Raw genomic sequence first — 144,179 nt, 5'->3', positions numbered from 1 at the left:
CAGGTCTTTCTCTCCCCTCTCTCTCTGTCTTCCCCTCCTCTCTCCATTTCTCTCTGTCCTATCCAACAACAAGGCAAAGTCAACAATGGCAATAATAACCGCAACAAGGCTGCAACAACTAGGGCAACAAAAAGGGGGAAAAATGGCCTCCAGGAGCGGTGGATTTATGGTGCAGGCACCGAGCACAGCAATAACCCTGGAGGGGGGGAAAAAAGTTTAAATAAAGAATACTTTTCTCTGTTCCTTGTGATTGCAAATGATTGCTGATCAAGGTGCAAGTCCCATTGACTTGACCAGATAGGGTGCTCCTCCCAAAGTGGGTAGGAGTAAGAGGAGCCAGAGCTAGAGAGTCCCAGTCAAAGCCCCCCCCCCCCCATTTCAAAGGGCTGGGGTAGAAAATGGAAGACAGAGTTAAAAGTCAGTGTCAGGGACCTAGAGCTGACTGTCACAGAAAAGAAGGTTAAATTCAGTTTGAGAAAGTGTCCTAGGAGGCAGTCAACTTCAGTTTTTCACAATTTTGCTTGTTGAATTCTACAACCTGTGATGAACAGTTGGCTTGAAGGGATACAGTGAGGGTGAGCTGGAGGTCGAGCAGCAGGCAGATTGCTTGACTTTTCAGCCTGTGGTCCTGAGCTTGATTGTTGGGACTACATATGCTCGAATTACTCAGTCTCTCTCTCCCTCTCTATTATTAGCAAATAAATAAGTACATTTTATTTAAAAGTTGCAACATGAAGGAGTACAACAGAAAGGTGGGGGCCGGGGACTCAAATTTAGGTCCTGGCACATTGAAACATGTGCGCTCAACCAGGTGCGCCACTACCCAGCCCCTAGAAAGTGGCCACCATATCTCCAGCCATTGATTTTTATTGAATTGTTTTTGGAGTGGGACTTTAGAGTCAGAAGATTAGATTTTGGTTTTTAATACTTTATCTATTTACTTATTTATTGGGTGGATACAGAAATTGAGAGGAGAGGGGAGATAGAGAGGGAGAGAGACAGAAAGACCCCTGTAGCCCACCTTCACCACTTGTGAAGCTTCTTTCTTCCTGCAGGCAGGGACCAGGAGTTTGAACACGGGTCCTTGTGCTTGAGAATGTGTGCATTCAACCAGGTGCACCCCCATCTGGACCAAGAAGATTTGATTTTGTTATCAGCTTTCAGCAGTTTTATCCATGGTGGTGATATTTAGCCCTGCCATCAACCATGTCAAGCATGCCAGGGAGTAGGAAGGTGCAGTTACAGGCAAAGATGTGCCCAAAATGTCCCCGCAGACTTACTACCTTTAAGGGAAGGAATAGTTGCAGGAGGAGGAGCTGTAGTAAGAGCCTGTTGGGGAAGAAAAGGCTCTCATCAGCATGCCAGCACCCCCGACATCTTTTTCCTCCTCTTCATCTTCCTCTTCCCCTTCTTTCTCCTCTTCTCCCTCCTCCTCCTCCTTCCTTCCTTTCTTTTATTCTCCTCCTCCTCCTCCTCTTCCTTCTTCTCCTTTTTAAGATAGGGACATGGAGGCAGAATAAGAGTGAAAGAAACTGAAACTTTCTTCAATGTGCTGGAAACTGAGTTTGAGCCTGGGCTGTGCACATGGCAAAGTAGTACACTATCCAAATGAGCGATGCCATAGTCCCCCCAGCTATTTTGACTTTTCTTAGATGTAGATGCCGGGACCCCACTTCTTTGACAGTCCCATTTCCTGGGTTGTGAGTCCTTTACAGATTAGATTTTTAAAATTTATTATTGGATAGAGACAGAGAGAAATTAAGAAGGGAGGGGGAGATAGAGAGGGAGACAGACAAAGAGACACCTGCAGCTCTGCTTCACCACTTGTGAAGCTTTCCCCCTGCAGGTGGGACCAGGGGATTGACCCTGGGTCATTGTGCACAGTAGTGTGTGCACTTAACCAGGAGCCTGAATGGCCAGGATGAATCATAAAACCTACCACTAGCTAATTTTGTGACTTCAGACACAACAACTTTGTTTTTATTAGTGATTTAATAATAATAATCAACAAGATTGTGGAACAAGAGGGGTACAAGTCCATACAATTCCCACCACCAGAATTCTATATCCCATCCCCCCCCCCCATTGGAAGCTTCCCTATTCTTTTTTTTTTTTAATGATATGGCCTTTTATTTTATTTTTAATTTTTATTTATAAAAAGGAAACACTGACAAAAAACATAGGATAAGAGAAGTACAACTCCACACAATTTCCACCACCAGCGCTCCGTATCCCATCCCCTCCCCTGATAGCTTTTCTTTTCTTTATCCCTCTGGAAGTATGGACCCAGGGTCATTATGGGGTGCAGAAGGTGGAAGGTCTGGCTTCTGTAATTGCTTCCCCACTGAACATGGGCATTGGCAGGTCGATCCATACTCCCAGCCTGTCTCTTTCTCTAGTGGGGTGGGGCTCTGGGGAAGCAGGGCTCCAGGACACATTGGTGGGGTGATCTGCCCAGGGAAGTCAGGTTGGCATCACGGTAGCATCTGGAACCTGGTGGTTGAAAAAAGAGTCAACATGTAAAGCCAAACAAATTGTTGACTAATCATGAACCTAAAGGCTGGAATAGTGCAGATGATGAGTTGGGGGGGGGGGTTGTCTCTGTTTTGTAGATAGTTAGTAGGCCTATTCTTTATCCCTGTGAGAGTGTGGGCCAAAGATCTTTATGGGGTACAGAGGTGGGAGGTCTGGCTTCTGTAATTGCTTCTCTGCTGGACCTGGGCATTGACAGGTCAATCTATACTACCAGACTGTCTCTATGTTTCCCTAGTGGGGCAGGGCTCCGGGGAGGTGGAGTTCTGGGACACATTGATGGGATTGTCTGTCTAGGGAAGTCTGGTTGGCATCAAGGTAAATCAGTTTTTATATATACAAAACTTTTAGGACAAGGCCTGGTACATAGTAAGCATTTTAGCAACTCTTAATATTATCTGTTCTCCTTATCAGATGGTGTAGGCATAGTTGGAGAGGGCATATGATACCTCATAAGCATTTTTCTCACACCATAAATAAAACAAACCTTTAACTACTGCACTTAAAAGTTGTCCTTCAGAAAAGTTTCCTTCAGGAGATTGCTAATTCCTGTATATATTACTCACTGGAGAAAAATCGCTTTCCTTCACACAGGGGAGGGAACTGTCCTTGTTTAGATAATGGTGGACTAAACTATCCAGAAGAGCAAAGGTGTCTTAGGCAATGGTTCAATTACCAGTAACAGGATCTTCACACATTAGTCCAAGCCAGAGACGACCCAAACTGCCCCTGCGGCTACAGACAGACTATGACCCACATAGTAAATGACTGCCACCTCTCCAGATTCAAAGGAGGTCTTGAAACTTTACATCAGGCTCAACCTGACACTGTTGACTGGCTACGGAAGAAGGGCAAACGCTAGAAGAAGAAGTCCAAGCAAGAAAGACATTTTGAGGGAGCCAAAGGGTGTGGGGGCTCGAAGGGGTAGGCAAAACTTGGATGAACTCATGGGTAGGAAGTAGTCAGGTCTCATGAGGAACTAGAATCAGGAACTAGAAACTTCAAAATAGATCCAGACTCCCATTCTTCCTCATCACTCCCTCTACCAACACCCTAGTCTTGGTCATCATCGTCTTCTTATCTGGACTATTGCAACATGCTTTCTGCTTCATCCTTTATTTCTCCCTCCCCGCTATCCGGTCTTTATACCACAGTCAGGGCAATCTTTAAGTTAAGTATTTATCTATTTTTTGTCCCTAGGATCTAGGCTCATTTTTTCAGAGAGAAAGCGGAAAAGACACTACAACAATGAAGCTTTCTTCAGTGCTGTGGATGCTGGGTTTGAAGCTGGGTGGCACACACAGCAAGGCAGGCACAATATTCAGATAAGTTATTTTGATAGCCCTGATCTTTTATTATTTTAAAGGATATTTATTTATTTATTTTTATGAGAAAGAGGGACAGAGAAAGAGTCCAGAGCACTGCTCTGGTATATACAGAGCAGGGGATTAAACTCAGACTCACCAGTCTTGTTCTCCTCCCACTGAGCCACCTTCCCAGCAGCCAGTGTAAGCTTTTAAAAAGGTAGTATTTTTTTTTTAGTATTTATTTATTCCCCTTTTCTGCCTTTGTTTTTTTATAGTTGTAGTTATTATTGATGTCGTTGTTGGATAGGACAGAGAGAAATGGAGAGAGGAGGGGAAGACAGAGAGGGAGAGCTCTCAGAAAGAGACACCTGCATACCTGCTTCACTGCTAGTGAAGCGACTCCCCTATAGGTGGGGAGCCAGGGCCTCAAACCGGGATCTTTATTCCAGGCCCTGCACTTTGCGCCACATGCGCTCAACCCACTGCGCTACTGCCCGATTCCCTAAAAAGGTAGTATTTTAAGGGGGTGGGGTGGTAGCGCAGCTGGTTAAGCGCACATGGCAGAAAGCACAAGGACCTGCGTAAGGATCCTGGTTCAAGCCACCAGCTCCCCACCTGCAGGGGGTCACGTCACAGGCGGTGAAGTAGGTCTGCAAGTGTCTTTCTCTCTCCATCTCTGTCTTCCCCTCCTCTCTCACTTTCTCTCTATCTTATCCAACAACAATGATATCAATGACAACGATAAAACAAGGACAACAAAGGGGGGAAAAATGGCTTCCAGGAGCAGTGGATTTGTAGTGCAGGCACTGAGCTCCAGAAATAACCCTGGAGGCAAAAAAAAAATAGTGTTTTAAAAATATAATAGGTGGCACAGTATTTTAAAAATATTACAGGTGGCACAGTTGGTTGAGTGCACATGTTACCATGCACAAGGGCCTAGATTCAAACCCCTGGTTCCCACCTATGGGGAGGAAGTTTCATGAGCAGTATAGCAGTGCTGCAGGTGTCTAGCTTTGTCTCTCTCTCTCTCTCTATATATATATATATATATATATTTCTCCCTTCCCTCTCAGTTTCCCTCTGTCTCTATCTAATAAAAGATAAATAAAAATATTTTAAATTTTACATTGTATTGTTTTTCTAAACAAATCCTTTCAGTGGTTTCATGCTAAGGTATAGAAGGACATGGCACTTTGGAGTAGGGCACCAAAGTAAAAACCCTGGGTTGAGGGTAAGGGTGGATGTTTGGCTTGGGGGGGGGGATGGGACGTAGTCTTTTGGTGGTAGGAATGCTGTACACTCCTATTAATTTGTAGTCATATAAATCACTATTTAATTAATATGAGAGGGGAAAATTGATTGAATGTCTCAAACTTTTTAAAGCACAGACTGCGTCTTTTTAATACATAGCCGACCAGACTTCCCTGGACAGATGACCCCACCAATGTGTCCTGGGTCTCTGCTTTCCCAGAGCCCTTCCCCACTAGGGAAAGAGAGAGACAGGCTGGGAGTATGGATTGACCTGTCAACACCCATGTTCAGTGGGGAAGCAATTACAGAAGCCAGACCTTCCACCTTCTGCAACCCACAATGACCTTGGGTCCATACTCCCAGAAAGTTAAAGAATAGAAAGGCTATGGGGGGGATGGGATGGGATGCAGAGTTCTGGTGGTGGGAACTGTGTGGAGTTGTACCCCTCTTATCCTACTCCTATCCTATGGTTTGGTCAATGTTTTCTTTTTATAAATAAAAAATTAAAAAAGAAGGACATGGCACATAGCAGACTCTCAATAAATGTGCTGACTGAATGGAAATACACCAGGATTTTCAGTAGATCACTCCCCCCTTTTTTTTCCTTTGAAGTTACAGGATTTCTTGTCTTTTTCAGTTTTGCAATTCTGTTCTACAGTCCTCTCTGACTAGCCTAGAGCTTTGCTTCAGCACCACTACTAAAACATCCCAGAGTTCTAATTCCAGAATTCCAGAACAGAAAAATTGATTAGTTCATCTTTGTGTGTGTATGTGCACGTGCGATTTAATAATTATTGATAAGATTGTGGGGTAAGAGGGATACAAGTCCATACATTTCCCACCACCAGAGTTCCATATCCCATCCTCTTCACTGGAAGTTTCCCTATTCTTTGTCTCTATGGGAGTATGGATCCAAGATCTTTATGGGGTGCAGAAGGTGGGAGGTCTGGCTTCTGCAATTACTTCATTGCCAGACATGGATATTGGCAGGCTGATCCATACCCCCAGCCTATTTCTATCTTTTCCTAGTGGGGCAGGGCTCTGGGGAGGTGTGGTTCCAGGACACATTGGTGAGGTCACCTGCCCAGGGAAGTCAGATTGGCATCATGGTAGCATCTGACTAGCCATCTTGAGTGAGGAGTCCACTGTGGTCCATTTTGTTGCGGTTGGGTGTTATGGAAGCTTGCTCCTGTGGGAAAGGCATTTTTAGAGAAGAGAAACACAGGGTAAACCATTAACTCCTGCTCAAAAAAAATGTTTACTACTTTATGGGCAGGGCTCAGATGTGGGGAGCTCTTAGTTCTCAGGGAGTCTAGTTCTCTAGGTTTGGGTGAGTAGTGTCAGCTTGTCAAGAAAATTACAAACAGAATTCAGGATATAAAATAAATATAGCTTTCAGAGCTTTATAACTATCAACTCAATCTTCTGAGCAATGCTACAAAGTAGATACTATTATTCCCATTTCACAGATGAGGATGTGGAGACACAAAAGAGTAAGAATTCCAGCCAAGCATTCCAAGCTCAGAACAAATTTGTCTTTCCTTAACCACCTAAAAAAAAATACTATTTCTCTCTTACTATGAAAGACATGAGGAGGAGGGGGTTGGGCGGTAGCCCAGCGGGTTAAGCGCACGTGGCGCAAAGTGCAGGGACCGGCTTGAGGATCGCGGTTCGAGCCCCTGGCTCCCCACCTGTAGGGGAGTCGCTTCACGGGCAGTGAAGCAGGTCTGCAGGTGTCTGTCTTTCTCTCCCCCTCTCTGTCTTCCCTTCCTCTCGCCATTTCTTTCTGTTCTATCCAACAACAATGATGATAACCACAATAACAATACAATACAACAAGGGCAACTAAAGGGGGGAGTGGCCTCCAGGAGCAGTGGATTTGTGGTGTAGGCACTGAGCCCCAGCAATAACCCTGGAGGCAAAAAAAAAAAAAAGAAAGAAAGACATGAGGTTCAGGGGCTAAGTGTTGAGTGCACATAGTGTGAAGTGCAAGGAATTCTGGTTGAAGCCTCTAGCTCTGTACCTACAGGGGCGTTGCTTCTCAAGTGGCCAAGCAGGTCTGCATCTGTCTGTCTTTCTCTCGCCCTCTCTGTCTTCCCCTCCTCTTGCAATTTCTCTCTGTCCTATCCTGTAACAACATCAGCATCAACAACAATGACAACAGCAGTAACAATAATGGAGAAAAAGATGGCTGCCAAGAGTAGTGGATTCATAGTGCAAACACTGAGCCCAGCGGTAACCGTGGAGGCAAAAAAAAAGAAAGAAAGAAAGGAAGGAAGAAAAGAAAAAAGAAAAGAAAGGGAAAGAGAAGAAAAGAGAAAGAGAAAAGAAAAAAAAGGGAAATAAATAAGGTTCAAAATTAAGAGGCCAGGTAATGGTGCAACAGGGAAAGCGCACAAGCTACCACGCTTAAGGACCAGGTTAAAGCCTCACCTGCAGGGGGTAGGTTTCAAAAGGAGTGGAGAAAGCTACAAGTGTCTCTCTTTCCCTCCCCTTGCTTCTCTATGTCTCCATCATAATTTAAAATAATAATAATAATAAAGTTAAAAATACCCAGCATCCCAGGAAGTGGTATAGTGGATTAAGCATTGGACTGTCAAACATGAGGCCTCAAGTTTGATCCCGGACATCAAACATGCTGCATTGATGCTCTGGTTCTCTCTCTCTCTCTCTCTCTCTCTCTCTCTTTCTCTCTGTCTCTCTCTCTCTCTCCTCATAAACATGAACATAAATCTTTAAAAAATGCCTGACTATGACAGAGGACCTATTGGGAGTTGTATTGTTATATAGGAAACTGGGGAATGTCATACATGTACAAACCATTGTATTTACTGTTGAATGTGAAACATTAATTCCCCAATAAAGAAATAAAAAAAAAAGCCTGACTAAAATGTAGCAAAGTTTTGATTGTACCAGCTCTATAGTTTAAAATGAACTTCCCTATCACCTACCCCATTATAATTGAAAAAAGGCAATAACTTTTATTGAGATAATTCACATACATTAAAATTTACCTCATTTCAAGAGTATAATTCAATAGTTTCTAGTACAGTCACAGATAGGTTCAAACATCACCACAATTTGCCCACTACATTAGTATAGATCAGTAACTCCATCCACAAAGGGGAAGTGATGAAACAATTGCCACACAGACAGTAGCTGGTAGAACACTGAACACTGTTCACGCCACTGTGAGAATGCTCCTGGAAACCCCCATGTGAGTAACTGTGTGTGTCAGAGAATTATGGCCTGAGGTGGTGCAATAGTGTGGGACATATCTGTGGGAGTAGGAACTGGCAGGACAAGGAAATCTGTATCCCCCAAAACACAGTGGCTGTCCAAAGCTGAAAATCTGACTTTCATGACTTCCACTGCCTTTCCAGACAGCCTTTTTTCTTGCCTCTCTCCTGTATTCCTTTGATAAACAGCTATAGAACTTTTTATTTAATGTTATTTATCTATTTGTTTACTGGATAGAGACAGAGAAAAACTAAGATGAAAAGTGATAGGAAATTTACAAATTTTAGCTCCTGGATATGCTTATCTTATGTGCTTATGATCTGATTGTGACGCATTTGTAAGTAGGTCTCAGTACAGGACAGAAAGACTGAAAATATAATGAAAGGGTTAAGAATGGGGATCCGGAGGTAGCACAGCAGGTTAAGCACACATGGTACAAACCGCAAGGACTAGCATAAGGATCCCGGTTTGAGCCCTGGCTCCCCACCTACAGGGGAGTCGCTTCATGAGCGGTGAAGCAGCTCTGCAGGTGTCTGTCTTGTTCTCCCCCTCTTACTTACCCTCCTTACTTCATTTCTCTCTGTCCTATCCAACAACGACATCAACAACAACAATAAGTACAACAATAAAAAACAAGGGCAACAAAAGAGAAAATACATAATAAAAAATTTAAAAGAGGGTTAAAAATGCATAGAAAGGGAGTCAGGCGGTAACGCAGTGGGTTAAGCACAGGTGGCACAAAGGGCATGGACTGGCATAAGGATCCCGGTTTGAGCCCCCGGCTCCCCACCTGTAGGGGAGTCGCTTCACGAGCGGTGAAGCAGGTATGCAGGTGTCTATCTTTCTCTCCCCCTCTCTGTCTTCCCCTCCTCTCTCCATTTATCTCTGTCCTATCCAACAATGATGGCATCAATAATAACTACAACAATAAAAGCAAGGACAACAAAGAGAATAAATAAATATTGAAGAATTTTTTTAAAAAAATGCATAGAAAGACTGAGATAGTGCAGGTGGTTAGGAAAGTGATGCAGGCTGGCCTTCACTGAGTGAGCAAGTGATAACAAGTAGAGATGGTGAGGAACAGGCTGAACTTTTTCTGAGAAGGCAGTTTCTGTCCTCCTAAAAGGCACTTCCCCCCAGCCCCTGTGTATGTTGTGCTGAGGCTAAACTTTCCCAGACACAGCTATGCAGGAAAGATAACAGCAACTAAGGCACTTAGACCCTGAGCAATGGGTACAAGTCCCACCCCTTAACCTTGCAGCCTCTGCCTCTGTAATGACACTTTTTGCTCTCAAGCCTGCACCCCTATATAAGCTTATATTGTTCCTTTATTTAGTGCCAGTTATCAGAAAGATCTGAGTTCCTGGCCCACACATAAATAAAAGACTCCTTTCTTCCTCCATCCACCTCGGCTTCAGTCATCTTGAGTATTAATAGAATTTCTTAACAAAAGAGGAGATAGAGAGAGAGAGATAAAGAGAGACACCTATAGAATTGTTTCACCACTCATGAAGCTTCCCCTTCTACCCACACAGGTAAGGGAATTATAGTCCTTTTAGCTTCAGCTTTGTTATCTTCTTCTCCAGAAAATCTCCCCAGATTTGTATTTCCAGATTGAGATAAATGCTCTGTAATGGGGCTGCTGGACCTCTTTCCTTAGCACAGAAGCATACTTTCTCTCTGTCTTTGTCTAGTCCCTCCAACCCCAACTACCCTAAAAACTAATTTTATGGATCTTTAAACTAAAGAGGCATGAATTTAAATCTACTGTCTACAACGTCCTACTTCTGTGACCTAGGGAAAGTATTTAGAAAGCCTTTCAAAATTCCGGTTCCTTTCACTCTTTCCTTGTGGTTAATGAAGTCTCACTTTGCATTGTAATCCTGGTGTCCTTATGTCCTACAATCTTTGGAATGTGGCAGACTGTGCACGTGCACGTGCACGTGTGTGTGTGTGTGTGTTTCTGTCTGTCTGGAGTTTTGTGCATGCATAATCCCAATGCTCTTGGAGATAGAGAGATATGCCATAACACTGCTCCACCATCCATGGAGCTTGTCCTAGAGCTATTGTGTTCCCAGGATATTGTGGTGTCAGAGTATGAACCTGGGGCCTCCAATATATTAAGGAGGGTGCTCTACTGAGTGAACTATCTCCTAGTCCCACGTTTTTTGTTTTGTGCACTTCTGGCATGTGCAATTGCACTGCTCCCAGGCTATTATTTTAATTTTTTAATGATTATTATAGAGACAGAGAGACACTATTGTACTGCACTTCGCCTATGGGTGTCATGGTGCTCCTACGTGGTACCAGACTTAAACCCAGAACTGCGTACTTGGTAAGGCATGCACCTGACTGGGTGAGATATTTCCTGGCCCAGACCATTTTGTGTTGTTGCTGCATAGTCTGTCTTCCTATGGGAAGTCCTTATTCCTCAAATTCTGTTCAGTTTTTGTGGTTTGGGTTGTCCTGATCCCAAGTCACATAGGTGACTCTGAATGCTTAATTTAAGGGTAGACCTCTGAGTTCATCAGAATTGTTTCATGGAATTTGTTACACGGACACAAGAAGAAAGAACCAGATTCCTGCCCAACTTGGGAAAGAGAGACAGGCTGGGAGTATGGATCAAACTGCCAATGCCCTAGAAGTTGACAAACAAGATCAGAAAAGAAAACACAAGTAGAACCTGAACTGGAATTGGCGTATTGCACCAAAGTAAAAGACTCTGGAGTGGGGGTGGGTGGGTGGGAAGAATACAGAACCAAGAAGGATGACAGAGGGGTTGTATTGTTATATGGAAAGCTGGGAAATGTTGTGCATGTACAAACTATTGTATTTACTGTCTAGTGTAAACCATTAATTCCCCAATAAAGAAATTTTTTAAAAAAGAAATTCATACAGAAGCCAGACCTTCCAACTTCTGCAACCCACAATGACTCTGGGTCCATGCTCCCAGAGGGATAGAGAATGGGAAAGCTATCAGGGGAGGGGATGAGATACGGAGATTGGGTGGTGGGAATTGTGTGGAGTTGTACCCCTCCTATCCTATGGTTTTGTTAATTTACCCTTTCTTAAATAAAAAATAAATTAAAAAAATAAAAAAGAAATACATTCAAAATATCACATTTTAAAGAAAGTCTTGTAAGGAGGTTTTCTCAGTCACAATCTTCTGACTCATGCTTGGATGGTATTTTTATTTCCCCAGACATAGCATAACTAGTATTCATTCATCTGCTACTAGGGCCTCTTTTTACCTCAAAATCACACCATCATATGCCTCAACGAATAATACTTTGGTACGAATTATTGTAAATGTCAGGGTTCTGTAGTATAAAATTAACCTCTTCCAGTACCAAGTGTTTATGCCTGTCATCCTAGGATTACTGTAGCCTTATAAAGACTAAAGGGGGGAAAACTATGGTTTGTAAAGGACTGTAAAAAAAAATGCCAATGCCATGTTCAGCAGAGAAGCAATTATAGAAGCCAGACCTTCCACCTTCTGCACCCCACCATGATCCTGGGTCCATACTCCCAGAGGGATAAAGAAGAGGAAAGCTGTCAGGGGAGGGGATGGGATACGGAGCTCTGGGGGTGGGCATTGTGTGGAAATGTACCCCTCATATCCTATAGTCTTGTCAATATTTCCATTTTATAAATAAAAATTTAAAAAAGAATACCTCTTGCCCTCCTCTTTAACTCACCCTCATCATTATGAGAAACATGGCATTAAAGATTTGGCATCTCAGCAACCTAGGAGATAGCACAGTGGATAAAACCTTGGATTCTCGTGCATGAAGTCTAGAGTTCGATGCCTGGCTTTGCATTTGCCAGAGAGATGCTGTGATTCTTCTTCACCTTCGCCCTCTCCCTTCCCTCTTCTCTCCCTCCTGTCTTTCTCATTAACAGGTTAATTTACTAAAAAAAAAAACTACTTGACATTCCAGCAACCATCTTGCTGCCTGTCTGACAGTGAGGGCAAGCAGAATTAAATAAACTTGAAAGATGGCAAGAAAGAGAGTTTGGAAATCTTAATGGATTCAGACATGTCTGGACTCTGGTCCAAGTTCCTCTGGTCTCCTATTTTCCTTAAGCCAACATAGCTTCAGACATGGTGTTTCAGACATTTGTAACCAAAAGAATTCTGACCAGTACATGGGTTCACCATAAAATTTGAATGTAATGGTTAGGCGGCCTGAATACAACCTATTTAATTACAGAGAGCAGAGCACCAACTGACAAACTGGCAAAGAACTTGAACTCTGGGTAATGCTAATAAGCTGCTGAACAAAACCACCCAGGGCCTATCTAGTTTGATTCTTGTTGTGAGAAATAATAAAATGTCTCTGTTAGTTAAATTATTTTGAGTTGGATTTTGGAATATATATATATATCCCATGCCAGTCATTAAAAAACAAAAACAAAGAAGCAAACAAAAACATCAGTTATTTAGTGAGAGACTAGAGCACTGGCCTCATACATGGAAGAAAAGTGCTCTACATATTGAACTGTTTTAACCCCCAAGTCAATCTCAAATTCACCTCCAGTCTGCCCCAAGGTGAGGATGAAGGGGAACACACATTTCTCTTGTTCCTTTAAGATTCCTTCTGGACAGACATACTCCTGATTTTCCTTATTCCACCAAGTATCCCTAACAGTTCTGTTGAGGTTTTGGAAAAACGGGGGTGGGGAAGGGATGGCAGAGTATATGAACCAACTTAAAAATATCTAAGACATCACCATTATAAAATTTTATGGATCACTATAGTCCAGAGGAATTTATTTCTGACTCACTCCCACCTTGGGGAGCAGCTTGCTACTATCTTCTCTAGCTTCTCTCCAACTTCTTGCTAGTTGCCAGAAATCTACTCCAGAATTTCTCTAAATACTCTCTTCTCTGCGCTAAATCCCAGGCTGACCTTCAGGTTGAAGCTGATTGACTGGATGCTCATTAAAGTGCCCTTCATGGAAGTCGGGCTGTAGCACAGTGGGTTAAGCACAGGTGGCACAAAGCGCAAGGACCGGCATAAGGATCCCGGTTCAAGCCCCCGGCTCCCCACCGACAGGGAAGTCACTTCACAAGCAGTGAAGCAGGTCTGTAGGTGTCTATGTTTCTCTCCTCCTCTCCGTCTTCTCCTCCTCTCTCCATTTCTGTCCTATCCAACAATAACATCATCAATAACAAGAACAGTAATAACAATAATAAAATAACAAGGGCAACAAAAGGGAATAAGTAAATAAATATTAAAGTGCCCTTCAAGGGGCTGGGAGGTGGCTCACTCTGTTGAGTGCATGTGTTATAAAGCTCAAGAACCCAGGTTCAAACCCCTGGTTCCCACTTGCAGGTGGAAATTTTTGCATGGTGAAGCAGTGCTCCAGTATCTCTCCCCATTTCCATTTTCCCTCTCATTTTTTTTCTCTCTCTCTAGCCAAGAAATAAGATAAAATAAAGTGCCCTTAAGCAAAGAAATAAGTACTAGTGAAAAGTACCAATTTTTTTCTTTTCTTTTTTTAGAATTTATTTATTCATGAGAAAGATAGAAGGAGAGAGAGAAAGAACAAGACATCCATCACTCTTGTACGTGTGCTGCTGGGGATTGAACTGGAGACCTCATGGTTGAGAATCCAGTGCTTTATCCACTACACCACCTCTTGGACCACAAATTTTTTCTTTTCTTCTCTCTCTTTATTTCTTTAACCATTTTGTTGCCCTTTAACCATTTTGTTGCCCTTCTTTAACCATTTTGTTGCCCTTCTTTAACCATTTTGTTGCCTCTTTATTTCTTTAACCATTTTGTTGCCTTGGACTGGACAGAGAGAAATTGAGAGAGGAGGAGAAGACAGATAGGGGGAGAGAAATATAGACACCTGCAGACCTACTTCACTGCTTGTGAAGTGACTTCCCTGTAGGTGAGGAGCCAAGGACTCGAACTGGGATCCTTATGCCAGTCCTTGCATTTTGTACCATGTACGCTTAACCTGCTGTGCTGCCACCAGCCACCACCACCACCCCCCCGCCAAGAGAGAGGAGAGAGAAAGGAAGAAAGCTCTCTTCCTGTCTCATATAAGGAAGTGGGAGAGGAAGAAAGCTTTCTTCCTGTCTTAAGTAAGCTACCAGGGATTATGAGATCACCCCAACTAACTCCCTTCAAGAGGGATGGGGAGCTAGAGAGGGAGAGTGAAAGAGACACCTGCAGCACTGCTTCACAACTCATGTAGCTTCCCCCATGCAGGTGGGGACCAGGGACTTAAAACCCAGGTCCTTGAACATGGAGGCCAAGTGTGCCTCCACCAGGTGCCTAGAACTTTTTTTTTTTTAACTTTTTAGAACTCATTTTTTAAATAACAGTTTTGTTTGAGATATAATTCACATACCATAAAAATGTCATTTTGAGTGTAGAGCTGTGGCTTTCAGTATACTCATTCACAGGTCTGTGTAGCAGTTGCTGCTATCTGGTTTCAGAATATTTTCACCACCCAAAAAGGAAGCTGTATAGCCATTAGCAGTCACTTCCTATTTCCCCCTTCATCAGCCCCTGGCAACCACTAATCTTAACAACTGATCTTAAAGGGAAACATTTGGTTCTTCCTACTAATTTTGCTTTTAGTTTTTTTTCTGTAGATGTCCTTTATCAGACTGAGAAAGGATAACCCATTTGTAGATTTTTTTTTTCATTTATCATGAAAGGATGTTGGATTTTGTTTTAGTTTTCATGAGATAATCATGTGGTTTTTGTCCTTTATTCACTAATATGGTATATTACATAGATCTTAACGTGATGTTCTTAACACACTCCATGTTATATGTTAAAGCATCATATTAGTTTTAAGCTCAGGTGGGCCTCATTTTAAGAAAATATGCTAGCTGACAAGCCTGCACAAATATAGGCTTATTTGCTTATCTTAACGGTTATCTTTTTTTTCTTATTATTCTTCTCAAAACTTTCTGTAAGTGAAAATTTATTGTGAGCATTTAAAACATTCTACAAAAATAGAATGTTGAAGTGTTTAGTGCCAATCTCTCTGAGTCTAAGAAAGATTGTAACAGGCATGATGACACATTCACTTTCCAGTGGGGAAAAAAAAGAGAAAACTAAAAATAATAGAACATTAAAATAAATAATGTTGTGGTCCAGGAGGTGGTGCAGTGGTGAAGCTTTGGACTCTCAAGCATGAAGTCCCGAGTTCGATTCCCGGCTGCACATGTGCCAGAGTGATGTCTGGTTATTTCTCTCTCCTCCTATCTTTATCATAAATAAATAAAATCTTAAAAAAAAAAAAAGAACATTGCCAGGTTCAATCCCCACACCATTACGCCAGAGCTGATTAGTGCTCTGGGTAAAGAAAAAAAAAAAAAAGAATGTTAATTCCAAATGAGATCCTACAGGTTCTGCTAGTCTCATGTTGAGTGGCTGGCATCCAGTCATCATTAGGAGAGAATTTTATTTTAAAAAGTCTATCTCATACGGAGTTCTGGTGGTGGGAATTGTGTGGAGTTTAGCCTATGTTTTTTGTCAGTGTTTCCTTTTTATAAATAAAAATTATTTTAAAAAGTGTATGTTAAACTGCAAGGATGCCCGCTAAATACCACAACTAAAAATACCAAAGGATAAGTCAAGTTGTCAAAATGCTCACTTAACCCACTTATAATCCCATTTTCTTTTAATATATATATATATATGGAACAGAGACAAAGAGAGAGATTGAGAGGAGAGAGAGAGAAAACTGTTTCAATATTTGTGACACTTTTCCCCCCTGCAGGTAAGGACTGGGGACTTGAACCTGGGGCTTTGTGCACTGTAATGTGTGCATTTGACCGAGTGTACCACCACCCAGACCTATAATTCCATTTCAAAACTTTCTTTACTTTTTTTCTCTCTTTGTCCTGCCTTTCCTTCCATTCTTTTTGTTTCTTTCTTCTTTCTCTCTTTCTTCCTTTCTTAGCTGACATCTTGTAATTTCACTACACTAGGCAATTTTTTTTCATGTGGTGCTGGGGTTTGAACTTGGACTTCATGTATGGTAAGGCATGTGCCCTACCCAGTGAGATATCTTTCTGGCTCTTTTTCTTCTTTTCAAGCAAAAGAAAGCAGGCAGGCACATGTTGGCAAATGCTAACTGTGAGGACATCTATTTTTTGTATGTCCAGAATTGCTTATTTTGGGGAACTTCTTTCCCACCCCCACTCCACATGATACTCTCAGGACTACCACAGGACACTACCTCTCACCACAAGAGTGACTCAGCTGTGGGTCAACTAGATTTTATCTGGACTTTAAAATCCTGAGTGGAGATGTGTGGAAATGGATGGTGGCTGGAGCTGAGTCATTTGCTGTGTTTCTCATACATGGCCCCTGGACCAGCAGCATCTGAGAAACCATTAGAAATACCAAGTCCTGGGCACCATTCCACACCAACCTACTGGAGATAGTGTGAATCCCTGAATTTTACTGGAGCTTGTCTTTCCTGGGACATGGCTATTGAGATTTTATATTCTTTGATCTCTAGAGTCCAGCAAATAAATTCCATCTTTAAAAATTTTGCTTGATTTGAGTGAGTCAGAGTTGCATTCTGCTACCTGCAACCTAAGGGCACTGATTTCACCTAATTATAGTCTTAACTGCACAAATCCTTGAACAATGGGGTTCATGCTCTACATAGACTATGCCAGGTCAGTTTTCCCTGCCTGTGTATATAACTTCAGCTCTAATCATTTCAGCTCCACTCTAGACCACAGCAGCAGGGTTCTGACCAAGCTCTATCAATGTCCTGCCTAGTATGTATTCACTTGCTTCCCTGAGTAATTCAAGCTTTTCTATCTATCTATCTTTCTTTCTTTTTTAATATTTATTTATTTATTCCCTTTTGTTGCCCTTGTTGTTTTATTGTTGTAGTTATTGATGTCGTCACTGTTGGACAGGACAGAGAGAAATGGAGAGAGGAGGGGAAGACAGAGAGGGGCAGAGAAAGACACCTGCAGACCTGCTTCACTGCTCTTGAGGCGACTACCCTGCAGGTGGGGAGCCGGGGGCTGGAACCGGCATCCTTACACCGATCCTCGCGCTTTGCGCCACCTGCGCTTAACCCACTGAGAGTACTACTGCCCAGCTTCCCGCCTTTGTATCTTTGAAGCCATTTTTATAAAAATATTTCTGGGGCCGGGTGGTGGCACACTTGGTTGAGCGTACATGTTACTGTGTGCAAGGACACAGGTTCCAGCTCCCAGTGCCTACCTGCAGGGGGAAAGCTTTGCTAGTGATGAAGCAGTCTTGCCGGTGTCTCTCTGTCTCTCTCCCTCTCTATCTCCCCCTTCCCTCTGGCTGTCTCTATCCAATAAAAAATAAAGATAAATTTTAAAAAAATTCACATTCCTGCTTTTATTTAATTCCATTCTTTTCTCATCTTGGTTCCTGGACCTTTTTTAAAACATTATTTTTGCCTTCCAGACACTCATGCCTGCAAAATGCCACTGCCACCAGTGAAGTTACTTATTTACTTAATTATTTTTTAAAATCTTATTTATTTATTAGATAGAGATAGAAATTGAGATGGAAAGGGAAGATAGAGAAGGAGAGAGACAGAGAGACACTTGGAGCTCTGCTTCACCACTCGTGAAGCCTCCTCCCTACAGGTGGAGACTGGGGGCTTGAACCCAGGTCCTTGTGCACTATAACATGAGCACTTAACCAGGTGCGCCACCACCCAGTCCCTATTTATTTAATTATTTTAAATAAATAATAATAATAATAAAATAAGCTATTAAAATATTATTATTTTATATAATAATATTAATATTATTAATAATAATATTAATATTAATATTATTAATAATATTATTAATAATAATATTAATATTATTATTAAAATAATAATAAATAAGCTATTTATTAATGAAAGTGATAGGAGGAGAAAGGAGAGTGAACCGGAGCATCTCTCTGGCACATGTGCTGCTAGGGATTGAACTAGGGACTTCATGATAGAGAGTCTAACACTTTATCAAGTATGCCACCTCCCAAATCATGTGAACTTAAAAAAAAATCTTTTTAGAAACAGAAATGAGGAGATAGTACAAGAGAGAGAATGGGAAGAGAGAATAGAGAACAGACAGAGAAAGCTAGGGAGAGCGAAAGAACAATACTGTTCTACCTTATATAGCGCTCCATGTGATACAGGGCTTGAACACAGGTTCTTGCATGGGGAAATGTGTGCTCTACCGGGTGAGTTATCTCCCAGCCCCTTAAAAGATTTTTTTAGTGACCTAGGTGGTGGCATGGCATATCAAACATAGAATTCCCAAGCATGGGAATTCAATCAACCTTGTTTGATCCCTGGCACCAAATGCTCCAGAGTAATTTTCTAGTTTTCTCTCTCTCTCTTGTTCCTTTTCTCCTTAGTAAATATATGAATCTTAACAAATTTTTTAAAACCAGAGTACTGCTCAGCTCTGGGATATGGTGATGTGGTAAATTGAACCTGAAACTTTGGAAACTTGGGCGTGAAAGTCTTTTTGCATAACCATTATGCTTTCTCACCCTCTCCAAAAGAAAAGCATTTTTATTATTAATGTCTCCTCTTTATTATTATGGGCTTGTATTGTATACATTTACCTCTCAAGACTGCTTTTGCTGTGTCCCATAAGAAAAACATTTTTGAAGAGAAATATTAATTTGTAGGAGAGACCTGAGTACCACTTCTGCATGTGTAATATTAAGAGATCAAACCTACAAATCTCACAGATGTTATGTCCTGTGCTCCACCTGTTGAGATATTTCCTTACAGCTGCTAATGTAATCTATTATTGAGGGGGAGGACTAAGACTAGAACACTTTTCTGTCAGATATGGTACTGGAGATCTAAGTCCATTATATGCAGTTCTATAGAATTCAGGACCCCATTCAGGACCCAAAACCCTCTTAACTACTAATAACAACTATTGGCATAACACAACTTGTTTCCCCTATAGTTAATATAACTATCTCTATAGTATAAAGTAACCTACTTTAATAAAGGAATTACAGGCCTGGGAGATGGTGCAGTGGATAAAGCAACAGACAACCCCTCTCTCTTCCTTACTCTCATTAGTAAACGACTAAAGTAAGTAAATCTCCCCCCAACCCCCCACCCCCTAGCAATAGATGAGGAAGGTGATTGTGACAGAAATAGCACCATATCCCGTCAAATGGAGAAACAGTTAGTTACCTACCCAATGTTTCAACTCCCTGTTTCTTTGCTGACAGGCCTCCAGGTTTGGAAAGTGGTAGTGTAACTAGGGCATAAATCATGATTTTCTAAGCTGACCATGAAACCTCTGTTTCTAGTGTCTGCAGTCATTATGGCTACTGGGAGTGCTCATATGACTCAGTCAATAAGAAAGGGAAGTCTAGTGTTTTCCTAGTAAAGATTCAGTCATGAGTGGCATTTCCCGTACCTGCTGTTCCTACTTTGAGTGTAGGTGTGGTGCCTGAAGCTTGGGCAGCCATCTTATGACCATGGTTAGCATGCATGAGAAGAAGGCCAAAAGAATTGTGATGATACAGAACTAGACAGAACCAAGGGTAGAAGTTGCTTACTTCTAGACATTTTGTTGCATGTGAAAACAACAACATACCAAAAAACACATGCTTGTTTAAGCAACTTAAAATTGGTCTATCTGAAATGCGTGAGCATTCAATTTGAATTCAATCTTTTCAACTTTTCTATGTGTTTATTTACAGTGTAGAAATATAAATTCATGAGGGGGTAGCTAGCATAATGGTTATGCAAAGAGACTCTCATTCTTGAGGCTCTAAAGTCCCAGGTTCAATCCCCCACACCACCACAAGCCATAGCTTAGCAGTGCTAAAGATACATATATATATATTTACACATATTTACATATATATTTACTGTAACCTGACTCTCAGCATACAATAAATAATGTACAACAGTAAAATAACACACAGTGCTATAGGTATCTCTATGTTACTTACTACTGTGCAACATTTTTTTCATTTTATTTTATTTTATTTTATTTTATTTTATTTTATGGTGCTGAAGTTTCTTGAGCAAGTGATTCCACCACTTGCAGGGAACTAATCTTTTTCCTTTAACTTCAGATAGAGACACAGAGAGAGAGAGAGAGAGAGATGGGGGAAGAAAGAGAGAAAGAGAAAAGGAAATACCACAGAATTACTTCACCATTCACAAAGTTGCCTGTATATAGGGTGGTGCCTGGGGCCTTGAACCATCAAGGTAAATTTGCCTCTACCAGGCAAACCATCTCTCAGCCCCAACTTATCATTTGAATGACTGCACAGTCTCTACCACATGAATGCAGCACAATACATTTAATCAGTCCTTTGACTCTGAACATCCAGGTAGTTGACATGTTAGTTGGTTTTATTTTTGGAGGGGAGGGTGGCTGTTATAAGAAAGTCTACTGGACACTCTTGCCACTGACTTGTAAACTTCTGTACACATTCTTGTAATTGCGTTCTTGAATATATCCTTAATTTTCTAGAAATGACTGGGTGAAAAGATAATAAATAGCACTCTCTTAACTAAAATCTAACACTTTCCTTTGGTTTCATTTCTGCTTCCCCATGTAACCATTTATTTTGTATGTATTTATAATAATATATTATCCTATCATTTATTCACTTAACAAGCCCAAGAGGTCTTTTCCCACACTCTAAGAGGTAAATTGTGGCCCCTGCTTTCTAGGAGCTCCTAATGGAACGACAAAGACAAGTAAGCCAATAGGCAGTTAGTGGCAAGATGGAGAAGAAGCAATGACAACTGTGTTAGACAGCTTCTGATAGTTTCCAATGATCTTGGCCTCCTGGCATTTATGCTCTTGTGTAATGCTCTGCCTGTGAACATGGGCTGGAGCTAGTAGGTTGCTTCTAGTGAGTGGGAGATGGCAGAAGTGATCGATGTCACTGCATAATTAGGCTAGAAACGACTATGACTGTTACCTCGATAGCACTCTTCTACCCTCTCATTTGCTGGCTCTGATGTAGTCAGCTGCCTTGCTTACTCATGGGGAGGCCTGCCAGACAAGGAACCAAGGGGAGCCTCCAGCCAGTAGCTCTTGAGGAACTGAGGCCCATGAAGATTTGAATCATGCCAACAGCTAAGAGAGCTCTGAAGCAAATCTTTCCCAATCAGCATGACTCAAGGTTTCAGCTAAGTTATGCCTGGATGCCTGATTGTAGAGATAATGACTGCATGTTGTTTTCAGTGACTACATTTTAGAAGTGTTTGTTATTCAGCAAGAGGAAACTAGCATAAGGTGGGGTAGTAAGGATAAGCACAGTGGGGGACCAGGAGGCGGTGCACCCAGTAGAGCAGCATGTTACAATGTTTAAGAACCTGAGTTCAAGACCCCAGGTCCCAACCATTGACATTTATTTATTTATTTATTTATTTATTTATTTATTTATTTATTTATTTTTTGATAGAACGTAGAAAAATTGAGAGGTGGTGGGGGGAAGAAAAAGGGATAGAAAGAGAGAGAGAGAGCTGCCACATTACCTCGGTACTCGTGAAACTTCTCCCCTGCAGGTGGGGACTGGAGGCTTGAACCTCTCTCTGTCCTTGCACATGGTAACATGGTGTACCACTGACCAGCCCCTTCTTCTTCTTCTAGCATTTGCCCTTCTTCCGTAGCCAGTTAACAGCGTCAGGTTGAGCCTGATGTAAAGTTTTGAGACCTCCTTTGAATCTGGAGAGGTGGCAGTCGTTGACTATGTGGGTCATAGTCTGTCTGTAGCCGCAGGGGCAGTTCGGGTCGTCTCTGGCTCCCCAGTGATGGAACATAGTGGCGCACCGGCCATGGCCTGTTCGATAGCGATTGAGGAGGGCCCAATCATAACGTGCTAGGTCAAAGCCAGGTTGACGCTTGCAGGGGTCTGTGATGAGGTGTTTGTTCTTTACCTCAGCTGACTGCCAACTCTGTTTTCAAGAGTCTGGAACAGAGAAGTTCAGTGTAGGCGTAGGGGACCAGATTGGATGACAAGACATCAAGCGTTGGACAGGGTGGGCGAAAATATCCGCGTATATTGGCAGGTCCGGTCGAGCGTAGATGTGGGAAATGAACTTAGATGATGCCGCATCCCGACGAATATCTGGCGGGGCGATGTTGCTAAGAACTGGCAGCCATGGAACCGGGGTGGAACGGATGGTTCCAGAAATTATCCTCATGGAGGAATATAATTTGGAATCGACCAAGTGGACATGGGGGCTACGGAACCATACTGGGGCACAGTATTCTGCAGTGGAATAGCATAATGCCAGAGATGATGATCGGAGTGTGGAAGCGCTCGCGCCCCATGAGGAGCTGGCCAGTCTTGCAATGATGTGATTCCTCGCGCCCACCTTTGCTGCAGTTTTTATGAGATGTTCGTGAAATGACAGAGTGCGATTGAGAGTAACGCCAAGATAGACTGGCTGGGCTTCATGCCGGATTCTCGTATCGTCAAGCTGCACATTAAGCTCACGCGAGGCCGAGGCATGGTGTAGATGGAAAACAGATGATACCGTTTTTGCAGTGCTAGGGATTAGTCGCCATTTTTTACAAGTAATCAGATATCAGAGACATGAGGAGATATTTCAAAATAGAGTTTTCAGAATATTCAAGCTGTTACCAGCTCTGTTGTCACACCCTCAACTAGACGCAAACTTACTGGAAAATCAACAGAACTGATGTTCTAGGCTCCTCCACTTGTACAGACCCCTTCCAAAGTCCAGAAAAGGTCCCTGCAGTTCCGTGTTGATCGTTTTTCAGGGGGTCTACAACTGCAGGTTCCTGACTTAAGGACTCTGCACAGATGCTTCCAGTGCCCTGTTACTCTCCCCTCCCGAAGCTATGGCATAAACTTTCCAGTACATCTTGTGTTTCTATTTTACTTGGCTCTGCCTCTTTGAAATCTGTTTCTCGGCAGCCCAGCCTTCCCCCTCCTTCCCTCACTTCCTCAACCTCAGCAATCTGGGTTCTGTAGTCTTTCCTCACAGATCTCACTCTCAAACTCTTTAATCATCTTACTGCTGTTTTGGAAACCTCTTGGTGTTCTCTGTTAGATGGTGGTATTCAGAATGGGTTTGTTTGTCTACACAATTATTCTGGCTCTTGACCAAATGGCATCTGTCTCCAGGGGCAGCCTCTCTGCCCAGTATAGCCACAATCCTTACTCCCCCAACTTCAGAATGACTAAGGCTCAGAGAAATAAAGGAAAAGTGACTAAGGAGAAGGGAAAAAGAACGATAGGAGGGAGGTCTTGCTATTCCGTTGGCTGGGGGTAGGGAGGAAACTTCTCTTTTGGAATGCTGGTGATGGTATTTCAAGATTAATAGTGTGCCAGAGAACAGCAAAGTGACCTCAGTCCAAGTATATTCTATGCCCAGGATGGGTTTTTCAGTCCTTAGCTCATGAAATCCTCAAACTATCTCTGCAGATTAAGAGAACAACTCCCCACTTGGTAACTGAGGAAACTGGGGTTGAGAGATGTGAGTGTGTGTACATATGTCCTGACTCATGGGCTCTGGTCTATAGCTAGGTTTTGAGGCTTTGTTAGGAAGTGCACTACCCGAAATGGAATTAAGGATTCCCATGAGGCAGGAAAGAGCTCACCAGGATAATGAAGGCAGAGGGTTGACATTCCATGCCTGACATCTCTGGACACAGTCTGAAGGGAAACATGCTGAGGTGGTACTAGCTGCATTTATTAGACTGAGATCAGCAGGTGCAGTATCAGTTGGTATGGGTCAAGAGAAACCTGCTGGGACTCGGTGCCTGCACTATGAATGCACCACACCTGGAGGCCATTTTTCCCATTTTGTTGCCCTTGTTGTTATTGTTGCCATTCCTGTTTCTGTTGTTGGATAGGACAGAGAGAAATGGAGAGAGAAGGGAAGACAGAGAGGTGGAGAGAAAGACAGACATCTGCAGACCTACTTTACTGCCCAGGAAGCCCCCCCCACACACAGGTGGGGAACCGGGGGCTTGAACTGGGATCCTTACTCCAGTCCTTGCACTTGGCTCCACCTACACTTAACCACCCAGCCCCCAGTTCTATGCATTTTATATATACCTAATATTCATATGATCTTTGCAGTAAGGGATATATATCCATTTTACAAGTGAGAAAATAGAGATGCTGAGAGTTAGGTGACCTGCTCAATGTCACACAACTATCTATGTGAGAGCCAAGACTCAAACAGGCTTGAACTTTCTCTAAATACCTATTTTGTTTTATTATTATTATTATTATTATTTTAACCAGAGCACTGTTTCATGTTTATGATGGTGCTGGATATTGAACCTGGGACCTTGGAATCTCAGGTATAAAAGTCTTTTTGCATAACTATGATGCTATCTGCCCAGTCCTGAAGTCCTACATTTTTTTAAATGTTTTATTTAATTTATTTATTCCCTTTTGTTGCCCTTGTTGTTTTATTGTTGTAGTTATTATTGTTGTTGTCATCGTTGTTGGATAGGACAGAGAGAAATGGAGAGAGGAGGGGAAGACAGAGAGGAGGAGAGAAAGATAGACACCTGCAGACCTGCTTCACCGCCTGTGAAGCGACTACCCTGCAGGTGGGGAGCCGGGGTTCGAACGGGGATCCTTATGCCGGTCCTTGGTCCTTGTGCTTTGCGCCACCTGCGCTTAACACGCTGCACTACAGCCCGACTCCCCGAAGTCCTACACTTTTATCTCTATACATCTTATTAAAAGAAACAGGAGGGGGTCGGGCGGTGGCACAGTGGGTTAAGCGCACGTGGCGCAAAGCGCAGGGACCGGCGTAAGGATCCCGGTTCGAGCCCCCGGCTCCCCACCTGCAGGGGAGTTGCCACACGGGCGGTGAAGCAGGTCTGCAGGTGTCTGTCTTTCTCTCCCCTTCTCTCTCTGTCTTCCCCTCCTCTCTCCATTTCTCTCTGTCCTATCCAACAACAAAGCAACGTCAACAATGGCAATAATAACAGCAACAAGGCTGCAACAACTAGGGCAACAAAAAGGGGGAAAAATGGCCTCCAGGAGCGGTGGATTCATGGTGCAGGCACCGAGCCCAGCAATAACGCTGGAGGAAAAAAAAAAACAAAACAGGAGAGATACATGCACCACAGAAGTTAGAATTTTATTCATCTTACCCACAAGAAATATTCATAGCTAACAGTTTTGTGTAATTTTAAATCTAATTACAGAGTACAAGTACAGATAGGTGCATTCTTGGGTAAGTCGGGGAAGGTGCAGCCATAATTAGAACCAACTATTTATCATTATCTGGTTGGCAGGAAACTTCCAATTCACTTCAGTCTGACTAAGCTCAAGCCTTGGAATTGGATAGGGATAAGGGGTGGGGCTGGTTCTGCTTAGTTGTGGGCAGATGGCAGGTGATCTTACATTTGGGGTGGTCTTATACGGGGGCACTATCTGAGCAGGGAGGAACCAATAGTGGGAACCGAAGGCCGAAGAGTTTCAGACTAATACTAAATGGAATAAAGGCTGGGGTGGAAAGCAGTGATTCCAAATAAGCACAGTCAAGAAGGCTGGCCCGGGAGTCTGCGGAGGTAGCGCGCCGTTGAGTTAAGCGCACATGGCGCAAAGCGCAAGGACTGTTTTAAGGATCCCAGTTCCAGCCCCCTGGTCCCCACCTGCAGGGGAGTCCATTCACAGGTGGTGAAGCAGATCTGCAGGTGTCTTTCTCTTCCCCTGTCTGCCTTCCCCTCCTCCCTCCATTTCTCTCTGTCATAACAACGTCGACATCAATAACAACAACAATAATAACTACTACAGCAATACAAAGACAACAAGGGCAACAAAAGGGAAAATAAATAAATAAAATAAAAAAGAAAGTATTAAAAAAAAAAAGGCTGGCCCAGCACCAGAAAGGGGGAGAGGCTACTCTGTGGGTATAGTGCTGCCCATGAGGACTCAGCTACGTGGAATTCCAAGGCTGTGTCAAGACATCTGCTACCAGATATTTGTGTAAGAGAATACTTTCTAAAGTGTACTAGTCAAAATAGAAAGGCATCTTAGGAGAAGAGTGTTAGACAAAGCAGGAATATGACTATGAGTGGGAAGCAGCCATTCAGAAATGGTCAAAATGCAAGTGACAGGATATTGCAGATAATATAAATGTAGGTGTATAAAATGACCTAAGTATTTCTCAAATGTTTTGATCTCAACATCTCTCTTTTTAAAAATTATTTATTTATTTATTTATTTTACTAGGACAGAGAGAAATTGAGATAGGGAGGGGAGATAAAGAGAAAGAGGGAGTCGGGCATAGGGCAGCGGGTTAAGCGCAGGTGGTGCGAAGCACAAGGACCGCCTTAAGGATCCGGGTTTGAACCCGACACCCACCTCCAGGGGAGTCGCTTCACAGATGGTGAAGCAGGTCTGCTGGTGTCTATCTTTCTCCTCCCTCTCTGTCTTCCCCGCCTCTCTCCATTTCTCTCTGTCCTACCTAATGATGATATCAACAACAATAATAACTACAACAACAATTAAAAAAAAAAGGCAATGAAAGGAAAAATAAAAAAAGAGAGAGAGAGAGAGAGAGAGAAAGAAAGACATCTGTAGCACTACTTCAGTGCTTATCAAGTTAGGGTTTTGGGGGTTTGAACCTGGGTCCTCTCTCATGGTAAGTTGTGTGCTTAACCAGGCACATCATCTCCCAGCCTGAATCTCGGGATTTCTTAACAAGGTTAAAAATTATTGAAGACTCCCCTAGAGCTTCTGTTGATGTCAGTTACAATTATTATTTGTTTATTTAGAAATTAAAAATGAGAAAAAAAAAGTTCTATTTATTTTTTGTCATTAACAAGACTTCACCACTCTGGGCCGACCTTTTTCAGATAGAAAGAGGGAAAGAGAAAGAGACGCCATAGCACCCAAGCTTCCCTGGTACTGTGGTCCTCCTCTGTGGTAGACTGGGGGTTGAAGCCTAGGCTGAGGGCTTGGCATTCTCCCACATGAGCTACATTACCGCCCTCAGGGGAAGAAATTTAAACATAAGAATACACCAGCGCAGAAACCAAGGAGTCGGAATCTGGTTTGGAAAAGTAAAAACTGGTACATTTTTAGCAGTCCTTAAAATTAATGGGGTTGGTTGGATTTATGAGGAGCCCCTGTGAGACTAATAATGAGCAACCTCAAAAAAGTAATTATGTGAATACTTTATTTAGTGATATTTGACTTCTTGAGTGGCTTCAGCCATATTAAACATGATTTAGATAGCAAACTTTAGAAGGATAGAGCATGTGGCACATTTCAGTTTGTATCTTCAATCAGATTAAGACTCTAAAGAAAAAAATCAAAGAACAGCTAAATGTTTTACTAAAAACATACATTTTCTTTTCTTGAAAGGAGATTTCATTAAGCCTTGAGTGCTGCCTCTCATTCAGACATTTTCAGGGTGTCTGGTACCTGTGTACTGGAACACATTTTACTATGGTAACTGTACAGGTTGCTTTTTTTGAAATTTTGAAAAAATTTTCCAATTGAAATACTTAAGAATCACATTTAATAAAATGTTTCCTTTTAGAGCTTGCCTATCAAAACTCTTCTAGAAAAAATTGGGTCTTTTCCACAACATTTGTACTATTTTGTTTTTTAATATACTGAAAACATGGAAAGGAGGGAGTGTGTCCTGTTTTACATCAACAATGTTATATATACTATAGACAGTTAACAGCACTCTTAAAAATTCAGTGGTTGTCTTGTGTTACTATAAGTTATGTAAGTCTATAACATATCCTAAAATACACCTTTTGTGCATATCAACCTTAATATTGTATATTCTGCTTCTCTGTGACACATGAGCAATATGCCATTTATTTTTCCTGTTCTCTGAAAAAAAAAAAGAGCAACCAGGAAGACATTCAAACCCCCCCCCCAACAACAGCAAAATATATGTATGTATATGCATATAGATACCTGTACATGGTCATTTTCACACAGAAAATGAAATGAACTTTGGGGATCCAATCGGATGCAGAGAATGTTGATACAAGGGCCAGGCGATGGTAACAATGGTTGAACTCATGTATTAGAATGCTTAAGGATCCTTGTTCAAGCCCCCAGTCCCCACCTGCGTAAGGAAAGCTTCATAAGAGGTGAAGCATACCTAATTAAATAGTCTCTACTTAGACCTAGATACCCTCCTTATCTACCTCCTATTGCACCTCCCCCAATCACTCCAAAGCTAACCTTGTCAGACAAAGTAAGGACTACAAAAGCTGAGTAAGGGCAAGAGACTGACATACTTTAATGATGACTCTTTAGTCACTACCAGGCCACCCAATCACCTGGTGCCCTAGTCAGGGAGTCCTGGGATCCCCACACAGTCATGATGGGCCTAGACCTTTAACAGATCCCTCTCACCACTGTCACTGGTCATCTCTATCAGGAACAACATAATGGACCCCTTTGTGGACCCCTATAGGACCTTGCCCTCAATGTGGATCAACGACAGTAGGAAATGTTCCATTTTCTCATGGGAGGTTGGATAACATATTCTACCTATCACCCAAGGATGATGAGTCCTGAAATTAGTGTAGCCTGGAATGTTCCTAGCCGTGGCCACAGAATGCCAGCTCAGACCTACAGAGATGCCGAGGCTACACAGGCTCCTGTGCTAACTATGGGCCCCAGATCAAATTGATGGGGTTTACAGTTAACAATATTCATATAATTTCCCCAGATTTGGGAGCTACTCTCTTCCCTGATCCAGCTTTCTAGTCCTTTTTCCAACTATGACACCATCTCCCCAGACAATAACTTAGGTCACCTGAATGTTAGATGTCAAGCTCAGGCAAAAACTAGTAAAGTCATGGGCCCCTTGGAATATACCTAAAATAGACCTGAGTTTTCTGAAAACGGAGACCCTAAATCTTCATCTGTAATATTCCAGCCTTTAGGTTCATGATTAGTCAACAATTTGTTCTGCTTTCTATCTTAACTCTTTTTCAGCCACCAGGTTCCAGATGCTAGCATGATGCCAACCTGACTTTCTTGGGCAGACGAACCCACCAATGTGTCCTGGACCCCACTGCCCCAGATCCCTACCCACTAGGGAAAGAGAGAGACAGGCTGGAAGTATGGATCGACTTATTAACACCCATGTTCAGCAGAGAAGCAATTATAGAAGCCAGACCTCCCACGTTCTGTACCCCATAATGACCCTGGGTCCATACTCCCAGAGGGATAAAGAATAGGAAAGCTATCAAGGAGGAGGATTCAATACAGAGTTCTGGTGGTGGGAATTGTGTGGAATTGTACTCCTCTTATCTTATGGTCTTGTAAATACTTCCATTTTATTTTATTTTATTTTTTAATTTTTTTAAATTTATTTATTCCCTTTTGTTGCCCTTGTTGTTTTATTGTTGTAGTTATTGTTGTTGTTGTTGTCGTTGTTGGATAGGACAGAGAGAAATGGAGAGAGGAGGGGAAGACAGAGAGGAGGAGAGAAAGATAGACACCTGCAGACCTGCTTCACCGCCTGTGAAGCGACTCCCCTGAAGGTGGGGAGCTGGGGTTCGAACGGGGATCCTTATGCCGGTTCTTGTGCTTTGCGCTACCTGCGCTTAACCTGCTGCGCTACAGCCCGACTCCCTATTTTTTAATTTTTTAATATTTATTTATTTTCCCTTTTGTTGCCCTTGTTGTTTTATTGTTGCATTTATTATTGTTGTTGATGTCATCGTTGTTGGATAGGACAGACAGAAATGGAGAGAGGAAGGGAAGACAGAAAGGAGCAAAGATAGACACACCTGCAGACTTGCTTCACCGATTGTGAAGCGACCCCCCTGCACTCAAACCGGGATCATTACACTGGTCCTTGCGCTTCATGCCATGTGCGCTTAACCTGCTGCGCCACCACCTGGCCCCCTCATTACTTCCATTTTATAAATAATAAAAAAGAAAAAGAAAAAAAAGAGGTGAAGCAGTACTACAGGTCCCTCTCTCTCTCTCTCTCTCTCTCTCTCTCTCTATCCTTCTCCCTCTTCTTCTCCCTCTCTCCTTCCCTGTCTTTCTCCCCTTCCTATCCAATTCTGTCTTTATCCAATAAATAAATAATAGAAAAAGAGAATGTGAATACAGAATAATGTACACGAAAGGAAAAAAAAACAGTGCCTTTGATGCTCACTGAAATGAAATCAGAGGAATATCTCCATTTGTCTTTGTAATTACTTTCAATGTTTCTAGTTGTATAGCTTTGGATTAGCACATCTCCTTTTATGAATACAGCTATACACATATGATTTCATGTTGTCTTATTTAAAAACCACAGTGTATTTAAATACCTATTAATACTTTAAAAACACGTTTTGTTCAAAAGTACAAAAGAATATGCCAACACATGTTCCATTAATTACTACAATAATGGAGACATTATATAGTCTTTAGAAAACATATTTTGGAAAGAATGAGAGAAAAAAGAAAATAATTAATGCTACCACTAAATTTTATTATTTATTTATTTATTTTGGATAGAGACCGAGAAATTTACAGAGAAGAGGGAGATAAAAAGGGAAAGAAAAAGAGAGATACCTGCAGTATTGTTTCACAGCTTGTGAAACTCTCCCCTACTCCAGGGAAGTTCCAGAGATATATGAGTAATGCTGTAGTGTTTCTCATCTTTATTTGTACTTCTATTTTTTTCCTCCCCTCAGAAAGTAAAAAATAAAAAAAAATAGGGGGCCAGGCAGCAGTGCAGCAGGTTAAGCGCATGTGGTGTAAAGTGCAAGGACTGGCATAAGGATCTTGGTTCCAGCCCCTGGCTCCCCACCTTCAGGGAGGTCATTTCACAGGTGGTGAAGCAGGTTTGTAAGTGTTTCTCTCTCCCCCTCTCTGTCTTCCCCTCCTCTCTCCATTTCTCTCTGTCCTGTCCAATAATGACAACAGCAATAACAACAATAATAATAACAACAACAATGAAAAACAACAAGGGCAACAAAAGGGAAAAAATAGCCTCCAGGAGCAATGGATTTGTAGTGTAGGCACTGAGCCCCAGCAATAACCCTGGAGGCAAAAAATTTTTTTAAAAATGCACTGGGAGACAGCTCAACCATATTTCCCATGCTCAAGGCTTTGGGCTTATTCCCTGACACTACATTAAAAATTAATTAATTAAATAAATTAATAAATGAGGTTTAGCACACCTGGTAGAGTGCACACATTAATCCTGTGTGATAACCCAGGTTCAAGGACTCCTTCACTTGCAGGAGGGAGTTTCACAAACAGTGGAGTAGTGCTATAAGTATCTTTCCTTCGGTTCTCTCTCTCTCTCTCTCTCTCTCTCTATATATATATATATATATATATATACATATACATATATATATATATATATTACTCACTATCCAAAAAAGAAGAAGAAGAAGAAGAAGAAGAAGAAGAAGGAGAAGGAGAAGGAGAAGGAGAAGGAGAAGAAGGAGAAGAAGAGGGGAAAGAAGGAATAGATGAAAAAAGAAAAATAACTCTAAAAAATGATCACCAGGGAATTGGTTGTAGAGTTGTGCAGGCACTGAGCCCCAGCAATAACCCTGGTGACAAATTGGGCCGGTAAGAGTTCACTTGACCAAATTTCTGACTCAAAATCTGTGAGCCTATTATTTTATAGTACAATGTTTTGTTTTTAACATGTTCATTGCTGGAGCTCTGTACTTGCATAGTTCCTCCACTCCTGGGATACTTATTCGTCATTCTTTTTTTTCTTTTTTCTTTTCTTTGTTAGAGGGTGAGAGACTGAGAGGGAGGGAGGCAGAGAGAGGACAGAGGATAGATACTAAATCACCTATCCAAACAAATTTTGGACATTTTTATTGTGGAAGTTAACACATACGAAGCTTATCATCTCAAGAATTTTAAGTGTACAGTTTAGTAGTGTTAAGCTTATGTACATTGTTGTGAACTAGAGCATTAGAATTTTTTATCTTGTAGAATTAAAACTCTATACTCATTAAAAAATTTCCCTCTGCACCCTCCTATTCCTTAGTTATCAACATTCTACATTATAGAAATTTATTTATAAGATTGACAACATCAGATATTGCATATGTGTATTGTTACATATGACACTTGTTCACTTAGCATAATGCTGTCATGTTCATCCATGTTGCAGCCTATAACATGATTTCCTGTCATTTTAAGACTGCATTATCCTTCACCATGTGTTTTTGCCACTTATTATTTCTCTTTTTCTCCAGACTATTCTAATAGTCTACTATGCTAAACTTTGGATTAAATATTTCAAGTACACAGAAAAGAATAAAATAATCCCTAACATATGTCTAAGTGCCTCTAATTTGACGGTCATATTGACCAAAACCATTTTCTTTCTATATTTCTTTGGCTCTGCCACCAGGAACAGCACAGTAAGGTAGGAAAAAAAGTTCAACATATATTTCTATTTCTGCTGATTATGACAGCAGCGAAAAATGAACACTACTAGAGAACATAAACTAGGAAGGAAATGTATTCATACTTGGTGACCTATTCTTCCCATAATTCTGAGAGGACCATGACTAAGTAGTTAAAATCATAAAGTCTGAAGTCAAACAGAACTTCTGGATTCAAGGGTTGGGTTTACTTTTTTCTCTTTATGTCTATTTGAGCTAGTTGCTTGACCTATATCTGCCTCAGTTTCCTCATTTGTGTGGTGGAGACAATCATAATATTTCCCAATGTTGTTGGGAAGAATAAAAGACAAATATGAGCATAATTATTATGCAAAAAGATTTTCATGTGTGAGGCATCAAAGGTCCCAATTTTAATCACTAGCACCACCATAAATCAGAGCTGAGTAATGAGTGCTCTGGTAAGCAAATAACTAGATAGTAATTGACAAATATGAACTCTGATGGAATTACTATGTACACATACATGGTAAAACTGAAGAAATATTAGTAATTGTTTTGTCTATCAAACACCTATTAAATGTCAATCACTCTTTCATGATGAGATTTCAACAGTGAGTAAAGGAAATGGACCCCCATGGAGTTTACTTTCTGATAACAGGTAATAAACAGTATAGTCATTTAAGAGCAGATAGCAAATATGAAATTAAAAAAAGATAAGGTATGGGAAGGAGAATGTTACTTTAATAAGGAGCCAGGAGGCCACAGAAGACCTGTAAGACATCTTCAGAGGTAAAAATTAATTGACAGGAGGAACCATTTATTGGGAGAGTTGGAGGAGAGTGTTGAAGAAAGGGAACAATTTGTGTTTCGAGACTGTGGCAAGAAAGTTTGATGTTCAGGGAGCCAAAGCATAAGGACCCACACAAGGATCCAAGTTTAAGCCCCCAGCTACCCACTTGCAAGGCGTTGGGGGGGGTTGCTTCACAAGTGGTGAAGCAGGTCTGCAGGTGTCTATCTTTCTCTCTTCCTCTCTATCTTCCACTCCCCTCTCAATTTCTGTCTGTCCTATAAAAAATAAAATAAAATAAAATGGCCATAGGAGTAGTGGATTTGTAGAGCAGGCACAGAGCCCCAGCAATAACCCTGGAGGTAAAAAAAAAAAAAAAAAAAAAAGAGAGAGAGAGAGAAAGAGAGAGAGAGAGAAAGAAAGTTTGATGTGTAAAAGTAATAGTAGAAAAAACAGCAGTTGTGGAGCTTAGTATGTGAGAGGAAAGGTAAAGGGGCATGATGTGAGAGTTAGAAAGACCACAAATGGCTTTGAAGACCATAATAAAGTACTTAGAGCTTTTTTTTTTTTTTTTCTGATTAAGTCAGCAATCTGCATCTGCTCTGGGAAACAATGTGCATGTTTTCCTATTAGAGTTTACATTCCTTGAGCTGTCACATTTGTTACTCGAGCTCCCTCTGGTGGACTTTGTGGCCCAGTTTGCACAGTTTCAATCAAAAGCGAAGTATTCATTTATTCAATATTTACTGGGCCAGATTCTATGCAAATGTGCCAGACTCCAATCTGGTACTGAGATACATCCACGAGCAAAACATACAAATAGTCATGCCTTCATAGAATTTGCATTCTGGTATGGGTAGAGGGGGTGTGGGGAAAAAAAACCAAATTCAGCAGTGAATTGTTGAATGGGATAAATGTTAGAGAAAATGAAGTAGGGAATTGGACTAAGAAGTACAGAGAAACCAACAATGGTAGATTCAGAATGTTCCATCCTCCGAAGGGAGGGAGGCTGAACAGCATACTCTATGTTCCACCTGAGGAAGATGGGTCCTGAAATCGGGGCAGCTTGAAACATTCCTCCTCATGACCACAGAATGTAAGCTCAGATCTACAGGGAGGCAGAGGTAACATAGGCTCCTAAGCTGAATATGAGCCCCAGATCAAATCGATGGGGTTTACAGTCAACAATATTTACACACCTTTCCCATATTTGGGAGCTACTCTCTTCCCTGATCCAGCTTTCTAGCCTTTTTTCCAGCCATGACATCATCTCCCCAGACAATAACTTGGATCCACTTGCATATCAGATGCCAGGCTCAGAAAAAAAAAAACTAGTATAGTTATGGACCCTCTGGAATATAACTAAAATAGGCCTACTAGCTATCTACTAAATGGAGACCCACAAATCTTCATCTGCACTATTCCAGCCTCTAGGTTCATGACTAGTCAACAATCTGTTTGGATTTAAATGTTAACTCTTCTTTCAGCCACCAGGTTCCAGATGCTACCATTATGCCAAACTGACTTCCCTGGGCAGATGACCCCACCAATGTGTCTTGGAGCCCTGCATCCCCAGAGCCCCACCCCACTAGGGGAAGAGAGAGACAGGCTGGGAGTATGGATCGACCTGTCAATGCCCATGTTCAGCGGGGAAGCAGTTACAGAAGCCAGACCTTCCACCTTCCTTACCCCACCATGATCCTGGGTCCATACTCCCAGAAAGATAAAGAATAGGGAAGCTGTCGGGGAGGAGATAGGATACAGAGTTCTGGTGGTGGGAATTGTGTGGAGTTGTACCCCTCTTATTCTATGGTTTTTGTCAGTGTTTCCTTTTTATAAATAAAAGTAAAAAAAGAAGTACAGGGAAGACAGTACCCTTAAATCTGAGCGATAGAAGGCAGGAGATGGCTCAGTGGGCAGAGCACACTTTACCAAGTGCGGGATCCCAGGTTTAAGACTCTGAATACCATGTCAGAGCACCTGCATGGGGGAAGCTCCTGAAATGGAGCTGCAGTATGGTGTCTTTCTTCTCTCTTAACCTTTGTCTCTAACTTCTGTCTAAAAGAAGAAAGGGAGAAAGAAAAGTCAAGAATAGAAATGAAAAGAAAAATTCTTCTGGGAGCAATGGTATCATGCAGGCTCAGATAACCCAGTAAAGCCAGAGAAGTGAAAAAAAAAAAAGTGAGAGACACCATATGTATAGGAGGTGACAGAGTAAATGATACACTTGCCTGAGGGAAGTGTATATTCCAGTCAGAGGGCTCAGTAAACACAAAGGCCCTGGGCCTGTGTGCATGCTGGAAGAATAGTAAAGAGGCCACTGAACTTTGATGGGTTGAGTAGTATGTTAGTTGTGTGAGAGAATGTCAATTCTTGAGGGTTCTGTAGGCCAGTGGAAAGATTTTGGCTTTCTCCTTGTAATAGGAATCCACTAGAAAAGGTACATGATCTGATTAAGGTCTTTATTTAAAACATATGTCTTGGGGGCCGGGCAGTAGCGCAGCAGGTTAAGTGCACGTGGTGCAAAGCGTAAGGAACGGCTTAAGGACCCCAGTTCAAGCCCCCGGCTCCCCACCTACAGGGGAGTCACTTCACAGGCGGTGAAGCAAGTCTGCAGATGTCTATCGTTTTCTCCCCCTCTCTGTCTTCCCCTCCTCTCTCCATTTCTCTCTGTCCTATCCAACAACAACAATGTTACTAACAACAACAGTGATAGACAACAAGGGCAACAAAGGGGAAGAAATGGCCTCCAGGAGCAGTGGATTCGTAGTGCAGGCACCGAGCCTCATCAATAAGCCTGGAGGCAAAAAAAAAAAAAAAACCATATATCTTATTAAATGTCACCTACCTCTTGATGATATTTGCCTGACTCAGTCATAACTATGATGACTGGAAAATCCATGAGGCTAAGAGAGTTATTTTCATTGTCCCTAAAATGTGAGCTCTGGAGCCAGACTGAGTCAGTTGGACATGTGATGCTTTTTATCTGTCTCTGCCTCCCCAAGTTCTGATTACTATCTCCAGAAGGCTCTGCCTGTGGAGAAGGTGAAAGTATGTTTAGAAGGGCATGTTCCAAGGAAGAGTGAGAGGGATTTGGAGTCCAGCCCAATGATTTTTAAATACACTGGCTTTACCTCTGAATCCATACTGTTCTGGTCAGAATAATTAAGATAGTTGTTAGTGGGATGGGTGCTGTTCAGTATTTACTTTTTTTTAAAGAGTAAATGCATTTTTATAAGAATACTACCTCGGGGATACAATAGCACCCCCAAAATATGTTAGTATACCTCACTCACCACCAAAGTATTACCTCCTCCCACTGGAGTTAGTATCGGGGTGGTTTAGTGAGAACCAGGCATAAGGGTAATTGACATCCTCAGCAGTTAAGAAAAGGAAACTACCTATGCTGGGCTGTTTTTGGTTTTGTTTGTTTTGTTTTATCTGGTGTTTGTGTCTTGTTCCTCTGAAAATAAAGGTCAGACAGTCCTCCAAACTGAGGTCTGAAAGAGACTGTGAGAGGGCTGGGGAGCTAGCATAATGGCTATGCAGAAAGATTTTCATGACTGAGACTCTGAAGTCCCAAGTTCAACCCCCCCACACCACTGCAAGTCAGCATAGACCAGTGTTCTGGCTGGAAAAAAACTGCTTTGGGCTTTGAGTGTCTTCCTTTGGCATGTATGTGACCCAGATTGGAGTTTGGACCCCACTACATTGAAGGAAGCTTTGGTACTGTGATCTTTTTCACTGCTCCCTCTCTGCCTCTATAAAGAGAGAGACAGAGACAGACAGAGAGAAAGAGAGAGAGAAAGAGATAGAGAGAAAGAGAGAGAGAGCGAGAGAGAAGGAGAGAAGAAAGATTTTAATTAAGTTATTTTTTCCCCTCAGGACATGGAGTCTAGATGGTTTTCAAAACCAGATTTATTCTCTTAACACTGGAACCCCAGTTTCTTTAGCAAGTTACTTTCTGGAATCAACCTCACGACAAGGATTCCTCATAAATACCTTGATGAAGATGAGTGTTTAAGGTGATCTGGGAGATGGTGCAATGAATAAAGCACTGAACTCTCAAGTATGAGGTCCAGAGTTCAGTCCCTGGAAGCACATGTACCACAGTGAAGTCTGGTTCTTTCTCTCTCTCCTCCTATATTTTTCATTAATAAATAAAATATTTTTTTAAAAAGATTGTGATTAGGTAGAAGTGTAGTTAGTAGAATAGTCTTGTCTTCTCTCTCTCTGTTTTTTCCACAGAATTGAGGCCTTATTCATGTGTGATTCCACTACACTCATGCAAATTTGTTCATTCTCTTTTAGAGAGACAGAGATAGCAAAATACAGAGGCAGAGATACCACAGCAGTACAGCCCTGCTTCCCTCCATAGTTCTGCCATGGAGTTCTGCCTGGATCTCAAACCCAGGCTTTGTGCCTGGTAAGGCAAGCACTCTACCAGCTGAGTATCTCTTGGTTCCACCTTGCCCGTTTTACTTTGCATTTTCTCTTCGAAGACAAGGGTTAATTCCAATAATTTCAACTAAGACACTCTGGTGCGACATATGAAGACAACACACTTCCTAGCACATTTTGTCTTTACATTCTCAGATCTTTTCACATTACTATACATTTTCTAGTAAAGTCTTGCTTTTCTATCCTGCTTTCACAATGTATGCCTTTTATTCTCATGTCCTGTTTTTACAAAGTATGTTCAACCAAGCAGAACATCAAGGACAAATCTCATCACCTTTAAAGAAGTGGACCCTCCATTATAGGACAGATGACTTACAAAATAAATGAGAAGCAACTAAACATGATTAAGTAACATAAAAATGCTATTGTAAACCAACTATAATATTTCCTATATAAATACTAAGTTTTCTCAGTCTCTTTACCCTTAGCTTCACTTTGCCTTCTTTCTACCCATTGTACCATTCAGTTTTATTCCAGTAAGCCCCTCCGCCCTTAACCCTATTTCCATATTCTGAGTTTTTTTTTTTAAATATATAGAGACAGAGAAAGTGAAAGAGACCACAGCACTGAAGCTTCTATCAATACAGTGGGGCCCAGGATCACACCTGAGTTGTGCACATGGCTAAGTAGCACACGTGACAAAGCAGCACACTATACAAGTGAGCTATTTCAACAGGTTTCTGTTGTGAATTCTCTCACAAGATCCCAGTCATTGGCATATCCCTGCCCCCACATCACCTATCATTTATCTAGAGATTGCCAAGGCAATCTTAGTCCGGCTTGATTCTAAGTCCTCCTCCAATTCTAATACTTTCTGGATTTGGTAGGCAGCTGTGATCAACACTATATCACGCACATCAGACACTTTCTGGATTTGGTACCTAGCTTTTTTATTCTAAAAGTAAGTCTGAATTCTAGAGTGTCCAGTGTTGATTTCCAAAAGAAGTCATTGTTTTGGTAGCTTAACTGGGTACAGATTTTGTTGTATGCATTGATGGTAATTTTTTATTACTTGTCTGTGAACTTGATGTGTATGTATCTGTCTTGCTGGGAGAGTAGTCTTAGGTCATGTTGCAAGAGTCTTGAAACCTAGGGACCTGGCCAGCCTGACTAAAGTTTTAACAGGAGCCCACTGCAGTTGTGTAACTAGATTGTGGAAGGTTATGGATATAAAAAGAGCAAAGTCACAGATCAAATGTGGCTTGCATTAAGAGGTAATTATGGTCAAATTCTGGGCAGTTTTGAAGGTACATCCTGCAGAACTTGATGATGAATTAGATGTGGAGTGTAAAAGAAGACAAAGATCTTAATAAATAAGATTACTTAGCAAATTTTCATAGGAAAAGGTGATTTAAAAAGCTATGTGGGGGCTGGGGATACAGAATAATGGTTATGCAAAAGCCTCATGTCAAGGCTCCAAGGTCCCAAGTTCAATCCTCAGCACCACTGTAAGCCAGAGCTGAGCAGCACTCTGGTTTCTCTCTGTATCTTTCCCTCTGTATCTCTCTCATTTAAATAAAATAAATAAAATATTAAAATATATACAGGGGCCTGGTGGTGGCACATCCAGAAGAGTGCATACCTCACAAAACTTAAGGTCAAGCAGTGAAGCAGTGCTGCCGGTGTCTCTCTCCCTTTCTATCTCTCCCTTTCCCCTCAGTTTGTGCCTATCTCTATAAAAAACTCAAATAAATCAACCTAAGTAAATAAAAACTATGCAGCTAAATATAGGGGAAAAAAAGGAATCTCATGCTGTTAACCAGTAGCTGTCTTTCAGAATTTTGTATTGTGTGAATTTATTTAAATGATAACTTGTGAATATTCTCATTCTAAGGATTAACTTTTTAAACCTAGTTTTGCATTTGCAATTTTGGATTTTTAAACAAGGATATTCAAATTCAATATACTTCAGGTCCCCACATAACCTGAATTCACTCTTGCTTCTGGTCTATATTTTAGAGTAATAGTTTTTTGTTTTTTTTTGTACTAGGGTTTCACTGCTTGAGGCCAATTTTTTTTCAAATCCACACACACACACACACACACACACACACACACACACACACACACACACGGTGAGAGGGGGGGAGGGAGACACCAAAACACTGAATCTTCTTCCAGTGCTCTGGTGGTTGACTAGAACTTGGTTTCCACTTGGCAAAGCATGCATCATTCCAGACCCTTAAAATTATTGTTTCTGTGCAAATCTAGACAACCATGAGATACCACCTCATTCCTGTGAGCTTGTCCTACATTTAAAAGGCCAGAAACAAGTGCTGTTGAGGATGCAAAGAGAAAGGAGCCACTCTATCAATACAAGTTGGTCAGAACATAGATTGGTTCAAACCCTGTGGAAAACAGGCAGATGATTCCTCAGAACATCGGGAATGGGTTACTAAACGATCCAGCAACTCTCCTAGGGGTTACTCCTCCCCCCCCCAAAAAAAAAGTTTCCAGAAGAGATCTATGTATACTATGTTTATAGAAGCACTATTCGTAAGAATCTAATTTTGGAAACAACCCAAATACCACAGTTTCGATGAATGAGTGGTTAATAAAGTTGTGGTCATGCTTGAGGTTCTGAAGTCCCAGGTTAAAAATCTGGCACCACTATAAACCAGAGCTGAGCAGTAATCTGGGAAATGGGGGTGGGGAGGCAGTTGTGGTATTTATACACAATGGAATGCTACTAAGCAGTAAGAAATGATGAAACTTTATCATTCACTTCATCTTGAATGAAACTGGAGGAATCATGGTAAGTGAAATAAGCCAGGGGGAAGACGAATATTGGATGACCAGTACAGGATGGTGAAAGACTTAATTTGGTAGTGGGAGTCCATAGACAACTACCACAGGAAGATTAAAAAAAAAAAAAAAACACAACCCCCCCAAAAAAAAACTAGTGTGTTAAGTGTCTTGTAAATTATTTCCCCCAACAAAGTGATAAAACTTGTTTCTGATAAAATGTTACATAAAACAATATGCACTAAATAAAATAAAAATGTAAGCTTAATGTAATATACCACCTTGTACTACCTTTCCCCCAATTGTCTTCCAAAACTTCCCACCCATTTTAAATCTACAAAAATGCAAGCATTTCTTCTCATACCCATTTTGGGGTGGGGACAACTTTGTAAACATTTAAAAGAGACATTCTTGAAAAACTTTGCAGTTTTGTTTTGTTTTAACTAGTTACTAGCATCTCCGTAGGACCAACACCCAGGTGTAGCAAGACACAAGCAGTCTTTCTGAAAGCAGAGCCTGGTGGGTGGTGCTGGAGCCTGGTGGGGCGGGGCGTAGGGCCCAGTGAGGCGTTACGCATGCGCCGAGAGCCTTCTGGTGGAACTAGGATTGCAAGGTGAACCTAGTCGCTGACTTCTGGTTCTTGGGATGCGCTTCCGGGTCACCCTAACGCCGCGGTTTCCTCCATCCGCTTGGTTGTACTTTATCTCTGAATCCGCCCCATGTCCTGCTGTGTGGCCTCTGCCGTCTTTGGGTGAGTTTCCACCACCGACAGGGTCTGAGTGTGGCTGGTCGAGGACAGTCTGTAACGAGTCCTGCCCTAGTCCTTGTAGGAGGGAGTGCTCTTCGCCTGTCCCTTGTCCCTGCAGGGCTTCGCTCTCTTCAGCGCTTCCTCGCACACTGTTTTTAGCTTGTCTCGTCTCCGCACACCTCTTCACTTCCCTGTGGCTCACAGTTTCATTCCCCTCTTTCAAGTCCCGGGTTCTTGCCTTTTGCTTCAGCCAGTGCCTCTCGGTTTCTCTTCCGACCAAAATGTTAGCACCTCTCTTCCCCAGTCCCGGAGTCTCACCGATCTCTCAGCCGGACGGGCCACCTCCTCCCTGAGTTTACCCACCGCAACTGCGAAACTCTCTTTCTAGGAACCTGGGCGCTCGTCCCCTAACTTCCCTGGGCGTTTACCCCGTGCCCCTCGCATGACTAGTAGGTGACATTATTTCTCGCGTAGGGGCTCTCCCGCCTTCTCTTTGCTTTAAGGTACTGGATTAGACTGAATTCTGGTAGCTTCCTTAATTAGGAAGCAGCAGAGGTGTTTCCAGTTCTTCCCTGGGCAGTCTTGGAGGCTCTTTCTGGAGCCAGCTAACGGGTGGCAGGCAGAGTAGCAGCTAGTGTTTGTGCATGTGTAACTGTTAATTGACAGGTCCTGATAACATTCTGTCATTTTTGTGTTCTCTGACACACGAGAATGGATATGCACAGTTGAAGCCAAAGTGCGGGTGTTTGAGTGGGTCAGCTGTTTCTTGCACGGGCTTTACTTACAGGACAGTTCCGATGACATAGGGCATTTTCTTGGGATTATAAATTACTAATCTTGGGTTTATAAATGTATTGTCAAAATGTTTTAGTGTGTTACTGAAACAGTTTCTGCTTAAGAATACACTCTAGTGGGAGTCGGGCTGTAGCGCAGCGGGTTAAGCGCACGTGGCGCAAAGCACAAGGACCGGCATAAGGATCCCGGTTCGAACCCCGGCTCCCCACCTGCAGGGGAGTTGCTTCACAGGCGGTGAAGGAGGTCTGCAGGTGTCTATCTTTCTCTCCTCCTCTCTGTCTTCCCCTCCTCTCTCCATTTCTCTCTGTCCTATCCAACAACAATGACAACAACAATAATAACTACAACAATAAAACAACAAGGGCAACAAAAGGAAATAAATAAAATAAATGTAAAAAATAACAAAAAAAAAAAAAAAAAGAATACACTCTAGTAATTTAAAGTAAATTTTCTTTACTTCAGGCCAGTGTGTATTGTATTTTTATTTTTGCCTCTTACACATTATATCCTCATTTAAATTGTATTGACACATTTTTGTGTCAATCTTCATAAGTCAGACATTACAATCCTTTTTTTTCTATTGATTTCTTTGCTTTATTTTTTAATGAGAGTGGGGAAAAGAGAGTGCCAGAGAGAAGCAGAGCATCACTCTGATATATGCAATGCTGGGGGTTGAACTGAGGATCTCATGCTTGAGTCTAGCTTTAGCCGCAGCACTAGCTCCCAAGCCCATACTTCATTTCTTACAACAGTCTACTTTTTATTTTTCACTACTGTTTCCACCTTAGTTTTAAAACCATCTTTCTCTCATTTGAAGGCTAAAGTTTCTCTTAAGAAGCCTCTAGTCATTTCTAAAACTAAGGAGTTAGATTTAATAAGGATCAGCATCTTGCTTTCTGGATTTTGTGGATGGGATTGGTTAATTTTTTTTCAGTGTTTATGGTGTACATCTATTTGCATATGTTTTTGTGTAACAGAAATTGTGATTCCATAGTCATATAAACTATGCTCTTAGATTCAGTATTCAGTGGGTAGAATACAATGTAGAATTTGCTTCTCTTTTGACTAACTATAGAAAGAAAAACTACAGAAAAGGCCGCTCATTATATGCATTTTTGAGAATAGCATAACTCATAGCATATTCCAAAGCTGGACTGCTCTCTTCTGCTATTTTTAGCAAAGTCCCTTAGCAATACCTCGTCTCTAGAACCTCCATTGGAAACTTATGTTAAAGGAATTAAGCTCAAGCACCTCATACTTGAAAGTTCAACATCCTGTCTACTGTGCTACCTCCCAGAACACTAAATATTTCATTTATTTGTTAATGAGAGAGAAAGAATAGAGAAAAAAACGAAACAAAAACAGAACATCTGTTACATGCAATGCCAGGGATTGAACTCAGTGTCTCACATTTGTGGATCTAATATTTTAGCTACTATTCCATCTCCCAAGCCACAACTTTTAATTTTTTTTTAATTATTATTTATTTTCCCTTTTGTTGCCCTTGTTGTTTTATTATTGTTGTAACTATTGTTGTTGTCATCGTTGTTGGATAGGACAGAGAGAAATGAAGAGAGGAGGGGAAGACAGAGGGGGGAGAGAAAGATAGACACCTGCAGACCTGCTTCACCGCCTGTGAAGCGCCCCCCCCCCCCACGCAGGTGGGGAGCCAGGGGCTCGAACCAGGATCGTTCTGCAGTTCCTTGCACTTTGCGCCACGTGCGCTTAACCTGTTGTGCTACCGCCTGACTCCCAACTTTTAATTTCTTGAACCTACAATTTCTAGCTGAGGGAACCACACAGATCGAACTTGGTCTTTCATTCTGCAAATACAAAAGCCAGGGCTTATAGAATTGGTGAGTTTTTCTAAGCTCATTTTGCACAAATAACAAAGTCTGCATCAAGAGAGATGAGTTTTAGTTCCATCAGGCTGTCGACTGAAGGCACAATACAGAATTTAATGGCTCATTCCAATAAATTTATGCCATAGGGGTGAAAGCTTTAGGATAAAATAGTCTATGACTCAGATTTTTAAAAACTTTAAGCACACATACACACACACACATATTTTGAGCCAAACTTTTTTTTTCAACAACTGTGAAACGTAGATCCCCCATCCCCCACCACACGTACTTGCCTTCTGTATTTTCCGTATTTTCCATTTCAAGTATTAATGAAACCAGACTTTACTTATCCAAATCAAGTTTACCTCCTGCAGCAGACCAGCTTGCTTAGTTGCTTTAAGCACAGTTTTTTTGGATGTTTCCTGAACTTCTCCTCCCAAAAGAAACGAATGTAAAATAAAATAAACCTTCTCAAAGTTCAAGATGAGATCAAGCTCACACACAGCCAAAATACTTGTCAAGCAATTCTTCATAACAAATGATTTCCAGGGTAGTTAGTTCATTGTCCTGATCCTCAATAGCACAGCAAAAATACACACTAGCATATCTTTCGGAAACCATCTTCACATCTCACCATTCAAGAAAGCTGCACAGTTTTGGTTTCTGTACTAGAGCAGTCTGAACAAATTCTCCTGTGATCTTTTTCTTCTCTTTGTCTGATAACGGGACATACCATTTTTGCAGTTGTAGCTTTCCCTGATGACTAAAAAGCTGCATAAACTGAATGTGGGGGGCAGTAGTGTACATAGTACTAAGTGCAAGCACCCATAGAAGGATCTAGGTTTGAGTCCCTGCTTCCCCACTTGCAGGGGGTACACTTCACATGTGGTGAAGCAGGTCTACAGTTGCCTATCTTTCTCTCTCCTCTCTTCTCAATTTATTTCTGTCTATCCAGTAAAAAAGAAAAAAAAAGTAAGAAAAGAAAGAGAAAAAAGTGGCCACCAGGAGCAGTGGATTTGTAGTGCTAGAACCAAGCCCCAGTAATAACGCTTGAGGGAAAAAATTAAAATAATAAGTAAACTGCATAGTGGTCGTGGCTGCTGCTGGGAGGCCTGTTACCAGCTGAGCAGGGGAAGCCATGTTAACTGTATGTTTTTATCTTATTGGATAGAGAAATTGAGAGGGGGTGGGGAGATAGAGAAAGAGAGACATATGTAGCACTGCTTTAGCAATCATGAAGTGTTCCTCTTGTAAATGGGGACCAGAGGCTTGAATCCAGGTCTTTCCTTGTGCATGGCCCTATGTGGGCCTGACTGGGCCACCTGACACTGACCACCTGGTCAGTGACACAGATGTTTAAATTCAAGACTAAAGTTGCTTTGTCACTAAAGAGGGACTATAGAAAGAAGTTGTGCAGAAGTAGAAGCTGTAAAATCTTAAAAACTTTTTTTTCTTTTAAATAAATTTAAAGTATTTCATTGATTTTATTTTAGTGAGAAAGAGAGTATGTGTCAGTCCAGGGCACTGCTCAGCTCTGGCTTATGATAGTGCTAGGGATTGAATCTGGGATCTCAGAGCTTCAGGCATGGAAGTCTTGTGCATAATCGTTATGCTGTCTTCCCAGCCCCTTTTTTTCCTTTCTAAACTCGCTTTGACCTATTATAACTGATGCATGAAAGTCCTTGTATGAGGAGTGGGGAGGTCTCCTAGTAGAGGACCCAGCGTCCACATGGGAGCACGATGCACAGGAGGAAGCTTCATAGGCAGTGGAGCAGTGCTGTGATGCTTCTCCTCTCTTTGTCTCTGTCTCTGTGTATCTGGGAAAATAAAGAATCTGCTAGGAGCAGCCATATTAGTTAGGCATGAAGCCCAGTGGCAAGCCTGGTGGCAAAAAGAAAAGGGAAAAAAAAGGAAAAACCTTTAACTGAAATAGAATGAATATCTCAAGTTCTTTTTTTTTAAATAGTTTATCTATTTATTTATTATTGGATAGAAACTGAGAGAAATTGAGAGGAGAAACAGAGGGAGACACCTGCAGCCCTGTTTCACCGCTTGTGAAGCTTCCCCCTGCAGGTGGGGGACCAGGATCTTGAACTGGCCCCCAACATCTAAGTTCTCATTGGAACACTTGTGTTCAGCTCCTGACCTTTACAGACTGATAGACTTTTCTAATTACTGCCTCTTACCTAGTTGCCAAACCATAACTAGATAGATGTATATGTATACGTGTATGTATACTCACATACAGAGAATGCTTAGTGTGTGTGTATCTTTAAAGCTCAGGGCCTGGTTTTTAAACTTTGGATCTTATTTTAAAGCTCCACTGAAATTTACTTATTGATGAGAGAGAGAACCAGAGCACATACCATGCCAAAGATTGAACTTAGAACCTCATGCTTGAGAATCCAATGCTTTATTCACTGTTACGGCCTAGACTGTGTGTGTGTGTGTGTGTGTGTGTGTGTGTGTGTTAATTTAGGATAGAGACAGACTGAAGTTAAGAGGGAAGAGAACAATAGAAGACATCTGCAGTACTACTTCACCACTATGTAACTTCCCATCCCAGCTGGTAGGGGCTGAGGGTTTGAACCCAGGTCATTGTGCATCATGAGGTGTGCATTCAACCAGATGTGCCACCACCTGGCACCCCTGCTCAATCAAACATTAGCTTATTTTTATTTCATTGGCTAGACAAATTTAGAGAAAGAGAGAGACAGGCAGACAGACCTGCAGCACTGCTCCACCGCTTGTGAAGTTTTCCCCCTGTAGGTGGGAGGGACTGGAGACTTGAACTCCGACACGTGTGCACTTAACTAGGCATGCCACTGCCCAGTCCCCAGCAGTAGTCTTTTAATACATTTCTTTTTAATTTATTATTATTGAATAGTGGGGCTTTGTACTTCCGTAACTTAACAGCTCATGGCCAACTCTTTTCTCTGCTTTCTTTTTTTTTTTATTTTAATTAATTTTTTTTATTACCACCAGGGTTATTTCTTTTTTTTTTTAATATTTATTTTATTTATTTATTCCCTTTTGTTGCCCTTGTTGTTTTATTATTGTAGTTATTATTGTTGTTGTCGTCGTTGGATAGGACAGAGAGAAATGGAGAGAGGAGGGGAAGACAGAGAGCAGGAGAGAAAGATAGACACCTGCAGACCTGCTTCACCGCCTGTGAAGTGACTCCCCTGCAGGTGGGGAGCCGGGGTTCGAACCTGGATCCTTATTGCCGGTCCTTGTGCTTTGCGCCACCTGCGCTTAACCCGCTGCGCTACAGCCCGACTCCCCTCTGCTTTCTTTTAATTGCAGATAGAAATAGGGGCAGAAGGCGGGGGGAGAATGAGAATGAGAATGCTAGAGCACCAAAAGGCTTCCTGAGTATTCTCATGTGGTGCCAGGCCCTTTGGGCATGGCAGAGTGTGAGAGCTCTACTAGGTGAACCATCTCCAGACTCCACTTGCAGCAAATTTATCTTAGATACCTGCTATGGATGGCTAAACGGTGTATACATATATAAATAAGCTGGTGGCTAGGTGGCATTATATAGAACTCACATTTACACTTAAATTCTTTTTTTTTTTAATTTATTTATTTATTCCCTTTGGTAACCCTTGTTGTTTTAGTGTAGTTGTTTTTGTTGTTATTGATCCTGGATAAGATAGAGAGAAATGGAGATAGAAGGGGAAGACAGAGAGGGGGAGAGAAAGACAGACACCTGCAGACCTGCTTCACCGCCTGTGAAGCGACTCCCCTGCAGGTGGGGAGCCGAGGGCTGGAACCGGGATCCTTATGTTAGTCCTTGCGCTTTGCTCCTAGGGCGCTTAACCTGCTGCGCTACCAACCTGACTCCCCTACACTTTAATTCTGAACTTAATTTTATGTGTACATATCTGCATTAAGCTATAAAGTTTAATATAACCTGCATCACTGAGGTATCACAATTAAAAAAGTACAATTGGGGGGGCTGGGCACTGGCACACCTGGTTGAGCACACATATTGCATTGCGTAAGGACCCAGGTTCAAGCCCTGGTCTCCACCTGCATGGGGAAAGCTTTGCAAGTGGTGAAGCAGGGCTGCAGGTGTCTCTCTGTCTCTCTCCTTCTCTGTCGCCCCATTCCCTCTCGATTTCTGGCTGTGTCTATCCAATAAATAAATAAAGATTTAAAAAATTTAAAGTACAATAGAATTATTATTATTTTTTTTTAATATTTACTAACACAAGAGTAAAGTGGGGAGAGAGACCAGAGCATCACTCTGGCGTGATGCTGGTTACCTGTGATCTTAAATCCAAACTATCCACCAGTCCATTAAAGTAAGTTTTAATCTTAAGACAGTGTCACTTCCTTTTAAAATGTTTCGTTTAGTTCACATTTGAGACAGAGACCAGAGCATCATTCTGGTATATGGGGTGCTAGGGATCAAACCTGAGGCATTGTGCATGCAAGTTCAGTACTCTGTTGCTGAGTCACCTTCCTGGCCATAAAAAAAGGACACTTTTTTTTTTTAACAGGGAATATAGTGTATGATTTTTAAAAATTAGATCTTGGTAAGCTGGGGGAGATAGCATTGTGGATATGCAAACAGACTCTGGTCTAGAGCTGAACAGTGTTTTGGTTAAAAAAAAAAAAAAGATCCCAGATCTTAGGATTTTCTTTTGTTTTCCAAATAGTGATATATCTTTAGATGGGTTTAATATTTTTGCATTAATCTGCTTCACAGTTTAAATAAAATGTTTTTTGTAGGTACAGTTAAATACTTTGATTTTGGTGTATTGCACCAAAGTGAAGAACTCTGGGGAGGGAAGGGCTTTCAGGTCCTGGTGCATGATGGTGGAGAAGGACCTAGGCTGGGGTGAGTGTGTTTTGCAAAAAATTGAGAAATTTTACGCATGTATCAAAAACTGAATTTACTGTAAACCATCCTCCCTCCTTCCCCGTATTAAAAAACAAATAACAGGCAAAATGTTATTTGCTAGGCTGAGGAGGTAGCATAATGGTTATTTAAAAACCTTTTAGGCTTAATTCTACAAGGTCCCAGGTTCAATCCCCGGCACCACATAAGTCAGAGCTAAGCAGTTCTCTGGTCTTTCTGTTTTTCTTGCTCTTTCTCTAAAATAAAATTAATAAGATATTTTAAAATACTTTAATTTTAGAAACTTTTACAGTTGATTTGTAAAAATCTGTAATTGTAGAACAGTAAAAGCAAAAGCAAACTTTAGATAGCACTTGGTATGAGCCAGGGAGTATTCTAAATAGTTTGCATATTATTAATTCCTTTTTTTTTTTTTTTAACAAGAGCACTGCTCAGCTCTGGTTTATGGGGGTGAGGGTTGATTGAACACCCCTACCCTAACTCCTTGTTTTTACAACTATGTAAGTGCTACTCTTACCTCCATTTTACAATGATTTGTAAAGAGGGGTGGAGGGTAGATTAGCATAGTGGTTATGCAAAGACACTAGTGCTTTGGAGCACTGTAGTGCTCCAAAGTCCCAGGTTCAGTTCCCTGCACCACCATAAGCCAGAGCTGAACACTGCTCTGGTAAATAAGATAAGATAAAATAAGATAAAAATAAAAACAGTGCAAAGAAGTTACATAGTTTGCCCCAAGTAACATAATTAGTTAACTGAAGAGTGAGATTTGAACTTAATCATTCTGGCTCCAGAGTTTATACAAATTTTTACTAGTTTAGTGGTTTCATCCTTTATAGGTTAAGGTTAAAAATCTGATCACTTGGGAGTAGGGCGGTAGCGCAGCGGTTTAAGCGCATGTGGCGCAAAGCGCAAGGATCCTGGCTCCGCACCTGCAGAGGAGTCGATTCACAGGCGGTGAAGCAGGTCTGCAGGTGTCTGTCTTTCTCTCCCCCTCTGTCTTCCCCTCCTCTCTCCATTTCTCTCTGTCCTACCCAACAACAACAGTATCAACAACAACAACAACTACAACAACAATAAAACAACAAGGGCAACAAAAGGGAAAATAAATAAATAAATAAAATCTGATCACTTGCAGCCCAGGTTGTGGTGTAGCAGGTAGAGCAAGGGCCTTGTAAACATGAGACCCTCAGTTCTACCACAGAGTGATTCTCTGTTGCTTTCTCTTCTCTTTCTCTTTCTTGATAATAAATTAAAAAAATCAAAAACAAAATCAGTCCTCTAAAACAGAAAAGTACTGCTTTTGGGTGGAAACTTTAAAGGATTTTAAAAATCTCATCTTTATTAATGCTGGTGTAAGGCAAAGCAAAGCCTTTACATGTATATTTCTTAGATGGCAAAGTCATATATTAAGAAAGCAATACACACCTCTGAGAAAATAGCTCAGTTGGTAGACCATTGAACCTGCATGCGTGAGGTTCCCATTAGATCCCTGCTTGTGCCAGACTAGTCTCTGACTTCTCTCTTTTTTCTCTCTCTCAGGAGACATTCTCAGTCTCATATGTGATATATAAAACGAATCTTGTTTTTAAAGCTACACAGGACCAGATCCTTCATCCTTAAAGGAAAACATTAATAAAAGTTAATTACTTTTGAGTTATTTATATTAAAGGCATTATAGTTAGTGAAATACATTCTACTAAACTCAGTTGAAAATTTTCCTTTGCTATGAAGAGTACTAAATACATTTATTTAATAGTTTTAAATTCTGAAATTTAAATTTGAGAACTTTGAAATATAAGATAGAAGTAAATATGACAAAACTAAAATTGAAATTTCTGACTTACCTCCGGTGTCATTTCCAAAGCTGAAAATTTGTGCAACATTAAATGCATTCATCTCCTCAGAAGTACCATACTCACAGTAATACTCTTAATTTTGTGCTTTTATTTTAGAAGAGGGTAATACAAACTGATTCCCTTTTTTATTAAAAATGCAAATAATAATTTAGAATACAGTTGTTACCTTGTTGTTCTTTTGTACTTTTATTCCCAAATAGAAAATTTCAGTTGCTGTCTTTCTCTCATCCCAAGAAGTCTCCCCTCCCTCTCCTCTTTCCCTCCCTCCTCCTTCCCTCCCTCCTCTCCCTCCCTCCCCTCTGCTCCCCTTTTTTCCTCCTTTTCCGTGTCATGACTTGTCCGACAGCTTAATAATTTTAGTGGTTAATGTGCAGTTTAGTGCCATGAACTTGGACTCACATATAAAGAGAAGTTATTATTTTCTTAAGGATTTTGAAAACAGTGAAATCATGTGATCTGGTTAACAGAAAAAAATTGTTGGTATTTATCCTGTTCTTTCATCTAAACATTTTGTCTCTGCTTTTATTAAAGCAGATCTTTTTTCATATAGGTTAGAGAATAAGTTTATAAAATTTCAGTGGTTTCCTTTCACCTGAAATTTAATAACGTAGCAGTAATGAATTTAGGAAAATTGGTGGTTTGTTGCTATCAGCACTGTTGCTATGGGAATAAATTAGAATGACTAGCGCTTAGGTGGCCTTGAACTTATTCTTTAGTTTCCATAGTAGTTGAAAAAGATTTAGGTCAGATTTACCTGTTCCCTTTTTTTTTTTTTTTTCTAAACCAGACAATTTTAATTTAGCACAATGATGTTTTTTTTTTTTCTCCACTAGGTTGCTGCTGTATTCTCACTTTCTTTATTAATAAGCTTAATCCAAAACAGACATTCAGAATTTAGAGAACATTTTAGGATAAAAATTAGTATAAGCATATATATCTTGTGGGAAAAAAAAAATCCCCCCCCCCTTTTTTTTCAAATCTGCTTTTCCTTTTCATCAGGTCTCACATTGTTATAGGTTAGGAAATTAATAACACACTAGTAAATGTCTTGTTGAGCATGAGGGGAACAATTGTGGCAGAGAAGATGTCTCTCATATAAGTGTGACTTTTTTTTTTTTTTGCCATCAGGGTCTTTGAGGATGGTAGTGTGTAATGCATGGCTCAACCAGATGCATCACCACCTGGTCCATTACTATGACATTTAATATTAGCTAATAATAGATGAACTTAAAAATCTTGGCTTGATCTCATACTTTTTTTTTCTTTATTGGGATTAATGTTTTACAGTTGAAAGTAAATACAATAGTTTGTACTGCATAACATTTCCCTGTTTTTCACATAATACAACCCCCACTAGGTCCTCTGCCATCCTGTTCCAGGACCTGAACTCTCCCCCCTTCCCACTCCAATCTTTTATTTTGGTGCAATACACCAACTCCAGTCTAAGTTCTGCTTAGTGTTTTCTCTTCTGATCTTGTTTTTCAACTTCTGCCTACGAGTGAGATCACCCCATATTCATCCTTCTGTTTCTGACAGATTTCACTTACCATGATTTCTTTAAGCTCCATCCAAGATGGGCTGAAAATGGTGAAGTCACCATTTTTAACAGCTGAGTAGTATTCCATTGGGGATATATACCACAACTTGCTCAGCCACTCATCTGTTGTTGGACACCTGGGTTGCTTCCAGGTTTTGGCTATTACAAATTGTGCTGCTATGAATATGGGTACACACAAATCTTTTGGGATGGATGTTTTTGGTTCCTTAGGATATATCCCCAGGAGAGGATCATAGGGCAGGTCCACTTCTAGCCTTCTGAGAGTTCTCCAGACTGCTCTCCACAGAGGTTGGACCAATTGACATTCCCACCAGCAGTGCAGGAGGGTTCCTTTGTCCCTACAACCTCTCCAGCATTTGTTGTTGCTATCATTTCTGACATGACATTCTCACAGGAGTGAAGTGGTATCTTTATTTGCATTTCTCTGACCTTCATCTCTGACTTGAAGCATTTTTTCATATGTCTGTTGGCCATTCATATCTCTTCTGTGGTGAATATTCTGTTCATATCCTCTCCCCATTTTTGGATAGGGCCATTTGTTTTCTTGTTGAGTTTGGTGAGCTCTTTATATATTTTGGTTATTAGCCTCTTGTCTGATGTATGGCATGTAAAGATCTCCCATTCTGTAAGGAGTCTCTTTGTTTGGGTAGTGATTTCCTTTGCTGTGCAGAAGCTTTTTTTTTTTTTTTCTTTAGAATTCTTTCAGATTTAGAGAGAATTTGAAATGATGGTAGAGAAAATCCTCATGTATCCAATGCTCACAACTCCCTATTTTTTTTTGCTTGATTTTTAAAGCTAATTATTATTTTTTTCTTTATTGGGGAATTAATGTTTTACATTCAACAGTAAATTGAAACAAGTTTCATGAAAATGTCTTTACAACTGGTGATGCATTATAATGATTTCTACAAAGTTTTGACTTTTTAATTTAAGAAATATTGTTGTTCTCCACTAGCTTGATAAAGCCTGTTAATGTATTGTAACTGATTTGAATAATTCTAGTGTCTGCTTTAATTTTTTCATCTGTCTTTTTTGGAGTTAAAAATGTTAAAGTTTGCTAGTTTATTTTTTAATGTTTATTTATTTATTCCCTTTTGTTGCCCTTGTTTTATTGTTGTAGTTATTGTTGTTGATGTCGTCGCTGTTGGATAGGACAGAGAGAAATGGATAGTGGAGGGGAAGACAGAGAGGGGGAGAGAAAGATAGACACCTGCAGACCTGCTTCACCGCCTGTGAAGCGACCCCCTGCAGGTGGGAAGCCGGGGCCTGGAACCAGGATCCTTATGCCTGTCCTTGCACTTTGCGCCATGTGCGCTTAACCTGCTGCGCTTCTGCTTGACTCCCAGGTTTGTTAGTTTAAACACTTTTTATTTGTTTGTTTTGTTTCATTTATTATTTTTTAAAGGTTTTATTTATTTATGAGAAAGATAGAAAGAGAGAGAAAGAACCAGACATCACTCTGGCACTTGTGCTGCCGGGGATAGAACTCGCGACCTCATGCTTGAGAGTCCAAAGCATTATCACTGCACCATCTCCCGGAGCACAGTTTTTGTTTTTATACCAGAGCACTGCTCAGCTCTGCTTTATGGTGGTGCCTGGAATCAAAGATTCTTGGGGCCTCAGGCTTGAAAGTCTTCTGTGTAACCTCTGTGCCTTCTCCCCCAGCCCTTTATTTATTTAAAAACTTAATTTACTTATTTTAAAGTTATAGTCCAAGTAATTGTGCAGAACATTTGTGAGGGATGCTGTTGCTTTGACTATTTTTGTCTAGATACATCATTTTAAAAATTGCCTTAATGTAGAATCATGAAGTTGAAATAGTCATAAACAGAACTTCTCTCAGAAAACTGTAAGAAGCTGAGAAAATAGCTGGTAGAGCATAGAACCTCCATGACTGGGGTTCCTGGGGGTAAAAAAGTAAACCTTTATTTATTATTAAAGAGACCTTTTCCAGTTTCTAATAATCAGAGTTTAAGTGGACTAAGTTGCTTTTCACAAACTTTACTTCTGCTCTTGGCAACTAGTCAAAAGACTACAAAACTGCTTTATACTACTTTCCACTGGTTCCAGTGTAGTCTTCGTAAACCAAGAAAAGAAAACAGAAATAAAGCAGTTTGCTTCTATGCATATGATCTGATGAAAGTAACTTAATTAATTTTTGCTACAGTGGACTGCATTTATTAACTTCTGCTTTATTTCCTGTAATCACAGTGTGTATCATTGCCACTGATAAAGGCTGTCAACAAGTGTACTCTATAATTTTCACCAATACTTCTTCTTAAAACTTAATGATCTCACTTACTTGGTGCCAGGCACTATTTAAGGCATTTTACTTGTATTAACTGATGCTCATTTGGGAGATGTGGGAGTGGAATTAGAAGGGATAAAAATGAGAACTTGCCTCATCTGTATGTATATTCTTATCACCTAGTTTATGATTCCTGCCTTAGTGGTGACTAGCAGGATTTAGCATAAAATTTTAGCTGGTCAGCTTTTAAAAAGCAGCAGTTTTGTTTTTGATGTTCCATCCATGATTTTAGACTTTGAAATTAGGCTGTTTCAGTTTGAGTTCCAGGTTGGTGACTTAGTAGGTGTATACTTTTGGGCAAGTTAGTCTCTTGTGCTTTCTTAGTCTGTAAAAGGGTAATGCTCACTGTATACACTTATGGAGTTGACTTAGTGGGTTGATATATGTAAAGGACTTAAAATAGTGCCTGATACATAAAAAGCATTCCATGAATGTTAGCTATTAATAACTCACAATTCACAGTTGGATCTCCTGAAAGTATTTGTGACTATTAGGAGTATTTACTTACTAGCAGGACATGATTGACATTCACGGTTATATTGCCCAGGAGCTTGAAACAGCTTTCTTTAAGGCTGGTGGGTAAAAAATTACTGTGTAAAGTGGAATCAAGTCAAGTAAATGATAAAAGGTATTAGGTCTGTAGTCCCAACTTGTTCAGTCTCTCATAGGAACCTCTTGTTATTGGACTTTGCTCTTAATAATTGTGATATTTTTATCCTTTCAATAACTAAGCCAATTCAATTTTTTAAAATAATGTCTAAAACTAGTTAATTAACTTTCACTAAGGAAATTTCCTTCCTGAGTCTATCTTGTGTCTATAGACATTTTATTCTTTGAAAAAAGTACTGTCGTGCTTTATGCCAGACATTTTTCTAAGAGTTTATCAGATAGTAACTGATTTAAACCTCATAGCAAGCTTATAATAGTAAAGACACTTTTATTGTGACTGCTGAAACCTAGGAAACTAAATAACAAGTCTAAGATTCCACACTGCTCATCAATGTCAGCTGATTTGAGCCCAGTTCTCTCAAAACACTTTTATGTTTGCCATAGCCTGCTTCTTACAGAGATGAATATGTTGAAATGAATAAAATGACAAGCACTGAAATTATGGATGATGCTTTTTTTTTGGTGGATTTCTGACAGAGTAAATAAGTTTAAAAAATAAAACAATAATAAAAGAACTAGATATAGATTCCATAGTTCTTTTGACAGCTAAACATACACATATGTATATATGTATATATATATATATATATTTATTTATTTATTTATTTTCCCTCCCAGAGCTTAAAGACTGTGCACTACTGCCACTTCCACAGACTATTTTTCCTTTTTTTTTTTTTTTTCCTCTTCCAAATACAGGGTGGGAGACACAAACACCACAGCACTGCTCTACCATTTGTGAACTTCTCTTTTGTTTAATATTTCCATATGGTGGCTGGGCACTCGAGTCCAGCTGCTGGTACATGGTAAAGTGTTCATTTTATGGGGTGAGCTATCTCCTGGCCCCCTAAAGACATACATTTCAATAGACTCAGTTCTTTAAATATAGTATCTAGTAAGTTTTATGTGAGTACTGGAGAGCTGATTAATATAGGGATGATAAGCAGATATATGGAATTTTAACTTTGGAAAATGAATGAAGGTATAAGTTTTTAGATAAAATTGAAAACAACACAAATAATATTCCTGGTCACAGTATGCCATATGTCAGATTTTATCCCTTGCAGAGATAAATGCTTCTCTTTGAAATGTTAACTTCATAGATGACAGGAACACAAAGATCAAATTTTCTTTCTTTTTTTTTTTTTTTTTTTTTTAGTACTATGGAGTCTGTCTCTCTAAACATTAGAGAATTTTTGATACTTTGTGACAGATTACTAGAAACTAAAAGAAGGTACAAGGAGGCTTGGAGGGAAAGGAAGAACTCTGGTTATTATGCTTATTTTGACACATCTAGTTCAGGTGAGCTCATTCCTTTCAATACTTTTTGTTGTAGTTTTGGGGCCTTTCCTATGGAACTCATCTCCCTATTGTATTGGAATACTGTGGGGAAGACTTTGTTAAACTTTTATTATTAAAGACCACTTTAGGGAGCTAGGCGGCAGTGCAGTGGGTTAAGTACACATGGCGCAAAGCGCAAGGACTGGTGTAAGGATCCCAGTTTAAGCCCCTGGCTCCCCACCTTCAGGGGGTCACTTTGCAAGCGGTGAAGCAGGTCTGCAGGTGTCTTTCTCTCCCCCCCCTCTGTCTTCTCCTCCTCTCTTGGTTTCTCTCTGTCCTATCCAACAACAACAGCTATGACAACAATTACAACTACAACAAAGGCAACAAAATGGGGAAAATGGCCTCCAGGAGCAGTGGATTCGTAGTGCAGGCACTGAGCCCCAGCAATAACCCTGGAGGCAAAAATAAATAAATAAATAAATAAAATCATTTTATAGATAATATAAAAGGATGAATTTTCAAGAAGTATTATTAGAAATTGTAAAAATCGTGGTCGGGGAGGTGATGCAGTAGATAAAGCATCGGACTCTCAAGCATGAGGTCCTGAGTTCAGTCCCCGGCAGCACATATACCAGAGTGATGTCTGATTCTTTCTCTTTCCTCCTATGTTTCTCATTAATAAATAAATAAAATCTTTAAAAAAAAGAAATTGTAAAAATCAATTCTTAGAGAAGGTATTCCTTATTAAGATCTTTTCTTTACTGAGTAAATATTTGGTACAGCCTTAGTGTATTAAAAAGAATTCTTTCTCAGTATGTCCTGTTAGTGTTCTAGTAAGTGTAAAGTTACTATAAATATTCCTACAGCTGACAATGCCATGGTATGTTAGTCAGTCATTCCGCCCAAATAAAGTAGCCGGAAGAATGTACCAACTTTACCACATTCAGCTAGTTCAGCTGTTTATTTATGGAAGGAATTGACGAAGTGGTGATGACCTTTGTTTGCAAAAAGTCCAACAAGGAAAGTGTGATTATTTGCAGTCTTTTTGACCACAGCAATGTGGTTTGTATTGGTGCCTGAATTGTGTGAGTTCAAAGTTTCTCTTAAGGTTATTCTATTTATTTTATTTTATTTTGAACAGAGAAATCAAAGGAGGCAGGGAAGGGAGGGAGGGAGAGAGACGCCTGCAGTATTGCTTCACCACTCGTGAAGCTTTCCTAGGGCCTTGAACGTGGGTTCTTGCACACTGTGGTGTGTGTGCTCAACCAGGTACACCACCACTTGCCCCCCACCTCCACCCCCTTTTAAGTTTATTCTAAATGGAGGCCCAGTATTTCTTTTACTAGAGCAAGACTGTGGAATGGTAAAGGTGATAGTAGCTTAGTGGAGAAACCAGAAGAAAGGACAGCTGGAAGTAGAAGTTTCCGAAATGCACCAGAGTTCTAGTAGACAAATATGGAGAAAGCAAGTGTTCTTAGAGCATTGATCCATTTCTTGGTTCGTGTTCCTGATTTTGAGCATCTAGTGTCTGTTCTCTGGATAAAGTCCAGAAAAATACTTTTCCAGACACACTGAACTCGTCTGGAGGAAGGTATTTCCTCCCTCCCTTCCCCCCCCCTCTCCTTTTTTTCTTTTTCCCTTTTTTTATTCTCTCCTCTCTTTCTTTGGGGCGGGTGGGGAGAGAAACAGCAGAACACTGTACAGCTCTGCTTTAAGGTGGTGCTGGAAATTGAATTTGGAATCTCAGAGCCTCAGGCATGAAAGTCTTTTTTGCAAAACCATTATCTTGTCTCCTCAGCCCTATTTTCTTATAGTCTCTTTTTTATGTTCTAAATGTGTTATATATAAATCAAATCATGTCATTCTTTTGCTTAAAGTTTGTCATTCCAGATAACTTCATCTGTTTGATACAAGGCTATGTGTGATCTGATAGAGCCTCATTTCCTGACACATTGACTTTGTAACACTGCCTTTTTCTGTTGTTGTTTGTCGTATGCTTTACATTGGCTTGTTCTAGCCCTCCCCCTCCAAGAGAATTGGATGAATCCTGTTAATTTCGCGGGCCTGCTTGGCCCCGCCCCAAGGGACCCTGGGAGAGGGTTCCGGAGTCCGAGAGTTCCTGAGTTCCCCAGTGACAGAGTTCCTGAGTTCCGGAGTTCGAGAGTGCGAGAGTGCGAGAGTTTCTGAGTTCGAGAGTAAGGGAGAGGGTTCCTGAGTTCCAGAGTAAGAGAGAGTGCTTGCGCCGCCGCAAAGAGACAGCAGAGTTCTGTTTGGTGATTAGTTTGTCTTAGTTTGTGAATCGTTGTTCCTGAATAAAGAAATACAGCTGCCCTGCCCAGCCGTGTGTCTGGTCTCTGTTACCCGATGTGAAGCTGGCCGGCCCGGCAAGAGCCTCCGAAATTTTAACAACAGTTGTTACTTCTCAAACATGCCAACATTTACCATTTCAGTTTCTTTTAAAATTTTTTAAAATTATCTTTTTATTTATTGGATAGAAGCAGCCAGAAATCAAGGGGGAAAGGGGTGGTAGAGAGGGAGAGAGACACCTGCAGCCCTGCTTCAGCACTCGCAAAGCTTTCCCCCTGCAGGTGGAGACCGGGGGCTCAAACCCAGGTCCTTAGCATTGTGACATGCACTCAACTGCCTGGCCCCTTTCAATTTCTTTATAGCTGTTTCCTCCATATCTTATAGGTAGCTTCTTTTCATTACTCAGATCTCTGTTGAAATGCTACTTTCTCAGGAATGTTCACCCTTCCTAAAATAGGAAGCTATCAACAAAATAAAAAGCCAAACTATCAAATGGGAGAAAATATTTTTACATCATATATCTGATGAAAGGTTAATAGCCAAAACATTTTGCATATTAGAATAATTTAATTTGATAGCAAAAAAACAAACCAAAAAGAGTTTAAAATATGAACAGAGACTGAGACTAGCTAGCAGATGCATGAAAAAGTGCTCAGCATTGCCAACCATCAAGGAAATATATGTCGAAATCACAATGAGATATTATTTCACATATGTTAGAATCACTTATCAAAAATATAAAGAGTAACAGTGTTGAAGAGAATGTAAAAAAAAAAAGGGACCTTTTGTGTGCTGTTGGTAGAAATGTAAATTGGTAATCCACTATGGAAAACAATATGAAAGTATCCAAAAATTTAAACTAGAAATGTCACTTGCATATGTAGAAGAATTTTAATTTATTCTAAAATTCAAACCATTCAGAAAAAAGGGAAGATTGGTAAATGGTAATGGGACAATAGACTAAGGAAGATCAAGTGCAAATAACACAATTGAAATTAATCAAGTTTATTTATGAGCAAGTAGATTTGAAAGGTCTGTATTGATATTGTAATAGAGTGCTTTCCATCAGATAATACTTGAATAAGGTCAAATTGTATAAATTCTTATTTTTTGTTTTAAATGCAGCTGCCATCACACTCTTTCCATACTTGACCTGGAGTAAGAAGAACTCGTCCCCTATGCTGTGCCTTTGAAAGTAGATCTTTATATTATACTATCATTCAGAAGCAATTATACCTAAAAATAGAAGCTGATATTCATTTGAAAGAAAGACAAAAAAGCAAAAACAGAGGAAGGAGAGAGAGTGGAGGTGGGACGGGATGGGGCCTATTCTGGAAGGTTGCACAGTAGGTAAGATGTTGGACTTGGCAAGCACGAGGCTCTGATTTCTGTCCCTGGCCTGAGGGATGTTCAGGGTCTCTCACCCTCTCACTTTCTTTTAAATAAATACATATTTAAAAAGAGAAAGGGAGGGAGGAGGGAAAGCTCCAAGAGACAGGCAGTGACTCACATGACAGACTCTCTGGACAACAAGCACATTTATCAATCCAAAAGAACATTACTTTGCAAACCCAGTGATACTATGGATGTTTATTTAGAATTTGACTAAAATGGGGGGTGGGGAGGCATGGTGGTCAGTCACAGAAGAGAATTATTTGTTTTTTGTCTTTAATTGAATTTACATTAAGTTTATAAAGCTTCATTAATAGTGGTACAATTTCATGCCTCTCCCTAATATTTATTACCCACCACCAAAGTCCCAGTATCTTTCTGCCAAAGTCTACCGGAACCGCTTAACCCATATAGCCCACATCCTTTGGTGACCTCTTCAGCAGTCAATCTGAGGGCCTGTTTTCTTACCTCCTCTATCCCCCCCTTCACTTCTCACCTACCTCAATATTTTATTTATTAACATGGTAGAGAGAGAGAGAAGGTGGGGAGACAGCTAGAGTATCACTCTAGCATAATGCAATGCTGGGCATGGGACTCAGGACCTCATACTTCTAGGTTCAGAGCTCTATATACTATGCCACCTCCCTGGCCTTGAGGGTTTGTTGTCACTTGATGTAGTTTAAATTTTAAAAGAGAAGGGGACTGTCGGTGGCCGACCTGCTTGAGTGCATATGTTACAGTGCACAAGGACCCCAAGCCCCCAGTCCCCACCTGCAGGGGGAAAGCTTTGCAAGTGGTGAAGCAGTATTGCGGGTGTCTCTCTTTTTCTCTCCCTCTCTGTCACCCCTACCCTCTGAATTTCTGGCTGACTCTTTCCAATAAATAAGTAAAGATAACAACAAAAAAAAAAAATTAAAAGAGAAAGGCACAGTAAAGTCCATATAATTTACTGGAGCAACATGATGGCTGTTAGCATTAATTGGCATTGATTTCTTTTTAAAGTTTATTAAATGTGGTTATGGGTATATTACTGGAAAGTGTATGCAAAAAACTTGTTAGGCAAGCTTGCTACTGGGTAGGCGACCTCCTGGCCATAAAGTAAGGTGTTTTATGTTGGAATTTTTGCCATTGCTGGGGCTTTTTTAAAAAAAAAAATAGAGTGAGAGGGAGAGAGAGAGAGAGAGAGAGAGAGAGAGAGAGAGGGAGAGAGAGAGAGAGAAAGATACCACAGCTCTGCTCTGTTGCTTATGCTGGTTCTCCCGTGTGGTTTTGGCAGAACCAAAACTCTGGTCCCTGTGAATGATAAAGTGTGTGTTGTAGTGGATAAGCTATGTCCTAACCCCTTTTAATAATTTTGTTTTGGGGATAATACAGTTTTTCTGGAATAAATTTCCAGAAGTATTTCAAAAGTTGCATAGAGATTTTCATCTGTTACCTCAGCTACTTTTCCCTATTGCTAATGTTAATTAACCGTATTGCTAGGGTTAATTTGTGCAAAACTAAGTTAGCAACATTGGTATATTACTGCTAACTAACTCAAAACTTTATTCAAATTTCACTATTTTTAGTGAATAAATTTGTAGGCTGCCTTTTTAAAGTTGCATTTAGAGAAGATTTCAAAGTTTGAGTTTGTTACTACTACGGATTCAGTCCCTTTAACCAGAAAATAATATAAAGAGCCTCTGAGGAAAATTGTTTCACTTAAGAGCCTATCAAGGAAAAGAATAAGTAAGTTTCTAAAATTCAGTTTAGTGTTTCTCTTCCAGTTTGAGAAACTGAGTATTTTGGCTTAGAAAGATTTCTAGGGCTAAGTCATACAAAAAGACTCGAGAACATGCCCCAAAATTAATTTGCTGAGTTTGTAAAGTCACACTTTTTGAATGAGAAAAAATTCCTCTGTATCCAGTACCTTTTATGATCTGGTTGTTAATGTTCTTGATCTAGTGCCTAACATATTGTTAAAATTTTTAATTAAATGTTTATTTAGTAAATGTCTTTATGAAGAAGCATACTACTATGTAGATACCACAAAATAACTTTATGAGAGAAATACAAAATAGCAACTGAAAATGAAAATGATAAACTTCATTTTTTAAACTAGTTTGCCTGAGAATGTTAAGAACAAATGGAAAGGACTTATATATTTGCCAGTTTTTCAACATAGCAGTAACTTTTTTCCCCCCAGGCAACACATACTAATCAGTATGCTGATTTTAAGTGCTGTATTACAGATGTTAATACTTGAGTTTTCTTAAAGTATTAGAGGGATCAGTAAAACGGCTCAAAAATCCATAAAACACCTGGGAATTGACGTTGTTACTACATTACCTCCAGATTTCATTCACTGTAAATTTAAGGTTTAGTCTAGAGTAAAAGCAAAATGCTAACGTGGTAGTTAAGGGTAGTTAAGTGACACTTTCATTAATTACTTGCCGATGATTTGAATAACTTGTGAATGTTTTATATTCATTTTGTTTTTAATGTTTGGAAGCATTTTTGCAACTGACTATGTAATGACAATTGTTACCTTTTTTTTCTTCTTATTGTATTTACATCTATCTCTTCATTTCCTATGGTGTTTTAAGCATGCGTGTTTTATTTAATAGCCAATAAGCCCAAACAGAGAGCAAAAACGAATGAAAAGCAAAATTAGTTTATTTGCTGTTTGTATTAATTTTCTGTGACTCCATAATAAATTACCACACATGTGGAGGATTAAAACAATGGAATTTATTATTATTTTATAGTTCTAAAGGCCGGAAGTCTGAAATTAAGACTTGGCAGGACAGCATTTCCTCCGAGAGCTCTAGGGTTGAATTTGCTTGCTTCTTCAGCTTCTGGGGACTGCCGGCTTTCTGTGGTCCGATCATTAGTCTCCGTCGCCACTTCTACATTGCTTTCTGATCATTATGTGCATTAAATTTCCCTGCGCCTTTCTCTTTATGTAGGCTCCTGAGATGGCTTTTATGTCCTACCTAAATAGTCCAGGCTAATCTCCACTTCAGAATCTTTAATTACATTTGCAGTGATTCTGTTTTCCAAATAAGTTAATATTCATGGGTTCTAGAAAATAGGTTGTGAGTCCATCTTTGACTGGACATCTGTTTTATTATAGCTGTATGTATTTGTGCTTGGGGAAGGGAATTAATCCCTTTCTTTTACTCATTTTTTTAAACCAGAACATTATTCAGCTCTGGTTTACTGTAATGCCAGAGGTTTCTCAGCCTTAAAAATGGAAGTCTTTTGCATAACCACTAGGCTGTCTCCCTGTACTCAATTCAGCAGTTTTACTCTTTCTCTACCTATTCTCATACTCCTTTCCTTAAAAAAATAAAATAAAATAAAATTGCGGGGTGTTTTTTGTTTGTTTGGTTGGTTGGTTTTGTGTTTTTGTTTTTGTTTTTTTATTTTATTTTTGACATTTTAGTCTATTAAAAGAGAAACCTAAGGGGGCAGGTGGTGGTGCACCTGGTTGAGTACACATGTTACAGTGCGCAAGGACCTGGGTTTGAGTCCCCAGTCCCCACCTGCAGGGGGAAAGGTTTGTGAGTGGTGAAGCAATGCTACAGCTGTCTCACTGTCTCTCTCCCTCTCTATCACTCCCTTGGCTGCCTCTATCCAATAGATAAATAAAGATAATAAAGCTTTTTTTTAAAAAAAAGAAACCTAAAGATTCTTATTTTTAAAGTATTAGTGCCTGTGATCCCTTGTTGGAGGTGTGATATTCAGATTTGCTGTGAAGTATATCATTCTTTGTTTATATTTGAAGGGAGCTTTTTTAGTTAAAACAGACTTCAAAATGGTGTTTCTTAGTGCAACCCTTGAAAAGAAAAATTTGTAACTTAAATATTCCTTGTAAGAAATGGGAAAAGTGAAGGTTTGAATTTTTGTGCCTCTGAATACTGGAGGTTCTTAATAAAACTAATTTTAAAAATAAATATTTAGAGACATCAAGAGCCTGGAAAATTGAGCTTGATTGAAAAAATATTTATTAAGTGCTATCAGATACTAAAAAAGAAAATGAACTCTGTCATTGTGGAATTTAGAATCAAGATTCCACAGGGATCCAATTGAGAGTTTTTAGCAATATTGATTAATTGAGATTTACGGAACAAAGATCAGAGGAGTAGTTTTGAATAATTCTTTATTGTTGAGGAACATTAAAACAGGGAACTCTTTGATGAATAAACTAAAGTTTAGTACATTGAAAGGTAGTTTTTCTTTTTCTTTTCTTTCTTTCTTTTTTTTCATTGTTGCTAGGCTTTACCACTCCAAATTTAATTTTTCAGATAGAAAAGAGACGGGGAATAACACAGCACCAAAACTTCCCCCAGTATAGTAGGGTCTAGGCTCAAGAAATTTGGTTTTCTAAATTCATAGTGCTTATCTTTGACTAGAAAACAATAAAAGTAATTTATGTTCATGTGGCTTGTAATTAAGGTTGTCTGTTTTGTTAATTGCAAATTAAATTGTAAATTGAAAACAACGGTTTCAAAGAGAAATCAAACAATTATTTCTGTTGGGTTATACAAGGTGTTAAAAGGTAGCATAGAAAGATCTCATTTTATGGTCCAGGAAATGGAGCAAATGGATAAAGCACTAGACTCTCAAGCATGAGGTCTTGAGTTTCATCCCCGGCAGCACATGTACCAGAGTGATGTCTGGTTCTTTCTTTTCTCCTATCTTTCTCATCAATCAATAAATAAAATCTTTTAAAAAGAAAGAGAGAGAGAGAGGTCTCATTTCGGGTTTTTTAGGATCTTTTTTAAATAAGCATTTTATAGATCTGACCACTGTTCTGGTATTTGTAGCATTAATGAACCTGTTTTTCTCTTGTGGTCATATGTACATAAAAAACTTCACTGTTTAGCCATTTTTGTAACGTGTGCTCAACCAGGTGCGCCACCACCCGGCCCCTTTTAGCCATTTTTATGTATATTATTATTCAGTAGCATTTGTACATTGACAGTGTCACCACTATCCTTTTTAGTGATTAGTCTCAACCTGTGTCTTCTTGAGAAAACCAAGTTACTGTTATGTATTATTCCTGCCAACATTATAATAAACAGTTTCACAAGAGGTCACAGAAAAATTTTTTAAACCATTTTTAGATTTTTTAAACCATCTTCTGATTTTTCTTTAAATTTACAATTCTCCTAATTTATAAATTAGAATTATTTTGAACAGGTATTTTAACCTTTATGTTTGGTGCTTCAAGTTAGGGTACTGGTTTCTGAATTTGTTGATAGAGTCTTTTTAGAATTGTGTGTTCTGGAAAGTGGCACAGTGGATAAAACACTGGACTCTCAAGCATGAGGTCCTGAGTTCTATCCCCAGCAGTGCATGTACTAGAGTGCTATCTAGTTCTTTCTCTCCTCCTATCTTTCTCATTAATAAATTAATAAAATCTTTAAAAATATAACAGAATAAATTATTGTTGAATAACAGTACTGAATGCATATAGTCTTAAATCCATTAGAAGAGAGTATTTTGCTTTTTAAAATTTCTTAAGCTGTATTTAGAATACCATGGTAAACATGTACTAATTACTGGTTTATTAGCATCTTAAGACTTAAAGTAATCTACATACTAATACAATTGTTAAGGAAGATTTATTGGAGGGGGGAGAGCGCAGGAGAGCAAGAGAGCACGCAGAGTGCCGCTCTGCTGTATGCAGTGCTCAGGATCAGACTCCAAAACCTTAGGTACATTGGAGTTCTGCACTTTACCTTGGGAGCTACCTCCCTGGCTGCTGCATATTAATAGAAATCTTAGTGACAACATGCTACTTGTTGGAAACTTCTTCAGGCTACTATAGTTTTTCTTATTTATTATTGCTGAGATTTAGTTAGCTTTGAGAAAGGTGCTCTTAATTATCTTAAGGAAACTTCTGTAACTTTTACTTTGGGGTGGTAAATAGACTTCTGAAATTCATTGTAGTCATTAGCCAAATATCTGGACTACCTGTTTTCTGCCTAGAACTATATAACACAGTTACTCACTTAGCTCCTAGATATCTCTGTACCTGAGTCACGTGCAGATTCTCTCTCTTGGATCTATAGTCAGACTTTTTTGCTTTTGACACTCTTTGAAGTAATAGTTAAAAGAGATGAATGCTTTGTTTTCACTGAAAACTATCAGACCTCTATTCTGTATTTAAATGTGTAAACAAGGAAATTTATATTTCTATGCTAAGAGGTTATTTTTATATTTTATTTATTTGTTTATTTTTCGTTAAAGAGAGCTACACAGAGAGACCAGAGCACTGACTGCTCAGCTCAGGCGTAGAGTGGTGCTGGAATCTCAGAGCCTTGGGCATAAAACCTTTTGCATAACCATTATGTTTTCTCCCTGGCCTCTGTTTAAGAGTTCTTAAAATTGTGCGAAGTTGTACCCCTCTTATCCTATGGTTTTGCCAATGTTTCCTTTTTATAAATAAAAAAATTTTTTTAAAAAGAAAAGAAAATGGATAAACCGAAGGAAAAAAAAGTTCTTATAGCACATTGAACCTGAGTTCTTTTTAAAAAAATAATATGTAAATGATATTTATTTATTTATTTATTCATTCATTTATTATGGGAGAGAGAGAGACAAGAGCTTGGCTCAGCTCTGTTATAGAGGTGCTGGGAATTGAACCTGAGATCTCTATTCTCAGGAATACAAGCCTGATGCCCTATCTCCCCTAATGACCCTAAGTTCTTGCTTGTGACCCTGTATCATTACAGGGCATATAACTACTAGTGTGTTGAACATATAAGAAAATTGAGATTATGAGCTAGAAATCTAATTAGAAGTTTAAGTTGTTTTACTAATTATTTCTTTTTTTAATTTCTAAAGATTTAAATTTTAATGACTAGCATTATAAAAGGATTCCATTTATGAACTTATGACAGTCATGATATTATTTAAAATTGTGAATCAAACCAAAGTTCCTGTTTTTCATCATGAGCATTTAAAGAATGTTGATGTCTAAGGAGAGACTCTTCCTGTTATCACTTATACATGTTTCTGGATTTCTGTGAAGGCATATGGATACACAGAGAGAGAGAATTTATTTAGGATCCAGTAGTAAGAATTACTGTTAAAATTTGTGAGAAGACATTACTACCTAAATGGCCTGCCTATTAAAGGTACTCAAAACAAAAGATTAACTCAGAGCATGTTTTGTCATTTCATATGCTGTTTGTTTATGTCATCATTAAATTCATTTAGCTTACAGTAAGAACCCAGTTTTCCCTTATATGTCATCATTTTGTCATTGGTTATTTTTAAAAGATGTATCTCACTGAGTTTAGAGAAATGTGATGTTATATTATTGTAAAAAATATTTAAAGCACCATATAAGATTAAATTCTACAACTAGTACATGAAAGTGAGAATACTAAGATTTGTATAGCAGTTCTGTACTTTTAAAATTTTCAATACTAGAGCACTTCTGTACTATTGCAACACTTTAATTTGGTTGCTAGTCGATTTGACTTGTGGGGAGGAAAAAAAAAAAGCAAAGGATTTATATGATATGAAGGGAAACCACAGGTGGTCTGGGAGGTGGGGCAGTGGACAGACTCACCACCTTAGACTCTCAGGCATGAGGTCCTGAGTTCAATCCCTGGCAGCACATACACCAAAGTGATGTCTGGTTCTTTCTTTCTCTCCTCCTATCTTTCTCATGAATAAATAAATAAAATATTTTTTAAAAAAGAAAGAAACCACAGTATGATTTTTGATTGTAAGCATATGGTGTAAGGCTTTAACATTAAAAAAAGTTGCTTTGTTTTAAGACATTGATAAATGGTAGGAACATGATAACTTGCATTTATTATATTTTGTATGTTCTGATGTTGTAGGTTTCAAATTGTGATAGGAAGGAAGAATACTGTATTGATGAAAATCAGCATACTAGATGTGTTGGGTGTAATTACATAATTCGTAGTTATTATGAATGAATACATTTTAGGACCAGAGAAATAACTCACCAGATAGAGTACTTGTCTTGCCATGTCTGGGACCCAGATTTTTTTTAATTTTGCCTCCAGGGTTATTGCTGGGGCTTGGTGCCTACACTAGGAATCCACTGCTCCTGGAGGCCATTTTTCCCATTTTGTTGCCCTTGTTGCACTGGTGTTGTTCTTATTGTTGCCATTGCTGTTGTTGTTGTTGTTGGATAGGATAGAGAAATTGAGAGAGAAGACAGAGATGGGGAGAGAAAGATAGATACCTGGAGACCTGCTTCACTGGCCGTGAAGCGACCTCCCCCCCTTCAGGGGAGCCGGGGGCTCGAACTGGGATCCTTATTCTAGTCCTTGAGCATCGCACCATATGTGTTTAACCCACTGCGCTACTGCTGGCCCCTGGGACCCAGATTTGAGCCCCAACACTACATGGAGAGTGCTGCAGTAGCACTGAGGGAAGCTCCGGTGCTGTGGAATTTCTCCTTTGTCTCTTTCTCTTGTCTCTCAATCTGAGTGAAGAAGTGACGCGGGAGCAATAAAATCATGCACGTGCAAGATCCTGGCTCTGCAAAAGAAAAATAAGGAATTCATCATGCTCTGTTATAAAGACACTATAATGGTATTTCTCTTTTTTATTATCTTTATTTATTTATTGGATAGAGATAGCCGGAATTTGAGAGGAAAGGGGAGAGGGAGAGAGCGAGACACCTGCAGCACTGTTTCACCATTTGTGAAGCTTACCCCTTGCAGGTCAGGTGGGGACTGGGGCCTTCAACCCAGGTCCTTGCGTGTTGTAACATGCACTCAACCAACTGCATCACCACCCAGCCCCTATGTTTTTTTTTTTTTAAGTTAAGCTTTTAACGTTTAGCTTATTGTGACTTTATTTATTTTCCCTTTTGTTGCCCTTGGTTTTTTTTATTGTTGTAGTTATTATTGTTGTTGTTATTGATGTCGTTGTTAGATAGGACAGAGAGAAACGGAGAGAGGAGGGGAAGACAGAGAGAGGGAGAGAAAGATAGACACCTGCAGACCTGCCTCACTGCCTGTGAAGCGACTCCCCTGCAGGTGGGGAGCCGGGGGCTCAAACTGGGAACCTTCAGCTGTTCCTTGCGTTTTACGCCACCTGCGCTATCGCCTGACTCCCCAGCTTCCCTCTTTTAAGAATTAATATTTATCTTTTAAAGCTCATTGCTTTTGATTGAGAAAAAAACTGTTCTCCTTAAAAGAAATTTATATTATTCATTAATGATGGAGAGGAAAGTGAGGTAGAACTAGAGCATCACTCTGGCATGTGCAAGGGTGATGCCAGGGATTAAGCTAAGGACCTCATGCTTTTAAATCTAGCTTTTTATCCGCTGCAGTGCCTCCTGAGCTTCAAGCTGTTCTTTAATTTTGTACATAATTTAAATTCATTTGTATTGAGATCTGAGCTCAGAATGTCATTCAGTTATTTTAGCTATGCTGGAGATTGAACCCTGGTCCTTCATGCAAAGCATGTGAATTACCACTAAGTCACCGCCCCCAACACCTATCCTTTTTTTTTTTGCCTCCACTTACTGGGGCTCAGTGCCGGCACTATGAATCAATCCACTGCTTTTTGTTGACTTTTTTTTTTTTTTTTTTTTTTTGGTCTTTAGGGTTATTGCTGGGGCTCAGTGCCTGCGCTAGGAATTCACGGCTCCTGAAGGCTATTTTTTCCCTTTGTTGCCCTTGTTGTTTTTCATTGTTGTTGTTATTGCGGCTGCTGTTGTTGTTGGATAGGACAGAGAGAAATAACAGAGAGGGGAGAGAAAGACACCTGTAGACCTGCTTCACCGCCTATGAAGCAACACTCCCCCGCCACCCCCCACCCTGCAGGTGGAGAGCAGGGGGCTCGAACCAGGATCCTTAAGCCAGTCTGTGTGCTTTGTGCCATGTGTGCTTAACCCGCTGTGCTACTGTCCGGCCCCCCATCCATATTTTTAAAATAAGTCAATTCTTGTATTTTTTAAAATACTCCTTTTTTTAAAGCATCTTTTTGTTACTGTTTCAGCTATTTGTTTTATAATTTTAGCTATTTTCTTGTTTGGATATAGACTTTATGACCCTTCCCCATGGAAAAGGAGTGTCCCTTGCCAAGAATCTAATTAGAGCCTGTAATTATTATAATTATGACTTTCAGTTAAGTGTAATGTGAAGTATTACCACTTTTTCTTTAGGTAAGAGCTAATAGTACAAAAGCTCAAAAATGAGATATTAGAGTCATTTTGTTTCCCTAAAGATTTGACTTTGTTTTGTTCCTTCTGATGAGATGAACTCATAGACAGGCAGTACTTTAAATTCCATAGGCATTTCATTAAAACTAAGATACAAACCATTTAAATATAAAAAAATGTTTCATCTTTCACAACTGTGAATCAGTTTCACGTCACATTGATTTTGCTCTTCTTAGTAGAGCAAAACAAGTGCAGGGAAGATAACTCCTGTGAGCTTTAGTTATGTACTCTAATTCTGCGACACTAGTCATCTACGTCATGTAGTATGAGAGCTTCGGTTTTGAGACTGTGTTTGAGCTACACGTGAGTGTCTTCAACACTGAGTGCTTTTGACCTTTAAACTTTTTTTTTCTTTTGACATTTTAGATCAGGACAGGGAGTAAAGCAGTATTAGAGTTGGCTAGTTTTGCTTATAGTTGTGTTCCTAACACGTGTTGTTTTTTTGTTTTTCCTTTTTTGGAGTATGGCTCTAAAATCAAGTTGTAATCTTACACAGTAGAAGTAGAGGAGGTGTATTGGCACAACTAAAATATTTTTCTTTATGTTTTTGCTGCTACTACAACATGAATATGTACTTGCTTTAGCTATGTGTGTTAGGTGGGTTATAGTGGTTAGTAGAAAAAGTGAAAATAGGCATAACCTTGACTAAAGGTGTAAGCAATCAAACCTGCTTCAGCCAAGTGCTAACTTCATGGTTGTAAAGTAGCAATGGAGGCTGTTTTCTTTATATAATGTATTTAGTTTAATTATGTCTGTCTCAACAGGGCACAGGAGAATGTGAGATTTAAGAGACCTATTTTTCTTTTTTAGTTTGAAATCAACAGGATCAGCAGAATCTGAAAAGGCAAATTTTGTTTAATTGACTAGGTAGTTTGTTTAGTGGAGCTTATTTCAGAATGGGTCTTAGCTTTAAATGATTATTTTCCCTTAGTTATAAATTTCAGTTTATTTTATTACTTAAATAGAGCCAGAAGACTTGTATTTTCCTTTAAATTGATTATATATATCCAGATATAGTTGATTGTGAAAGTATTTAGTTGATTTTTCAAGTTTGTCCTATTTAAAGTGATTCTGTGTGTCTGTGTTAATGGTTATGTAAATGTTCCACATTAAAGCAGGTTAGATGTTATCATAAATTACTGACTTACTAGACTACTTTTTGTCAATTTTAATGTAACCCTAATCCTTAAAAAATTGTTTCAGGGGGTGGGCGGTGGTGCAGCAGGTCGAGCACACATGGCGCAAAGCACAAGGACTGGCGCAAGGGTCCCGGTTCGAGCCCCTGGCTCCCCACCTTCAGGGGAGTCGCTTCACAGGGGGTGAAGCAAGCCTGCAGGTGTCTCTCTTAATATCCACCTCTCTGTCTTTCCTCTCTCCATTTCTCTCTGTCTTATCCAGCAACGACATCAATAATAACAACAACAATAATAACCACAACAACAATTAAAAAAAAACGAGGGCAACAAAAGGGAAAAAATAGCCTCCAGGAGCAGTGGATTCATGGTGCAGGCACCGAGCCCCAGCAATAACCCTGGAGGCCAAAAAAACAAATTATTTCAGTTATGAGTACATGTCTGTCACTGTAAAATGCTTAGTACATTGGGCACTATAACACCGTGTTTTAAGTACACAGAAGCGGCCCCACGTGTTGACTTCTGCAAGGTATTCCAAAGCCATTGTGTATACCTATTTTGACTTGGTGCTGCATGTCAATTCTGAAAAGCCACGTGCAAGTTTGAGATCTTGTGATTAGAACTCACGTAGAAAGCATGGAGTAACAAAATATTTTAAAATTATTCTGTGATGGCCTCAATGATAATGATTTAAGAGTATATAAAGCTTTGAACCCCACTCTTTTCAGACAGATTGTGAAGACTGCTGAAGACGATTTACAATCCAGCCACATAGTATAACAAAGAAATATTGATCCTCATGGAAGAAGAACAAGACTTACCAGAGCAACCAGTAAGTATTTCCTTTGACAATTTAAAACTGCTGGTAGAAAAGCTAACCTTAAGATATTTAAAATGTTGTGCAGTTAACTTGCAAATTAAAAATAAAAGTAAGGGCTGTAATACTTACCTTCTCAGAAAACAATGTTTTTTATAAATTTATAATTTGCTAATTTATTGATGCATGCTTAGGAGTCTACTTTGAAAATTCAGCATTGCAAAATAAGTATTCTGTTTCTAAATGTCCTTTTAAAAAATAACAATGATTATTCTTACAGTTTTCAGAAAATAAAAAAGGCATCTATCAAATAGTAACCACATTTCTGTCAGTAGTTTTATCTTTATTTAAATCCCCTGACTGACTTGATGTTTTTAAAGTAGTAGTTGAAGAAAGTATAATTTGACCACTACTAGCTAATTCTTAAAAGCATGTAAGATTTAGAGACTAGGTTGAATTTTTAATTTCTGTAAATGTTTAAATATTAAATAAAAATCATTTTAAATGTCCCCAAGAGATATGTGCTTATTGCCTTGCCATAGCTTCCTCTTGTTTTGCCTAAGTGCTTTTTGGTCTGTAGCGTTTAGAAACTGAAGGCGATGATGATCTCCCTTAAGATGCTTTTATGTTAAAGGCTCTTTTCCTCTTTGTCTTGATTTTCTTTTCCTGAAATTAGATAAATACTGATTCAGTTTGCTATCTTGATTGACCCTCTTGCATTTCATATTAAGATAAAATGTATTATTTACATTTGCCTTTTTCTCTTTTAATTTATTTTATTGTTGTTGTTGTTGTTGTTGCTGCTGCTGAGATGCTACTGCTTTGAGCTTACTTTTTCAGATGACAGAGGGGGAGAGGGAAAACACTAAGGCTTTTTCCCAATGCAGTGGGGACTAGGTTGAACCCTGGTTGCATGCATAACAAAACAGGCAGCCTCCTAGGCGAGCTGTCTTGCCAGCCCTCATATTTACCTTTCTTAATGAAAATTCACTTAGAAAAATTTGAAGAACGTAATACAGTTTAATTTTCATGCTCTAGTGTATATTTTAAGTCACAGAAGAATGAGTACCAGATTTCATTAAAGTAATAAAGCCCACCAATATTCATTTTTAAATGATGCCCTGTAATAATACAATGTTATTTTTATATAAAAGCCTGAAGTTTTTTTTATCTTTTCCTCATGTTGAGAAATGAATACTGGGGGCTGGGTGGTGGCACACCTGGTTGAGCGCACACATTACAGTACACGAGGAGCCAGGTTCAAGCCTCTGGTCCCCACCTGCAGGGGGAAAGCTTTGCGAGTGGTGACACAGTGCTGCAGGTGTCTTTTCTTTCTCTCTCCCTACCGTCTCAATTTTTTTACATAAGTAAAGGGAATAATTTTTTTTTTTTTAAAGAAGGCCTTGAACCTGGGTCCTCACGCAGTACTGCTGCCCGCGAGCTGAACTTCTCTCTCCGTGATAAGTGTCTGCATCCCGCCACTTTTTCTTTTCTTCTGTTCGTGCTGTTTTCCTTCTCTTCTCTTTTCCCTTTTTTCCTATCTTCTTTCTTTCCTTTTTTCTTTCTTCTTCTCTTTCCTTCCTTTCTGAATCCGAAATACCACTCTTTCTCCATTTATGATGCTCATTTTTATGTTGATTTCATACCAGGACCTTACCGCTTAAGAGTGACTTTTTCAGATAAGGAGACAGAGACAGGGAGAGAGGAAGAGAGACAGAGAGACACATACAGCTCTGCTTCACCACTTGTGAAGCTTTCCCCCTGTATTTGGGGGCCAGTGGTTTGACCCTGGGTCCTTGTGCAGTGTAGCATTTGTGCTCTACCAGGTGTGCCGCCACTTAGCCCAGGTTCCCTCTCTGATAGTAACAGAGCGAGAAGGAAAAGAAGCCATCGTACCAGAGCACCCTTCAGTGCACTAGGGCTGAGCTCAAACTTGCTTCATGAATGCGGCAGAGCAGCACATTGAGCTGTTTGGCTACTCCTAAAGTTAATTAGGGGAGGGAGGGCGAAGGGGAGAGAGAGAGAGAGGGAGGGAGTTGGAAGCACTGTGAAAAGAAGGAAATACATTAGTAATGTTAACCGTTGATCTTCCACTTACAGATTCTTGAACTGTTTCAGTGGAAATGCTTTCAATCAGAAGATATTAGAAAAGATGGAATATAGAAAATACCAATACAGTTGTGTGAAGACTATGCTTTAATTAATGGTATCCTGATTAAAACTTATCCTTTAGGGGGCCGGGTGGTAGCGCAGTGGGTTAAGTGCACATGGCATAAGGTGTAAGGATCCTGGTTCGAGCCCCTGGCTCCCCACTTTCAGAGGGGTCACTTCATGGCCAGTAAAGCAGGTCTGCAGGTGTCTGTCTTTCTCTCCCCCTCTCTGTCTACCTCTCCTCTCTCAGTTTCTCTCTGTCCTATCCAACAACAGCAGTGGCAACAATAATAATAACAACAATGCAACAAGGGCAAAAAATATACATTCTTCTTTTTTGACATACAATTTCAACTAAAGACATTCTTGTTGAGTAAATGAGTTGATAATATGTAAACTGCCAGACTAAAAGCTTTTATTAATTTAGAGGGCTGGACAGTAGCGCAGCGGATTAAGCGTACATGTCGCGAAACACAAGGGCCGGCATAAGGATCCCAGTTTGATCCCCCAGCTCCCCACCTGCAGGGGAGTCGATTTGCAAACAGTGAAGCAGGTCTGCAGGTGTCTATCTTTCTCTCCCTTTCTCTCTTCTCTCTATTTCTTTCTGTCATATCCAACAACAATGACAGCTATGACAACAAGAACAACTACATGGGCAACAACAACAACAACAAAAGGGAAAAGTGGCCTCCAGGAACAGTGGATTTGTAGTGCAGGCACCTCACCCCAGCGATAACCCTGGAGGCAAAATAAAATTTAAAAAAATTTAATTTATTAATGTTAGGAATGGGAGGGGAGAGAGAAAGAACCAGACATCACTCTGGTACATGTGCTGCTGGGGATTAAACTCAGGACCTCAGGCTTGAGAGTCCAATCCTTTATCCACTGTGTCACCTCCTGGATCACCTACCTTAAGTCTTAAAAATACTATTTTCAGTGGTGGCACACCTAGTTAGGTACACACATTACAGTACACAAGGACCTGGGTTTAAGCCCCTGGTCCCCACCTGCAGAGGGAAAGCTTCATGAGTGGTGAAGCCGGGATGCAGGTGTCTCTCTGTCTCTCTCACTTTTCTCTCTCGATTTCTCTCTGTCTCTATCCAATAAATAAGTAAATACAAATATTTTAAAATATACTGTTTTCATTTCAAAAAGGAAAAGTAACCTGGGGCTCAGAGGACCCAGGTTTAATCCCCCATAAGCCAGAGTTGAGCAGTGCTCTGAGCTTTCTGTTTTCTTTCTCTCTGTAGCTCTCTTTCATTAAAATAACTAAACATCTTGTAAGAGTAGTCAGGAGAGGGAGTCGGGCGGTAGCGCAGCGGGTTAAGCGCACGTGGCACAAAGCGCAGGGACCGGCGTAAGGATCCCAGTTTAAGCCCCCAGCTCCTCACCTGCAGGGGAGTCGCTTCACAGGTGGTGAAGCAGGTCTGCAGGTGTCTGTCTTTCTCCTTCTCTGTCTTCCCCTCCTCTCTCCATTTCTCTCTGTCCTATCCAACAATGACGACATCAATGAAGGCCCAGGTTCTAACCCCCAGACACCACATATTAGTACCATGCAAAGGGAAAGCTTCATGAGGGTGAAGCATATAGCAGTGATGCCTATCCTCCTCTGTCTCTCACTGTCTCACTCCCTGTCTTTCACTTTTTTTCACCTCTGGAAATGAGTCTGCCAGGAGCCATGAAATCCTGCAGGGGCAAGACTCCAGGGGCCAGGCGTTGGTGCACTCGATAGGGCACATATGTTACAATATACAAGAACCCAGGTTCAAGCCCCTGGTCTCCACCTGCAGGGGGAAAGCTTCACAAGTAGTGAACATTGATATTTTCATGTATTTATTGTTGCAGGTGAAAAAAGCTAAGATGCAGGAATCAGGAGAGCAAACCTTAAGGTATGTAAAGCTGAATTTTTAAATTAGTGATTGACTTATTTTTTCACATGTTAATTAGTATATGGGCTTGACCTGGGTTGATTATTGTCTTTTTAGTTCTTAGCATCAATCCTTGTGTGTTTTGGTTTAGAATAAAAGAATCCTCTTGTTGCCACCCTCTCTTATCCCAGAACTACCACTTTAGCCACAGACTTTCTTGCTGTGTATTTCCAGCTAATAAACAATGACCACATTTTTCAGTGTTAACCAGTGAACCCTCAGAAAAGGGTTTCAGTGTCCACATTATGCTTTTTAAGTCATAGAATCTTACTGTAGCTAGTCTCTTACAAGGCTTCCCTAGACTCTTCTACTTTTTTCTTTTGCTATACTTACCTGCAAAACCACAACCATGGTTAAGCCAAATTATCCACTATTCTTATTGTCAATCACCTGAATGTTGAAAGAAAAACACAAAACTATACTGACTGGTCTCAGTTTCCAGTTGTGGTTGCATAGCAAACACAAACACGTTTGGTGCTCCAGCTAACCCTCCTGGTGTGTTTTCTTTCGCATTGTCTGAAAATTGAGTTCTCTTTTTGCTTTCTCCCTATTTTCTCCTCTTTTCTTCTCTGTTTAGTCTACTCCCATTCACTCGGAGATCTTACTACCTAATTCAGATTTAGAAGCAACTGAGTAACAACTGCCTACTATGCTGGTTGTCAAATCTGTCCACTTGCCTGCTTTTCTTTTTTGTTAGTTTTGTTTTTAATCTTTATTTATTGAATAGAGACAGCCAGAAATTGAGAGGGGCGGGGAGATAGAGAGACAGAGACACCTGCAGCACTGCTTCACCACTCTCAAAGCATTCCCCCTATAGGTGGGGACTGGGAGCCCGAACTCACGTCTTTTCACATTATAATGTGCACTCACCCAGGTGCACCACCACCCAGCCCCCCTCCACAATATTTTCTGCTACCTTTTCCTCTGAGCATAATTACCTTTTCTGAAGCTGACCTCTTCAATTGTACTACAGAACCTACCACCTTTCTCTCTTCCTGAAATTAGCTGTTCTCTCTCCTTCAGTAATGTGTTGTAATAAAATAAACATCATGTATAAGTTACTATTTCAGCCACTTGAATTAAATAATTTAGTAATGTAGTGACAGTAAGTACATGTACAGTGTTGTGCAGTCATCACCGCTACTACTTCCAGAACTTTTGGCATCTTCTCAAAACAAGACTATACTCATAAGAATATCTCTCTCCATTTCTTCCATCTCCTATGTCCCAGCCACCACTTAATATGATATCTCTGATTTTAACAGGATATTCTAAGTACCTAGTATAAGTGGGATCAGACAGTATCTTCGGTGACTGACTTGTTTTGCTTAGAATAATGGCATCAAGATTCATCACTCTGTAGCATGTGCCAGAGTTACCTTTTAAAAACTGAATAATGGGAGTCGGGCGGTAGCCGCAGTGGGTTAAGCGCAGGTGGCGCAAAGCGCAAGGACTGGCGTAAGGATCCCAGTTCGAGCCCCAGCTCCCCACCTGCAGGGGAGTCGTTTCACAGGTGGTGAAGCAGGTCTCTCCCCCTCTCTGTCTTCCCCTCCTCTCTCCATTTCTCTCTGTCCTAGCCAACAACAGTGACATCAATAATAACTACAACAATAAAACAAGGACAACAAAAGGGAATAAATAAATATTAAAAAATTAAAAATAAAAAAACTGAATAATATTCCATTGTGTGTCTGTACCACATTTTGTTTATTCACCCATCTCTTGATTGTATTGATTAATATGTAGAATGAAAATATACTTGTGATACTTTATGGAGTTTGGGTGTTTCTATTCTTTCTTGGTGGATTTCTATTTTAGAGTACCCTTTTTCATCATGTACATAATAACTACTAAGCAAAATTAGTAGTTACTGAAAAAAATTAGTAGTTACTGTATTTGAGACTAAGCTTTCTATTTAAGATAGATACAGAAATTGAGGAGGAAGGGAGGGGGGAGGGGGAGGGAGAGAGAGAGAGACCTGCAGCACTGCTTCACCTCTGCATGTCAGGGTTGGGGACTTGAGCCTGGGTTCTTGTGCAGTGTAACATGTGCACTTAACTGGGTGCACCACCACCCGGCCCTGAGACTTCGTTTTCTAGAGATGATAATTTTTAAATATTTCACCACTGATACTCTGTCAACATGTAAGAGATTATGCTATAATAAGATTTTTGGGATATAAAAATTTTAGAAATTCATCTTTTATAGATGAGACCATACAAAGCTGTCTTCTAAGAAATTAGGGCCGACAAGTAGTATTACATTAGTGGGTAAACAATGAACTGCTGACATATCCAGATACACAGAAAACAAACCAGTCATTGTAGTTAGAAATAGGAAGCTCTTATCCAATTTTACACCCTTGTGATAGGAATTCTTTCTTAAGCTGACATGAGATAGAACCCGGAAGTCTACATTTTTGCCAGCCATTCAGGTAATTGTAATCAACAGAACAATTTGTTACTCTTACCCTTTAATTCCCACAGTACATTTTGGTTATTAAAACATCAAGTACTAGTCCCAAAACACAGGCATTTGAGAAAATAGATAAAAATAAACTTTTCATGAGGATTTAGCTTTACAAATTAGTTGCATCTGAGGAACTTATTTTGAACATTCAGAATATACCAGGGAAGAAAAAAACAAAAACTTTTTTATGGCTGTGGAGCCAGCATAATGGTTATGCAAGAGACGTCATGCCTGAGGCTCCTGAATTCCCAGTTCATACCTGCTTCACTATAACCAGAGCTGAGCTGTGTTCTGGTAAGAAAAGAAAAAGAAAGAAAGAAAGAAAGAAAGGGAGGGAGGGAGGGAGAGGAAGGAAGGAAGGAAGGAAGGATGGAGGGAAGGAAAACTTCTTAGTGTTATATTTGACTGTTAGCAGTAGTATGAGAGCTTTAAAAATTTGGGTGCAGGTCGGGGGTAGGCACCATAATGGTTAGCAAAGAGACTCTCATTCCTGAAGCTCCAAAGTTCCGGGTTTAATCCTCACCACCATCATCGTAAGCCAAAAGTTGATCAGTGATCTGGTTTAAAAAAAAAAAACGAGGGCTATGATCTTTTAAAATATATAAATGACATTTCTCAATTTTTTTCCTATATGAAAACTATTTTTGAGTTGGGAGAGACAGCATAATGTTTATTCAAAGAGACTCTCATGCTTGAGATTCTGAGGTCTCATATTCATTCCTAAGCCAGAGCTGAGCTCTGGTTAAAAAATAAATAAATGAAAGTAAACTAACCCTTTATTAGTCAATCTTATCTTCCAGATATATATATATATATATATATATATATATGTAGTTTCTGAAAGAGCTTTCTCTACTCCTTAGAGTGAAGAACAATAAAAGAGATTTCTGTTGGGAGTCGGGCAGTAGCACAGCGGGTTAAGCACACGTGGCACAAAGCGCAAGCACTTGCTGGTTCGAGCCCCCGGCTCCCCACCTGCAAGGGAGTCGCTTCACAGGCGGTGAAGCAGGTCTGCAGGTGTCTTTATCTTTCTCTCCTCCTCTGTCTTCCCCTCCTCTCTCCATTTCTCTCTGTCCTAGCCAACAATGATGGCAACAATAATAATTACAGTAATAAGACAATAAATTTTGTTATATTTTTTTAAAAATTGTTATATTTTAAAGTTTTGTTATATTTAAAAATATAGGGGCCGGGTGGTGGCGCACCTGGTTAAGTGCATGTATTACAATGTGCAATGACCCAGGTTCGAGCCCCCGGTCCCCACCTGCAGGGGGAAAGCTTTACAAGTGGTGACGCAGGTCTGCAGGTGTCTCTCTGTCTCTCTCCCTCTTTATCACCCCCTTCCCTCTGGATTTCTGGCTGTCTCTATCCAATAAATAAAGATAATTGAAAAATAAATAAATAAATATATATATATATATTTCTTTCTAAGAAGTATATGTGTGTAATAGATGTGTGGCTTAGGAAGTTGTAGTGTAGTAATACTAGTTATAGTACGTTTAACTCAAATCTCTACTCTAAGTATTTATTTATTTAATGAGTAGAGCCAAAGAGAGATTGAAAGGGAAGGAGAGATATAAAGGGAGAGAGAAAGATACCTGCTTCACTGCTCACGAAATTTTCCCCCTGCAGGTAGGGGCCAGGAACTTGATCTCAGGTTCTTGCACACTGTAACAGGTGTGCTCACCCAGCCCCCCATCTTAAATACTTTTTACTAGTCCTTTTAACAGTCTGAAGAGTTAGATTCTTTTTTTTCTTTATTGAGGGGATTAATTGTTTACAGTCAGTAGTAAAATACAGTAGTTGATACATGTGTGACAGTTTTCAGTTTTCCACATAACAATTTAACCACCTCTGGGTCCTCCTCTGCCATCTTGTTCCAGGACTTGAACACTCCCCCCAACCCCAGAGTCCTTTACACGTTTAAATTCTACTATTATTCCTCTTGACATTTGGAGGAACTAGGGCACAAAGAAGCTCAGTGACTTGCCCAAAGTCATAAAAACTAGTCACTAGCAGAATAGAATGCGAATTGGGGCTGGGTGGTTGGTGCACCCCGTAAAGCACATATTACCAGGTTTCCAGGGCAAGAACCTGCTTCAGTCTCCTGGCCCCCACCTGCAAGGGGGACGCTTCATAAATGGCGGAGCAGTGATCTGCAAGCATCTCTCATTCTGCCAGTCTCTCTCCTCTACTTTTCTCTGTCTCTCACCCTTTAAAAAAAGAGGGTGATGCAGGGAATGGTGGAGCTATGCAGGCACTGAGCCAAAGTGATAACCATGGTGTCAAAAAGAAGAGGAGAGATAATCAAGCAGTCTGGCCCAAGAATTTGCACTCCAATGCATTATGGCATACTGGTAGTTGAAGGGATAAGTGAAAGGTAGAGTATAAGGCTAAAAAGAAGAGGGCATATTTTGAGAAGTGAAACAGTAATCATTCCAGAATTTCAGTGAGACGTTTTCTTTTTTTTTTTCTTGAGATTTTTTTCTGACATTGAAGTATCTTGATGCAGTAATGATTTAGTCTCCTGGTTTACATATTTTTTTAATAATTTCTCTTCATTTCCCAGATTAGTTATTAAAATATTTTTAGTGTTCATCCTAATAAGTAAAAACACTTTAATTGGGAGAGAAGAGAAATTCAGTGGAATGAAGCATTATGTACTTCATAACTCCTTTTGAAGCAAGAATGTATAGTTTGGGAAAACTTAACAATTATAAGAGATTTTGCCTGAAATCAAATATTTCTACTTTCCTGTGGCACCTTGGAGAACAGAACAATTTAAGTGTTGTGGAGTTTTTCTTTTACCACATTCTTTTTTTTTATTTAATTTTTTAAAAAATTTATTTTATTTATTCCCTTTTGTTGCCCTTGTTGTTTTTTATTGTTGTAGTTATTATTGTTGTTGTCGTTGTTGGATAGAACAGAGAGAAATGGAGAGAGGAGGGGAAGACAGAGAGGAGGAGAGAAAGATAGACACCTGCAGACCTGCTTCACTGCCTGTGAAGCGACTCCCCTGCAGGTGGGGAGCCGGGGTTCGAACCGGGATCCTTATGCCGGTCCTTGCGCTTTGCGCCACCTGCGCTTAGCCCGCTGCACCACAGCCCGACTCCCCACCACATTCTTTTTTAAAAAATATTGATTAGCCTGTGACTTAGATATAAATTTTGAGTGCTGTGAAAATGGGGTTTAGGGATATGAAAAAGATTAGTGGAATGCTGAAGACATTAACCCTGACTTTGTTTCTTCAGGTAACTATTCAAAACCAAGAATAAGTATATCAGGAAAAAGAATTACTTTGCCTCTAACTTATATAGCCTAGGAAAAGATGAACTTGACTTCATTGTTTTTAGCAATGCAGAAATTAATTAGGAGCTAATATATCCATTTTGGTTCTCCCAGTCAAGTAAGCAACCCTGAAGCCAGTGATCAGAAACCTGAAACTTCAAGCCTTGCTTCAAACCTTACCATGTCAGAGGAAAGTAAGTACCAAATTCTGTGTATGATGGAAGAGGTATTCCTATAACAAGATGATGCTATTCCCTTATACTTCACCTCACTATCTTGTTTGTCTGAGAGTACTCAGAAGGCTTTCTTTTCCACATGTCTATCCACCTTCTGCTATCCTGTAAGCTTTATTGATGTGTTAGCTGAGGAACAAAAACATACGGAGCCCACTCATTCAAGAAGTTTGAATATTCTAAAGATAATAGTGCCCTTCTCAGATTCAGAAACTAATTGGAGAACTAATTTAGGATGGTTCCCGAGACTACTTGATATTTTTCACCTTTCTTAATAACCAAATGATTTTATCTTTCAATCTGATCATTAAAAGAAAAGCAATCCCCCAAGAGCCCAAAACTGATACTGAGCCAGAGGGAGATCCAGCTCAGTTAGATACACTTCCCACTTACCTGCACCCTCCTTTAGAACTGTTATATTCTTGTATTAGAGAAAAAAAAAACTGTAGTTTTCCACCTCTTTCTCTGCATGTGTGTGCATGCAGACTTTTTGTAGTATACCCATTTGCTAGCTCCCAGCACCTTGCCCCAGACTCCCTTCACTGGGAAAAATAGTCTTGCTTGAAATTAAATATCCGTACTCTTTCATATTTTTCCACGTGCCTTGACAAGAATAGGGCTGGAGAAGTAGTTCAGTAAAACACCCACTTTGTATGCACGAAGACTGGTTCAGTCTTTAGCACCACATAAGAACAAGTAAAACAGGTTCCTTGGGGGACAGTGTATTAGAGTAAATGTTGGACTGGCAAGCATGAGGTCCTGAGTTCAATCTCCAGTGTCATGTGCTGTGGTTCTCTTTATTTCTCTTTTTCTTTTCCGTTTTTAAGGTTATTTATTTTCTTAAGATGATTGTACTTGGAAGTTGAGAGATAGCTCACCCAGTAGACCCAAATGCAAGCTCCTGGTCACAGCATGAGATCAGCCTCAAAAAGGAAGCTTCATGAGCAGTGGAAAGATGCTGTAGTATCTCTTTTCTTCTTGCCCTCTATCTGGGGAAGAAAAGAAAAAGTTCTGTGGGAATGGTGGAGTCACACAGACACAAAACCACAGGAAAACTTTGGCATGGGGGTCAGGGGAGCATGATTACCTTGTGTTTTCCGTTTATTAGAAGAGACTTTACTGAAAAAGTTTTACCTTGGGACTGAGAGATACCTCACCCATGGGAGCACATACTTTGCCATGTACAAAGACCTGGGTTTGAGCTCTTCTCATATCCGTAAGAACAAAGGAAACTTTATAAATGGTGTAGCAGTTATGTTTTATCTGTACTGTTTTCTCTCTTTTTCTGTCTGAAGAAAAGGAAAATAAATAACCCACTAGGTTTGGTGAAACTGCAGGTTCGAAGCTCCAGGGCCCTCTCCCCATATAGATGCTATTTTTTTAAACCCTGAATTATATATATTTTTTTCTCAAAGGTACTATTCTAGTGGTTCTGAGAATTTAACATACTCGGGAATCATCTGAAGGGCTTATGCATAGTGTAGAATTCCAGGCTCATCTTCAGAGATCATCACTCACTATATCTGATGTGAGTGGAAATCTGTACTTAGGAACTTAGCTAGATGACTCTGATGTATATGGGAAACTGATCTAATCAATGAAAAAGAAAAGAATTTCCTCTATTTTTTTTTAAATACCTTTATTTATTTATTGGATAGAGACAGACAGAAATTGAGAAGGAAGGGGGTGTTAAAGAGGGAGGGAGACAGAGAGACACCTGCAGCCCTGCTTCACCACTCGCAAAGCTTTCCCCCTGCCGGGGGGACCAGGGGCTCAAACCCATGTCCTTGCACATTGTAACATGCGCGCTCAACCAGGTGCACCACCACCCGGCCCTCCTCTAATTTTTTTAAGTGTCCTATTTATTCCCCAGGAAATAAGGCCTGTTCCTTACTGACTTCAGGATCAGGAAATAAATTGAGTTTTCCTGCTTCTTCTGAATCATTTTTCTTCCATATTTTCCAAAACTGTATTCCTATGGCTCAGCAGGTAGAGCACAAACATTACATTTATGAGACACCAGGTTTAATCCATGATTCTCTCGTTAAGTAAATCTTTATATATATACTATGTCACTTTAAAGTTTATATCTCCCCCTATCTTTATTTCTGATTGAATTCCTACTAATTTTGCTTTTTAGAGACTAAGTCTTCTGGTTTCTTTCTCCACCCAAAGTTATCATTATTAGTGACTTCAGCCTCCATGTACACACACAGGAGATGGTGCAGTTGCTAGAGCCGTGGACATAGTAAGCATGAGATCCTGAGCTCTGTCTCCTGCATCACATGTGCCAGAGTGGTGCTCTAGGCTGCCCCCCTACCCCCCAAGTAAATAAGTGCATCTGAAATCTTCAGTCACATTCATGTAGATGACTACTTAGTGCACATCATGTCTTTCCATCGATATATCATAGACCTAGATTTATTATTTTTTTTATTATCTTTATTGCCTGAGATAGCTAGAAATTGAGAGGAAGGGGAAATAGGGAGAGAGGGGCTGGTCCTGCGTTTTGCGCCATGTGCACTTAACCCACTGTGCTACTGCCCCACTCCCTTCTTTTTTATAGTACTCACCCCCCCCTCACACCTCAGAGGACCCCTCCCCTCCCCTTTCTATTCTTTTCTTTTCTCTTCTCTTCTCTTCTCTTCTCTTCTCTTCTCTTCTCTTCTCTTCTCTTCTCTTCTCTTCTCTTCTCTTCTCTTCTCTTCTCTTCTTTTCTTTCTTACCAGAGCACTGCTTAGCTCTGTTTTATGGCAGTATGGGAAACTGAACCTGGGACTTTGGACCCTCAAACATCAAACTCTCTTTGCATAACCATTATGCTATCTACTCCCACCCATTTCTTTCCTTTCTAATGTGTGACATTCTCATAGGTGTGAAACAGTATTTCATTATTGTCTTTATTTGCATTTCCTAATAATTAGTGACTGACCAATTTTTTATATGACTGTTAGTCATTAGGCTATCTTTTTTACTGAAATTTCTGTCCATGTCAGACAGGAAAATCTTCATACCAATAATCCTGCTATGTTTGTACCTGTTTTCTTGTTTCTCCCGTTCCAGAGTGGAAATAGTATTCTTGCTCCTGTTAAGGACAAAGCCTTTTATTGTGTTTTATATTATATTCCTACTCACTTCCTACAAACACTTTGGTACTGTAGTTACCATAATGTCATCATTTTGCATCATCAGGTCCTTCTACCTTCTTGCTTTTTTTTTTTTTTTTTTTTTTGGCCTCCACGGTTATTTCTGGGGCTTGGTGCCTGCACTACGAATCCACTGCTTGCTCCTGGAGGCTATTTTTCCCTTTTCTTGCCCTTGTTGTTATTACTGTCGTTGTTGTACAAGGACAGAGAGAAATCAAGAAAGGAAGGGAAAACAGAGAGGGAAAGAGAAACAGACACCTGCAGACCTGCTTCACTACCTGTGAAGTGACCCCCCTACAGGTGGGGAGTAGGAGACTTGAACCGGGGTCCTTACACTGTTCCTTGTGCTTCGCACCATGTACGCTTAACCTGCTGCACCACCGCCTGACCCCCTTCTTTTTAAAAATTTTATTTATTTATTACTGAATAGAGAAAGAAATTGAGAGGGGAGTGGGGGAGATAGAGAGGAAGAGAGACAAAGAAACACCCTGCTTCACCACTTGTGAAGCTTTCCTCCTGTAGGTGGGGACCAGGGCCTTGAACCTGGGTCCTTGTGCACTATAATGTGTGTGCTGAACTAGTTGCACCACTGCTTGGCCCCTCCTCCTAACTTCTTGCTTCCTTCTTCCTTCTTTCTTCTTCCTTTTTCTTCCTTATTTTTTTTTCTAGTATTTTTTTTCTTTTGCCCCAGGCCTTTATGCCTGCATGAATACTGCTCCCAATGAATTCTTTCTTTTTTTTTTTTCCCCAAATAGAGACAGGGAGAAGGAGAGAAATCACAGTACTGTTCCACTATTTGTGGAATCCCTTGGTGCATGCATGGTTCTCTCATATGCCAGAGGCTTGAACCTGGGTCCTTGTCCATGGTAAAGTGTGTACTCTACTGAATGAGCTAGCTCACAACCCAGAAATTATTTTAAAGACATAAGACACTTAAGAAGCCCGTCTAGACAGTTAATTGATTTCCTTATAAATGGGAAGCAAGTTCTTGAATAGTTTGAGAATCTGGTACCAGGTCTTTGTTGTAACTGTAACATGGACTAAAATAGTGCCTAATAAATAGGACTATCTCTCAAACTTGAGTTGAATACTTCTAGATTTATTCCAGGTGATACTAGGGGGGCCAGAACTTTACAACAGATATTCTTTTTTTTTTTTTAAGATTTTATTTATTCATGAGAAAGGAGGAGCGAGAGAAAGAACCAGACACATCACTCTGGTACATGTGCTCCTGGGGATTGAATTCAGGCCCCCATGCTTGAGAGTCCAGTGCTTTATCCACTGCACCACCTCCCGGACCACAACAACAGATATTCTAAATGCAGGAAATCAAGGGGTATAAGAGGACATTTGTTGAGAAAGTCTCTATTTATTTCATGGTTCATCAAATCATCATATCACTTTCTCATATTTTTCATACAAACTTAAAGCCTTTATTACTACAAAGCTGAAAGGAATAGTAGAGTGGAACCAACCTTACATCTTTTCTGCTGGTGATTATACAAGGTGGTTGCAAAGTTTTATAATAAAATTGGGTATTAAACTGAATTTGTCTTTCTGCAAGTCATTTTGATGGCTTTTAACTTGACTAGGTAAAGCACCCAGAAAGTGAATAAGCTATAGAAGTATAAGTTAGTTTCCTAAATAAGAGTCTTGCTTTTTAAAGTTTGCCTATGAGCACAGCTGAGACTTTAGGAGGTTGTTGCATCTGTTCAAATAAAGTGACTTTTCGACTAGTGCTGGGTGATGGTAAAGAGCAGTCAATGCCAGCCTTCATCTCTTTCCCGTATCTCAAACATTCATCTTTTACTGTTTCTAAAGATTTTTAAACCCATTATTAGAGAATGAGAGATTATCTACTACATAGTCTTTCTTAATTTCTTTTTTTTTTTTTACGCAATGCAATGCCTTTATTGATCAGAGACAACACACACACACACATATATATATCTTTAACCAGAAGTTGCAAGTGGGAAAAGGAAATGGCTAGGAGAGGTGGTGGAGAAAAGAGCGCAAAGGTAGAAAGCTTCCATAGCAACTGTTGCGATGGTTCTAACCAGTGGGATTAACCAATACCCTGCAGGTAGGGCAGGTCTCAGGCAAAACAATGATTATGTAAATAGATCACAGCATCAGAGCAGGGGGCTGCCCGACATCTCCCCCTTTCTTTTTATCTGATGGCCACAGCATCAGGAATGCAGGGTGTTTTGTGAGGCAGGGAGTCTGATAGGACGAGGCACACCTTTGTCCCTCCTTGCTCAGCCTCTCGGTAGAGAGAAAGACTAACAGGATTGAGACACTCCTCAGCTTCAAGCCCTGCCAAGCTCTACCACATCCTCACAATTTCCCGACATCTCCCTCTTTCTTAATGGCATGTATAAAAGGGTCAATGTCTGTAAAAGACTCCATTTCTGTCAGGGGAATAGCAGTGTAGGGGTGAACAGAAACCTTTATCATGCAGGCGTTTTTTAAAAGAACTGGAATAAGACATGGAGGAACAAGTAGGAGTTCAAGAGCCAGTGTGATGTCAAGGGGAGGCCTGGTGGGCGAAAAGAGGCATTTCTTACCTCAAAGGGCGTTTCCTGCCTCTGGGGGTAGGGCCTAACAGGCGAAGGGGGCATGACCTGCCAAGCGAGAAGGGGCTGTTTGGTGTTGTATAGTCCCAAGAAAGTTGGCTGCAAAGTCCATGGACTGCTGTGGGTCAGTCTTTGAGAAACCCAGCAGCATAAAGGGAAGCTGTTTAAAGTTGTGTAAAGTGTCTAAGAGGTGTACCAGTAAGTCCTATAGAAGCGTCAATCCAATGCCAACAACCAGGGGAAGAAATGCCAGGGGATGAAAAGCTGCACATCTGTCTCGATGGGGGAAGGACAGCCACTGGAACTTTGCTTCTCTGTAGAGAGTGAGCTGAAACTGCCAAAAGGTGACATGTGAAGCAGAAGCAGGAAGGGCAGACAGCGATCGGCAAGAGAAAGACAGTAAGAAAGTTCTGTCCTGGGAGTTGGGCGGTAGTGCAGCGGGTTAAGCGCACGTGGCGCAAAGCGCAAGGACTGGCTGGTGTGAGGATCCCGGTTCAAGCCCCCAGCTCCCCACCTGCAAGGGAGTCACTTCACAAGCGGTGAAGCAGGTCTGCAGGTGTCTGTCTTTCTCTCTCTCTCTCTCTGTCTTCCCCATCCTCTCTCCATTTCTCTTTGTCCTATCCAACAACAAGAACACCAATCATAACTACAACAACAAGGGCAACAAAAGGGAATAAATAATAAATAAATATTTAAAAAAAAAAAAAAGAAAGAAAGTTCTGTCCTTGGAGTCTGTGAATCAGGTTCTTCAGATCATATCAGGTCACATCATTGGTTGGGGGGGAGGGGGCTGTACTTTTGGGCAATGTCAGAGGACAGGGGTCCAAATGGATTTCTGGGGATTCTGTATGAGCAGATGCTTCTTCATGTGAAGGCTTGACAAAGCTGTAATCGCTTACTTGTGAAGAAAAAGCTTGTAACAAATTTAAAAGTTTACTATAATTGATAACTTGATGATTATAATTGGTTTAAGGACCTTTATAATTTTGGAAGTCCTTTCTAGTATGATTTTAAGGTTGTTTAAACAGTTTAAGTTCAATAAAATGTGGAAAGGTACATAGAAGAACCATTGTTGGAAGCCTCAAGCACAAGAATCGTTAGCATAACCATTTTGTGATCTATCATTCACCTAGGCTGGTTCTACCTCCTTAATTGAGAAGGTATATGAGAGCTTTACATATCAACAGCATCTTCTCTACCTTTTGTCACACCCATTTAAGATGGAGACACACCCTAGGTGTGTGCAGGTTCTTCAGAACAGATTTAGTTGAAATATATTGATTTTTAACTAATTTTTACCTTAGACTTTAAACAAACTCAGAGAGTTAGAGAGTTAACATATGTTAGTGACTTTTTTTTCTTTTTAACCAGAGCACTGCTCAGCTCTGGCTTATGGTGGCGCAGGGGATTGAACCTGGGACTTTAGAGCCTCAGGCATGAGAGTTTCTTTGCATAACCATTATGCTATCTCCCCCGCCCATACTCATACAGTTTTCAAGATTAAACGTTTCACATTTATACCAAAACGTAAAAAAAAAAAAAAAAATCAAAAGAGAAAAAAAAATTAGGATTGTTTCTGGATGTCTCCAGAAATCATGGCTGCGTCCAGCTTCTATATATATATATATATATATATATATATATATATATATATATATATATATATATAATTAAGTTTCAGAGTACTCAGAGCAAAATGGGTCGTACAAAAATTCAGTCATTCAGCTCACTCACAAAACATAGCTGAAAGCAGAGGGGGCAGACAGCAAGTTTAAGATATTCAGAGAGAGCGAGGGAGGAAGAGAGAAATGGTAGGGAGGTTTTGGTTTTGGGCTCTATGAACCAGATTATTCAGATCCCACTATGTTGCATTATGAGTTCCGGAGGGTGTCCTACTTCAAAAAGGGCCTCAAAATCCCAGTTAGGCTGGTTCTGACTGTTCCTGCGGGATTGCTGCAGACACCCATTCCCAAAAATGGCTTCCCATAGAAGAAAGAATCGAGTCAGGAGGGTAGAACTAACCAGTTGTCTCCATTCTTGGGGACTGCCAAGGTTCTGGAGAAGGCCCTGCAAGTTAGAGTCACCCTTCTCTGCGGGAGACACGGGAGGCGCCCCCCCCACCCCCACGCATCTCCCAAGCTCTAAGATCATGGGCATGAGGAACCAAGGTGTGGCCCAGAGCAAAATGTCCCAGAGATAGAAAACCTGTCTCATGAAAAAAGTGTAGAGGGTTTGGGAAACCTCTTCATAAGGAGGAAGGTCGCCCATGGCGGAGGGGTCTCAGAAAAATAATAATGGGGAAAAAAGAATCACAGTGCCTTTGTAAAACACAAGGCTGCAGAAACCCAAGGCCGTATACTTATCTGGGTCACCTTCCTACGCCTGCCGCTTTTGTGGAGCCAGTGGGCCCGCGTTCAGGCGCCAGAATGCCGGGCTAGCTTTGCCAGAAAGAGAGAGAGAGAGGAGGAACTTGTGGCGGAGCAGGAACGCAGTATTCAGGTTGTATTCTGTTCTTAGTTTTTTGAAAGACTATATAATGAAATATGCAATTTTTTTTTCATTTATTTTTTGGAATGCTCTAACTTCTTACTTGGTGCTTTCTTTCTTTCAGTTATGGCATGTACTGATTACATCCCTCGCTCATCCAATGATTATACCTCACAAATGTATTCTGCAAAGTAAGTTGCATAGTTGTTTCAAAAAACTATGTTCTATTTCTTTGTTCATTATAGTATTTAACTTACTTTAAATTCTGTTATTCCATCTACTTTGATTTCTTTCTTCCTTTTAAATATAAAATCTGTGTAACATCCTTTTTGGAAAATAGCTTCTTGGAATATATGATTATTACCCATGTACTTAATCTAAATGAACAGACACTGAAAATGCCTGATCAAAACATATTACTAACTCTGATCATTTTCTTTCCTTGTCAGTAAAAATAGCTCAGACCAGCCTAAGACTCGAGACTTCTCATCCTAAGCTATGTTCAGTTTCTTGATTTAGTAAAGTCCTTGAAGGAAAATCAGATTTCTTGAAGTTAGGCAGGTTTACTGGGTCACTAAGAGGCAACTTTTTGAATTTTTTTTTTCCCCCTCCAGGGTTATTGCTGGGCTTGGTGCCTGCACCATGAATCCACCGCTCCTGGAGGCCATTTTTTTTTCCCCCTTTTGTTGCCCTTGTTGTAGCTTCGTTGTGGTTATTATTATTGCCCTTGTTGACGCAATTCGTTGTTGGATAGGACAGAGAGAAATGGAGAGAGGAGGGGAAGACAGAGAAGGGGAGAGAAAGACAGACACCTGCAGACCTGCTTCACCGCCTGTGAAGCGATTCCCCTGCAGGTGGGAGCCATGGGCTCGAACCGGGATCCTTACGCCTGTCCCTGCGCTTTGCGCCACATGCACTTAACCCCACTGCGCCACCGCCCGACCCCCAACTTTTTGAATTTTTAAGGGATAAGGTCAGCATTTGGACCCACCAACTTTCTCATCTCCCAGATAAGTAGAAGGTAGAAGCAGAGCAGTGTGCATGCCAAGCTTCTGATAGGCACTGGTAGTGTCCCTGCATGTCCAGATACATGCGCTCTGTTAAACTAGAATATATTCTCCATGTGTTTACATAAGAATGAAACAAAGAAACTGATAACAAATTGATGCCTCCAGGACTATTTCTTAAAATGCAGTTTCCCCCTTTTTGTGTCTATTTACACCTTTTGAATTTTGTATTAAGGACTAGAGAGGCAGGAGGGTCTTTTTGCACAGCCAGTAAGCTGTCTTCCCCTACCCTGGATATTACAGTCTTTAATATCTAAATTAAGTCTTTTTAGTCACTAATGTTTTAAATCATTTTTATGAGACTTGAGTAACTCCAACCAGAGCTGTTTTTGGTCTCAAATGTGGCATTAAAGATAAAAAATTTCTTTTTTTTTCAATCTTTCTAATTTTATCTCTTAGAATTACTAAGACATGAATATGTTACATATTCCAAATTCTTTCATTAAAAATATTTGCATTACTGCTACATTTAAAACATTAGGTAAGCCATCTATCTTAATTCAGATTAATTCTCCTTACCATTTATCTGAACTATTATATTACCTTTTTTAAGTTGACCTCTTTTTAGTTCACCTCTCTCAATCTATTTTCCATAGCAGTGTCAGGTTAATTTTTATTAAACAACTCTGATCTGGTCTCTCTTAACAGTCTCTGTGACTCCCAATTATTTCATATGTGTCTGCATTCTTCTAGATAGTTATTATTGGTCTTTGATATATCTATCTCTTTAAATATTTATTTTCCCTTAATCTGCTTTTCTTAATATCTATGTTACTTGCAAACTGAAGTCTATGTAAACTTCCTCTGTACTTTTGCCAGAATATTTCTTTTTCCTTAGAACACTCTCCCATGTTCTGCACATTCTGTCTGATTAGCTCACATATCACTTCTTTATACTTTCTTTAATTTTCCTCTTCCCCAAAGCTGGAAAAAAGTCATTTAACTATTGCATTGTAAGTATGATGTAACAAAAAAGACTTTAATGTCTGAGGCTCTGCAGTCCTAGGTTCAGTCCCTATCACCACCATAAACCAGAGCTGAATAAGTGCTCTCTACATCAGGCTCAACCTGACGCTGTCGACTGGCTATGGAAGAAGGGCAAACGCTAGAAGAAGAAGGGATGGGGGGGGGGGGGGCATAAATCAGCAGATCCTATAACTGATATCTAAAGACTCAGTGCATAAAATATAGGACCATCTAATGGCATGAATTAAATGACCAGGTTATCCAGCTGATCTGAAAACACAGAAGAATCACTGCTGAGTTCATATCCTCAGCTAAGTCTAATGTGGTCAGTAACCAAATAGTAGTAATAATGCTCTGAGTTAAATATCAGTGAGGAAATTTTGAATCCTATCTGAGCATTCTCAGATTTTAATTGATTATCTGAGTACAAATGTTTATAAAATGATAATTGGGCCTTAGGAGGATATTGTAAAGTGCAAAACTTTCCATAAAATTAATCCTTAGGTAGGTGATAGAACCTTAGAAGGAGAAAATAATCCTATTTTTCTGACAGTAAAATACTTTATATAGAAGGTTAGCCTCCTCATTGTGGCGTCTTTGGTGTAGTGGTATTATTTCCCCTCTTTCTCACTAATAAAATAAATCACATATAATGTTTGTTTTCTTGAACTTTTCTAGACCTTATGCACATATCCTCTCAGTTCCTGTTTCTGAAACTACTTACCCTGGGCAAACTCAGTACCAGACACTACAACAGTCTCAACCCTATGCTGTCTACCCTCAGGCAACCCAAACTTACGGACTACCTCCTTTTGGTAAGGCATTTATTGTAGGCAGAGTATAAAATTGATTGTATCCCTAAGAGACTTTGATCTTTCCTCAAAAAGCAAACATAGCTGATCAGAAGCTGAGAGGTGGATTGTCCATTGCTATTGATTTGACTTACTTTAATCCAGAACATGGTACCATAGTTAAGCAAACATTGTAAATATATTGTGAAATGGCCAGTTTCTTACTAAATTAAGTAAACAATATTCAAATAGAATATGCCTTATGGCTTTCTTTTTTTATTTTAGTATCTCTCTCTTAACCTCCCTATCTGCCTCAACTCTGATCAGCTGTTGACTCTGCTGAAGGAATCATCTTTTAGTATAGGAAATAGTTACATTTTCTGTACCACAGACATAGAGTTTTATTTTGGTTTTAGATACCTTGGACATGAACTATAAATTAGAACAATTTACTGGAACTCAATTTGAGTTTCTCTGCACACTTAATATTTGTGCTGATTTCTCTCTGTATATGTAAAATAATAGATACTTGCAGTGTGTTTTATTTTTTTCTGTACTAGAAGTGATGTCATAAAGTTGAGAGAATACTGCATTATTTAAAAATATGCACTATGTTAATTTAATTATAGCTATGTAGCCTTTGCTGAATCAAGTTGGGAATTAGAAAAAATCTAAACAGATTGCCACAGATTCTGAATATATTAGTGTTGCCTGCTTTTGATTTCTATTTTCCTATTTCTTGGCCTATCAACTAGTCTTTTGATATAGTTTTGGCTCTCTTGAGACTTACTATCTTTCCTTGGCTTCTACTAGTACAAAAAACAAAAATGGGGTTAAGCTTAATGAGTAGTCCTTTTGGAAACAAAACTCTTTGCAAATATGCTTCACTTTAAGTAATATATGAGACTTACTGGTGAGAGGTTTAGGTTAGAATAATTAAATGATAGCTTTGGCATTCAGAATTTTTAGAGATGTTTGTGGTAGTTTTTAAAGTAAGTGTATTTTTTTTAATTGATTAATAATGATCAACAAGACTATAGGGTAAGAGGGGTACAGTTCCTACCGCCAGAATTCAGTATCCTGTACCCACCATTGGAAGCTTTCCTATTCTTTATCCCTCTGGGCGTATGGGCCCACAATCATTATGGGGCACAGAAGGTTTGAAAGGTCTGGCTTCAGTAATTGCTTCTCTGCTGGACATGGGCACTGGCTGATCAATCCATACTTCCAGCCTGTTCCTGTCTTTCCCTAGTGGGGCAGAGCTCTGGAGAGATTGGATTCCAGGACACATTGGTGAGGTCATCTGCCCAGGGAAGTCAAATTGGTGTCATGGTAGCATTTGCAACTTGGTGGCTGAAAAGCATTAAGATCTAAAGCAGAACGAATTGTTTAATAATCAGGGACCTAAAGGTAAGAATATAGCAAGTGAAATTTCGGGTCTCCATTTTGGAAAAAGCTAGTAGGTCTATTTTAGGTATATTCCAAGGGGCCCGTGACTTTACTAATTTTTGTCTGAGCCTGATAACTAACATGCAGGTGGGCTAAAGGGGAGATGGTGTCAGAGTTGAAGATAGGACTAGAAAGCTGGGTTAGAGCAGAGAATAGCTCCCAAATATGATGAAAGTATATAAATACTGTTAACTGTAAACTTCATTGATTTGATCTGAGGCCATATTCAGCCATGGAGCCTGTGTAACCTCTGCATCCCTGTAGGTCTGAGCTTGCATTCTTGGTCACATCTAGGAACATTCTAAGCTACACTCATCTCAAGACTTGTCTTCCTTGAGTTGGAGAGTATGTTGACCCAGCCACCCTTTAAAAGACATTTTATTTTTTAAAAAAATTATTAGTGTGAGTCAGCACAACAGGTTAAGTGCATGTGGCACAAAGCGCAAGGACCGGTCTAAGGGTCCTGGTTCGAGCCCCCAGCTCCCTAACTGCAGGGAAGTTGCTTCACAAGAGTGAAGCAGGTCTGCAGGTGTCTTATCTTTCTCTCCTCCTCTCTGTCTTCCTCTCCTCTCTCCATTTCTCTCTGTCCTATCTAACAATGATGATATCAATAACAACAACAATAATAATAATAATAACTACAACAACAATGAAAAAACAGGACAAGAGGGAATATAAATAAATATAAAGATAATCATTTAAAATAAAAAAGTTATTAGTGATTAATAATGATTAACAAGATTATAATATAACGGGTACAATTCCATACAGCTCCCACCACCAGAGTTCTGTGTCCCATCCCTTCCACCGGAAGCTTCCCTATTTATCCCTCTGGGAGTATGGACCAAAATTCATTAAAGACTTTTTTTCATTTTTTCATTAAAGACTTTGTTGTTGTTGTTGCATAGAAAGGACAGAGAGAAACTGAGGGAAGAGAGAGGGGAAGAGAAGCAACCCCCCATAGGGGAGGAGCCAGGGGCTCAAACTGGGATCCTTGCACTTTGTACTATGTGCGCTTAAACCTGTGTGCTACCGCCCAGCCCCCAAGACATTTTCTTATGTTCTAACATATTTAACATGTTCACTTAAATATAGTAAAACACATTTTCTTTTTGTAAAGACTGGTAAATTTAGTCATCTTAATTTTGAATATAAACACTCAAACTAGGATAGCTAGTTTGCTATTTTATTTCACGTGTAAAACGTCAGAAAATCTCATTGTAATATCACCTAGTATCTTATTGAGTACTTACTCTGCCAAGCAGTGTGCTAATAATAAGTACTTCATAACTTTATTAAATCCTCAAAACAATCCTAGTGAGTAAGTAGTAACGTTGTCATCTTTTTATAGCAATAGATGAAAAGACTGAGATTTGGAAGGATCAGGTAGCTAGCCCAAGGTCACAATTAGTAAAAGTCTGAGATTAGACTTTAACTCAAGTCTGTTTGAACACATAACTGCTTATGTCTTTATAAAAAAAGATGGTTTAAGGGAGTCGGGTGGTAGCGCAGCGGGTTAAGTGCAGGTGGCGCAAAGCACAAGGACTGGAGGAAGGATCCCGGTTCGAGCCCCTGGCTCCCCACCTGCAGGGGAGTCACTTCACAGGCAGTGAAGCAGGTCTGCAGGTGTCTGTCTTTCTCTTTCCCTCCTCTCTCCATTTCTCTCTGTCCTATCCAACAACGATGACATCAATAACAACAACAATAAACAACAAGGGCAACAAAAGGGAATAAATTAATTAACTAATTAAAAATATTTTTTTAATTATTAAAAAAAAAAAAGATGGTTTAAATCACTACTGGTGCTGCCACCCCACATTATGCTGCTACTGAAATCCTACTGTGGACTGTAACTAGAGATACCAGCCTGAGAAGTCAACCTTGAAACTCTTCAAATCTGGTCATGCCATCTTCCAGATACCAATTCCAGATGCTACCATAACTCCATCCCAACTTCTCTGGGCAGACGACTTCACCAGTGTGTCCTGGACCCTCACATCTCCAGAGCTCTGGTCCACTAGGGAAAGATAGAAACAGGCTGGGGGTATGGAGAAGCAACTACAGAAGCCAGAACTCCTACCTTCTGCTTCCCATAAACAACCTCGATCCATACTCCCAGTGGGGGAGAAGTGATAGGATGAAGATAAGAGGGCTCTGAACCCCGGCTCCATCAGCACCCAGAGAAAGAAAAGGAAAAGGAGAGGGACATATGGAGGTAGCTATGATGTCATGAGTGGCTTAGAGGGGAAGAGAGGATTGAATCAGAAAAAGAAGGAGCAACTATGTATAAATGTGGACAGAGAGTTGTAGAGAAGATGGTTGGCCCATGTCTACAACTTTAGGGAAACTGGTGGATTGCAGTGGAAAGAATGAAGATTCAGAACTCTGGATGTGGGAATGGTGTGGATTCAAACCCCTGTTGACATGTAATTCTGTAATATAAAAATTTTTTTAAATTAAAAGATGATTTTGGAGTAAAATTTGAAATTAAAAACTTCAGGGGGCGTAAAACAGAACATCTAGAAAGTTTATAGCATGAGTAGTTTTTTTTTTTAATATTTATTTTCCCTTTTGTTGCCTTGTTTTTTTCATTGTTGTAGTTATTGTTGTTATTGATGTCATTGATGTTAGATAGGACAGAGAGAAATGGAGAGATTAGGGGAAGACGAGAGAGGGAGAGAGAACGATAGACACCTGCAGACCTGCTTCACCACCTATGAAGTGACTCCCCTGCAGCTGGGGAGCTGGGGGCTCAAACCCGGGATCCTTAAGCCGGTCCTTGCCCTTTGCACCACGTGTGCTTAGCCCACTGCGCTACTGCCTGACTCCTAGCATGAGTAGTTTTTTTTCCCTTTTTATTTTTTATTAGTGATTTAATAGTGATTAATAAGATTGTAAGATAAGAGAGGTACAATTCTCACCACCAGTACCTTATCCCCTCCATTGGAAGGTTCCCTATTCTTTTATCTGTCTCTCTCTGGAAGTATGGACCAAAATTCTTCATGGGGTGTAGAAGGTGGAAGGTCTGGCTTCTGTAATTGCTTCTCCGTTGAATATGGACATTGGCAGGTTGATCCATACCCCCAGGCTATCTATCTGTCCCTAGTAGAATTTGCCTCTGGGCAAATGAGGTTCCAGGGCACATTGGAGAGGTCATCTGCCCAAGGAAATCTGGATGATGTCATGGTAGCATCTGTAACTTGGTGGCTGATCAGCAGTAAGATAAAAAGCAAGACAAACTGTTTAGTAACCAAGAACCTACAGGGAAGAATAGGGCAGATGGAACTAAGGGTCTTGGTGTGGGAAGAAGCTAGGAAGTCCATTTTCGGTATATTCAAGAGGCTCATGACTTTAGTAATTTTTGCCTGAGCCTGATAGCTAATTTGCAGGTGGGCTGGAAGTACCGTCTGGAAAGATGGTGTCTTAGTTGAGAATAGGACTAGAAAGCTTGATTAGGGCAGAGAGTAGCTCCCAAACATGAGGAAATTATACCTTTAACTGTAAACCCCAACAATCTGACCTAGGGCTTATATCTATTAATATTTAGCACAGGAGCCTGTGTAACCTCTGCATCCCTGTAGGTCTGAGCTCACAGTCCATGGTTGCAGAGAGAAACATTCTAGGCTGCACTCACTTCAGGACCAGTCTTCCTTGAGTACCAGCGTAGGTTGTCCCAGCCTCTCTTCGGAGAGTGGGGCCGATCCCTACTCCATGAGTAATTTTCAAAAGCATAAAGGAGTAGTGATGATATTCCTTGAAAAGCTTATCTAGAAATAAGGTGTGTGATAGAAAAACAATTAGAAGTTTAACTTTCAGTGATATATAGTCTGAGGAAAAAGGCACTCTTTATCTTGAAGCTTGAAGAAGTTAGAGCAGCTGCTACTGCTCTAACTTCTTAAAAAAAAAACTTAATTTGAGATGGAAATTTGGCAATATGTATTGTTAAAAGCCTTAAGGGTGTACATGCCATGCCATTTCTCTTGGGAAAAAATTTTTTTTTTTGTAAAATGGAAATATTGACAAGACTACAGGATCAGGATAAGAGGGGTACATTTCCACACAGTGCCTACCCCCAGAGCTCCATATCCAGTCCCCTCCCTTGATAGCTTCTCTATTCTGCATCCCTCTGGGATTATGGACCCAGGCTCATTGTGGGGTGCAGAAGGTGGAAGGTCTGGCTTCTGTAATTGCTTCTCCACTGAATGTGGGCGTTGGTAGGTTGATCCATACTCCCAGCCTGTCCCTTGGAGAATTTTTAACCTATGTAGCTAATTAGAAATACCCAGAAAAATTTACTAAGATATTCATTGCAACATTATTAATAGTAATATTTTTTAAAAATTAGAAACAAGGGGCCAGGTGGTGGTGCACCTGGTTAGCACACATATACAGTGCACAGGGACCCAGGTTCAAGCCTCTGGTCCGCACCTGCAGGGGGAAAGCTTCACAAGTGGTGAAGCTGGGCTGCAGGTATTTCTCTGTTTCTCTCCCTCTCTCCCTCCCCTGCCCCTCTTAGTTTCTCTCTGTCTCTATCCATAAATAAATAAATAAATATGAAATGTTAAAAAAAACTTTAAAATTAGAAACAACCTAAATGTTAAATTCGGAAATGTGTTGATTTTCATTGCATCTCTGAAATGGAAGACTATGTAACCATTAGCAATTATATTCTTTTAAAAAATTTTTTTATTATCTTTATTTGATAGAGACAGCCAGATATTGAGAGGGAAGGGGAGAGAGACAGATATCTGCACCACTTGTGAAGCTTTACCCCTGCAGGTGGAGACTGGGGTCTTGAACCCTGGTCCTTCTGCATTGCAATACATGTGCTCAACCAGGTGCGCCACCCAGACCCTTATAAATTACATTCTTCAAGAATTTTTAGCATTTTGATAAAAGTGTTTGCTTTAAAAAAAAAAAAAAAAGAAGCCTTTATTTTTAATGTGATGTTGGAAAGCAAACCAGCCTTGTACATAGACTCTACTACTGAACCCCTCCACTGGCCCATTTTTTTTACTTTATTTTTTTCTTAAAGAGTTCAAAAGACTCTAGGGGTATTATTAATGGGGGGGGGAACTATATAAAACTGAAAACGCCCTAAGGCTCCGAAGTCCCAGGTTCAGTCCCCCACACCACCATAAGCCAGAGCTGTGCAGTGCTTTGGTATTTCTGTCTGTGTGTCTCTGCATCTCTCTCAAAACTAAAATAAATAAATAAATAAACCCTGAAAACAGTATATCAATTTAATATTTTTAAATATACATAAAGAATAATCTGGATGAAAATGTGTGACTTAACATTGTAAGCACTACAGATCCCATGTCAGTTATCACAGAACCATATGAAACTAGGACATAGTTCCAGTATGCAGATTTCAGTTGTTAGCATAATCCTATGCAAATGTGAAAATTGCCGCTATCTTTTGTTGTGATAAGGCCATATTTTTTTGCTCTGTTTCCTAATTTTCAGTGATCTGCATATTTTATTATTATTAATATAATCTTTATTTGATGGAGATAGCCAGAAATTGAGAGGAAGGAAGATATAGAGAGGGAGAGAGACAGACACCTGCAGCACCACTTCACTACTTGTGAAGCTTTCCTCCTGTAGGTGAGGACTGAGGACTTGAACCCTTGTGCATTGTAACATGTTCGCTCAACCAGGTGCTCCACTGCTAGGCCCTAACATGCATCTTTTATAATTAGTAAAAGTACTCAGATTAGATTATTTAATTTTTTTTAATTTTTATATTTATTTATTTATTCCCTTTTGTTGTCCTTGTTGTTTTATTGTTGTAGTTATTATTGATGTCATCGTTGTTGGATAGGACAGAGAGAAATGGAGAGGGGAGGGGAAGACAGAGAGGGGGAGTGAAAGACAGACACCTGCAGACCTGCTTCACCGCCTGTGAAGCGACTCCCCTGCAGGTGGGGAGCCAGGGGCTCAAACCGGGATCCTTCCATCCTTCCTCCGGTCCTTGTGCTTTGCGCCACCTGCGCTTAACCCGCTGCACTACCGCCCGACTCCCTATTATTTAATATTTATAAGAGCTCATCTCAGTGAGCTATTGAATCAACAAAGAAAGATTTTTTTTCATGTGTTTTTCCCCCTAGCATTGATTGACATACCCTTCAGTCTAACCAAACTAATCTCCAAAAAATCCACCACTCTTATGTGTATTACTATAAATTGAATTACCCAGATTAGCTTGGTAAGAGCATAACTAATAGTGAAGTATTTGTGCTAAGAAATTTGGATAGTTGTGATGTGATCCCTGAGTAGGGCGGTAAGATTATACAACTCAGAAAAACTTATTTTACTATGACTCCAGCTCCACTGGTCTAATAAGACTATTGTGCTTCCGACTCTTGTGCTTAAAATTGCTGTAGGAACTTTGTAAGTATAGGCACAGAGCAGTAGAGTAGGTATCAGGAAACTAGGATTTGGTTTCCTCATTCACTATGAGCAGTAGTTTCCTGTAGTCAAAGCATTTGGTCATGCTGCCTATTTATTACATGGCATTCTGGGGTGGGTGTTTTGTTGTTGTTTTGTTTTTTTCTGGGTGCTTACACTATGAATCCACTGTTACTGGCAATTTTTTTTCCATTGTTGTTGTTGGTTAGGACAGAGAAATTGAGAGAGGAGAGGAAGACAGGGAGAGAAAGACACCTGCAGACCTGCTTCACCACTTTTGAAGCAACCCCCCCTGCAGGTGGGGAGCCCCGGGGGCTTGAACCGGGATCCTTGCTCTAGTCCTAGCATTTCACACTATCGCACTTAACCTGGTGCACTACTGCCCAGCCCCCGGGAGGGTGCTTTTAAAGGAAAACATTTACATGCTTAGATGCAGGACTATAGTGATGCTGGCAGCAGTGCCCACACTGTCTTCTAATTCTCATGAAATAATTATATATTATATGTTTACTTATTTCTCGAGAAAGAAATTCTAAGATACAATTCCTATTTCTCCCGGGCAGTTTTGATCCTTTTTTTTTTTTTTTTTACCCTATTAGTGGGGCCAGTTTATAGATATATTACATATTTTTGGGAGTCGGGCTGTAGTGCAGCAGGTTAAGCGCATGTGGCACAAAGCCCAGAGACCAGCAGAAGGATCCTGGTTTGAGCCCCCAGCTCCCCACATGCAGGGGAGTCGCTTCACAGGCAGTGAAGCAGGTCTGCAGGTGTCTATCTTTCTCTCTCCCTCTCTGTCTTCCCCTCCTCTCTCCATTTCACTCTACTATCCAACAATGACAACATCAGTAACAATAAAAAACAAGGGCAACAGCAGGGAAAATAAATAAATAAAATATTTTTTAAAAGAACAGAAAAAAAAGATATATTACATATTTGTGTTTTTGTTTTACCAGAGCACTGCTCAAGTCTGGTTTATGGTAGTACAGGGGATTGAATCTGGTACCTCAGAGCCTCAGGCAGGAGTGTTTTGCATAAACACTATGCCATTTTCCCTGCCCAACATTTTGAAACTTTAAAAACAAATACTAAATAATGAAACTACTATTTTTAATTTTTTTTAAATGCTCAGAACTAGGAAATTCATTTGGAATTTCAGAAAAAATAGTGTATTTTCTATTTTCTAGAATCTAATAATTTGATTCAAGAGAGAATGTATTTCATACAAACCTGCCAGATTCTACTTGGCAACATAGATATGGCCATGGAGAAACAATGGTTTTTGTAAAGTTTCTACTAGTAAACAAGTCATTAAAAACCTTGTCCAACCACATGAGTTACTAATTCCCCATCATTCTTGTTCCTTTGATCTCTCAGAAAATTCAGTGACAGTCACATTCTAAATACAGAATTTTATCTATTGAAAAAAAAAATACTAAATAATGAAACTACAGGGCGGAGGGTAGATAGCATAATGGTTATGCAAATAGAGAGACTACAAAAGGCTTATTTCTATTATATGCATTATATATAATAATAAATAAAATATTTAATAAGTATTATTATTTAATAGTTAATGGCTATTAATATAACTTAATAGTATTTTAGTAGTCAGTGTTATTCTTATTAATGAGGTGGTATTTAAACACAGTGGAATAAACACATTCACAAGTCCAATACCTATGGCTCGGTACCTATTTAGGGGAAATGGCATGTTGATTGTTGGAAATTATTATGATACTGAAATGGCAGTTTGTTTACCACTAAAATGTGACTCTTGGCCACCACAAAACAGTTCTCTCACATTATGACTATTTTAAAAAATACTTAAGAATATTTTTTAAAAAGATTTATTTATTTTAGAGACTGGGTGGCAGCTTACCTGGTAGAGACCACACATTACCATACACATTACCATGCACAAAAACCTGGGTTTATGCTGTAGATGCCTCTCACCATTTACCTTCCCCCACCAATTCACCCCCCCTCCCCAAAATAATGATAATGACTACAGGGAATAGTGGAGCCTAGTGATAACTCTGATGGGGCGGGGGAGCAAGAAAAAAGATTTATTTATTTATTTTATCACAGCACTATTTAGCTTAAGTCAGTGTCTCCAAACTATGTTCACAATAGACTCTGAGAGTATATATATGTTTATAAAACAACATCATCTTTGTAATGACATTTCTGAGAAAATCTAAAGGTATGTACACAATTTACTTCCTGCTAAGAAGGTAGAAAAGAATATAAATATATTTTGGAATGATTGTCACTTGAGCAATATGGTTAATCAACAAGTGGGCAGCTGTGATGTCTTTCAGTATGAGATAGATTTGTGTGTTCTCACTTGGAAAGATGTCTCTTACGAACAGTATAAATAACCCATTTTTTATTAAAAAGAAGATATAAAAGATTATATAGAACCCATCTGAATGACTGTTCTCCAAATTGTTAATAGTGGTTAAATCTGGATAGTGTATTTATGTAATGTTTTTAATTTATAAAAAAACGAGCAGGTAAGCCATTTCTAATCAGAAGAAACAAAATAACCAGGTAAAGAAGTCAGAAGTATTTAATACATTTTTTGAAAAAATATTGGTGCTTGTTTCAAGGGTAAGTGAATTTAAATTTTGGGAGAATGTCTCCTACCAAGGTATTGTGGCTAGGTAAACAAAGACACTTTTTACAACAGATAGTCCATTTGGGTGTTAGCAGCTGATCAATTATCGACAACCTTTGAAATGAGTTTAGATAAACATAACATTACTAAGGTTTTTGATGAGATTTTTCTCTGGCCCCACCCCTTAATTCTTTGGATTATATTTGCTTGTAATATATTGTGAATGGAAAAAAATCAGCACTTCTCTCTTACAAGCAAATTCATTTTTGTTTTGATTTTAAAAATACTGGCTGATATTTGAGAACATAACCATGCTCCTCAGTCCCAGTGTATTGTTTGTAATTGGTCCAATTTATCTGATTCAGGTGCATTGTGGCCAGGTATGAAACCTGAAAGTGGTTTAATTCAGACTTCATCTCCAAATCAACACAGTGTTCTTACCTGCACTACAGGGCTAACCACAAGCCAGCCAAGCCCAGCACATTATTCTTATCCCATTCAAGGTAAATAGGCATGGTTGTGTGTTGTTTTTTTTTTTTTTTTAATTTGTTATTTTTTTATTTTTTGTTTTTAATCATTCTATTATCTCCAAATTTAGAAAACAGGTGTCCTGTCTTCTAAAATAGGATGGGGTAATATTTGCGTTTGTGCATGCTTTTTGTGTTAAGCAAACCAGAACCTCAATATGGTTTGTAACTAGTTATAGTCACTAAGTGTGAGCTGCCTAGTAGAGCTGAAGCCTTCCCTTTTGCATGTTGATGTCTGAAACCTCTCTGATTTCATTCTAGTCTGTTCTCGGCATTTATCCTGTAAATGAACAAAAGGTCCCATGAGCTAGAACTGCACCAAAGATGTGTACTGCTTTTCTACTGTGGTTTTCTTATTTCCACCCCCAAATCCTACATGTAGTTAAGAGCATTTTCTTGTTCAAAATATTCAGTCTTGTCTCAGTTTCATGAAAAACAAAGCATTAAAGATTGAATTCTAAAGGAGTTAGATGGTAGTGCACCTGGTTGAGCATACATGCTACAAAGATTAAATTCTAAGCATTTCCTGGGCTTTTCTCCTAAAATATTAGGATGAAACCATTAAGAATAAGAGGGGCCCAGGAGGTAGCACAGTGAGTAGGGTGCTGAATTTGGAAGCATGAGGTCCTGAGTTGAGATGCCATTATCCCATGTGCCAGAGCAGTCCTCTGGTGTTCTCTCTCCCCTCCCCCCCCATTTTGTGTTAGTAAATAAATAAAATCTGGGGGGGGGATCATTTTAAAGAATAAAGCGTAGAAACATTTGTTTCTATGGATGCATGGGTCAGTATTTTCTCATATATTTTGCTTTGCTGTGTCAGCTAAGAGAACCTAAATGAAATGATAGCACAGTAACAATGTCTACCCCTAGTCCCCAGATGTTACTTGTTGATTTCTAATACAACTTTCTACAATAAAGAAAACCAGGACTCTGAAGAAATGACTGAAAATAGAACTGAGGCCGTTAATATACCTATGAGGGAATTACTGTTATTAACCCCATGTACAGTGAATTTAACACAAAACAAAACATTAAAGGTTTCAAAGTTAGTAAAAAAAATTGGGGGGGGGCCTTAGTTTTGTCATGGCAGTAATGTTTTTTTTTTAATTCTTTATTGGGGGGTTAATACAGTTAATTGTAAAATACAGTAGTTTGTACATGCGTAACATTTCCCAATTTTCCACATAACAAGTCAATCCCCATTAGGTTCTCCTCTGTAGTCTAAGTTTATCTAATAAACTTTTACATTGTTGTTATTAGGGTGTCAGGAATGTATTCTACTGCTGAATAAATTATTTTTTAAAACTTGAATTTATTACTTATTAAATAGAGTTTCACATTATACAGAGAACAACACAGAGAAATAATAGCACTACTTTGGTGCATGGGAACTGGAAATTGAGCCAGCAACCTCAGGCTTTTAAATTTGATCCTTTTTCAGTTGAGCTGTTTCCCCAGCCATACAAAGTTAGTAAATCACTATGTCATGTTGTGAGTTGAGTAGTCTGACCCTTTAACATAGTGCAATATTGGTTATTTTTATTATTGGAGTCATGATATCAATATAAATTCCTGTACTTAAGGCCCCATACTGACAAATACCAATTTAGATTTTCAAGAGACCAAGGCACTTTTCTACCATTTATGATACTGTTTGTTTTGTCTTTTTTGATTTTTATATAATTCTTGGGGTTAAAGCATGGGTATTTGTTCTAAGTCATCTCCTTGGCCCTATTTCTCCTCTTTTATTATGACTGGTTGTGTTGTTTGTTAGAGCCTTCGTGCAGAGTGGACCTAAAGTCTTAGCTATCAAGACATTGATTTTTACCACTCTGAAGAAAAAAGTAGTAAAAAAAAAAAGTTTAGGCAGTTTACTAAAATGAGATGAATGTTATTGTCAGATTTGAACTGTTTTCTCCAGTATCAAAATCACTCTCCTTACCTCCATTTTTCATTTCCTTTCACATGGGTGGTGCATATTAGCTGATTGCTTACTGGTATATAACCAGCTACCTAGTCATCTCACAGGATAAAAACAAGAAGGATTAAGCTGATATCTTTTTTTTTTTGTATTTATTTGTTTTCCCTTTTGTTGCCCTTGTTTTATTGTTATAGTTATTATTGTTGTTGTTATTGATGTCATTGTTGTTGGATAGGACAGAGAGAAATGGAGAGAGGAGGGGAAGACAGAGAAGGGAAGAGAAAGAGAGACACCTGCAGACCTGCTTCACCACCTGTGAAGCAACTCCCCTGCAGGTGGGGAGCCGGGAGCTCGAACCGGGATCTTGCACTTTGCACCACGCGCACTTAACCAGCTGTGCTACCGCCCAACTCCCTAAGCTGACATCTTTAAAGTGGTCGAAATAGCAATCAAAATTCTTTGATTGACATTCCTTAGGGAAATTATCTCAAAAGCACCATTGCATTCCTGGTTTGATTAACTCAAGTCAAAATCTGTTTTGTTTATATTTCAGCTGTACCATAATAAAAAAGAACTTCCCTCCAAGGTCCCAGGTTCAGTCCCCCTCACCATCATAAAGCAGAGCTGAGCAGTGCTCTGGTTTAAAAAAAAAAAAAAAAAAAGTTCCATTACACATTTATGAAAATCCTTTAAATGGGCTTGACTTCTTTATATCAATATATAGTCCTTGAAGTTCTCTGACTACCTGGCTTAATCATTTGAGGTGACTTAAACAGTATTCAAGTGACAAAATTAATTTCAGAAATTTCAAAATTAATTTGAACTCAATCTTGATTTTTTTGTTGTCCTTGTTGTAGTTATTATTGTTATTATTGCCATATCTGTTGTTGTTGTTGTTGGATAGGACAGAGAGAAATCGAGAGAGGAGGGGAAGACAGAGGGGGAGAGAAAGACTCCTGCAGACCTGCTTCACTGCCTGTAAAGCAACCTCCCTGCAGCTGGGGAGCCGGGGGCTCAAACCGGGATCAATCTTGATTTATTTTAATGCAACACTGGGCCACGAATACAGGACATAGTGTGCATAGTAGCATTATTGAGCTTTCTTCCTTAGACCAGTTTTTCAGTTTTTTTTTTTGAGAGGGAGAAACATAGAAGAGAGACACAACACTGTCACACCATCCATGATATATATTCCCTTGTATCAGGGCTTAAACGTACACTCTACCAGGTGAACTATTTTCTGTCCCCTTAATCAGATATCTTTGGGCTTTCATATTATTGGTAATATGTAATGAGTCTTTTCTCTCATCAGATTTCTTTTTATTAAGATACTTTATATTTTTACATAGTTTTAGATTTACAGAAAGAATAGAGTTCTCCCATGGGAGTCGGGCTGTAGTGCAATGGGTTAAGCGCAGGTGGCGCAAAGCACAAGGACTGGCATAAGGATCCCGGTTCGAACCCCAGCTCCCCACCTGCAGGGGAGTCGCTTCATAGGCGGTGAAGCAGGTCTGCAGGTGTCTATCTTTCTCTCCTCCTCTCTGTCTTCCCCTCCTCTCTCCATTTCTCTCTGTCCTATCCAACAACGACGACAACAACAATAATAACTACAACAATAAAACAACAAGGGCAACAAAAGGGAATAAATAAATTAAATAAATATTTTTAAAAATTTTAAAAAAAAAGAATAGAGTTCTCCCTATTAATGTATCAAGTAGGTCATTTGTTGCCATTAATAAATATTGGTACATTATTAATAGCTAAGTTCATAGTTCAGTTCTTACAAACTATCCTCTTTCTGTTCCAGGATCCCATCCAAGATACCATGTTATTTTATTTTAAACTGTTATATCTCCTTCCCTGACTTGTTTTTAATAATGACCTTGATAGTTTTAAGGAATGCTACTCAGGCATATAGTCAGATATTGGAATTTATCTGATATTTTCTATTGATTATTCTGGAGTTAATGAATTCTTAGGAGCCTTTTACATAACTATTATGCTATCTTCCTGGCCAAGCACTCACCATCTTTATAGCTTGTTTTCAAGTTATCATTACATGTTGACTGTGTTAGGTGAACCTCTAGTAGAGCATAGTTCTCAGAAGCTTTTTATTTTTCTCTGCTTGTACAGTTCTGTTGTCAGAACAGGAATGAGGACTGTCCAAGAATAGTTGGCCATGCCATTCACTTTTGCATAACTAATAGTCTTTAGGATGCATAAGACTTAGAGTTAGGATTTGAGTTTTATTTGACTCTCTTGCTTTGTACATTGTGTTGTGTATTTCACTGCTGGCATATTTTTTTTATTATCACTGGAGCTCAGTGCCTGCATGACAGACTCACTGCTCAGGTGACTGTTTTATATTCTTTCCATCTCTCATTGATAGAGACAGAGAGAAATTGGGAGGGAGGGAAGAAGTAGGCATGTTGTTGTAGTTATTATTGTTGTTATTGATGTCATTGTTGTTGGGGATTGAATCTGGGAACTTGGAGCCTCAGGCATGAAAGTCTTTTGCACAGCCATTGTGCTATCTCCTCAGCCCTTATTTTACTTTTCTATATTTGAAGTCCCTCATCTGAAAGTTGAGGAGGGAAGGGCATTGGAGAAATGGTAAAACTTTTCTCTGATTTTGACCAGTATTCTCAAACTTCTGCTGCATTTGTTAACCTGTCCGGTTCTTAGTGGAAGTCTTTTTTTTTTTTAAGTTTAAAAAAAAATTTTATATTTATTTATTTATTCCCTTTTATTGCCCTTGTTGTTTTATTGTTGTAGTTATGATTGATGTCACTGTTGTTGGATAGGACAGAGAGAAATGGAGAGAGGAGGGGAAGACAGAGGGGGAGAGAAAGATAGACACCTGCAGACCTGCTTCACCGCCTGTGAAGGGACTCCTCTGCAGGTGGGGAGCCGAGGGATCGAACCCGGATCCTTACGCCGGTCCTTACACTTTTGCGTGCTTTTGCACCACCTGCGCTTAACCCGCTGCACTACTGCCCGACTCCCGAAGTCTTTTTATTTATTTATTTTTTAATTTGTATTTATTATTGGATAGAGACAGAAATTGAGAGGAGAGGAAGGAGAGAAAAGGAGAGAGATAGAGAGCTTTCCCACTGCAGGTGGGGACCAGGACCAGGGGCTTGAATCTAGGTCCTTGCACACTTTAATGTGAACACTTGACCAGGTGTGCCACCACCTGACCCCATGGAAGTCCTTTTGTTAACTTTCTCTCCAGAGGACTCTGTTGCTAATGGGGTAGTAGTGTATCTGATTTCCCCTTATAGTGTCTGTGACTATAGGAGGAACTTTATCTAAGAGTGCTTAGAATAAGTAAAGGAGAAAAGTTCAAGACATTATCTCACCATCTCAGTTACATTTGCTTACCTCATAAAAAAGTCACTGTGGTAAATTTTAGTCACTAAAGATCTTAGAAAAACCCTGTTATAGTCAGTGTAGACAGTTATGAAAAGCTAAGCCCAATTCCTTACCCCAACATGGGCCGTTTAAGTAATTTATAGAGTCTATTTTTAAAAAATATTTTGTGAATAATTTTTGTGAATATTTTGGGCAAGTTTCTAGGCCCACTGGTAAATTCATTAAATGCTAGATCATCATGTTTCTTGGATCTGTATTTTTTATAATCCTTTATTTGAAGAGCCCACAAATCAGCAAAATTTGCAATGCAAGTTCTACCTCTCAAAGTAATTATATTGCTTCAGGAAGGGGGTAAGTTGAGCCAAATAATAATATCGTAGTGTAGTGTAGTGTAGTGTTTTCAAGTGGATTTATCAGAGCTTCTGTTGATTTTATAGATTGTCAGTAATTTATATTGCAGGTGAGTCCTTTTTTAGCTGCTGAAAAACATGAACTAGAATGATTTGGTTTAGCTTCTGATTTCATTAGTATAGAATCTTTGTTTACTAGAGCACTCTTCAGCTCTGGCTTATGGTGATGCAGGGGATTGAACCTGAGACTTTGCAGCCTCAGGCATGAGAGCTTCTCTGCATAACCATTATGCTATCTATCCATGCCCTCCTTAAAGGATTTTTTTAAAACATATTTATTTATTCCCTTTTGTTGCCCTTGTTTTACTGTTGTAGTTGTTGTTGTTATTGGTGTCATTGTTGGATAGGACAGAGAGAAATGGAGAGAGGTGGGGGGGAGAAAGATAGACACCTGCAGACCTGCTTCACTGCTTGTGAAGCGACTCCCTTGCAAGTAGGGAGCCGGGGGCTGGAACTGGAATCCTTATGCTGGTCCTTGCATTTTGCGCCACGTGCGCTTAACCCGCTGCGCTATCGCCCGACTCCAGGATTTTTTTATATGAAGACTTGAAACAAAAATGTTTAAACTGTTTTATATCTTAATGAGGTCATTAAGGTGTGGTGCAAAAGAACAGTATCTGTTTCTTTTAACAGTATTCTGTATCTCCTTGTAGATCTGTCTACTGTTACTTAAAACAATATATTTTCAATTTCTTCCAGCTTTTTCATACTATGTTTAATATCTTTTAACACTCTCAATCCTATAGCTTCAAGCACAAATGCCAGCCTGATATCCACTTCATCTGCAATTGCCAATATTCCAGCAGCAGCAGTTTCTAACATCTCAAATCAGGTATGATAATAATTTTGTTCATGTGATTTGTTACAGTTCATCTAACTTGATGTCACTCTCTTCTTTCTATGGGGAACTGACCAATCTATAAAATAGCCAGTCTAAGCACTGGAAATGTCCCTCACTTCTCTACTAAGGGTTCTATCTACTTCTTGACCTATAGTGTGTCTCTAGTACTACTTCACCCAACCCACCCTAGAATGTAAGCTCCATGATGGTAGGTACTAACTTAGAGTCACATGAGAAATAAGTAGAATGAGTAAATTCTACTTCTGCTTTTTATTTAATCACTTATGCCATTGTAAATTCTTTGTAGTATCATCTTTTTCAAACTTAAAAAATTTTTTTTTCTGAAATCACTAGTAGCATCTTTAGTGTTTTAAGGGTTTCAGTTTTTCTCCTTATGTTTTTGTTGTTTTCCCCAAAGCCATTAATATCTTGTATCTACTCATCTTTTAGTTCAAACATATTTATTGAATTTCAACTATATACCTGGTATTATTAAAATTTCTCCTTTATTATTAATCATCATTATTAACATTATTTTGACCAGAACACTTTTCAGTGCAAGGGATTGACCTGGGACCTCCAAGCCTCAGGCATGAAAGTCTGTCACATTAAACCACTGTGATTTAGCCCTCTTTATCTCTCCTTTTCACTGCTTTTTTCTCAATCCTGTTCTTTTATGCACAATTATTATTACTTAGTGGATATCATTTCCACTTATCATGGAATATTTATATTCCCATATGTTCATCTCCATAAATTTTAACCACTTGCAAAAATATCCATTTAGTGACTCTGAAATGAAGGCTCCAGCCCTAACTTCATGGCTTCTACTGATTGAGAGACATTTTTGTTTGTATGTTTGTTTTTACACACTGAGAAGTAGACAAGGAGAGTAAAAAAACACCACAGCATCAAAACTTCTTTCAGTGTGGTGGGGGCCAGTCTTGAACCTGGGTCTCACACATGGCAAAGCAGTACACTATCCAAGTGAGCTATTTCCCAGTCCAGCTTTTTCTTTAATACCAGACTGTTTCCCTAAAGTCAACCTTTCATCCCACCCTCATCTTTGCCCTCTAAAAGTAGGGTAACTTTTACTTATGACTTGCCAATTCTTGTCAGTTACAAGAATGACTATAGTTTTTGATAGCCTAGACCTAAAACCATACCAATCATCTTTTTTTTTTTTTACCTATCGTAATCTCCTAATCTAACCATGTCCCTTTTTCATTTTTTGTTCTTCTCCATGTATCATGTTTGTTTGGATTTTTTTTTTTTTCCACCAGGGTTATCACTTGGGTTTGGGTGCCTATACAACAAATCTGCTCTTGATGGCTTTTTTTTTTTTAATATTTATTTATTTATTCCCTTTTGTTTCCCTTGTTTTATTGTTGTAGTTATTATTGTTGTCATTGATGCCGTGGTTGTTGGATAGGACAGAGAGAAATGGAGAGAGGGGGAAAGAAAGATAGACACTTGCAACCTGCTTTACCGCCTGTGAAGTGACTCCCCTGCAGGTGGGGAGCCGGGGGCTCGAACCGGGATCCTTATGCAGTCCTTGCTCTTTGCGCCATGTGCAAAGAGCACAGTAAAGCCCTCTTGGTGGCTTTTTTTTCCCCCTCTCCTTTATATATCTGCAGAGATATACCTGCAGCCCTGCTTTACTGCTTGTGAACCTTCCCCCATGCAGGTGGGTTGGGGGTTTGAACCTAAATCTTTGTGCACTACAATGTGTACACTCAACCAGGTGCACCACTACTTGGCCTCTTATAAACTGGTTTTTCCCTTTTCACTCTGCTGTTAACTATTCATCTTATCCCCTCCCCCTGTTTATTTACTTTTTAAAATTCTTTTTTTTTTTTTTTTTTTTTTACTAGAACACTGCTCAGCTCTGCTTTATGGTGGTACAGGGGAGATTGAACCTGGGACTTTGGGTAGATAAATAAATTTTTAGAAATAAAAAATCAGGTGGTCTGGGAGATGGCACAGTGGATAGAGTGATGGACTCTCGCATGAGGTCCTGAGTTTGATCCCCGGTGGCACATGCACCAGAGTGATGCCTCATTCTTTGTATCACTCTCTCTCCTCCTATCCCTCTCATTAGTAAATAAAATATATTTTTTAAATAATTTTTTAAAGAATCAAGACAGAGGAGATAGCATAACATGCAAAAGACTTTCATGCCAGAGCCTCTGACATCCTAAGTTCAACCCCCTCTGCCACCATAAGTTAGACTATAAGTCAGTAAGTTGGTATAAATAAATAAATGAAAAGATTCAGTCAAATAAGTGCTTCTGAAATACTTGTTCATGTTAGGCTTTAAGAATTGTTTTCTTATTTATTCTCTTTGGCCTACAGGACTATCCCACCTATACGATCCTTGGTCAGAGTCAGTACCAGACCTGCTATCCCAGCTCCAACTTTGGAGTCCCAGGCCAGACTAACAGTGATGCTGAGAGTACCACGCTAGCACCAGCCACATACCAGACAGAGAAGTCTAGTGCTATGGTACCTGCGCCTACATCACAGAGACTTTCCTCTGGTAAGCACTGCAACTCTAATCATTGGCTTTAAGGTAGGCCTACTTCCTGCCTGCCCTGCCTTTCTCCAGAGTGTGCTATCCCTTTAAATTTTCTACTTCACATGAAGTTCTTTTCTCACCCTGAGTCAAACCCATACTCTTGTCTGGAGTATGTATCTTTCCTTCCTTTACGAAAGGATTTTTATGTATAAGAAGACACATTTTCTTTTCTTTCTTTTATACCATTAAGAACAGTGTTTATTTCTCTCTCTCTGTCTCTCTCTCTTTTCTTTTCTTTTTTTTTTTTTTACCAGAGCACTGCTCAGCTCTGGCTTGTGGTACGGGGCATTGAACCTGGGACTTGGGAGCCTTAGGCATGAGAGTCTCTTTGCATAACCATTATGGCAATTATGCCATCTACGCCTACCCAGAAAATATATTTTCTACTCCACATGTAGTTTTTCTCGCTCTGAGTCAAGCCCATATTCTGACTTGGGTAAGTATCTTTCCCTTTCTTTATATGAATGCAGTTTCTATTCAGCATGCATAATAGTCTATTTTTCCATCATTTCATTAGATCAAATTCACACTCCATTTTTTGTATCTTCCTTTGCAAAAATAAATTGATACTCTGCTTATGGTTTTATTTCATTTTTGACTTAAGGGCACTTCATCTAATAGGTAGAAGATTATTTTGTTCTAGTCTAGTCACTGTTACCATGCTATTGGCTTTTCCTCTTAGGCAAGGAATATTTAAACACTGGAGCCATCCCATGAGTCGTTGGCTGAATATAATACCTGATCCTGTGAACAGAAGAATACCAACAATGAAATGACTGTATTTATGACTCCCACTCTGCCCTCTCTGAAGCCTTAGTTTGCTCGCCACAGGAAATTTCACTCTTGGCAATTTTGTAAAAGCTAAAGACTCCAATTTTAATCTGTGTATATTTTGAACTTGTACTGAGATCTCAGAGTAGGTTTTTTTTTTGTTTTGTTTTTTTTTTTTTGCCTCCAGGGTTATCGTTGGGGCTCAGTACCTGCACTACAAATCCACTGCTCCTGTGGCCATTTTTTCTATTTTTTGGATAGGACAGAGAAATTGGGGAGCCGGGTAGAGAAGAAAGGGAAATAAAGACACTTGTAGACCTGCTTCACTGCTCATGAAGTGACCCCTCTGCAGATGGAAATCTGGGGGCTCAAACCACGATCCTTGTGCAGCTCTTTGCACGTCGTACAACAGTTGTAACTACAAAAACAATCAAAAAAACAACAAGGGCAACAAAAGGGAAAATAAATAAATATAAAAAAATTTAAAAAATAAAGAATGAGAGCATCACTCTCATTCAGTTCATCACAAGTTCGGTGCTAGGGATTGAACTGGGGACCTCATGCTTGAGAGTCAAAACTTTTTACCCACTGTACTAGCTCCTGGGTCACTGTTCACTTTTTTTTTTAAATATTTATTTATTCCCTTTTGTTGTCCTTACTGTTTTATTGTTGTAGTTATTGGTGTCATTGTTATTGAATAGGACAGAGAGAAATGGAGAGAGATGAGGAAGACAAAGGGGGAGAGAAAGACACCTGCGGACCTGCTTCACCGCTTGTGAAGCGACTCCCCTCAGGTGGGGAGCAGAGGGCTCGAACCAGGATCCTTACGCCAGTCCTTATACTTTGTGTCACCTGCGCTCACCCTGCTGTACTACCGCCCACTCCCTGTTCACTTTTTTAAATTGTGCTCCATCTACATCAGCTAAAGCTCTTTTTATTTGTTTTGTTGGTGGTGCCAGAGATAAAATCTAAAGCAGTTTTCTTATCTTGCCTTTGCCAATCTAAGTAAATGGATATATTTTAAACTTACATAACGTACTGCCTTAGAACAATTACTTCTCAGGGCTGGAGAGACAGCATAATATGCAAAGAGACTTTCATGTCGGAGGCTACAAGGTCCCAGATTAATCCCCAGCACCACCATAAGGCAGAGGTGAACAGAGCTCTGGTAAAAAAAAGATAAATAAATAAATATCTGGAATAGTAAATCCTTTATATCACAAAATACCAAAATGTAAGATATAAGTACATATGTATTTGAGTGGTAAATATATTTTATGTCTATGTTTACCTGTAAATTCTCCCATTTTTTTATATTCCCCCCTCCTTGTAATTAAAATTTATTGGAGAGGCTGGAGAGCAAGCATAAAGCATATGCGACTTCCATGCCTGAGGCTCCAAGGTCCCAGGTTAAACCCCCAGTACTGCCATAAGCAGAGTTGAGCAGTGCTCTGATAAAAATAAACAAATAAGTAAATTCAATGTTTTATCTGATTTAGAAAATTTATTGGATGGAGAAAGAGGAGGAAGACAGGAACAGAGACAGACACCTGCAACACCACTTCGCTTTTTAGGAAGCTTTCCCCTGCAGGTGAAGACCAGGATTTGAACCCAGGTCCTTGTGCACTGTAATGTGTGCACTTAACCAGGTCTGCCACTTGCCCCCTAGATTGTTTATTCCATGCTGTTTTCCCTTTTTTCCCCCTCCCCTAATTTTACTAATTTTGCCCTTAAAGGTAGTTTGACACGTCCTGCTACCTTTTGGACTTTATTGTAAATTAATCTTGAGCAGTTGTTTTCCATTAAAGGTATTTTGTTATCTTTGTGCCTTTTTCCTTCCTACACATAAGAAATTGGGCAATGCATGGAAACATTTTTTGGTTGTGACACCAGGAAAGTGGAAGGTGCCACTGGCATCAACTGGGCAGAGGCCAAGGATGCTACACAACTACTCATCTTAATTGCACAGCACGTCCCCTCAGAACAAAAAATTTATCTGCCGCAAAATGTCCATTGTGCCAAATTGAAAATCTCTAATCTGGAACTTAATCAGATTCAGATTAAACTTTTAGACAAAACAACTTCATGGATATGTTTTTCTTTCTTCTTTTTTTTTAATCTTTATTTATAAATTGGATAGAGACAGCCAGAAATCAAGAGGGAAGGGCATGATGAAGAGGGAGAGAAGCAGAAACGCCTGCAACACTGCTTCACCACTCAAAAAGCTTTCCCCCTGCAGGTGGGGACCGGGGGCTCGAACCTGGGTCCTTGCACATTGTAATGTGCACTCAACCAGGCATGCCACAGGAATACAAATTCTAGTTATAACTTTGTAATGTTAGGAACTTTTGATTCTCAAAAAGATCGACCTTCACAAATAGCTTCGTTAAAGTTTGGTTTCCCAGTCTTTATCCCTGCAATATGACTTAAAGACAGAGAATCAGCTGACATTCTTCCTTGCTCTGTTTTTTGTACCATGACTACTGGAAATGTATGTCTTGCTTTCCTTTCTCAGGAGATCCTTCTGCAAGCCCATCTTTATCCCAGACTACACCTAATAAAGATGCTGACGATCAGTCCAGGAAAAATATGACTGGCAAAAACCGGGGCAAGAGGAAAGCTGATGCCAGCTCTTCCCAGGACAGTGAATTAGAAGTATGAGAAGACACTCATTTGAGTTACCTGTATACTTTTTCCCTCAGTCTCATTTATTGAACATATATCTGAAGTTCACAGAGATCATGTGGTTTGTGGGGTGTGACTTTTAAATCAAGGACAAGAGAAGCTGAGTTGATCAAATGAAAAGAGACATTAAAATGTTCCTCTCCATTTATTAACTTAGCCATATTGCTTTCAATTTTTTACCAAAAAGATTGGGAGAAAAAACTTTTGTGAATTTAGGGGGACCTGTTATTTTTAGGAAAAAATGTTCTCTATTTCAGAAGAGACCAGATGGTACAGTGCATCAAAACAGGTGTCACAGATAATGTCATACTATTTACCATTTTTTTAAAAAAATTTTTAATTGTAGACTGGGAGATGGCACAGTGGATAAAGTGCTGGATTCTTTTTTTATTATTCCCTTTTGTTGCCCTTGTTTTATTGTTGTCGTTGTTGTTGGATAGGACAGAGAGAAATGGAAAGAGATGGGGAAGATAGAGAGGGGGAGAGAAAGGTAGACACCTGCAGACCTGCTTCATCGATTGTGAAGTGACCACTGCAGATGGGGAGCTGGAAGCTCAAACTGGGATCCGTAAGCCAGTCCTTGCGCTTTGTGCCAGGTGCATTTATCCTGCTACGCTACCACCCGACTCCCAAGTGCTATATTCTTAAGCATTATGTCCCAGAATGATACTCTGTTTCCTCTGCTCCTCCTCTCTGTAATTCTCACTAATAAGCAAGTAAGCCTTTTAAAAAAAAAAAATCCCAAATAAAATGAGAGTACTAAAGTGCTTTAGGCCAAGTTTCTGTGAAACATGCAATCATGTCTATTAACTTATTGAGACTGGTACTTATATTCCTTGTTTAAAAACTGTAGGAACTTATTATAGTCATACATAAGGCTTCTTTATTTAAAAGCTGAGAAAGTCATACAGAATGCTAACAGTGGAGTTTTTGGTCCTGTTTTCTGTTTTGAATTTTGCTATACTACTAGTATATAATAAAAGGAAAAGCAGTAGTTAAAATCAATTTCATTGAGGCTTGGTGGTGGGTAAAATGTGTAGCTATACCCTATAACCGTACAATCTTATAGAATCACTATTGAAAAAATTTTAAAATGGACGAGAAAATAAATAAAATTGAGTCCATTGATAGGTGTTCTTAAGACCTATCTTAAGACCAGGTAAATCAAGATTGCATAAGAGCCTCTCTTCCCTTTTTTCTTGGGGGAAAGGAGGGGAAATAATCTAAAGTCCTAATACACTTCTTAGGAAAAAAACTAAGATCTGGGGAGTCAGGTGGTAACGCAGCAGGTTAAGCGCAGGTGGCGCAAAGCGCAAGGACCGGCGGAAGGATCCCAGTTCGAGCCCCCGGCTACCCACCTGCAGGGGAGTCACTTCACAAGCAGTGAAGCAGGTCTGCAGGTGTCTTATCTTTCTTTCCCCCTCTCTGTCTTCCCCTCCTCTCTCCATTTCTCACTGTCCTATCTAACAATGACGACATCAATAACAACAATAAAAATAAGAGCAACAAAAGGGAAAATAAATAAATTAAATGTTTTTTTAAAAAATTAAGATCTTACTCATTTTTCACATTGTAGTAAAATGTAGATAACAAAATTTTACCACTTTAGGGTTGGGGAGAGCATCATGGTTATGTGATCAACTTTCATGCCTGAGGTTCCAAGGTACCAGGTCCCCAGCACTAATATAAGCCAGATCTGAACAGTGCTTGGGGGCAGGGAGGGGGGTGATAACTGTGTTGTTAAATTTTCACATATTTGTAACTCTTCAGTTTTCCTTGCTATTGATGTTTTGATTCATGCTATTATGATAGGAAAAAATGCTTACTTATTATTTTTTTATATTCTTCTCCCTCAGCGGGTATTTCTTTGGGACTTGGATGAAACTATCATCATTTTCCACTCCCTTCTTACTGGGTCCTATGCCCAGAAGTATGGAAAGGTAATTTGATTCTTTCTTCCTTTGTTGTTATTGTACTTCTCCTGATGATGTGGATAAATAACCAAAATCACTTTTTTTTTTTTTAATCTTTATTTATTGGGTTGAGACAGAAATCAAGAGGGAAAGGAGAAATAGAGAGACACCTGCAACATTACTTCACCATTTTCAAAGCTTTCTCCCTGCAGGTGTCAACTAGGGGCTGGACCCTGGGTCTTTGCACATTATAACATGCATCAACCAGGTACACCACCCCCTGGCCCCCATAATCACTTTATTTTCTACCTTCATCTTACTTAGCCTGTTGGTTTTTTATTTTCCATGTAAAACTTTGCCTGATGGCTTATACCAAGGAAGATAGTCAAAGTTATAATTATGCCAGAGGCTAGAACTAAGGATGGTACTAAAAACTGAATTTGTTGGAAAGTAATATTTGAAAAGATTCATTATGGGAATGAAACTCAAAACAGAGTAAATTCTCAAGATTATGTTTTCCAAAGATTGATTCCTTAAGTCCTACCTTCCTACTCACTCACTGGACTATTTTAGAAAGAGAGAAACAGATGCCACAGCATCAACCTAGGGCATGCTCATGTCAATGCAAGTGTACTGTCTAACCCATGAAGTTTTTTGTTTGTCTTTTTTTTTTTTACCAGATCTCTGCTCAGCTCTGGAGTCTAGCAGCCTCAGGCATCTGAGAATCTTTATGCATAACCATTATACTATTTCCTCTGCCCCATTAAGTCATATTTTTTCTTTTTTTTATTGAGGGGGTTACTGCTTTACACTAGATTCATTACACATGCATACAACTTTGGCCCCGAAAGTTTTCTTTCTCTCCTCGCTCCCCAACATTTAAGCCATTTTTAACAGTCCAAATTAAGCAACTCATTTAACTAAGTCTATTCCAGAGAATACGAATTAAAATATCTTTCTCAAATATATTACATACATTACTAAGCTAATTGTACCTGATAGAATTTAATTTTTTAGTCATCATTGTAGACACTGGTTTTAATACAATGAGTTGTTTTTGAGATTGAGACTATATTTCTGTACTATATTTTTGAGATTGAGACTATATTTCTGAAGCCTGATGGTTTGTTTTAGAATTTAGTTATTGGTTTTTATGAAAATATTTTAATTGTTCAGTCTCTAATGCCTAATTAAGATTATCAAAAAACTGGTTTCTGATAGGAAGGGAGGGAGGGAGTAAAATAGTGACTATTACAATAACAGTGTATTCAGAATTTACAACAATCAGGATTTACCTAACTGTCCAAACACTCTTGCACAATCCCAGATTCTTATAACTGAATGAAATTGCATCACTAACAGAAACATCGATGTGAGCCTATGTAGTTTAGACCTTAATCCCAAATAATTTTGAAAAAATTAAAGATCAGAACCATTGTTTTGTGTACCAAGTCAAAAAAAATCTTTCTTCTTTATAAATCTTCCAGGACCCAACAGTAGTGATTGGCTCAGGTTTAACAATGGAAGAAATGATTTTTGAAGTGGCTGATACGCACCTTTTTTTCAATGACCTAGAGGTAAGCATTGTAAATTGTTCCTGTGCAACATGAAGCATTCTGTTCAATAACTTTTTTTTTGCCTCCAGGGTTATTGCTGGGGCTCGGTGCCTGCACCACGAATCCACTGCTCCTGGAGGCCATTTTTTCCCTTTTGTTACCCGGGTTGTTTTTTTTGTTTGTTTGTTGTTTGTTTGTGTTTTGTTTTGTGTTTTTACCATTGTTGTAGTCATTATTATCATTGTTATTGATGTCGTTGTTGTTGGATAGGACAGAGAGAAACAGAGGAGGGGGAGAGAAAGACACCTGCAGACCTGCTTCACCGCCTGTGAAGCGACACCCCTGCAGGTGGGGAGCCGGGGGCTGGAACAAGGATCCTTATGCCGGTCCTTGAGCTTTGCGCCACATGTGCTTAACCCATTGAGCTGCCGCCAGACCCCAGTTCAGTAACTATTATTGAGCTTTTGTTTACTGTGTTGAGAGGAAATGTGGTTTGACATGGTGGACATGGAGAAGCCAGACAGCCACTTAGGCATATGTGATCTTGCAGCGATAGAGCCTTGGTTAGTTCACTGTGGTTGTGGTTCTTATCTTCAATTTTGTTAGCTCAAAAAGTAAAAAAAAGTTACCCTACTTATAGATAGAATGGACTTGATTGTTTCTAATATTGATTATATTTTGATGATTCCTTGGTTTTACCTTTTTAAAAGATAGTCTCTTTGGTGGCTGTGTAAGTGGCTGCTCTAGCTTGTTGTATTTTATACATGCTTATTTTCCACATACAGGTTAGCCTGATAATTCAGAATGATTTTCAAGTTAGGTGTAAAGAAAACCCTAGGAAACACTGAAAGCTTATTGGTGGGTTTTTTAGATTTGACAGTTGAGTTTTCATTTAAAGTGAACGTGTGTAGTGAAAAGAGCTGGAGACTAGAAATCAAAAGACTAGGATATAAGTTCCATGTTAGGAAAATTATCACCCAAACAGACCTCAGTCAGGTAGTTAGTTATCCTGTGCACAAAAAACTTGTAACAGCTATTATATCTGGGTAGTGAGTACATTGCTGGGATACAGAGATTGGAAGAAGCAGAGTTATTAGTTCATGTCTTTGTGGTTTCACTGTTTTTCTAAAAATGACATTTTTAGAATAAGATAGCAGTTTATAAACATAAGGTAATCCTATTTTTAATAGACTAGTTCCACTCATCAGAGAGCTCTCCAACATTAAATCACTGGACCCAAAACTCAAGTACTTTAATGTAAATTCTATAATGCACAGTCTTCCTCAACTTATCATGCTGATAAGTTAGAAGATTATAGTTTTTATTCAGACATATTTTGAAAGCCTACTGTGTGCCAATAATTATTACCAAATTGTATTTGTAATGATTTTCTAGACATAGTCCTCACTCAGGACTGAAAGTTCTGTGAAGAATTTGACCTGAATGTGTTCCTGCCCCCCCCCCCCCAGGTCAGTGGTTCTCAACTATAGGGGCATAAGAATCACCTGGGGAGCTTGTTAAAAATAAAAATGAAGATTCTAGGACTTCACTCCCAGAAATTATTATCTAAATAGGTCTGGAGTGGATCCAAGAATGCATTTAAAAAAAATAAACCTCCCCCCAGAGGATTCTGATGCAAGTGGACATCACAGCAGTGCCATAGATTGTTTGAGAGGAGTGACCCTGTCTCTTGGGCAATTGGTAGCCTTTGAATAGTAACATGAGTTTGGTGAAAGAACCTTAGATCCTAGCCAGAATACCCAAGCTTTTCTAGTTTTTTTTCTAGTACTCTAGGTGTTTGACCTTGAACTTATAGAACATGAGACTGGATAAAATGACTTTTCCTAACTCTTAGTTTGTCATTCTCAACTTTGATACCATATTCTGTCAGCATTTATTTCATCTACAAAAATGTATTGTGGACATGACATATAAGGGCACTAGATAGGACTAGAGTAATACAAAGAGGATGGTAAGAAAGGTTAAGCCGTAAGAATGTAATAGGGTTTACGCTCTAGTATAGGACGTAGACACCTCTGACAGCATAAGCAAGCTTATCCATGAGTGCTTATGGAAAGAACTGGTAAGAGCACAGCTGAGGGTTGGTGTGGTTTAGAAAATTTCAAAGACTGGAATGTGAATCAGGCCTTAAAAGAAATGAGGCAAAAGGTGGGTGAAAGGGATTTTCACACAAAAGAAAGACCATAAAGTTCTATTTTCCCACCACTTTTTTAAAAAAATATTTATTCCCTTTTGTTGACCTTTTGTTGTAGCCCTGTTGTGGTTATTATTGTTATTAGTGTCGTCGTTGTTGGATAGGACAGATAGAAATGGAGAGAGGGGGAGAGAAAGACACCTGCAGACCTGCTTCACCGCCTGTGAAGCGACTCCCCTGCAGGTGGAGAGCCAGGGGCTTGAACCGGGATCCTTACCGGGTCCTTGTGTTTTGCGTCACATGCGCTTAACCCACTGTGCTACAGCCTGACTCCCTTCCCACCACTTTTGTAATCATTTTATGGTATGTCCTGGTGGTAGTGGTACTTCTACTGTATGGACTGAAACAGTGTGTTGTTTTGTCTTTTAACAGGAGTGTGACCAGGTGCATGTAGAAGATGTGGCTTCTGATGACAATGGCCAAGATTTGAGGTGATAAAAGCAGTTCTCTCCTTCCCTCCCCCCCCCAGATAAATTATTTATTTATTAATAGGAGACATAGGAGGAGAGAGAGAAGGCGAACCATACATCACTCTGGTACATGTGCTATCAGGGATTAAACTCAAAACCTCATGCTTGAGAGTCTACCGCTTTATCCACTGTGCCACTTCAGTGGACCGCAAAAGCAAGGCTATCTTAAATATCTGTTACATGCAGAGGGACTGTCTGTGTTCAGAGGAAAACAAAGATTGATAAGACACAGCCCTAAAAGAGCTCACAGTTTTGTAGAAGAGACCGAAAGCAAACATACTTAGTGCTGACATGCATTATAAGATGTATAAGATGATAGTAGAAAATGTGATGCAGCACAGAAAAAAGTCATGGGGGGGTGACACACACATTCTGATGGGCATGGGGAGCAGGCGGTATTAGCATTGGAGCAATAGAATTTGAATAGGACCTTAAAATGGATCTTGGTGACAAGATGAGGATATGAGAGTTTCTCTTTAGCTAGATTTTTTTTTTTTTTTTTTTTTTTTGTCTCCAGGGTTATTGCTGGGGCTCAGTGCCTGCACCATGAATTCACTGCTCCTGGAGACCATTTTTCCCCTTTTTTTTTTTGCCCTTTTTGTTGTAGCCTTGTTGTGGTTATTATTGTTATTGTTGATACCGTTCACCGTTGGACAGATCAGAGAGAAATGGAGAGGGGGGGAGAGAAAGACACCTGCAGACCTGCTTCACCGCCTGTGAAGCAACTCCCCTGCAAGTGGGGAGCCGGGGGCTCGAATCAGGATCCTTAAGCCAGTCCTTGCGCTTTGCACCACGTGTGCTTAACCTGCTGAGCTACCGCCCGACCCCCTTTAGATTTTTAATCTAGGGAAGTGTGCTTCTAGATGGTCAAGTTCTAAATATGCAAATAAGCATCAGAATTAATTAAAATAATAATTGAGGGCCTGATGGTGTCAGGAGATAAACCTATGGAAGACAGTCTTAAACATGATAGTAAAAACTGAATTAAATTGATCTTGGAGATAAAATGCCTGCTCAGTCTTCTCCTCATATTCTGGCCCACTCGTCTTGGCTCAGAATAATACAAAGACGTATCTGGCTTTTACAGTTAAAGATGTTTATGAGTGAGATACTGTTTCTCTCTTTTTTAATTTCTTTATTAAGGGATTAATGGTTTACAGTCAACAATAAAATGTAATAGCTTGTACATATGTAACATTTGTTAGTTTTCCACTTAACACTTCAACCCCTGCTAGGTCCTCCTCTCCCATCGTGTTCCAGGACCTGAACTCTCCCCCCACCCCAGTCTTTTACTTTGGTGCAATACACCAGTTCTTTTTCTTTTTCTTCATGCCGCTAGTAAATGAATCCAGGACCTCATGTATACTTAGTGCCACCACTGAGCAGCCTCCCCACCAATTTATTTATATGTTGTGGTACTGGGGTCTCACACAAGCATGATTGTACTGCTCCCAGGACTGTTTCGTTTTCCCCCACTCCCCATGGATGAATAAGACAGAGGGAAGGCCAGTACAGCACCACTTCCATCCATGGCACTTCCCCTGGTGTCTTGGTTATTCTGTGTGATGCACGGGCCTCACACATAGTAAAGCACAAAATCTACTGGGCGAGGTATCTCTTTCCAAACCTAAGACTTTCATATCGTTTCATGTTATCTCTCATAAATAAATGTAAAAATATGTATTTAAAGAGAGAGAGGAGAAAAGACAACATGAGCTTGGCGGGGGAAACATGAGCTTGGGGAAGAATAGCCCACCTAGCACCCTTGGGATGGAGGCAGGAAGGGAGCACAAACTTTGGTGGTGGGAGTAATGGGGAACTATACCTCTAATATCTTAGAGTCTTGTAAATCTATTTTTTAAAAAGTGTGGGAGAAGATTCTTTTTATTTTACTTTTTTTTACTGTTGTAGTTATTGTTATTGTTGTTGTTGTTGGATAGGACAGAGAGAAATGGAGAGAGGAGCGGAAGATAGATCTTTCTTTCTAGGAGAGAAAGACACCTGTAGACCTGCTTCACCGCTTGTGAAGTGACTCCCCTGCAGGTGGGGAGCCAGGGGCTTGAACCGGGATTCTTTGCTGGTCCTTGCACTTTGCGCCACGTGCGCTTAACCCGCTGTGCTACCTGGGAGAAGATTCCTAAAGTCATTAACATTGATATCAGATGCAGGGGATAGGACAGAGAATCCCAGATAGAGTTCAACCAAAACCCCCATGTGGTGTAGATTTTAATATTTATCATCCTCTCTCCTTGCAGCAACTATAGTTTCTCAACAGATGGTTTCAGTGGCTCAGCTGGCAGTGGCAGCCATGGTTCCTCCGTAGGTGTCCAGGGAGGTGTGGACTGGATGAGGAAACTGGCTTTCCGCTACCGAAAAGTGAGAGAAATCTATGATAAGCATAAAAGCAACGTTGGTGGTAAGCATGGTGTCTGAATTGAATGGTCTGTTTCTTCCTAATTTCCTGTTTTCTTGTCTCCTTAGACAGCTACTTGTGAATATGTGTCACAATAACAATTTAACTCTGTTTAAAAAGAAAGCAAAATGGAGGTTTGGTTGAAACCCTATAGAGAGAAAGCTCCATTGTTAGGGATTTCTCAGCATAACTTTACAAAGATATCCTGTCCTTTTTTTTCTTTGCCTACAGGGTTATTGCCGGGGCTCGGTGCCTGCACCACGAGTCCACTGCTCCTGGAGGCCATTTTTTCCCTTTTGTTACCCTGGTTGTTTTTTGTTTGTTTGTTTGTTTGTTTGTTTTACCACTGTTGTGGTCATTATTATCATTGTTATTGATGTCGTTTTTGTTGGATAGGACAGAGAGAAATGGAGAGAGGAGGGGAAGACAGAGGAGGGAGAGAAAGACAGACACCTGCAGACCTGCTTCACCGCCTGTGAAGCGACTTCCCTGCAGGTGTGGAGCTGGGGCCTCAAACCGGGATCCTTACGCCAGTCCTTGCTTGCACTTTGCACCACGCGTGCATAACCCATTGCGCTACTGCCTGACCCCCTATTTTGCCCTTTTTAAAGGCAGTGGATTCTGTTGATTATGGTTGATGGCGTGCTTTATTCTGTAGTCATATATACTATGAGTGTTTAATAAGGTGATTTTTTTTTATCATTGTTATTGTTATGTCGTTGTTGTTGGATAGGACAGAGAGAAATCGAGAGAGGAGGGGAGACAGAGGGGGAGACAAAGAGAAAGACAGACACCTGCAGACCTGCTTCACCGCCTGTGAAGCAAGTCCCCTGCAGGTGGGGAGCCGGGGGCTCGAACCAGGATACTTACTGTAGTCCTTGTGCTTTGCACCACTTGCGCTTAACCCACTGCGCTACCACCTGACCCCTAACAAGGTGATATTTTTATGTAACTATCAGGATGAATCAGGTAATAACTGATTAGATGTATAGTGGATAGAAAATGATGTTCAGTTTGTAACTGACAGCACAAGATAAAGAGTTCCCACAAAATGAGGTTCAGGAGCCAAGATTCAAGCCCCTGCTCCCTACCTGCAGCTGGAACACTCCCACTCTCTATCTCCTCCGTCACTCTCAATTTCTCTGTCCTATTGAATGAAAAAGGGGGAAAAAAATAAAATAAAATAAAATAAAAGGCAGCTAGAATCAGTGGATCCATAGTGCTGGCACCAAGCCCTAGCAACTAGAGGCAAAAAAAAGTAAGGTTCAATTAGCAGTGTCATGAGTTGCAGTTTGAAGGACCTTGTAAATTCTTTCTGCTAAGACATAAATATTAGATGCCACTATGTCTAAAATTCTGCTTTTGTTTCTTGTTCCTGGGGGAGGGGTCAAATCCAGGACCTAATGCAAAAATGTGCTTTACTTCTGAACTACATGCCTGGCCCTAATCACAGTGCTCCTATTAGCTAGTTTTGTTGTGATTGTACAAAATATCCTGATAAACAAACAACAAAAAAATTAAATATCATTACTCTCCTTAGCCTCACCAAGAAAAAAAAATATTATCTCAGTACATTTGAATAACTCAGACTATTTCTGGATTGAATATATAAGCTGTTTCTTCATTGTTGTGATGTCAAATGATAAATTTTGTCTGGTTTTGTTCCTAAAGGTCTACTCAGTCCCCAGAGAAAGGAAGCACTGCAGAGACTAAGAGCAGAAATTGAAGTTTTAACAGATTCCTGGTTAGGAACTGCATTGAAGTCCTTACTTCTCATCCAGTCCAGGTAGGGAAACGGTCCTTCTGGGTCTCATCCTCTCTACCCCAGTTCAGAATACGCATTTCCTCAAGTGGAATTCCAGAACAGGTGAGGTGACTTCAATGGCACTGGGAATAGTAGGATAGGTGAGAGGAAAGGCCATTTCACAGTGGCAGCACATCTTGAGGATATTCGTACATGAAGGTCTTTTTCTTTCCCCCTTTTGCTCTCAAAATTAAACTTAGTTTCTCTAATCATTTCCAGCCCAGAATAAGGACTGGTGGCATTAAACAATGCATGTAAGAGACATGTACAGTATCTAAAGTATAGGACCTTCCAAAGAAATTGGCTAAACCCAACTCAGGAAGGCAGGAAAAGGGAGTGGGTTAAGGACATTCCAACAAGTCATGTAGTGTTGTAGGAAAAGTAAATAAATAATAAAGACAGCAACAACAATGATAATAACAGCCCCCAAAAGGACATTTCAGCTTGAAACTTAGACTGGGAAATAATGCATCTGTATTGATTGCTGTGCAGTGTCCACTATAAGATATGACTTTAATATGGAAAATAAACTTGAGATAACTAGAGGAAGAGCTGAACAGATGCTAAACCAGGCCCTTTGACTGTGATTTTGAATATTGATAGATCCTAAAGAATGACCCTGTTAGGAGGATTCTTACTCCCAAGTTGGTTTGGTTTCACCTTTTTCTTTTCTCTCCTCCTCTCTTCTAGAAAGAATTGTGTAAATGTTTTGATCACTACCACCCAGCTGGTTCCAGCCCTGGCCAAAGTTCTCCTATATGGACTAGGAGAAATATTTCCTATTGAAAACATCTATAGTGCTACTAAAATTGGTATGGTTCTCTTTGATCTTTTCGCTGATCTTACAGTAAGACTTCGTACCTATAATGAACTTACTATTTATTGGTCCCTCTATTAGATGGTTCATATAAATAGATGGGATAGATGGTGAGACATATAACTGGGGAGGCAGTCCAGACTTTATAGCTATGTTACTTGGTGGTCAGGTGGTGGTGCACCTGGTTAAGTGCACACACTATAGTGCACAGAGATCGGGGGTTCAAGCCCCTGGTCCCCACCTGCAGAGAAAAAGCTTCACAAGTGGTGAAGCAGATCTGCAGGTGTCTCTGTCTCTCTCCCTATCTCCCTCTTCCTCTCAGTTTCTTTCTGTTCCTATCCAAGAATAAATAAAATTAAATTTAAAAAAGAAAAACGATTATATTATTTGCTCAGGGCTTCACAGCTAGGAAGTTACATTAACAGGATTCTTTCTCCTCTTTCTCCGTCCTCCTCCTCCTCTTCCTCCTTCTCCTACTCCTCATCTCCCTCCTCCTCCCACCCCTTCCTCCTACCATTGCCACCACCACCACAGCACTGCTCAGCTCTGGTTTAGGTGGTTCTGAGGGTTGAACCTGGGAACTGAGAGGCTCGAGCATGAGGGTCTCTTTGTATCAGTATTATACTATTTGCCCCACACCATAAATAGAATTCTAGTTCAGGTCTTTTGTAATTAAATTTTATGATCTTATATATTTTAACAGAATATCTACTTCAAAATTCTGTTTTGCCTCATTTCTTCTTTTTTTTTTTAATATTTATTTACCCCCTTTAGTTGCCCTTGTTGTTTTATTGTTGTAGTTATTATTGATATCGTTGTTGCTGGATAGGACAGAGAGAAATGGAGAGAGGAGGGAAGACAGGGCAAGAGAAAGATAGACACCTGCAGATCTGCTTCACCACCTGTGAAGTGACTCCCCTACAGGTGGGGGAGCCGGGCCTCAAACCAGGATCCTTACGCTGGTCCTTGCACTTCACGCCATGTGCACTTAAACTGCTGCACTACTGCCCGGCTCTCAATTTTCTTCTTTTTTTAAAATCCAGCACCAGAGAATGAACCCAGGGCCTTGAGGTGTGAGCAAATTCCCCAACCTAATTTTTTTATTCTTTATTTCTTTGAGAGAAACAGAAGACAGGAGAGAGACACCATGAGGTCTCACAAAGTAAAAAGACTACACTCAGATTTCTTTTTCACAGAAAGAGCACTGCATCATACTATGGTAGAAAAAGGATTAGTTTGAAAATACGGAACTAACGTGTGTGTTTGGAAACGGTTAAAAGGGCCAGCAAAATAGCTCACTTGGATAGTGTGCTGCTTTGCTGTGTGTGCAACCCAGATTCAAGCTTGGCCCTCACCACATTGAAGCTCCAGAGATACATGGAGGGAGGAAAACCCCTCACAACCATTAGCATGGCTACTATTAAAAAAAAAAAAAAAAAGTTGGTAAGGAAGAATGTGGATGTATTAGAATCCTTGTGCATTGTTGGTGAGGTTGAAAATCAGGAACTGCTATGGAAAACAACATGGAAGTCGGTCAGGAAAATTTACCAAGAAAAACTGTTATATGATCCAGCAGTACCACTTCAGGCTGTATATCTCCAAAAGGATTGGAAGCAAAGTGCTGAAGAAATATTTGTACACCTGTGTTCATAACAGGATTATTAACAATACCCAAGAAGTAGAAGCTATCTATGTAGATGTCCATTGGATGGGTAAACTAGTCAACAAACTGTGGATATATTGTAAAGCCTTAAAAGGAAAGGGTATCATGCCACATGCTACATTTTGAAGGGACCTTCAAAACCTGAGTGAAGTAAACCAGTCATAAAAGATAAATACTGTGTTTCCATTTATGTAAGTTACTTGTAGTCAGATTCACAGACAGAAAAAGTGAGTGGTAGTCCCCATAGGCTTAGGGGCAAAGAAATGGTAGAGTCATCATTTCATGAGTATAGAATTTGTTTGGCAAGTGGAAAAGTTCTGAAAACAGTAGGAATTTTCTTATCACTATTGAATAATACATTTAAAATAGTTAAGATGGTAAGTTTTATGTCATAGTTTTTACTATAAAATCATTTTAACACATTAAATGAGTACATTTTGATATATAGTTTATCACATTTTTCTGCCAGAAAATAACAAAACAAACAAACAAAAAAAACTAGCTCCCTTTACTAGCTCTTTCTTGTTTTCATTTTTCTGAGCTTTGGTTTTTCTCATGTAAAGTGAGAAGCCAAGAGTATTGTGAAAATTAAATGACTTTAATAGAAAATATTTTTAACTGCTAAAATTGTGTTTGATGATAATTATATGAAGTAACAGGTACTTAATAAATATCTGCTGAATTAATTAATTGCCACTGGGTTTATTAAAAACCTACTTGTTCTGCTGAGAAAACAACAGAATGTGTCACTCTAGCCCTGAAATGCTGCTTATGGCCAGAGGAAAGAGAAATATGACAGCTCTGTGCTTACAGTTTCTACTTCCCTAGGTAGCAAAGGAAAGGGTCCTAGAGTTTCAAGATAAGCTGTGGAATGTCCAACTCTTAATCTGTTTTATGCCTGCTATTTACTTTCTACATAAAAAAAAAGAATTGGCATAACCTTTTTTATTTTTTTTTTAGTTCTTTTTATTTATTGGATAGAAACAGCCAGAAATCAAGAGGGAAAGGGGTAATAGAGAGACAGACACCTGTAGCTTCACCACTGCTTCACCATTGGCAAAGCTTTCCCCCTGCAGGGGAAAACAGGGGGAGAGAAAAATAGACACCTGCAGACCTGCTTTACCACTTGTGAAGTGACCCCCCCACCCCCGCAGGTGGGGAGCCGGGGGCTTGAACCAGGATCCTTAAGCCAGTCCTTGCACTTTGTGCCGTGTGCACTTAACCCACTGCATTACTGCCTGACTCCCCCAGAGGCCATTTTTTCCCATTTTGTTGCCCTTGTTGGTATTATTATTATTATTGTCATTGCTGTTGTTGGATAGGATAGAGAGAAATTGAGAGAGGAGGGGAGACAGAGAGGGAGAGACAGACACCTGCAGACCTGCTTCACCGCCCGTGAAGTGACCCCCCACAGGTGGGGAGCCAAGGGCTCTAATGGGGATCCTTGCTCAGGCACTTGGACTTCACGCCATGTGTGCTTAACCCACTGAGCTACCACCCAACCTCCAGATTTTTTTTTATTAACACGGTACAGAGAGAGGGAATCAGAGCACTCTGGCACATGGGATGGTCAGGGTGGAACTCAGGACCTCATGTCTCCAAGTCCAGTGCTATACTCACTGGACATAGAAAGGCCCAGGTCTAATTGTTTTGATACCCCAAGATCTTCAAAAGTTTTAAACCCATTCAGTCCTGTTGGCAGATTTGTTTCTTTCTACGTTTATTCACCATTTACCCATCACCTTTTATATATAAGGCATTTTTAGGCACTAGGGATAACAACAGTGAAGAAAGAGAAAAAAAAAAGAAAGAAAAAGTCAAAAATCCTTAACTTAGTGGGAGGTAATAGTAAACAAAGAAGTAAAACAAATAACACTAGGTAGCAGTAAATACTACAAATAAAAAAAAAAATCAATCAGGGAGAGAAAGTACAGTCATGCTTTAAATAGGATCACTAGGGAAGGCCTTAATGAGAAGGTATTTTTTGGAGGCCCTGGAGGTAAAGCAGTGGACAAAGCTCTGGACTCAAAAGCATATGGTCCTGTGCTTGATCCCAGGCTGCAGGGACCAGGATGATGCTCTGGGTCTCTCTTCCTGTCATGACCTCTTCCTGGGTGTCTCTCTCTTTTTTTTTTTTTAAGATATATTTTTTTAGTGGTCCGGGGGGTGGCACAATGATAAAGCTTTGGACTCTCAATTTTTTAAAATATTTATTTATTCCCTTTTGTTGCCCTTGTTGTTTTTTTGTTGTAGTTGTTATTGATCTCGTCGTTGTTGGATAGGACAGAGAGAAATGGAAAGAGGAGGGGAAGACAGAGAGGGGGAGAGAAAGACACCTGCAGAACTGCTTCACCGCCTGTGAAGGGACTCCCCTACAGGTGGGGAGCTGGGGGCTTGAACCGGGATCCTTAAGCCAGTGCTTGCTTTGCGCCACCTGCGCTTAACCCACTGCGCTACCGCCCAGCTTCTGTTTTTTAAATATGTTTTATATTTATTTATTTTCCATTTTGTTGCCCTTGTTTTTTATTGTTGTAGTTATTTTTGTTGTTGTTATTGATGTCTTCATTGTTAGGACAGAGAGAAATGGAGAGAGGAGGGGAAGACAGGGGGAGAGAAAGAGAGACACCTGTAGACCTGCTTCACTGCCTGTGAAGCGACTCCCCTGCAGGTGGGGAGCCAGAGGCTTGAACCGGGATCCTTACATTGGTCCTTGGACTTTGCGGCACATGCGCGACCACCCGACTCCCTAAAGATATCTTTTAAGCAGAGACCTAGAGGAAATGAGTAAATTGGCCATCAGAGGAAACTATAAGTGGACATGGTTAGAGGCAAGGGACTGGAGAAGGAAATAAGGTCAGAGGAGTTGGGCAGAGAGGTTGGAGAGGTCTGTATGCCTCATAAAGATTTTGCAGCCAGGAGGTGGTACCATGGATATAAATCTTTGAACTCTGAAGCAAGAGGTCCCAAGTTAGATTCCCCAGCATTGCATGTGCCAGAATGATGCTCTGGTTCGCTCTAGTGAATAAATAAGTACGTAAATCTTCAAAAAATAAAGACTTCGGCTATTAAGGTTTCGAACAGAAGAGTAATGCAATTCTACTTCATGATTAATTGGAACTTTCTGGCAAAGTCTCTAGGAAGAATAGCTAAGAGTCAACTCGGGTTGTAATAATGCAGCGTGACATCATGGCTGCCTCAAACAATGTAGTAGCAGTGGAGGTGAGAAGTAGTCAGGTACTGAACGTGTTATGGAAGCTTAGCTGACAGATGCTAAGACGTAGAAGGTTAAATGTGACCCTGAAAGTTTGGGCCTGAACAACTAAAAGAATGACTGTTCTGTTCTGTGAAACAGGGAGTACTGGAAGGAATATTAGGGGTTAGTTTTGGATTTGGATTGTTTTGGCACTGAGGCTTCATACATACACCTCCACCACTCCAGGTGAACCCCCCCCCCTTTTTTTGAAAGATTTTATTTAATTATTCATGAGAAAGAGGAGAGGAGAAAGAACCAGACATCACTCTGGTACATGTACTGCCAGGGGTTGAACTTGGGACCTCATGCTTGAGAGTCCAGAGCTTTATCCACTGTGCCACCTCCCAGACCACCACTCCCCCTTTTAATTTCATATAGAGTCATGGTGCTGACTGGGAGGTGACGCAGTGGCTAAAGCTTTCAACTTGAAAGCATGAGGTCCTAAGTTCGATCTCTGGCATGACATGTGCCAGACTGGTGCTGTGGTTCTTTTGTTTTAATAAGTAAATAAATCTCTCTCTCTCTGTCTGTCTCTTTTTATTTATGTATTTCTATTTTTTTACCAGAGCATTGCACAGCTCTGGCTTATGATAGGTAGTGCTGGGTATTGAACCTAGGACCTCTGAGCCTCAGGCAAAACCATTATGCTGTCTCCCCAGTCCAATAAAAATCCTATTTGTTTGAGAAAAAAGAAAGTGAGAAATGTTCTAAAAGGGAATTTCTTTTTCTCATCAGGTAAGGAGAGCTGCTTTGAAAGAATTGTATCAAGGTTTGGGAAAAAAGTCACATATGTTGTGATAGGAGATGGACGAGATGAAGAAATCGCCGCCAAACAGGTAACCAGGGTGAAACCTGCGTGGGGGGGAGCATCAAGCAATTAGAAAATAATGAAGCTCAGAGACCGCACCAGTCTGCTTTGTATTCTGTCTTCCTCTCCCATTTTTTTTTTCCTGTTGCTTGTTTCTTTACTTTTCCAAGAGATAGGCAGAGAGAGATAGCTACCACACCCCTGAAGCTTCTTCAGTGCAGTGAGGGCTGCACACAAACTGAGTTGTGCACGTGGCAAAGCAGTACACTGTCCAAGTGAGCTATTGTGCTGCCCCTTTATATAGAGGCCACTACGGATAACAGCAAAAACAGAAAAAGATTTTTTTTTCCCAAAATGGAATTTTCCTTCTAAGTTTAATTCTTTCTATTGTCATTCAAAAATGTCAAAATCTTTGAATGCTGCTATAGCCCCACTCCTACCTGGCGTGGACTCCTTTATTTATTTATTATTGGATAAAGACAGAGAAATTGAGAGGGCAGGGAGAGGTAGAGAGGGAAAGAGACAGAGACACTGGCAGCCCTGCTTCACCACTGTTGAAGCTTTCCCCCTGCAGGTGGGGATCAAGGGCTTGGACCCAGATGCACCACCACCTGGCCCCAGTTGCTCACTATCTCCCCCTTTCCTCCCAGTTTCTCTCTGTCCTATCAAAAAAAAAAAAAAAGGAATGGGATGTTGGAGCCAGGCAGTGGTGCACCCATGGTACAATGAGCTTCAAGCCCCCAGTCCCTACCTACAGGGGGAAAGCTTCACAAGCTATTAAGCTGGTCTGCAGATGTCTGTTTGTCTCCTTTCCTACATCCCTCTTCCCTCTAAATTTCTCTCTGTCCTATCAAAATAAGTAAAGTTTAAAAAATAAAGGGGCCAGATAGTAGCACACCTGATTGAAGCACATGTTACAACGTGCAAGGACCCAAGTTCCAGCCCCCAGTCCCCACCTGTAAGGGGAAAGCTTTGCAAGTGGTGAAGCAGGGCTGAAGTTGATACCTCTCTCTCTCTCTCACTCCTTTCCCCTCTCCCTCTCCCCTTCTTTATTTCTCTCTTCCCTCTTGATTTCTGGCTTTCTATCCAATAAATAAAGATAATTTTTTTTCTTTAAAAAAAAATAAGATTAAATTAAAGGAAATGAAATTAGAAATGGCCATCGGGAGTGGTGGATTACTCATGCAGGCACCAAGCCCCAGCAGCAGCCCTGCTGGCAATCAAAAGAGGGTGCATTAACCAAGCCCCACCCCACCCCCCTTTCTTCCAGCACAACATGCCTTTCTGGAGAATCACAAACCACGGAGACTTGGTATCCCTTCACCAGGCTTTGGAGCTTGATTTTCTCTAACAACTGGAATGAAGAACCTTCCGTCTGAGCTCCTTTTCACTCCTGAAGGTTGCTAGAGACCAGAACCAACTGGGAACTTTTCTCTCCCTCTCTCTTTCTCCTTGGAATGCTGGCGAGATCACAATCAGAACCAACAGCTGCAAGGGACCAGGCTTATTTTTGCTAAGAATGAGCTGTAGTCCCTTGTTCATCCTCGTACAGAAGGAGACAGTTGAGAGAATAGACTCGCTGTTCAGAAAATAGACTTACTGCAGCTACAGTGCTTTTAATGCTTCTGATTTTTGTTTCACTGTATTATATTTCAAAAAAAAAAAAAAAAGAAGAAAAAGTAAAGGAAATTATTTGGGCAGAGTTGCACTCTTAGTCCATAAACAGATTGAGAACTGCTGTTAACTTGTGATAAGATAAATGCAGCGGTCTTTTATAAGAACATCTTGTGCACTCTTTATAATATTAGCTGTAAAACATATTCCCGGTGGCTGTATATGTTATTTTTATAGATTCAGTTTGGTCTCTGAAGCAGATCTCCTGTCCCTTTCTTTCTCTAGCAAGAAAGGGATGTGTAACATTTCCTTGGAAAATAGTAATTGAACTATCTAAAATACCTCTCTCTGATGGTAGCACCTCTTAGCTGCTCCAGGGGTCTGTTCTCTAGAAATGTTTCCTTCCTGTTCTTCCATCTCCCAGTTTGCTGAGCTAGGGGTACTGGACACTGCTTAAATTTAAGCTTTGGTATTTCCCATCCTAGAAGCCTCAGTCTCCCTTCCCATCCTTCTTCCCCTTCTAACTAAATGGCACAATCCTAGGAACTCCTTCTCTTCTCAAGTCCATTCTGAGACCTTCAGCTTGACTCTTACTCAGAAACTGACCCAGGAGGCTGACCTCTGAGCTGGAGAGAAGGGACCAAGGTTTCTTTGGCTCTTAAAAAAGGAATATTCTGCCATTTCCTTCTGTAGAAAAATGCCCTTCCACAACCAATGCTTTACCTATCATCTCCCCTTCCTTCTGAGCCATCACTGTTCAGTTCTTGCCCTTTTCCTGTCTTTTGTACATGACACACACACCCCCATGCAGTTCTGGCCAGTTCTAGGACTTTGAACACAAAACTGCAAATCAAGTCTAAGAATAGGTATATAACTCTATTTTCACCAAAACTACCAGTGTATTTAACTTCCTTCCCTTTAGTCCTCTAAAGGGTATTCTGGGGAGATATTTACCCAGATCTCTGCCCAAAACTGAAGAGCAGGTTTCTGTAATCAAAATTTTCATAATGCCCATTTTCCTGTAAAGGTCTGAAATGGGAAGCCAGAAGTCCTGAAAGACTTGCCTCACTTAAATGAGGATACTGGACAAACTCCCCTCCCTCACCAATTCAGTGCCTAGATACTTAATTCTGGGCAAAATGCAGGAAATGTCTCTCAGGCCAACCTGTGGGAAGTGTGCAACTGGCACTAGTCCCCGTCTTCTAACCCAACTGCTTGTGGTGCTCCACCCCTCCCAGACCAACGTGGGCATCTTAAGTAGGATAAGCTCCCTAAAACTAAGGACGGTCACCCCCTCTTGTGCTGCACAGAGAAAGGTGTCCCCAGCAGGAAGCATCCTTGATCAATAATTGTTTGTTCCCAGAGTTTCTGCATCTCCATTTCTAGACATGGCAGCATATGAGACCCTTCAGTGCCGGGTCACCTAGGTAGCCGCAGAGAAAGGCTGGTGTCCACATTCCTGCAGAAGTGAATGCGGAAGCGCATCGTGGCCCACAGTCTCCGGAGAGGAGCTGAAGTCAGTGCTTGTTACTTGGCTGCCACTTTGGCCTTGTTTCCATTAAAGGGGTGGGGCTGGAGGTGTAGAACTAAAGCCCTGTCTGTGCTCAGAATGCCTAGCTGCTGCTCTGTTTGCTTGGTAATCCGTCTGAGAAAAGAAAATTTGGTAATTGGCCTTCAAGGCCCAAGCCCTCCCCATACTAACATGCTAGCTGTCTTCTTGCCTTGAACAGCCCTGTTGGAGCTGTGCTCTGAGTTGGGCAGCAGTGAAGTGGTGTCTCCAGTGTGCAGACATTTTGCTCTTCGGGAGAGTCAGCTCTTTGTCCCTAGAATATGACTCAGACTGCTTTCCCAATAGCCTCCTCCCTCCTCCCCTAAATACCCAGTTTAGCTCTTTGCAAAAGAAACTTGAAATTGGCTAAGAGAGCTGAGGAAGCTCTGAGCAGAGCTGCCTCTGCTTTTTTTTTTTTTTTTTTCTCTCCCAGTTATGCCACCCTCATTTTGAGGACAGACAGAAAAAGGCAGCTTTCTAGACCCTCACCAAAACGAATTGTTCCCAGAGCACAGTGCTCCTCTTTTGCTCTGCATTTTCGTCCTCTCTAGCATAACTTTCTAAAAAGCAAAGCAGATGGGAAGCACCAGAACCCTTGGAATCCAAGGGCTAGAAGATATTGTGAATCCTTCTCCCAGAGGGACACCGGGTTCTTTAAGTGAATCTACATTTTATGGTGAGAGCCATCTCTAGTAGGGGATCTGGAGTTGTCAGGTGTGTCCTGGGCTTAAGAGGTAGCTTGACTTTGGAATGTAAAAATGACTGTGCCTTAGTGTCACCCTGTCCAGTGCCTCTGGGGCAGCTGGCGGTGTCCAGAAGAATGGGTGCCTGCTCTGGATTTACATGCCTGTTTGGGCTTGTATTTGGTCTAAGGTTTTCCTATCTTCTGCTCTGCAAGTTGGGGGGCACAGCTAGTGTCCCGTGAGACTTATGCCACAGCTTGTTCGCAGTTTACACAACTAAGCTCTAATGCTCCCAGTAGAATCTGATTGGCAGACTCGAGGGGCAGCACCTGGAGCTGCTTTCTAGATGTCCACAACTTCGAATGGGTGCCAGTGCCACTGAACCATGGGGGAGAGGAATATAAATAGGGGCAGAGACACATCTCCTTCCTGGGAGAGTGAGGGTCTCCGCCAAGGAGTGCTGAGCTTGGGGCCTTCCCCGCCTCACTTCTGCAGAAGGGGCAGCCCAGGCTCCTCTTAAGCAGACTTCTTTTTCTCACCTCTAATTCGTCTCCCCTTTTTCATCCTTAAGTTGGGACTTCCCAGATTTCATGCTATAGAAGCCAAATCTGATTTTTGCAATTCAAAACATTTTACAGCACACAAGAAAAACCTAATTCTGTCCCATCCCAGATCAGCAGGCCCTCTGTCCCTTCCTCTCCTCTGTGTTAGACAGTTGTAGCAAGCAAGGCTCCTCAGCTAGTTCCTGATGCACTGATGGGAGCCATCCCATTAAGGACGACTTCTCAAAACATGACCCTCTGGACTTCCAATGCCTCACTTTGCAGAAAAGGGCATTGATTGCATTGGATATATTTATGTGACTGCGGGCATTCGTGGCTGTAGAGTTCTTGACCATAATGTTATATGTAATGGGAACGAACTATCTTATGAACTTGAAAAAAATAAAGTTTTTATTTTCTATACAGTTTGTCCCTGTGTCTTTTCTGAATAGGATCTACTCAGTTAATCGGCATGAATTGTCTCCCAAGTAGGACTTTATAAAAATCTGAAGAACTCACTAGAAAGATGGTACCTTTTCACTAAGTAAGCCATTAACTTCACCAAAAAGGTTGAAAGAAGATTAAAAACAAAAAACTATCCCTTCCCTCCTAACCCCATTTGGTATAGATAAATGTATGTGGAAAAATAATGTTCAAGGGAAATTTATTAGTTGTTTAGATTTAAATATATTGCTTTTTTGAAAAAGTTTAGGACTGGAATGATAAAATATTTCATTCACTGTCAAATGTGCTGAAGTTTAGAAATCAATACGTCGCTTGTTAACAGCCCTTTTCCCTTTTATTCCAAGAAATCAGAATTTGGTCCTAGCTTCCAAGTCTCATACTTACCAAACCTGCACGTATTTTTCCCCCAAATAATTCCCTTGGAAAAGAGACTTCCAGGCTGGTGAAATAGCTCACTTGGATAGTGTGCTGCTTTGCCATGTGCACAGCCTGGGTTCAGGCTAGCACCCACTACATGAAAGGAAGCTTTGGTGCTGTGGTCGCTTTCATTCTCTCTGCCTCTGTGTAAAAGAGAAAAGCTTTGCCTTAAATATCGCATTCCAGCTGCACACTTGGAGCAGCTGGAATGCAAAGCACTGCTCTACAATCTGTGGAGTTTTAGTGCGAGATTTCCAACTCAGAATCTCATGGATTCAAGGCAAGTAAGCTACCTCCCAGTCTCCAAAGGATTTTTTTTTTTTTACTTTAATTCATTTATTCCACTTTGTTGCCCTTGTTGTTTCATTGTTGTAGTTATTGATGTCGTCGTTGTACATATGGGGGCCAGAGCATCACTCTGGCATATATAATGCCAGGGATCAAACTTTTTTCTTTTTTTCAGGGTTATTGCTGGGGCTCAGTGCCTGCACCATGAATCCACTGCTCCTGGAGACCATTTTTTCCCTTTTGTCACCCTGGTTGTTTTCATCGTTGTTGTGGCTATTATTGTTGCCATTGATGTCGTTGTTGGATAGGACAGAGAAATGGAGAGAGGAGGAGAAGACAGAGGAGGAAAGATAAGACACCTGCAGACCTGCTTCACCGCCTGTGAAGCGACTCCCCTGCAGGTGGGGAGCCGAGGGCTAGAACTGGGATCCTTATCCTTGCGCTTTGCACCACGTGCGCTTAACCCTCTGCGCTGCCGCCTGACCCCCAGGGATCAAACTCTTGACTCATGCTTGAGTGTCCAATACTTTTAAACACTGTGTCACCTCCTGGGACACATCTTTTTCCAGTAAGAGACAGAGGGAGCGACAGACAGACAGACACCAGCAGCAGTGCTCCATCACTGGTGAAGTTTCCTCCCTGCAGGCAGGGACCAAGAAGTTGAACCCAAGCTTTGCAATGGTAATGTGTGTGCTCTACCAGGTATGCCCACCTGGTCCCCATCTTTGTTCTATGAACTGTATAATATAGAAATGAAGTACCTGCTAAATTCCTCAGCTTCTAAAAAAAATATTTATTTTTAATGACAGACACAGAGAGCTACTCGAGCACTGCTTGGCTCTGGCTTAAGGTGGTGCTGGAGATTGAACCTGGGATTTCAGAGCATCAGGCATGAAAGTCTTTTGGCATAAGTAATATGCTGTCTCCCCAGCCCAATTTCTCAGCTTTTTATGTGGTACACTATGTCTTGTTTAGATTTAAGCAGCATATGTTACTATAATTTGGCAGTTTCATCAATAATTTAGATAAGAATTGAGCTAAAACAATAAAAATATCTTTTGGGGGGGCGGGCGGTAGCACACCAGGTTAAGTGCACATAGTGCAAAGCACAAGGATCCCAGTTCGAGCCCCTGGTTCCCCACCTGCCGGGGGGTCACTTCACAGGCAGTGAAGCACATCTGCAGGTGTCTTATCTTTCTCTCCCCCTCTCTGTCTTCCCCTCCTCTCTCCATTTCTCTCTGTCTTATCCAACAACAGCAGCAACAACAGTGGAAAAAAGATGGCTGCCAGAAGCAATGGATTCATAGCCTAGGCACCAAGCCACAGCGATAACCCTGGAGGCAAAACACCAAAAACACCTTTTTGTGTTTTCTTGGAGAATTGTACAAAGTACATCTTCCAAGTCTATCTCCTTATATGACATAGAAAAATGGGGGCGGGGGGAGCTGGGCAGTAGCGCAGGGGGTTAAGCACACATGGCATGAAGAGCAAGGACTGGCTTAAGATCTCAGTGTGAGCCCCCAGCTCCTCACCTGTGGGGGGGGGGAGTTGCTTCACAAGCAGTGAAACAGGTCTGCAGGTGTCTTATCTCTCCCCCCTCTTGATTTCTCTCTATCCTATACAACAACGACAGCAATAACCACAATAATAGTAACAATAATAAACTTGCAGAAATGATCCCTAAAGCACAAGACTAGAGCCGGTTCCTGATGAAAGAGAAGAGTTTATTACACTGGTATATAGGAGACTCCAGATGTCTCTGGGAAGCTCCCCCTGCACCTTGGAAATGCCCAGTTTGATTCTGGTAACATTGTAGTCCCCAAAAAGGAGCGGGGGAACTGACCAGATGGACTTCTCTCATTATTTCACAGTGAGCAGGGAATAGACAAAGGCAATCTTTCACATAGTTAGAATACATGCACCTGATCCTTGGCCTTGGTGCTGGCAGAGATAGGGAGGCCTAGTATATATCAGTGCCCGGGCCAGCTGGATTCCTCCCTAGTCATCTTTATCTTCAAGCACTGTTGCCTGGGGCCTGCTAGCTTAGGAATGTGGAGGAAGGAGGTATGGTAGGCGCAGTCACCCGACTACTCGGAGGCCCATCTGACACAGAGGAAATACAGGCTGGGGCTCTATGTCCCTAGATCACAGAGGAAATACAAATCTCTACCGGGAACATAGATTAAAATGCCTACAGAGGGTGAATCAGGACAGTATGTACTCTGTTTATCTATGTTCCATTACAAAACAACAAGGGCAACAAAAGGGAAAAAAATAGCCTCCAGAGTAGTGGATTCATGTGTAGGCACTGAGCCCCAGCAGTAACCCTGGAGGCAAAAAAAACAAAAAGAAAAGAAAAAAATTGGGAAAGTGAATACAGCAAATTTTAGTGAAACTCTTAAGGGCCATGACCAAGGCTTGGTTGGAGTCATCTTAAGTCAGGGATTTATAAAGGTCAACCCTGTCCTCTGGAGTCTCACCTCTTGATATACTTATTGAGAATGGTGCTTTCACTTTTCAGAATATGTGCATGTTTAAAAAAAAAGAAAGTCCTTTTTCTGAGGTCATTCGGTCCTTTCATGAAATTATAAAGATAATAGGAGGTGGTAGTTTGTTGGGGAGGGGGAGGGTTTTTTGTTGTGGCTTCACCACTTCAGACCAACTTTTTCAGACAGAGGACTATCACAGCAGCAAAGCTTCTCCCAACATGTAAGACTCCCAGTGATGAGCCAAGGGCTCAAACCTGGGTTGTTCTCATGGCAAAGCAGGAGCATGAGGCCCTCACAGGTGAGCTTTCATCCACCCCGTGGTGTTAATTTTTTGTTTTTGTTGTTCTCTAAATGAGAACACTGTTCAGCTCTGGCTTATACAACTGCCAGAAATTGAACCTGGGACCTCAAAGTCTCAGGCATAAAAGTTTTTGAATGTATTTGGGAGTCGGGTGGTAGCCCAGTGGGTTAAGCGCACATGGCGCAAAGCGCAAGGACCAGCAGAAGGATCCGGTTTGAGCCCCCGGCTCCCCATCTGCATGGCTGTCGCTTTACAGGCGGTGAAGCAGGTCTGCAGATGTCTATCTGTCTCTCCCCGTCTTCCTCTCCTCTCTCCATTTCTTTCTGTTCTAACAATGATGACATCAACAACAATAATAACTACAACAATAAAAAACAAGGGCAACAAAAGGGAAAATAAGTAAATAAATATATTTTTTAAAGTTTTTGAATAATCATGCTCTCTCCCTGGTCCAGTAGTAATTCTTACTGCCTATTTTTGTCAAGGTGGAAGCTGGCCATTTTGCAGGTCTGTAAAATTCAAGTCTGGAAACCACTGGCGTGAATGATTCTGGAGATTCTTTCTACACCATTATTAAAAAAAAAAAAAAAAATCCAATATCCCAGACTCTTCTCCCAGCTCCTAATCCTCATCACTGTGTCATCTTCGACTCCGGGCCAATGGAGCTCCTATAGTTCTCTCCTTAACCTTTTTTAAAAAATGTATTTGGATTTGTTTATCTTTATTTATTGGATAGAGACAGCCAGAAATTGAGAGGGACAGGGGTGATGGGGGGGGGGGGGTGCTGGCAGTAGTGCACTGGATAAGTCCACATAGTACAAAGTGCAAGGATCCTAGTTCGAGCCCCCAGCTCCCCAACTGCGGGGGGGGGTCACCTCATAAGTGGTGAAGCAGGTCTGCTGGTGTCTTGTCTTTCTCTCCCCCTCCTCTGTTTGTCCTATCCAATAAAAATGAAACAAATGGCCTCCAGGAGCAGTGGATTCATAGTGCAGACACTGAACCCCAGTAATAACCCTGGAGGCAAAAAAAAAAAAAAAGGAGAGAGATACCTATGACACTACTTCACCATTTGCAAAGCTTTCTCCTGCAGGTGGGGATTAGGGGCCCATATCTGGGTCCTTGTGCATTGTGACATGTGCACTCAGCCAGGTGCACCACCCCCGCCCCCCCCCACCTTTTTTTTAAACGTTTTACATTTTGTTTTAGAGAGATATAAAGACAGATACCAGGGCACTGCTCAGCTTTGGCTTATGGTAGTGTAGGGAATTGAACCTGGGACCTTGGAGCCTCAGGCATGAAAGCCTTTTGCATAATCATTATGCTGTTTCTCCTGCCCCCGATTTGATTTGTTAACCGGAAAGAGAGCATACCAGAGCATCACTCTGGTATATGCAGTGCTGAGGATAGAACTTAGGATCCACTTGCACAACCTTCCAGGTTGCTTTCCTTCATAATTTTTAGGACTCTAGTTCTTTAGTCACTCAGGAGGCCTTCCCCAGCCATTCTGTATAAAACTAATTACCACAACACAAAACACTTTCTCCCCACCCACATCTCTGCTTTTTCTTTTTGCACTCAACACTATCTGATACTCACCACTCTTCTGATGCTGAGGAATTATTCTGATGCAGTCTCCGCCCCCAGGTTTTACCACGCCCCGCAGTGCCCCCTTCAACCAATCCTGCTCCCACACGTCACCCCTGGTTATTGCCCAATAAAAGCCCTCTCACACACACACCCCCCCCCCCCCCCCCCCCCCGGGCTCTCGGCTCCCT

At 40.2% G+C, this 144,179-nt stretch overlaps 1 protein-coding gene and 1 pseudogene across 5 annotated transcripts; one reads left to right on the top strand and one right to left on the bottom strand.

Moving 5' to 3' along the window:
- Window positions 1–38,663: 38,663 nt before the first annotated feature.
- LOC132542582 (AP-1 complex subunit sigma-2-like) lies at window positions 38,664–44,857 on the bottom strand (annotated as a pseudogene).
- On the top strand, window positions 41,308–135,754 carry EYA3 (EYA transcriptional coactivator and phosphatase 3). 5 transcript variants are annotated; one of them, XM_016187844.2, is made up of 18 exons: window positions 41,308–41,414; window positions 72,367–72,466; window positions 76,448–76,491; window positions 82,402–82,481; window positions 90,854–90,920; window positions 93,441–93,577; window positions 104,402–104,539; window positions 111,016–111,101; window positions 113,466–113,649; window positions 116,975–117,114; window positions 119,001–119,084; window positions 120,545–120,634; window positions 123,201–123,259; window positions 125,554–125,714; window positions 127,383–127,497; window positions 128,206–128,327; window positions 133,984–134,084; window positions 135,327–135,754. In XM_016187844.2, the coding sequence occupies exons 2-18, from the start codon at window positions 72,434–72,436 to the stop codon at window positions 135,405–135,407; spliced, it is 1,722 nt and encodes a 573-aa protein (XP_016043330.1). In that variant the 5' UTR covers window positions 41,308–41,414; window positions 72,367–72,433; the 3' UTR covers window positions 135,408–135,754. The 5 variants fall into 5 exon arrangements, with proteins under 5 accessions (XP_016043330.1, XP_007522482.1, XP_016043329.1 ...); XM_016187843.2 differs by having other exon boundaries at window positions 41,311–41,414; window positions 72,363–72,466; XM_007522420.3 differs by lacking the exon at window positions 104,402–104,539.
- Window positions 135,755–144,179: the final 8,425 nt, after the last annotated feature.

This window comes from Erinaceus europaeus, chromosome 13, assembly GCF_950295315.1.
Source record: "Erinaceus europaeus chromosome 13, mEriEur2.1, whole genome shotgun sequence".
In the NCBI taxonomy this organism is placed as follows: domain Eukaryota; kingdom Metazoa; phylum Chordata; class Mammalia; order Eulipotyphla; family Erinaceidae; genus Erinaceus; species Erinaceus europaeus.
Note: the sequence above shows the minus strand (reverse complement) of the source record. Positions and strands in the feature narration are given on the sequence as shown.

Coding starts and splice junctions, on each gene's coding strand:
- EYA3 (XM_016187844.2), top strand. CDS start 72,434: ATGGAAGAAGAACAAGACTTACCAGAGCAACCA. Junction 104,540..111,015: donor TTATTCTTATCCCATTCAAG/GTAAATAGGCAT, acceptor TCAATCCTATAG/CTTCAAGCACAAATGCCAGC. Junction 117,115..119,000: donor CCCAGGACAGTGAATTAGAA/GTATGAGAAGAC, acceptor CTTCTCCCTCAG/CGGGTATTTCTTTGGGACTT.